General features: G+C 43.2%; 7 protein-coding genes and 1 long non-coding RNA gene across 17 annotated transcripts in view; 4 read left to right on the top strand and 4 right to left on the bottom strand.

Moving 5' to 3' along the window:
* The window catches only part of slmapa (sarcolemma associated protein a), a 67,586-nt gene extending 44,210 nt beyond the window's left edge, over positions 1-23,376 (bottom strand). For 7 of the 8 annotated variants that reach the window (XM_030729278.1, XM_030729276.1, XM_030729277.1 and 4 more), the window contains exons 1-2: positions 22,952-23,083; positions 21,751-22,037 (exon numbers count right to left, since the gene is read on the bottom strand). In XM_030729278.1, the coding sequence (XP_030585138.1) occupies positions 21,751-21,948 (198 nt within the window). In that variant the 5' untranslated portion in view covers positions 21,949-22,037; positions 22,952-23,083. Of the gene's footprint in view, positions 1-21,750; positions 22,038-22,951; positions 23,084-23,236 lie in introns of those variants that run through there. The other variant, XM_030729272.1, reaches the window with a different exon arrangement.
* A 5,764-nt stretch (positions 23,377-29,140) lies between these two features.
* On the top strand, positions 29,141-47,457 carry dennd6a (DENN/MADD domain containing 6A). Its single transcript, XM_030729294.1, has 19 exons — positions 29,141-29,371; positions 31,188-31,226; positions 31,305-31,347; positions 35,443-35,555; positions 35,745-35,825; positions 36,396-36,501; positions 38,746-38,825; positions 39,210-39,269; positions 39,354-39,409; positions 40,657-40,779; positions 40,978-41,073; positions 41,427-41,521; positions 41,668-41,733; positions 41,923-41,987; positions 42,156-42,245; positions 42,450-42,613; positions 42,849-42,951; positions 43,686-43,760; positions 44,404-47,457. The coding sequence occupies exons 1-19, from the start codon at positions 29,141-29,143 to the stop codon at positions 44,533-44,535; spliced, it is 1,818 nt and encodes a 605-aa protein (XP_030585154.1). The 3' UTR covers positions 44,536-47,457.
* A 525-nt stretch (positions 47,458-47,982) lies between these two features.
* Positions 47,983-52,537, bottom strand: LOC115780222 (C-reactive protein-like). 2 transcript variants are annotated; one of them, XM_030729309.1, is made up of 6 exons: positions 52,321-52,537; positions 50,132-50,392; positions 49,395-49,681; positions 49,071-49,198; positions 48,749-48,927; positions 47,983-48,669 (listed from the first exon to the last, which is right to left on the bottom strand). In XM_030729309.1, exons 1-5 carry the CDS (start codon positions 52,412-52,414, stop codon positions 48,756-48,758), a joined length of 942 nt encoding a protein of 313 aa, XP_030585169.1. In that variant the 5' UTR covers positions 52,415-52,537; the 3' UTR covers positions 47,983-48,669; positions 48,749-48,755. The 2 variants fall into 2 exon arrangements, with proteins under 2 accessions (XP_030585169.1, XP_030585168.1); XM_030729308.1 differs by having other exon boundaries at positions 47,984-48,927; positions 52,321-52,536.
* A 17,933-nt stretch (positions 52,538-70,470) lies between these two features.
* On the top strand, positions 70,471-72,385 carry LOC115780219 (uncharacterized). Its single transcript, XM_030729303.1, has 2 exons — positions 70,471-71,377; positions 71,938-72,385. Exons 1-2 carry the CDS (start codon positions 70,559-70,561, stop codon positions 72,271-72,273), a joined length of 1,155 nt encoding a protein of 384 aa, XP_030585163.1. The 5' UTR covers positions 70,471-70,558; the 3' UTR covers positions 72,274-72,385.
* Positions 72,386-73,034: 649 nt separating this feature from the next.
* On the bottom strand, positions 73,035-76,579 carry LOC115780212 (uncharacterized). 2 transcript variants are annotated; one of them, XM_030729292.1, is made up of 3 exons: positions 76,482-76,579; positions 75,981-76,056; positions 73,035-75,850 (listed from the first exon to the last, which is right to left on the bottom strand). In XM_030729292.1, exons 2-3 carry the CDS (start codon positions 76,053-76,055, stop codon positions 74,033-74,035), a joined length of 1,893 nt encoding a protein of 630 aa, XP_030585152.1. In that variant the 5' UTR covers position 76,056; positions 76,482-76,579; the 3' UTR covers positions 73,035-74,032. The 2 variants fall into 2 exon arrangements, with proteins under 2 accessions (XP_030585152.1, XP_030585153.1); XM_030729293.1 differs by having other exon boundaries at positions 73,035-75,872.
* Positions 76,580-84,132: 7,553 nt separating this feature from the next.
* On the top strand, positions 84,133-87,495 carry LOC115780228 (uncharacterized). The gene is made up of 6 exons (XR_004019965.1): positions 84,133-84,916; positions 85,505-85,636; positions 85,987-86,136; positions 86,420-86,548; positions 86,653-86,771; positions 86,953-87,495. It is a non-coding gene; the product is annotated as an uncharacterized LOC115780228 (long non-coding RNA).
* A 13,094-nt stretch (positions 87,496-100,589) lies between these two features.
* On the bottom strand, positions 100,590-103,939 carry LOC115780205 (uncharacterized). The gene is made up of 2 exons (XM_030729269.1): positions 101,944-103,939; positions 100,590-101,817 (listed from the first exon to the last, which is right to left on the bottom strand). Exons 1-2 carry the CDS (start codon positions 103,812-103,814, stop codon positions 100,908-100,910), a joined length of 2,781 nt encoding a protein of 926 aa, XP_030585129.1. The 5' UTR covers positions 103,815-103,939; the 3' UTR covers positions 100,590-100,907.
* Positions 103,940-107,458: 3,519 nt separating this feature from the next.
* LOC115780225 (ADP-ribosylation factor 2-like) lies at positions 107,459-118,498 on the top strand. Its single transcript, XM_030729312.1, has 6 exons — positions 107,459-107,704; positions 108,285-108,365; positions 108,512-108,621; positions 108,730-108,801; positions 117,116-117,238; positions 117,759-118,498. Exons 1-6 carry the CDS (start codon positions 107,638-107,640, stop codon positions 117,843-117,845), a joined length of 540 nt encoding a protein of 179 aa, XP_030585172.1. The 5' UTR covers positions 107,459-107,637; the 3' UTR covers positions 117,846-118,498.
* The last annotated feature ends 2,504 nt before the right edge of the window (positions 118,499-121,002 follow it).

Genomic DNA, 121,002 nt, shown 5'->3' on the forward strand with positions numbered 1-121,002 from the left:
AGCGCTGGTTCAGAGTAACATGTTCAAGAGGTGTCGACTCAGTATTTCTCTTCACCTGTCTGGTGTGTGATGAAGTCGTGTGTGTGACTGTAAACGACAGCAGCACGCTGCAGCCTAATGGCTCCCACTCTAAACTGGAAAAGGACCACTTAAATCAAACAACACCTTTTTCATCATATTTTCACCTGAGACCAGGCTGCAGTAAAAGCTGAATGTAGCTGCTGAGACCATAAACTCAGTGAAGTATTTACTGAGGTCGTAGATGAAGGAACCTGACTGTCAATTTCTCAAACACTTACACACAACTGAGCATCGTGCAGAAATCAGAGATTTGAAAGCATTCACACTTCAGACCACAAAGCTGTGTCCCACAGACAGTGTAACAGATGGACGTAGCTGCCCTGACATCACCCACCGATTTCCTGTTACGAAGCTTTGACATGACCATTTTCACCATCACCATTTTGACGTTTTCCAATCAGATGTGATGAGCGAGGGTTTATAAAGAGCAGCAGAGGCCCTTGTTTAAAAACAAACAAACAAACAAACAAAAAAATCAGGCTTCAACCTCTAGATGCTGAAGCTACATCCATCTTTTATATACAGTCTATGATATTCTAAAGAACAACAATCATGATGGTAAACCACAAACGAGAAGCCAGAATCATATCAACAGTTTCATTCATATGATTCAGGAAAGCTGTGCACAAGTCAGTACACCCAGGCAGGAAACAACCAAAAAACAAAACACACATGAAGCAAACACAGAAACACAACCCCAGCAAACACACAAAGGTAACGCAGACACAGCAAATGTAAAATTACACCACACGCGCGCACACACAGCGATCTGATGCAGATGCCTGAGGCCCGTTTGCCTGTCGTTCCAGGAGTTTCATTCATCAGCCTTCAGCTCTCCATCATGACTGAAACGCTGTCCTACCAGAGCGAGAGGAAGGAGGGGCTGAAGGAGGAAACGGCAAAAACAAGACACAGAGGAGGAGGCTGATGGGCTCACCTCGGTGTTTATCCCACTGCAGTGTGCAACCAAACGCTACCAATTCACAGCTCATGATAGCTACACACACACACACACACACACACACACACACACACACACACACACACACACACAGTTACCTTCTGTCCCCATGGTAACCTGGAGACAGGGAGGGAGGGACCTAACTATAGAGCTTTTCACCCAGCAACACCACACACACACACACACACTCTATGCGTCACATATGGTTCTCACACACTTATATTCACACACACACACACACACACACACACGCACGCACAGAGAAAGCATGACATCATCCACCTGTGAGCTGCAGACTGTGAGTTCAGCCTGTCGTCTGTGACGCCTGATTTCTTATAAAGTACCCGACACACTGACTTGTTTCACAACATTATTAGCAGCATGTCACACAACCAGGAAGTCTTAATAAAGCAGGAAACAGAAACAGCAGCCATGCTGAGTAAAACAGCACTAAAGCCATGCACACAGAGATGGCACCACAGCAGGGGGCAGAAAAAAAATCCCATCTCCTCTGTTCCTTTGAACCAGCCCACCCAGTGAGGCCCAGCAGGAGATTCATAAAGAGAAAATATGCCCCAAAAAAGTTTTATATCAATAAAGATCCCACACGTGGGAAGTGGTGGGTAAACTGAGGAATACACTGACTGATAAGACCTGCTGTGAGACAACAGCTGAGAAATGCTTATGGTGGATATGTATGCTCAGAGTTTTACTGGCTAATTAAAAGAACACATTTTTGTGTGTACCTTTCTGGACATAACCCTCTCAGTGTTTTGAGTCTTGGTCTCGAACCAGGGAGCTTTCACATGTAAGCTGTTAACTACACCAGTGGTTCCCAAAGTGACGAGTGCTGCAGCCCACTTAAAACCAGAACATCCCACGGGCCCCCCTCCCCGGTCGTCCGATAGAGTCAGACTGTGAAATTTTCCTGGCCAGAAGCCTGTCTTCACTCTCATCAAAATACAAGAGAAAGTGATGGATTTCCTTGAAACTTTTATTCAAAAAACATAAATAACACAGGCTGTTGGCTATAAATTGCTACCCAGTCACATATAAAGTGCTAAGGCCAACATGTGAGCCACTAACCACTGGGAAACAAACTTCAATACAAAAGCAGTAAATTTAAGTCACAGTAATGAGTAACATCACAAACTAACCACCTCCTATTTTTAATTTAATTCACTTTTTATATAAATAAATAACAGAGATGTTCCTGGCGACTAATATCTTAGTGGCCTAAACAAGGAAAAAAACCAACCAGTCTAAAACTAACACTCGAATATCAAGTTAGATTTTAGGCCTGTTTAATGGACAAGGTCAAAAACTGTCTAAACAAAGGCATCTGAAGCCATTAACCACACTCTTCAACAATGAATCGCACTTTGAATGCTGCTCAACTGTGTGGCATCGTGCATCATGAATACTGCCTGTTATACTCCGAACAGTCTGTTTAATATATGAAAACACGTTACTGCAAACAACGTTTCCGCATCATTAAAATACGAGAAAACAACATCCGAAAAATGAATAAATTGCGACTGTAAAGCCCACATGGAATTTTATTCAGGTCAAAAGTCACGAGAAAAAACATAAATGATTTCTTCTCCTGAGCGCAGGTATTCACTCCTCGCAGCCGTGCTGAGAACAGATCAACGGGACAGGAGTGCAGAAACTTCACAACTTACCTTTGAAACTTTAAAACCGGAGGATTCATTCAGCATGACCATGCGCGTAATTTGCGGGGGGGATAGGGGGATTATGACCCCCCCCATAATCTGATCCAATCACTATAACCCCCCCCAATAAAGTCACATCATTTCGATTTACAAAAAACATCTTACATGAACAACACGTTAATTTTCTTTATTCATTATCAATTTTGGGTAAACTACTAGCATGTTTAATCATTTGGTAATGTAACCCCCCCCTCTCACCCAACAACCCGCTTTCTCTACCAAGCTGCAGCGTTCGCCTGTGGAAGCAGCTGCTGGGCAGCGGGCGTAGTTTGAAAAAATGAAGAGTGCCAAAAAGCGGACAACCAACAAGTTTTCATTGTTGGTCCACAACACCCCTCGTAAAAAAGCAGAAAAATAAAAATGAGGTAAATGTATTGTTAGCTGATGATTTAATAACTATGCCGCTGTGGACCAGACACACTGAATACGGGTTCAGGTATTTTAGCTCCGTTAGACCTGCTGCTCCTAATCTGACAATGAGTCACAGAAAAAGAAGATAAAAGTGGTTATTTGCACACATGCAGCTCAGTACAATACCTGTAATATGTAATAAACTAAACTCATTAAACAAGTATATAGTTTTACTCAAGTGAACACACACATAACATTTTATGTATTTAGTTAGTAATGACTAATATTAGTACTGATAACAGGACTGAAGATGAGAGTCCCAGAAAATGAAAAACGTAAGCCTTAATTGTTGAAGGTGCAGAGTAAATACAAAGAAAGTTAAATAAATACATAGTAAAAGCATTACAATGTATTTCTAATACATTTCTAATTAACCCAGAATCTCCTGAATCCTTTTAGAAAAGTAAATGATTTAATAAATAAATAAATAGGCAGCGAGCTTACCCCCCCAATGTTGGACCCAAAGTTACGCCCTTGAGCCTGACAGTAATCCACTGACAGCTGTCAGCGTGTCCGCTGCTACACAGGAAACCATCACTACTGATAGTTAACTCGGCAAACTTTATTCTCCAGATTGTGAGCAGATACGGTTTAAAGCAGCTCTTATGTTGCTGCCACGCTGTAACTCAGTCTAACGTAATAACCTGAATTATCCATCAAAGTGATCAAATTTATGCTTGCGCAGGTGCGTTGTGTGTTTTAATTACCTTTCGGCTGTGTCCCGGTGTTTTACATGCAGTGCCAGCAGACAGAAACATAAAATTCTGGGGCTTTTTCCCTCCTGGGTCTTACTCTTTGCTGAGTTCAGTTTAGTTTTTTTGAGGCGCTAACACATTTGTCCCTCTAGTTTTTTTTTGTTTCTATGTACAAACTTGAGGGAGTTATGGCACTTTTCTATAACCATGACATGGCTGCAGTTCTATCTGGTGACAGATGGCTGCGTAACATTTAGGACAGCCAGTTATGGCACTGGACATCAATTAAAATCTTATCAGGCTAACCGACTAGTACATCTTGTACCAACAAGTGACAACAGTGACAATTAGTCATCTAGTCAACTATTCGTGCACATCCCTAATAAATACATTTATATAAATATGTAACTATGCATACTTGTGAGTAATTTCAAACTGAATTTCTGTTATTACTGTGGGTCCCCTGCAGTACCTTCGCTGACCACCAGGGGACCGCAGCCCACACTTTGGGAACCACTGCACCACACCATGGAGCTATTATGCATGTTAATAATCTAAATCGGCAAAATAATGTCACTAAAGTTTTTTAAATAAATCTAGCTGAGTACACCCCTGCCCCACTTCAAACACATCCCTGCATGCTGCAGGTGTCAAGCTTAGCTTATGGGGACCAACTGTGACGTCAACACAGCCCCATAACCATTGATATCAGTACCTGAGGCGTGCTGGAATTGCTGCAGTCTTATCTCAACAATAGGTGCTGCTAATAGTGCTTTTATAGGAATAACAGTCATCGAAACATGAACCAAAACTAAAAGTATTTTTCCAGTCTCTTCCATAAAGCTGCTGCAGCATCTTTGAGTTCCTGCGCTGATTTATCATTGAGACACAATAGACACGAAAGCACAAAACACACAAGCAGCCGTGACATCACTTTTGGTACACAACACTGTTTGCTAGGGTGACAACAGTAAACATAAATTAGGCATTACTATGACAAAGTTGCATGAAGCTGTCAGCATGCAGCAAAGTTGAAGACTGCAGCAAACTAACAGTTTATCTGCATAGAGAAAGTTTTTATTTTAACTTATAAAGGTCTACTGCACTGTTATTTTGGTGGGTCAAACAAACAGCAGTGGATGGACACAGCTGAAGAGATCATCTTCACATTCCAGCTTGCTGAACAGGTGGTTTGATAAAGGACCCCAGTACCTTACCAGTAACAGTTCTGGTTGTGCTTAAAGTGATTAAAGTAACCAGCGCTGTTCTTACGACTGCTAGACCAACATTTTCTTTCACCTCGGCCAACGGCTTCACTTCTTTGCACTTTGCCAGGTGTGTAGACAGACTGCAGCTTCACATTAAACTGTGACAGCATCATTTTTACTGCTGTGGCATCCTCAGTCTGTTAAACTAAATACAACTAGAGGCCACTTGGGCTGAATCTTGTAATACCATTTATTCACTTGTATGTTCCTAAATAGTTTCTATTGTGAGTCTATTTTAATTGAAATTGGTATATATAATATAGGAGTTCTGGGATCAAATTTCTGATATTGTGATGCGTCCATCCAGCAATAATCCAAGCCAACTGTGAGGCATCGGCCACTGAAAACTTTCCATAGTGACTAATAAGTGGCTAACTGTTAACTAAGAACGAATGTGTGAGCGAATGAGACAGTTTGTTAACAGGTCACCGAGAGGAGAAAATGTCCCAGCTGGCTGTTGCTGTTTTAAAGCTGAGTTTAGATGTGTTGGTTGGAAAGTTTCTGATTTTATGTGAAATGAAGTCACAACAAAGCAGATTACAGAGTGACGCACTGTGGATATGAGCTGAGATTTCTTCCATGCATACCAATATGAGGGAAGGAATTCTTTCCCAGTTTAATCAGTCTGGAAACTCATCTACCACAGAGCAGGATGAGCTACGGTCTCTTCAAATACAATGAATGCAGTCTCTCCAGGAGGGTCAATAAACAGAAGATGGAAACAATGTTTCTTAAAGTCCGGTCGATGCCTGCATGTTTGTTTATTTTATAACATGTAGGTATGTAGTGCTCTTTAAATACATGTTTCTGTTTGTGTTGTATTGGTTTGTCCACTTGTGGGCATAATGAGATATTTAAATAGCTCAAAACTGGTTTTCTTGGTAAAACAGCCAAATGTGATGTTTTGCCAAGACAAAAGAAAAAATAGAAACAGACATTTTGGAAAACTTCATTATAAAAAGGGCTCATTTCCAATCTGCACATCATCATATGAATGAAGCACTTTTTATAGCAGAAGTTTCTCCACCAGCATTCCTGCAATACTTCCACCCACCAGTAGACCATTCCTCAGCGATACAGTGCATCCCTTTATCTTATCCCTTTCCTCCCTCATCAGTGTCGTCTAAACAAATGTCACGCTATTCTCTTTGGATTTTACTTTGCTCTTAGCCTCAAAAAACAGTGCAAACCATCAGCTGGCAGCCAGCAGGCAGAGCAACCACTTAACCAGTCAGCAGGTCGACACATGACACCAGTTTGCTTCAACACTACACACATATTTAAAGAAAGCAACAATCACCTGATGGACAAACATTCCCGCAGGAGTCACCCTGACCTTTACTACAACTAAAAATAATCCCACTTTAGAGTAAGACATGCAATATCTCCACTTAATTCTCATCTGCGAGGAGATCCACGGTCTTCAAAAAATTGTATACAGATAAAATCAATCACTGGACGCTCTAATCTAGTCACTACCTTGGAAAAACAGCAGAGAAACTCAGACACCAAATACTAATATTTAAAGAAAATTTGACATGCTGACTTTTCACATCAGCTAAAACATGTACACATTTATCTCATCAGAACAGCAGCTCCCATAAAAAAAGGCAGCACCAAACATCTACCACTGCAGGAAGCTCGGACCAGTCAGGACACGTTTCTCTCTCAGAGGCTTGATAAACAAGTTCCTGAACTCTCACTGCCGGCCCACAAAACAGAAGCAAAGTGGCTGTACCACGCAGGAAAACATTTAAAAACTTATTTTCTGTCAAACCTTTAAGCCTTTCTTAAAAATCAGAGCTGATTGGTGATGCTATACATTTCATTTTTTTTTTTTAAAAGCATCACTGGGTTACATTCAGCTGACCAGCTAAGTTCGTCTCTCCTCTCTCACTGTTTTCACTGAGGGCCTGGATGCTAATGCTGTTAGCCCCAGTTCACAGGAGGACTGTGGCATTGAGATGAGTGATAGTGAGGGCGCAGCAGTGCTCGCACTACCAGACCAGAGGGAGGTTGGTCTCCTATGGAGGAAAAAGGTGCCCACTGTGGTTTACACTCAACACTATAAACCACTACAGACTGACTATCTGACAACTTCCTGGTGGTGCATGTTTAGGAGGATGGTCCTGGGTCAGGATGTTAGAAAGTACCTCAGGATAACAGAGAAACCTGAACAGCCTATCACTTATGGCCGTTGAATCTAAACTGTCAGGAAGGTTGGATGTTAAAATGATGAATGAACAGCAGGAGAAAATCAGTTCTTTAATTCAGACATTTTTAACAGCAGTGTTATTTTGATTTAAGTGTGACTTTTTTAAAGTGCATATAATGTGCTGTATATGGTTGTGCAAAACTGCTACTGTCCAAACTGTGCTTAGGGAGGGCACCTGCAGTACGTACTGTGCATGTGTATACTCTTGGCTCTCTGTGATGGATGCACGCAGCTCTGGCCGTGAGCATAGAAGCCCCGCCCACCTACTGTTCAAAACTTCTGTTTCCAGGAAACGGCCAATCGGAACATAATAGGCTTAAAGGGGGTGGAACTAAGCTTGTTTTAGAGAGGATGGTCTGAGGGGCTACACTGAGGCCCAGTGTAAAAAAAAAAAAAAAGTTTTATTTTCTCTCATGAATCATGCAAAGCCACTATATTAGAGTCCAAGAATAACAATGTTGAGCAGCAGAAAGGTGTACTAGGACCAAATTAAGATACATGTTAAAAATACTGTTAAATCAAGCATAACATCTTACTGTAATGACACAAGTGCAGGTAAACTGATTTTCCTGCACATGTGTGTACATGCACTTTCTGCATCTTTTACCACAAAATTTAAATAACTGAAAACATAAGCTAATTAGCATTAGCTAATTACCATTTGCTTTCTAATGTTAAATGCTAAATGGCGTGCCCGCTTACACTGATGCAGAACAGGTGGTAAAAATGTAGGACCAAGATACTGCATAATCAAATCAGCTTTATTACTGATCAGTCTATAGTCACAGCCAGCAGAGGTCAAGTGGAAGGTCGAATGCTGGACAGAGAAGTAGCCATGAAATTTCACTTATTAATTACTGACATTAAAGCCATGAAGAGGTCCCATTGTGGGTCTGGATGTCAAAGGAATGGTCACACCACAGGACCGGCAATGAGGCATGAGATTTTCTCCATATTTTATTAATGAATGCATCTGTCACACTGCAGGAAATGAGTCATGATGGGTGCGATAAAGCTGTAACTGTTGAGAAAAGACTGAGGACCAGCTGGATTGTTATGCTGAGAGAGAGAAAAGGCCAGTAACTGACAGCCTTTTATACCCCTGCTTGGTTCATTCATTTAATTTTTTTAATTCTGTTTTTCTAAACACGTCTTTGTTCTGTAAAAGTTCCACGCTGACAGTGATAAAGTTTTTCTGGCCTTCATTTGAGGTCATAGTCCTCTGATACGGTTGGTAGAGACCCAAGATTTACTTAAACACAGATTATATAGCAGGATTAAATAACAGTGTGTCTTTGATAGTGTGAGCTGTAACATGACACACCTGATTATAACCAAATGTTAAAAAAGTCCTGACTGAAAAATGTATTTGCTGAGTTTACATTATTGATAAGACATGAATTATAGATTAGCTGGGAGGATATGAGTCCTGAAACTGATGTGAAGCAATCAGATGGAGAATAGACATGTCACAGCGCTGGTGTACTACAGCAGCATCAGTTCCACACTGAGGTGTAGACAGTAATTCTGGCCTGCCATCAGGTTACTCGTGGAAAAAGCATTCATTAGCATCATCTGAATAACTGGTCACCACCCACATTTGTACATTTTAAGTAGGTGGATTGGGTATCGGTCCAGTCCTGAAACAAGGAGCCACTGAACTATGGGGCAGATTCACTTCACCAGGTTACAAATTCATCTGCACACTTTCACTGTAGCTTCCTCCTAACTTAGTTTTGCTCTCACTATGTAGAACAAACCAGTGGGTGAGAGCAGCTTTTCTTCATATTTTAACAATGACACAGATGATATGATGATGATTTTTATTAGTATATGAAAATACTGACTGTGAGAAAGGAAAAGCTCCATGTTAGTGTGGGTAAATTTAAGCCATTTTGATTGACAGGTGAATCAAAGAGTGGAAAGACCACCAACGGCCCCAAAAAGCAGCTGGCCAATCAGCTTGCCCAGCATGCTTTTATTTTTACTGGCCTCAGGCCATCCAGCCAATGGTTATGCAGCACCCTGTGAAGTCTTCTCTCTTATCTGTTCAAGATTTCTGAGCTCCAAGTCCAACTTGATGAGCTCAGTTTCACTTGTGATGGCAGCGTGCCAACTATGAATGCAACAAAGATTCAGCGAAGGACTATAAATCATAAATTGATCATTAGCTGACAGGAACCCCTTAACACATACCTAGATCTGCCAGTACTTGCTGTTTGGATCAGCTCAGGACACATCTTGTTCAAACCTAATAAAACTATTTTGAGTAACTTTCTCGTTATATTTGCCAACTTCAACACGAGCAAAGCCAGCGCTTGAAGTTTTATGCACGTTTAGTGCACAGATGGTGGTAACATGTTCTGCCATCTATTCCTTGGCGTGGAGTGAGAGATTTGTCCCAAAAATTAACTCCCCACCCCCAGGCATGAAGCTGACATGTAAACCTGGAGCATTCACAGGTTACAGAGCATGTCTGAAAGAGAGGCTGCAGATGGAGCGAGCAGGAGAGCCAGCTGACTGAAGCCTGGACCCCTGCCACCATTTCCAAAAGAGGCCGTGTGCTGCTGCTGCAGACAGACAGAGTGTTTATCAGTGTGCTCATTCCTGCAGCACAGTGTGCGCTTTGCCTTGAAAGGTGAATGTTAGTGCATGTGTGTTTTGGCTATATATTTGAGCATCTTTTAGGGCTGAGAGCTGGTTAACTGATTTATCAATAGTTTTTCATTACTGACTATATATTCAAGTCATTAATGAAACAAAAAAAATGCCAGAGGCATTTGTCATCTGTTCTCTGGGCATCTTTAGCTTTGACTGGACAGGGACAGTACAGAGCACACAGGAAAGTAGACCAGCGGTCCAGGGCAGGATCGAACCCAGGCCCCTGCAGCCTTTGGACAGATGGATCGCCAAGTGAGCTATAGAGGTGCTCCGCTTTTGTTACACAACTCACAACCCCTTTGCATTTTCGATATAACATATTAAGGTAGTATTCTTTAAGGAAGCTGGAAGCAGGGGTGTATTTTGTTAACCATGCAGGTCACATTGTTATAGTTGTTTACACACCAGCCCGTATAAAGCAAAGGTATGAAGTGGGGGTGCTTTGCAGCTGTAAGGCAGCAGCAGAACCGACTCATCAGATTAGGAAATGCAGACATGTTATGTAAAAATCACAGTGGGGTGTAATTATGTCGGCTTTGTGTGTTTCAGTGTAAACAAACAAAGATCATAGAGGAGTTTTCTGACATCATTAAGGCTGAATTTCAGTGAGTGTGACTACTGATGGGGCGTCCGCTGTAGGACTGCTTGGAGACAAAAGCAGGGGTACACAAATCATGGACATAATCACAGCAACACCGATTCTGACTGCACATTTTCAATATTAGCATTTTAGCATTTTTTAGATCTAGAATCGACCATATTTGGACGTGTGCGCTAAGTAAATGTGGTTAGCAAACTGTATCCATAACAGGTACAGGTGCACAGCCACAGATACCTGCTAATGAGTGCTAAGTATCACTAATATTTGTCAGATAATTGATTTAAAATGTTTTAAAAAGGCACAAATTAAACAGGTGAGATTTAAAACAGCCCAGCCACCCTGGACACTCTCTCTTCTCCCTGCTCCCATCAGGCCGGCGTTACCGCTGCCTGAGGACTTACCCACAAGCCATCCGTCTGCTCAACTCTGAGCCCTAACTGGACCATTATTGCACAGTGTAAATATTATAATTTAAAAAGTGTGTATAGTGTATAGTATATAGAGTATAGTGTATAGTGTGAATTACTTTTTTTTATTTTTATTCTTCTTATTTATATGTGTGTGTATATAAGGTTGCAGGTACAAAATACATTTCACTGTGCATTGTACTGTGTATAACTGTGCATGTGACAAATAAACACTATCTTATCTTATCTTATCTAATCTTAAAAAAAAAAAAGAGAAACCATCAGGGCCAAAACCATCTTTTACAGCATGCAGGAAACATGTTTATTTCTGGTGTAAATTTGGGCATTTTAACACATTAGTCTGGAGACTGAGTGGCTTTTGGAGTCATCCTCAAGTAGAAATTAGAGGAACTGCAGTTTGTGGCTCTTCGGTGTTGGCTTCATTTTTCAGCCCTCAAAGTTTCAACTGTTTCAGTTTTTAATGACAGTCTAAAAGCTAAAGCTTTGACACAACAAGATCAACTTAATACACTACAGCACAATCTGATCATTAAATAAAAACTGAACCTCAAGCAACCAAAATATTTTAGCAACTACATTTTAAATGTCTCTATTAGTGCTCATCATACCTATATTGTTTCCTCTATTGATGACAGACAGAAGGAATGCATTTCCTACTACTGCACATGCCTCTCAAACTCTTCATCCACACAGCGATCAGGACCACAGACGCAGTATTCTTGTAACTGGGCTGCAAAGAGTGTCCGAATATCCCAGAAAGCAGCAAGTTTGAACCTGGCATTTCTGCTCTGGCTGCCAAACCGCACACTTCAGGACATCTCTGAACCTTATTCTAGATTTGTTAGCCATGTTTCACTGGAAAACATTACAATGTAGTGATTAGGAGTATAAATTACAATCAAATCACAGCCCGTAATATTAAAATAACCCCACAGAGCTTCCCATTATCCTTTTCACACCAATGGGACAATCCCTGTAAACCTATAAGTTACAGGAGAAGTAGATGGTAGGAAACATTTTCACAATTAAACTTGTCACAACAGCAAATATATACAGCTGGTTAAAGTTAATTAATGCAGATTTACCAACAATTTACCAACAAAGAGGAGAAAAGTTGCCAGAGCCACAGGTAAACTGCTTTCATATGCTGAAATATACTTTTAAGCAGCCTTTTTAATTTAAGCTTTGCTTATTAAAGCATTATTTATAAAAACTGCTCATTAAGTGCCAGAAAAAAATCTTGAAAAGACTTTTTTTTTTTAAGAATAGTTAGCTAAAAGTTGCTAACATATACTGCAAAATAGGGCTGCAACTATCAGTTATTTTAGTAATCGAGTATTCTATCAATTATTCCATTGATTAATCGAGTAATCGGATAAGAAATACTTTTGTCCTATTAACAGTTCATCTGCATAGTTTAACTTCTGTACTGCAGTGTGAAACAAACAGGGTGGATGGAGCAGCTACAAAGTTCTCTTTTCTTCACCTGATGATCGGGTGGTTGATGAAGGACCTCCAGCTGTTTTAAGGTGGTTACAGGAAAAAGCGCTGCTGCTTTGGACGCTGGAAAAACATTTACTGTCGCTCCACCTGAGCTCACCATCTCAGTCACAGCTCCGCCTCTTTGTGCTTGTCGCAGGTGTGCAGACAGACTGCAGTAAAACAGCTGCTGCTGTTGTGTTATCAGTGTTTTTGTTGAAAAACTGGGGGCTGCGTGAGCTTAATGTTGTAAAGCTTTGTATTCACAAGCATCCTCCTAAATATTTTCTACTGCAGGTCTATTTTTAGTCACTAATCAGGGATTAAAGTATAAAAAAATATTTTGATGGAGCCCCTCAGTACTGAACAGGTGACGGGGGGCTAACAGCTGAAATTCTCAGCACATCGATCACAACACACACACACACACACACACACACACACACACACACACACACACACACACACAGGTGTAGAGAGCAGTGGACGCGGGTAAAAACATGTCGGCGATGATCCACTCAGTGTTAAAGGGTCGTTTTTCCAAATGACGAAGCAGTGGAGGACATGAGGGTGAAACACTCTGTGTACTCAGAGACACCTGAGCTGCAGAGTTTAAACGAGGCATCGACCCAACAAATTTATGTTGAGGATTTTTTTTAATAAACAAATTATTCGAGTTACTCGGGGAATCGTTGCAGCCCAACTCCAAGCTAGTTTTGACTTCTAACAATGAGCTCATGAGGGAACCTGAGTCAACAGCATCTTCCTTCCTGTTTGGGGAACAGTCAGGTTAAGTTGAACCACCTGTCAACTTATTCAGGTCAACACATTTACTCCTTTGGCTCTTCAACAATAACCTTCATACCAAACTGGCTCATGTTCAACTGGACTTTGTATGCTGATCTTTTCTCCAGGTTCCTGGAATACTTTCACAGATTTAGTAGGTAACAAGACATGAATAAATAGAGTTGGTGTAGAATAGGGTGATGTAACACACATACAAATAGTAAATGGGCCTCAACACCCCTACACTCTAAAAATAAAAAGCTCCTAACAGCTTGCATCGTGTCTAAACATGTTATGAAGCCTGCTTCTCGCCCAGAATGTTTAAGTACCAATTAAAAGATAGTAAAAGCTGCTGCAACATGTCAGGATCAGTCCAAATTCTGACAGAAAAGAGGGAAAGAGACAGCATAACAGACTATCTGATATTCCCATTGAGACTGCTGGTAGCAGACCCTCAACACTCAAAGATAACGGGAATTTATCCATCTCAGCAGATTATCCAAGCACCCTAACACCTAAGTCTTCTGTATAACCACCAGCAGCTGCTTATGATCAAGAAACTGAGACAAAGAAGGAGCCGTTAATGAATGAAACCAAGACAGTTTAGCCTGTTACCCGTTTCTTTAAACCATTTTTACTGACTTTTCATATAACCCAAATGTCCAAATGGAAATGCAGGGCCAAAACAAACCACTTGCTAACTGTGGTGATCCTGAACAGTTCCCGGTGGCTAGTAAGACATCCGTCCTAGTTTCATAATGATCAGAAACTGCTCGTCTAAAGGTCCACTGTAGTGTCCTGCTGCAGTACTATCACCGAACACATGCACAATGCCAGAGCTGAGGCTACCAGGCTGCTGTTCCTGCCAACAGAGTCTTATTCCTCCACACACACGCTCAAATATTAAGAGTACCGCAGATTTGCGTCCTGTCCATGTAACAGTGTTCTTGCACGTGTTGGCATTCATATCAATGTCATTACCATGCCGTGGGTTACTGACACCAGACAACAGCTCCGCTCTGCTGTCAGCGGCGCTCTCCACCGGCTGCCTGGGTGACTGATCAGCTCTCAGCCTTTAATCATCAACTAACTACCCACGATGCTGTGTTAAAATCACCACTGGCTACCTGCCGCATCACCGGCTTCTGTTTTCTTAAAGTGGTGCTAGCATTCAGTTGATTTTCTTCAGCTGCAGCAGCCATTGTGCCACATACAAAATAATATTGGCCACTGATGCCTTTATACAGCACAAAGATATAAAGCTTGTTTGTTTACCTCAATATTCTCTCTGTGACACCATGCACAGGCTTCTACTTGCTCACAGGTATTTTACACCTGAGTAAATAATGAAGGCTTCAAGCTCGTAAGTCTGTGAAACCATTCATTCGTAGTTTAATTACTGCGTGGGTTTGCCCTTCTTTCCTTTCACCTGTTGGTTCAGAGTCCTGCACAGAGAGCTCACCAAACATGAGTCATCTGCAGGTACTGCTCCAAACCAACACCAGGAGGGACACGTGCATAAGAGAAGTCAAATTATTGTTCAGTATAAAAAAGGAGTGAGAATAATTCACTTTTTTAGCACATATTGTCCAGTTGGGACCCCAAAAAAAACCCCAAAGTGTTGGCTGGTGGAGCTGCTCCTGTGTCCTGTGAGGGGATAAATCTGGTCTGATCTTGTCTGCTGGCACGTGTCACAGTTGAGCGTACAAACGCACTGGATGAATGGATGGCTGGTGGGATAACTTAAGTGAGTAATACAGCTGTATTAGAGGGATCTCGTCTCTAAGTCCTAAATCTGATTTAATCTGACATGTATCTGCCTGCGTGTCCATCCAACTGACAGACCAGTCAGTGGCTTACAGACACTTTAACCGACCTGTCACAAACAGGGTTAGGCTAAAGGGAAAATATATCAGCCATCTCCACTATTACCACCAAGTCTTTGTTTAGGTCATTTTTGGCTTCTTCTTTTGCCAATATATCAGCAATTGCCTGGTGGAAATTTTGAACTCATCGTCCAACCCAGGAAATCTGTTCCCATGAGTCATGTCAGTGAGGTAAACCTGTTTGGAACGCAGCCTTCAATATACTTATAAATCCACCCTTTTTGTTTTACTGCTATCTATTTAAACAAGGTTAGACAGATCTGAAACATTATGATAGTCCTGCTGTTATTCCATCTGAGGAAGATGCCTTTTCATTACCGTACCCGGGTATTTTTCTGGCTCAGAGTGGATCTTTGGGGGGACCGACTAAGAAACATACGCACAAAAGTCCCCACAGAGTTAAGTTAAAGAGTCTGTGTCGCTTTTCTAAACAAGTTTTTGTGTTTTATTACCATTTTGGGTAATTTAATAAAGAATGTTTGCTTAATGAGTAAATTAAAGCCCACTTTAGAAAACCCTGATCATATTTGGGGGAGGAAAAACTATGTTCTGTTTTGAATACGTTTCTCAGTGTTAAGTGATAAACTGGACTCAACTATTTTATTCTTTTCTTTCTGCTTTTCCTGCATATAAAAAGTTTCATGCCCACCAAACTTTTTCTTCCACCAAAGAGAGAACCAGCACGATTTTATTTTACAGTTATTAAAGCTTAAAATACATTTATGTTTTTCAACAGGCCAAACATTTTCCAGGAAAATGCAGTAAGATAACACACACTTCACTAATGTGAGAACCAAGTGTGAATATTCAATCTGTAAACATCCATTTTGGAAAGAGAAATAATCCTGTTATTCTGATTTTCAGTCACAGTCACAGATACCAACCCATGAAGAGCCATTCTGATCCAAGACAATGCTGATAAGACCCATTTATAATCAGACACATGCAGCCTGAGGCTACTTTGAAGGAAAATAATTTACATTTGTTGTTTGTAAATTAAGAAACCTGCAAAAAACAGTGTTATAATAACACCACTTATAACATTTTGGGACATGTAAACAAACTTCAGGTGTAAGAGTAAAGAGTACTGATGCACAGATGGAGTATTACCCGTGAGTCACTTATTACATTTGTGGTGAGTTTTTACATAGCACTGATCAACTGTCTGAATCTGACTGACAGGTCCTGAGCTACACATCAGTCTGTTTGACTGGATCTCAGCTCCCAAACTGAAGTCCCAGGACCTCCGGGGTTAAGAGAGAAGCAGCTGGGTCCAACCTGACCTTCCCATGATGGCTGCGGCTTAAATAAACACTTCATTATTTTCTCTGAGAGCCCTTTAGATATTCATCTCAGCAGCTGCACTCATGTCAATTAGCTCATCCTTCCTCTGCAGAAATCAGCGGCAGCAGGAGTCCACAGCATAATGCGTAAACACAGAGCCGGAGGTCTCTGACTGCAACGCTTTAAACCTGACCACATGTAAAAGACGTTACATCAGCCTGGCTCTGATGGACTCTCAGATTTAAAGAATGGGGAATCCTTCTCAGTGTCTTCCACTTTTAACCCTGCTGTCATTACAGTTTTGTACGGCAGGTGACAATGTTCTAAATACAGCGTACATTTAAGCTGATATTGGTTTCTTTTAGGTGTCTAAAGCCTTTGCTGCTGCTCCTCATGTCCACTGCAGCACACAGTTTCCGTGCTGGCCGGTGCTCCTGTCTGCTTGGAGTCTGGGGTGTCAGACTATTGGACTTGTATAAAAGGCAGCAAACACTCATACATTAGAAACTGAGCACAGTCAAGCAGAAGGGGTTAAACACTGGCCATACAAATACTGCATGTGTATTTAAGAGCTTTGCTGAGTGTGTCTAATATTAGCGGCGCTAAAATCAGCAGCCGCCCTCAATCTTGCAGGCTAGGTGCACCACACACCTGTGCAGAATACAGTTAGACATCGCTCCAGTCAGGCAGTAATGTCAGTTTACTCTGACACAGTCGACATGCAACTGCAGAACTGCACAGGATCAACAGCAATGTTTAAATGACTAGTCATGCACATCCCTAGTGCTGCAACCATCTACTACTGAGAGATAACACTGATCACAACCCAATACAACCCATTTCAAAGACAATAAAATGCAGTTATTATGCATGATTTAATAGATTCTTGCAAATCTTGCACTTAAAATGTGCATCATTAACAGCAACCTAATAATGTTCAGATTACTGTTTGCACCGAGGCAGAGCGACTGCAGAGGCAGGCCAATGACTGACCTGGCATTGACTCTCTGCAACACTACGAACTCTCACTAGCAAACACAGTCAGGGTTTAAAGATGATGAAGGCATGCAAACATGGACTGCAAGCTCAAAGTGTAAAAGTGTACATGAACTGATCAGGAACCAGCTCACAAAAAGCATATTCCAGTCAAGTTCAACGTAATATGAATCATCAGACAGGTGACATCAACTTCATTAACATGCAACAAAGGTCTCCTCCCAGACCTGGACCAGGGAATCACTGAGATTCTGGACTGGATTCTGGTCTGAGGTGCAACCTGGTGATGCCAGATGGACTGAAACATCATGTACCAGAGGTGCTCTACTGTCAATGGCCAGTCAGTGGTATCAATTCCTTCATCCTCCAGGAACTGCCTGCATACTCTCGCCACATGAAGCATGTGGTGCACCATGAGGAGCCCAGGACCCACTGCACCAGCAAAGGTCTGAAAGGTCCAAGGATCTCGTCCTGATACCTGATGGCAGTCAGGGTGCCGTTGCCTAGCCTGCAGAGGTCTGTGTGTCCCTCTGTGGATCTGCCTCCCAGACCATCGCTGACCCACCAAACTGAACAGAAACTGAACAGAGAACCTGCCTCAAACTCTCTCATGTTAGACTGATTTTTGAAAGAACTAAAACTGCAAAGTCATGCAGCACACAAACATCGTTTCTGCAAGAGGAAACTACGGTTATGAGGCACAGGTTAGGCAAGCCACTTTTAGAGAGAGAGAGAGAGTGTGTGTGTGTGTGTGTGTGTGTGTGTGTGTGTGTGTGTGTGTGTGTGTGTGTGTGTGTGTGTGTGTCTCTCTAGTATTTACCTAATAGGAAAACTATATATTGCTCCTTGCTATATGTGCCTTTATTTTAAAAACATGTAATACATAAGGAAGTCTGGTTTTACTGGCAAGAAAAAAGTACTTATCTTCATTTAACTACTAATCTGTAATAATGCTGTTTTTATATTTACAGTCTAAAATACTCAGCATCTACAAAATGATAAAAAAACAACAGTAGATGGAAGCAGCTAATAACATCGCCTGAAACTTTAAAGAAGGGCTTTTATTAGTATTTGAATGTCAAAATACTGACTGTAAGAAAAAAATATTTATTTTCACAAGTGAACCAGCAAATCCACTGTGAAAAATTAAAAACACAAATAAAAACTAATGGAAAAACTGTAAAAGTTTAATAACTCTGGCACACACATTCTCGTGTGCACACACAGGCCCTTTATCTCGCCACAAACACAACCTAATTCTGTGGGAAACTAATTATCTACAGCTGACATTCATTATATTGAAGTTCAACTGACTGTATTAATCAGCTAAATAAGAGCAGATACAGCCCTTTGAGCCAGAAGCAAAACATCCAGGTGATACACCAATAATCGAAATCTTTATTCAGCAGCGTGTGAACGGTAAGATCCAACAGATCGGTGTGAGTCTGCATGTGCATTTATTCCTGAACAGAGGAAAGGATGACGCTACCAGTGTCGTTATAAATAGCCTGTGCCCTGCGCACTCTCTCTCTCTCTCTCTCTCTCTCTCTCACACACACACACACACACACACACACACACACACACACACACACACACACAGAGGGTATTTCAAAGTCCCTGCGTACCACATTGCGGGGTAATCCTGTGGCTGTCTCAGCCTGTTCAACCTGTTCAGCAGAGAAACTACAAATGCAACAATGTACAGATTTGATGCACCCACTTTAGATCTCACACCGTTGGCCTTTAAAACAAACAACAGTGTGGCTCCCCTGACAGGGATTAAGTCTGATCCCAGACTGGAATGTGGACTTCATTCACTGAATATCTGCTTTGAATTTTGGTTAGCCCTGGACTAAGTTTAGTCCCCGGTCTGGAAAAGGAGTCCTACAACTATTTTTATCTCATTCCCTGCATCTAATAGATGCTTGCGTAGCTTTTGCTTTCCATTTTCTAATGACAGCAAGTGTTTAAACAATCCACAAGAAACATTTATAAAAAAATATATAATTGATAAGACAGCCCCGAAGCTGCTCTAAAATTACATTTTAGCCCATTGATTTAGCACAAAAAAAAAAAACGTCACAGCTTTCACCAGAATAACTTAAGCGCCAGATGAGTATCATGGTATGAGATGATGGACCCACAATATCACATGGCAGAAGTCAGCATCATGATTTCAGCCTCGGTTTTAGTTAGTGGCAGTTTCCGGGTTCAAAGTCTCCTTCAGTTCCCAAAACTCAAACAGTCGGGCCCTACTGTCCAAACACTTTCAGCTCCAATAAAATAATCAGTAAATTTAAACATCCAGGCCTCCATGAAAGCGAGCACTCCTGAGGTTTAACAGAGTTAGAATTAGTTGGAAGTCAGAAGTATTTAAAAAAAAAAAGTGTACAGCTGTTTGTTCTGTAAACCAAGACAGAAAACTAAATACCGACGTTTAGAGAATCTGTGAAGTCGGCCTAGTTGATACATAATGACGAGCTCCCTGGCGGATGGCGACCGGCCGGTAAGGCTCACACATGCATGCGCAGCACACGCACACACTCAGCCACACACTAAAATGTTGTTAGCGAGCAAGTTCCTCACACAATTTCCCAAAGTAAACCGCAGGGGAACTACCATGAAAAGGTTTGCAACAACAAACCAGATTAGACAAAGAACCTAACAAAGGAAAAGTGGCTAAAGCTAAAATTATCCAGAGCTAAGAGCCAGACTCAAGCCAGGAGCCTCAGTATGAGCAAAGGATCATAGGACGAGCTGAATTATGGAGACGAGTGGAAAAAAGAAAAGACTCAATGTCCTGTTATCTGGTGCTGTTATAAACATACTGGGAGATGATGTGAATACCTGACATTTGTTGTGTTATATAAATCTGCTGCACCTGTCAGGTAAAGTTGGGTGTACGGCAGCTCATTTTGGCTCATTTTTGAAGAGCACTTTATTTTCAGCTGTTTCAGTGAGAGAAGATCCTGGAACGTACTCCGGTTTGGGGGAAATTCGGAAGTTTAATAATTTCCTTTATTATGAAAATAAAAAGCTGCATTGAAGAAAATTAGATTTTGAAATCCATGAAGTACCTTCAGAGAGGTTTGTCTGATGGTGTAATTTTGGATAACTGGTCAAGTCAGCTACTCAAATTAAATAAAAGCACATAAGTCAAAGTGTGTGAAGATTTTAAGGCTGGTCAGCTGATCAAGTGATTTTTTTAAAGCGGTATTTAATTTACTCAAACACAAAATTTATTTTTATTTATTAAATGGAGAGAAATATCAGGAAAACGCACACATATGTTAAGCTACCCTGCCTCAACTATATGCCCACCAGTCCTGCTTAAGTACTTAGCGCCCCCTTAAAAGTTTATTATAAGCCAGGGAAACCCCTGACTACAATCAGAGTGCTGTTTTTTTTCTTACAAAGGTTCCTAACTAAGGGAAGTGACACGGAAGTATCTGCATGGCAGCCATAATGAGAGCTGGTCAAACTCTGAAAACTAGGGAAATCCAATTAATTTTACCAAGAGCCCACATGAGATCAGCTTATTGGTGTGGCCCTCTACAAGCATCACAGTTTCCCACATGGCCCCTTGGGAAAATTAATTGCCCACCCTTGCTCTAAAAACTAAGTAAAGATGCTTCAGTGCTTCCCTTATTACCAAGGAGACGATGTCTTCCCACAATTCATAGTGACACAAACCAATCCATCAACATTACTGACAACGTGGCACAGATCGTGTCAGTGTTAGTTAACGGTGCTTTCTGATTTCACCACAGCCAGCTGATACCTTTCAAACTTTGCACAGCAGGCTGAAAAAAATCCACAGCTGAACTGTGATTAGAGATGCTTTATGAAGTTGCTCCCTGGCACGATGAAGGTAGATTTATAAATACATAAATCTCTGTAAGTCAAGATTATTATTATTATTCAGTTTGCAATAAGTTGTGTGTTGCTATATTTTGAGGGTTTAGTTTTGTCATGAGTTAATTTAATTTCAATCACAGAAAAGTCAGCAGCTACTTGGAATCATCTGCAGCAGAAAGATTAAATATAAGTAGACAGGATGAGCAGCTTTTCTCTTTATAGGCCTTTTATTCCTGTGTATTTAAAATGCAGCCTAATGAAGTGGTATTACTCCCTGGTGGTTCTCTTAATATGGTCTGCATTGAACAACCCATGAGAAGACATGGAGCATCTATAGTTTCAGACCCACATCTACAACATGGTAAAGTAATAGGAGGTAATGTTGGGGCTGGTACCCTTACCTTGCCAGTCTTGTGGTCAAACCACACCAGAGCGTGATTTCTGGACAGCACCTTGCAGTCGAAGGTGGCGTTGTTCTGGGCCGGGCGGCATCGAGCCACCGACCTGCCGATCTTGACCGGCTCATCCAGGTACACATGCCGCTCCTGGAATGGGTGCGAGTTGGGTCGGCAGGCGAATATAGCCAGCGCTGAAGGCATTGATTTTGGCTTGAGAGTATTACTCCACCCAGACACGAGGGGCAAGTTTTCTTGATCCAGAGTGGCAGGTTTTTCTGTTGCAGTCCCTCCTCCAAAAAAAAAAAAAAAAAAAAAGGAATAATCTGCAATATCTGCGGCCTATCTGTAGGCTGAACTGTTAGTCCTCTAATCTTCTAGGCACTAACTAGTAAACATGGTCCTCTCTGGCGTGTGAGAAAATAAAAAACAAACCAACAGATATTAAAAAAAGACAGAACATTCCTTTCACTGACTGCCCACCGAAGCTACATAACGACGCTTATGTGACAGCAGGCACTATGTACAGACCAAGCTGCCATGTGTCAAGACATACATGACTGAGTATAGCACTGACAGCCCCTCACGTCCATCAAACTCCTTCAGCGCCGACTGAACTGTCTGTTTAACGTCTATCAGGAGTAGTAGGTACAATTACTGCGCTCTTCTGAGCTGTTGTCCTCTCTTGCAGCAAGCTAACAGCAGGCACACACCCCAGCCTTCACCTCCCTATATATACACACACGCACACACATATACGTCTCTCGTTCACTAAAGTGTCATCTATAAGTGTAATTGTCATTTACAACTCGTTATAATCTGAGTGACCTTGTTGCCCTGATGCAGGGAACCTTAGCTATCTTCCTACCTACCGTCACCACTCCCTCCACCAGAGAACACCTAGCGAGCCTGAACGCCACAAACACCCCTGAGTTATAAAACTAAAGCAGCTCAGTGCCCACCCTTCGTCTGAATTAGTCAGCGGAAACGTTTCAAAACCATCAGCCGGGATGAACTGAGGGATTATCTGCTCGTCTTGTGCAACTAAAATGCTAATTGGCTAACTCACTGGTGGACAGGCGAAGCGCTAACTCGCTTCTGGCGTTGTACCAGAAAGCTAGGCTAGGCTAGGCTAATGAGTGCTGACAAAGTTATCGTCCAGGTCCTCAAATGTTTTCTCCCCATCCTTCTCAACCAGCTCGCTTACCGAATGGAAACGATGTGCCATCCCTGTCCCCCGGAGCAAATAAGAGCAACGAGCTAGCGATTCTTTTTGCTACTACAGAGCTCTGCAGGGGAGCGCTAGCATGGAGGGGAGCTACCTAGCAGCTAGCCGGCTAACTGACAGTCAGAGCAGAAACCGACGCGGAAAAAAAATCAGGGGAGTTTCTTGACTGCGGGTCCTCACGCATCACACACCAGTCCGACTATTTCCCGGGAAAAGCCCCGGTAAGAGTCACAAGTGATCCCGCCGTCGTCTATCGCAATGTACCTCGTGGTCGCTGCGGTGAGTTTTATGTTAAAGCCGTCGCCTTCCAACAGTTTTGTGGAAGGAATCTAGAAGAAGTTGTCCTCCTCCGCAAGTCCCGGCCGCCATACTGTAACCAGAGAGCAGACGGCGGTGCCGCGTTCACTGACCGAGAGACAACCTGGGGAGGTGCGTTCACTGACCGGGTGACATCAGCATCACTCACCGCTGAGGTCAGTAAATCATGGTCGGAAAAGGTAATCAGCTTAACAGATAGACAGGTAGATACGCGTGTGCATACAGAATTATAATCTGTGGAAAAACTAGACACACGATTAACACTGAATGTAAAAATATAAGCGTATATTTTTAATGTAAAGAAAGTAATTTGTGCTCTACAGCTAAGATGTTATAAAAGGACGTCAACATATTTCACGTATTCTAATACGTGAAAAATCTAACACCTGCTCAAGTAATGATGATAAAGGAAATTACGTTGTCATCATTAATTTCATGATCCGTTTAGATCCTCTTTACCAAAGTTTAAATGCATAAGCTAAATGCATCAAAGATTGGAGGACTGGAAACACAAATGCAAACATGCTCCCTCTGAGCTCAGAGGGACATGTGACGAAATTATTTAAAAAGAAATTCCACTACAGACGCAAATCCATTTTTACTTAGTTTGTATAGAGAAGAACACAGATATATAAGCTGACATAAAAGCCAACAGCATTGTTTTGGTGCGGAAAAAAACTCTCATAAACCAAACGTTAAACACTGGATAAAACAAATGATGTCAAACCTTCTAAGATCTACTGGCATGTGAACTGGAAAAGTAGTTTTTTTGTAAACCGCAGTTTCTCCGTGTTGTTGTTTAAACTGTTTGCTGTGGTTGGCCTTTTATCTGCAGTGGACTTTTTCTTTTAAAAACATGGACTGCTTTATGTTAAATATGAGAACTGGATCAGTTCAGTTTATTTTTTTCCAGTGTTTTTTTGCTTGTTTTTTGTTTTGGCGTTGTTGCTTAAACCGGCTCAAATATATTAATTCCTTGAAAACGAATATGGAAGTCATGAGATGTCATAAGGAAAAACAGAGCAGATTTTTATCTACTCTGTTTAAAATCATTTAGCTTGTTTTCTAGTACCTTTTCAATACTCACCACACTATACCTGTAACTCTCCAGAATCACCTACAGTTTATTAACAAGAGCATCAGAATGCAGTTTGCATCAGCAGGTTTTATCCCTGCGACTTGGTTTAGGGATGGGACAGCAGGGTGGGGGTGGTGTTAGAGGAGATCAAATTCTGCTTCTGGCCCCAGAAACGTCTCTGTGGTGCTCTGGTGAGCCGACAGCTGAGACTAAATCGATGCTGGATGAGACCGTAGAGCAGATAAGAACTCCACAAAACATCACTGTTGCTATTTCTTCTTAGATTCAGCCATAATTTATAGGACATGTGACTAAAATATTCATAATTATTGTACATATGTTTGAATTTTTATCATCGTCCTTTTTATAAGGTTGAAGTATAAACATCATAAACAGCATCATTATACTTTAAAGCAGCTGAACTGTGACCAGGCTTCAGTCTATCTACTCTGCCGAGAAAAGAGAGGCTAAAAACTTTTCCCCCCTGTCTGTCTCTTCCCTTGGAAGGTTTGGTGCTGATCTCGTTCATATTAAGATGTAACAGAGATTTGCATCTTGTTTTAAAATGAAGGAACTCATTTTCAGTGTTGAAACTATTTTTTGAGTTTGTTGAGTTGTTGTCAGTTCTTCTTGGTTTCAGTCAGACTCAGTAACACAGTTGAGCTGCTATGAAACAAGCAGAAACCTTCCAGCATGATCAGAAACACGTCTGAATTATTAAAAGTGCCACCTGTACATTACAGTAGATTACTTCCCCAAAACAAGACACACCAGAGCTGCCTGATATCAGACAGATTCATCAGCTCCTCATAATCTGGCCCTCAGTTTTTTAAAGCAGTGCAGAATATCTGAGAGCTTCACTGCATTATATTCAGTGCATGCTAAATTATTACCTGTTGGCCACTTTCTGTGTTCCTTTATAGACATTTCTACCACATATGGGTACAGAAAAGTTGCAAACCAGTGCATTTAAGAGGCCTGAGGATTGAACCAGGCTTCACTTTGGGATCAGACTGATTATTAGGCCGTTCCAAATTTACCAGAGTGAAGGACGAGACAAGGACTGAGTGACTGAGAGTCTCCTGCAGTGAAAACAACAATAGACCGTGCAGGAGGTTTTCTCTCTGAAGTCTTCCTGTAAACTGTTCTTGGTGCAGGTTTTGGTTGTGGGACAGACCCCCGTCCTGGCCCCGTCCTGGTCCCTGCTGCACTGCCCTGCCCTCCTGCAGAGAGAGCAGGGCAGCAGCTGTCACTGTGCTAACAGTCTGACTATTATATGAGATTTAACAGCATCTTACTGTGTTTAGCTTCTTAGCCCAGTTTGACATCACTGTGTCCTTTTAACAGAGGCTGTATGAGGCTGTATGTGGGGTACAAAGCCTTAGAAGCTGAGCTGCACTTAGTTTAATTACAACACATCTCAGTGATTTGATGAATGCTGGGGTTTATATGTTTGCAGAGTTCACTGCATTTCATTACCTACTGATGCAAAGTGCTTTTTATTGATTGATTATGAATGCATTATTGTTAAGATTATGTTATTAATGTGAATATTTGGCATTTGAAGTATTTACAGAAGCATAAACATGTATAATCATTACATTCATAATTACTCACTTTTTTGTATCATGAGAGATTTGAACTGGCCCCACTTGGACCTTTTTTTTATTGTTGAATTTTCTGTTTAGTTGATATATTACCTCTTTACTGTGTATTGTGGTTTTGTATGGAATAAGATATACTTTATCAAAAAAAATATATACAGTGAAAAATGGAGTAAAAATGTAAAAATCTAAATATATATATATTTTTACAAAGGGTGTTATGTATGTAAAAAGTGTACTGTACATTTACATTTATTTGGTGATAAATTAAATATTGTTTTCTGTGGCTCTTGTTATAAAATGTAACCAAAAAAACAAAACAAACACAATATACATAAGTCATTTAGTATGAATTGGTTGAAAATTATATTAAATTAATGAAATCCAGTAGTGGTAATTTTAGAGAGAAACATCTGATTGAATTTATTACCATTCGTACCCAGAATTAAGTGAATTTGCGTCTCAGCTCAGGCCACCAGGGTCTGTTTGTGCCCTCTGTTTGCAGGTCTTTTCATCCATCTGCTTGCTCAGTGATGGAGCTATTAAAGGATTTAGATAAAGCTGATTTACTGCCTTCAGAGTCGGGCTGTAATTGAAGAAGTGATTCATTCAGGGATGGGAGGTACACTTAGCAATGTGGATGTGAAAGGATTCAGAATGAACTGTATTTAGCAGCAGGAGCTACTGTGGAATATATTACACAGTACAGTAATACAAGAATCATCTTAATCATGGTTTTTTTTTGAGGGGGGGGGTGTTTTTAAATGTCTGTAATTTGGTCATTGTCCATCAAAAACAGCTCCATTACATTTATGTCCAAACTGCAACATTTCTTCACACACGTGGTTCTGACGCGGTACACAACACTCTTTTTTTGGCTCCGTATAAAAGTATGGATAACCAGCCCCCACCTCACCAGCATCTACCCAGCTGAAAAACCTTCTTCCTCGTCTTCTTCCAGCTGCTCCCTTTAGGGATCTCTGCAGTGGATCATCTGCCTCCATCACACCCTATCCCAGCATCCTCCTCTCACACCAACTCTCTGCATGTCCTCTGCATCCATGAAGCTTCTCTGTGGTCTGGCAGCTCCATCTTCATCATCCCTTGTCCAATATTTGCACTCTCCCTCGTCTGCACGTGTCCAAACCATCTCAGCCTCGTCTCTGACTTTGTCTCCAAACTGTCATAGACCGCACTGAAAAGGGACTCACTTATGAGACACAGAAAAAGGTCAGCACTGTTTTATTAAGAAGAGTGTGAGGGAAAACCCAATCAGGGATGTTAATGAGCCTCGTTAACTATGCCGACGACTTAAGCTTCTCTTTTCTCACACACACACACACACACACACACACACACACACACACACACACACACACACACACACACACACACACAAACCAGAACAGCTGACTCGCCACAGGTGAGGAAAGTGTAGGAAGGTAGTGAAATCCTGGAGACACACCCTTGGCCTGGAATAAACAAATCACACCCACAACCAAAGCACACACACACACACACACACAGAAAAAGTAAAAGAAGCAGGCAGCCAGGAGGACTCAGGGACCATGGCACAAACTGCTCAGCCTGAGCTGTCCCTCAGACGGAGTAACAAAGATCTGAACATCTTCAGCTCAGCCTCCCATCTTTGTGTCAGTGCCACCATCTCCAAACCATCCATCACAGCAGGTCTTGCTACCATCTCTTAAACCTTCCTTTTCACTCTTGCTGCTCTCCATCTGTCACAGATCACCCCTGACACTCGTCTCCACCCGCTCCACCCTGCCTGCACTCTCTTTTTCACCGCTCATCTTCTGTCTGTTGCTTTGGATGGTTGACTCCAGGTATTTAAATTCATCTACCTTCACTGTCTCTGGATCTACCTCTCCCAGTTCTCTTCTACCTGCTCCCTTCTCTCCCTACAGATCACAATGTAATTTAATTATATGACATATAATGACAATAATTCTATTCTATGTCATCTGCAAACATCAGAGTCCACAGAGTCTCCTGTCAGCCTGTCCATCATCACTGCACACAGGAAGGGGCTCAGAATCAGTCCCTGATGTAATCCCACCTCCACCGTGCTCTTTCCAGCATGAAGCCACACTGCTGCTCATTGATCATCACCTCTCCTTAATGTAGCTTCAACAACTCTGTGGCTCTCTGTAGTTACTGCAGCTCTGCCCATCAGCCTTATTCTTGTAATTCTGTACTAGTGCTCTTCTTCTCTATTCAACAGACATCGTCTGTGTTAAAAAATCTGCTTAAAAGGTCCACTGCCCTCTCTCCTAGACGTCCCTGTAGCTATTGGATCTGGGGTGTCAAACCAATTTTAGTTCCTGGGCCACATACAGGCCAATTTGATTGTAAGTGAGCGGGACAACTAAAACAAATGTGTAATAGCTTATATTTCTTAAAAAGCAAACAATCAAAATCAACCCTCAAAAGTCTTTCGTTTCTTTAAGTTTAATGAAGTGCAGTCTGAAAACACCGAGCTGAGCCGCAGCTGAGATTTTAGAAAAGATGAAACTGATCTGGTGTCACCAAAAACGATTAGCAGTGCATTTTTGCTATTGAAATTTTTAAATTGTAATTACTGACTTCACTGCAGTTCTCGCACTTTGCAAACCGGTGTGCTGCACTGGACCCCGTTGACTTTTTAAAAATCGCCATATAAATAAATATTTCTTGCTTATATCATAAAACATCTCCTAACATTCATTTATAGTCAACATTTAGGTTTACTGTCTCATAATGTTTTGACTTAATTAACTGATGTTATGGCTCAGAAAGTCAAATGTTTGACTTTGTATTTTATAAGTTTGATTTTAATTTAAAAAAAAAAAACGGACTTTGGTTTTAGCATTTTTGTTATTAATATTTATATTTTTACAGTCCGGATATGCAAACTAATAACTGAGACCAAAATATTAAACAAAGAATTAAAAAGTCAGGACGCTCGTGCGTGATGACGTTGCACGCAGAACGTCAAGACGCTCCTGCTGGAATGCTAAGTGGCTAAGCTAAGCGGCTGCTTTCGGCACCGCTACCTGGCTCCTGCTGTTTTTAACCTGCGGACAAGCTGGCCTGAAACGTCACGGAACTTATTTAGGAACCCGTTAACAGTCTCCAGGGCATCTTTGTGTCCGGTGTCGGGCCGTAGCCATGGCTCTGCAAGGCCCGGAGGAGCTGGGCGAGCCCGTCGAAGAGCCGGAGGATCTAGACGACCAGGACGCTAGCAGTATCTCTCCGGCCGAGGAGATAACGCTGCCACCCGGGCCCGGAGGCGACGAGGAGCCGGAGGCGGCTCTCCTACTGCCCTGGGATCGTTTCTCCTCCTGGCTGCACTGCATCTGTGTGGTGGGCTTCGACCTGGAGCTCGGGCAGGCGGTGGAGGTGAGACAGCAGTGTCCGGCGGGGTCCTGTGAAACTCACGGAGGCTACAAACGTCCAAGTTAGCAGTTTATCGGCTCGGGCTAATTCTTGGAGGAGAGGGAACAACCCACACTGATTTAGTTACTGTTTGATTTAACAACGATGTCACGATAACACACACATACACACCCACACACATAAAATAATAAAATAAAAATAACGGAATATTGCGCTGCAGGATCGCGACTTTACCACATCGCTAAGCTAACGCGAAGCATCCTTAGCTGAAGTGAGTCTGTTCCAGCAGCCGCTGCATCACCCAGGTCCTAACTTCAGATTGCAGAAATCATTCATACGCACACATTTTAGGACAAATATTAAACTTTGGATGGTAGGCTGAGGTGTTTGGAAACGCACTGGAGCTCCCAAAGCTAACAAACACCTGTTTACCTCACAAGAGTTTTAGAAAGGTGCAGACGTTCAGCAAAAAGATAACAGTTTAAAATGCAAAACAGGGACACTTCTATGAGCCTCTCACTGACTGAACAGCACTACAGAGCCTTTAAAATAATCATCACTGCATTGTATCAGCTTGATATACTGATGGGATGCAGTGCTGTGGTTACAGTCACAAATGATAAAGTTATTAAGGACCAAATGAGAACTGATAGGAAATTATTACCTTTATTCTCATGGTGCAGTTCTTGTAGTTTTATTGATTTCAGGGATGCTCAGCTGATATATTTAACGTGTTTTATGGTTTTATTATCATTTTATTTTTAGCTGTGCAGCATTTGGGTTGTTTTTAAATTTGTACACATCAGTATTTTTGGCGTAGATTGCTTTCAGTAGCATTTGCTGATATTAGTTTCTAATCGTGTGCTGAAAACCCCCAAACACTTCAAAAGTTAGTTTGTTTTTTCACTACAGTTGTTTCCTGGTTACAAATGTGACAGTAAAAAATAAAGTAACAAAAATATCGGTATGATTGATTTTTGGCCACTTTGTATTAAACATTTTAAAACAAATGTAAACAGTGTTGGCCCAGAATTTTGCTCCTAAAACTACTAAAATGTACAATTAAACAACAGCTATGCAAAAGCTTAAAAAAAGAATTGGCTTGATGTGAACGCTGCTGTCATTTGTGTGTTTGTGGGTCTTTATTGTGTTTTTGTTGTTTCATTGAACTCTTATCTTTGCCTCTTATTTCTGTATCATTTCTTAGCAAAATAACACACTGTTTATTAAATGTCATCTTATTTGCAGAGAAGCTGATGGCAGTCAAAAAGACTGATATCGTTAGTTATTGAATTATATTGTTTTATATTATTTTCAGCTTTATTTATTTGTGATGACCCCAACACTAACCCTACGAGTTAAAGGAAAAACAAAGGGGACTTTTTGGGGGAAAATGGAAAGTTTTTTAATGTATGTCACTTAGAATGATGAAAATTTTTGACTTGGTGGAACAATAAAAAAATTGATTTGGTCAGTGATGATGATTTAGTGCCCACAGGTTAGTCACATTAAAATCAGTTTATAACACAAATTAATCCTTTTAAATTCTATAAAAATTTTATTTTTTCACATTTTAACAACATACATATCACACTGAAAATTTGTATGCAATTTATATTTGTATGTTCTGCACTTAACATTATCAAGTGCAGAAAAATGGTAGTTTGAGCACAATGAGGTGACACATAAATGTTGGTACAAACATCCAAAATAAAAATCCTGGGAGTTAAGGGGGCTCGTATTGTATGTATTTATTTATTTATAGGGACTGACTAAAGTTTTGTGCTTTGGGTAACCGGTCGCCTTATTTGTCTTGCAGGTCATTTATCCTCATCATTCCAAACTGTCAGAGAAAGAGGTGAGTCACATGTTTTAGTGGAAGGGGTTGTTTTTGTTGAGGACTGATTCATAAAGTAAGTGTTCTCATTTCTTTCAGAAAACCAGCATCTGCTACCTTTCGTTTCCTGACTCCAACTCAGGTCAGTTTGTGTTTCAGCCTTTTCTTTTACCTCCTTTCCACCAGAATGAGGCTGGAGCTGAGATCCAGCTTTGCCTCATTGCTTCATCAGAACCGTCCTGCAGGCAGAAGCTGGGGAACAAAATTGTGGCAGATAAAATCTGTGGCCTGCATCTGGCTCATAGAAAAATACGCACACATCCTCAGAGCTCTCACACTGCAGGGCTTTTGGTTTGCCAACATTATATGAAGCAGTCTTTCTGCACCTGTGAAGCTGTCGTGGTGAGAGGTGCAGATGTTATGTTATGAATGCTGTTTTTTTTTTTTCTTTCATATTTTTCCTTTAATGATGGGAAATATTCAGTCAGAAATAAAGTCTGGATTGGCCGTGCTTAGAAAGACCCAGTTCATGAAAGGTGTTACTGGAAGGTGAAGCTGTTTCCACCTCTGCACATGTGGGCCATGAACCAGAGCCCGCTCACCGGGGGGGGCTGCTGCTGAAGTACAGTCAGTGAACAGGTGTGTGGAGTTTGATGGCTGTAGCTTGAACAGTGTGCACCTGTGGTGTGAATTTGCAGTCACATCGTTCTCGCGTTACGGCCAACGTTAGTTTTTGTGAACAGACACTGTGAAAATACCTCAACTTTCTCTTAGAAGCAGCCGAGCTGATAAAAATGTCCGTTATTCCCACAGTTGGAACAATTAAACTACTAAAACTAACTATTAAAGCTGAACGTCTTCAGTCTCATCCTGACTGTTTGATTTTAAACTGTATGTTTTCTTCAGTAGTTTTTCCCAAGCTGCTGTTTGTATGTCAGAATAGCTGCTGTGATTCTGAACGGCTCTCCTGAAGCTGCGACTTTGGTCTCCTGTAGATGGTGTAATAATTATTTAACCCTGCAGTTACAACCAGTGATTATTTTGAAAAATCATTCACGTTTTTCCCACAGATAATCTTAAATTTTGACTTTCGTCACTAAAATATGAGACTTAAGCTAGATTAGGGTATATTAGTTTGCATTCTCACCACACACACCCATGTACAAACACCACCATGGCTTTGTGTGCGTTTGCCTGCAGGTGTGTTTCAGTTGACTGTGAGTCAGAGGGGGGTGAAGCTGAGGAACCTGCTATCCTCAGTATGAAGGCAGGATTAGGACAGCCTGCTTACAGGGCTGCTAAATATATATGTACGCTTCACTGTAGGTGTTTGTCAGAGAGAAAGGGAGGGACACACTGCAGCTCTCTCTGTGTCGACTATAATTTAGCCTCACCAAGTCTCTGAGCAGAGCTGGCATCGTTTACCTTTAATCCACTTTGAGAATTCAGAAATAAATAGTGACACGTGATTTGTTGTGTTCTGTCTTTACAAAGTGCTGATTCTTCATGTTTCTCAAACCCATCAGAGCTTTATAAATGGAGTCGGTGTGCACGGACGCACAGGCAGTGATTAGATCAGCCGTCAGGCTGCCCTAGATTTGTGTGACTGCGTCCATCCGTTTCCTGCCACTGATCTGAGTCCAGGTCGAACCAGCAGCAGTAGAGATGCCCACACCTCCTCTAGGGCGTTCAGCTATATTCACTTTAGTATATGATCTAAAGTGAATACATGTTCATTGAAACTGCATAATTAAGGAAATCAAGTAATCTCATCATAGCTACTGTATATACCTGTGATTAGAAATAAAAAAATGTTATTTACAATTAATTTGTTACATTTATGAGCTTACAGTTAATTTACAGATTCTGAGCCATAAAATATAAAAATGGAGCTGAGGCGCTGCTGACTCGGCCGCTGTATCAACAAATGGAGCCTTTTTTTCCCAGCAGTCATTTCCATATGGAAAAGTTGATGAGCACTGACGGCTCTGCTTTACTTGGGTACAGAGCTTTAATTAATTGGATTAGTAAAACCTGTGGTTCCATTTTAATTCTGTTTTAGTTTTTTGGGGATTGTCTGAGGTTACCTGTCTTGTAAAGCGTACATGGTATCGTTCAGCCTGTTGTTCAAATAAAAACGACTGATTTGATTTATGGAAAATAAAGCAAAGGCTATAAAGTCTTTTCTTTCTGTGAGGACAAACTCACCTCAAAAATAAAGTGACTTTGGAGGCCGCTGAGCCTGGCTCAGCTGCAGCGGCTGTTTTCATGCTGTGTGGTCTGCGTGATGTCATGGAGTCTCGGCTGTCCTGTCCTGGAAGTGTGTGTTAATGTGTGTGTCTCATGTAGTGCAGTGCCTTTAGGGTTCGAAAAGTCTTAGAGCTGATTTTCTCTTTTCACGGTGGTCTGGCGTGTCTGCCTGAGGATGTGCGGAGGTCACGCTGAGGTTAGCTGCTGGCTGATGACTCATGGGGGGCTTCCTATTTCCTCTTTTCTTCCGTTTTCCTCTTCCTGTTTGTCTAAAAATCCAGAGGAAGCAGACCAGAAGAGTCGGCTGCTGCTCACTGACGTCACTTAACTCTCATTTTTCTGTAGCATACATTTTTGAAATTCTTCTGGTGAAACCACGTTTTTGCTGTGATGCTTGGAGTCACGGTTTGATGGAGTCAGGAGCAGAGTTTATGTTTTGCTTATAAGAAGACCTTCATTTATGCACACGTGTGCACGCTGCAGATATACTGTACAGAAATGGGTTATGGTGGATTCTGCAGTGAGTTTGTTTGCTGCAGATACAGCCTTAAAATCTTAGCTGAGCACGCAGCAGGTATCCTTCTTCAGAAGGAGTTAAGCTGCATTTTGTTTTTCATTTTCAAACCCAAGCGGCTTGATACAGACGTCTATGAAAAGGTTCAGGTTGATGAGAATCATAAAGAGGATGGTGCATCAGCGCTTCCTCCCACGGTGCAAACATGACCCTGTTATGGACATAGGCACTGCTTGCTGTCGTGTATTTGTGAAGTTATTTGCTTCAGATTATACATATTTTGGTTCCAGATGTTAGTCTGAGCTAGTAAAATACTGGAAAATAGTGGAATGTGCATCCACCATCTACACCGTGTTGGAGGTTGGGATTGAAAGGCTAAAGTCCTGCTAGAAACGACCATCGTGGATCAAGTCTGAGCGGCTGTTTTAAAGCTCCTCTGCCTGACTGGAGGACAAAGAGCCATAACTTAAACAGTCACTGGGATACGTCAGTGGCATCTAAAGAAGCTCTGGGTAAAAAAACTGCTTAAGAGGTTTGGCAGTTTTCCCCCTGCTACTATTACACACATGCACACTTTAACAAGTTTACTGCTTCTGAAGTTGGGTTGCAGTGGCAGCGAACTAAGCAGGACAATCGTCCTTCTCAGCAACACTTTCCAGTTCCTCCTGGGGGGTCCTGGGGCATTTTCAGGCCAGATGATGTGTCTAATCTGTGCAGCAGGTGCTGGGTGTACCCAAGGATCTCCTCCCAGTTAGGCATGCTTGGAAAAACTGCCAAAGCGAGGTGCCCAGGAGGCATCCTGACCTTCCTGGACCAACTGAGCTGGCTCCTTTTGCTACAGAGGAGCAGCAGCTCCACTCTGAGCTCCCATATTTGGGCTCCTCCTCTGATCCATCTTATTTCAGCCACTTGTATTTACTCTTTGACTCATTACCCAGCTCTCATGACCACAGGTGAGGGTTGATATGTAGATGAACTGCTAATTTGTCTTCAGGCTCGGCTGCTCGCATTGACACGCACTGCTGACACCGCACCAGTTTTCTTGGCGCTAATGGAAAGCTAATTCAGTTTTATATGTGCCGGGAAAAAGTAGAAAAAAGTACACTTACCTGCTTCTTTACTGTCATAACTTCTTCTTGGCTCTAAATGGACCGTCAGGGTTGACGGTCCACATAATCACGAACAGGAAAGGTAAAAACTATAAAAATTAAAGCCCACTTTGGTTTCCAGTAGTTTTATATTCAGGTGAAACCTTGTAAGCAGAACATGCAGCATGTCTGCCACTGAACCCGCCGTGAACCTCAGCGGTGGACGTGTGTCAGCTCAACATCATGATCGGTTTCCTGTTTCTGCTGCTGTTTGGACAACAGCCATCTTTGCTGTTACAGCTGATAAAAGGTTTTTGTGCAGGACTTACTGACTGTGACGGCTCTCCGTGATGTCAGCCCCATCATCCCTCTGCCCTCTCCCCAGGTTGCCTTGGTGACACGCAGTTCTGCTTCCGGTTCCGTCAGGGTTCCAACAGGAAGACGTCGCTCGGCCGCTTCCTGGACACCGCGGACCGAGACGCACCGCCCTGTCTGAAGGTCGGGACTCACACATGAACGCACACCGAGCACTGCAGACCCACAACCAGCACAGGGCAGAGTTTTGTGTGCTGATAGTAATAATCAGCATTATCTGTGAGGCGGTAATTCACTGATCGTGTGTGTGTGTGTGTGGGTGTGTGTGTGTGTGTGTGTGTGTGTGTGTGTGTGTGTGTTTGTGTTTTACAGAGGGAGCAGGGCCATTACTACGGTTATGTGTACTTCCGTCAGGTGCGAGACAAATCTCTGAAGAGAGGATACTTCCAGAAGGTCAGTGTCGCGCTGCAGGAGCCAACACACCTTCCACCACGTTAAAGCCGCACAACAAACACGTGGAGTTTGACATATTTGTACAGATTACACTTCCTGTCAGGATCATCAGGTTTTTGTTACCACATCAGACTGATGACGAGTTTAACTTTACTCTCACTTGGATATAAAAACTGCTGTTTGAAAGGTTTCTCCCCTGATCCGCTTCTCTGACTCCTCCCACCAGGTCACTGCACGAATGCCAAATTAATTCACATTATGGATGCAGTAATCCAAGAAAAAGCACACTTACATACATCTTTAATACCATGAGTAGACATGCCTGCAGCCACACAGCTGAAGCTGCTGTGATTATCAGGATGCTGCATGTTTCACTGTTCTGTAGTTTTGTAGAGATCTGTAGAGAGCCGACCCTCTCTGCACTGACCGTCAGCGGGCTGCTCGCTGTATTCTGGGATCTTCCAGACCAAATCAAAATCAGAACACTAAAAACATTAGACACCAATGAGCAGGAAATGTCTGAAAATATAATTCCCTTTCTCTCCTGCTTCCTGTCCCCGTCTCTTCCAGTCTCTCGTCTTGATCAGTAAGCTGCCCTATGTGACCTTCTTCCACTCGCTGCTGAAGATCATGGCTCCCGAATACTTTGAGAAACAGGAGCCCTGCCTGGAGGCTGGTCAGTCTCATGATGTGTCTGTCTGGCTAATCAATTATGTAATCATGTTCTCAGCTTCAGGTGGTCCACAGGTTTTACCTGCGCAGTCCTTAATTCACACTTTCACTGTGCCTTTAGATCCTCTGACATATGATTTCAGTATTTTTCAGCTTTGATGGTCAGCAGCAGCTTCATCACATCACAGTCTGCAGCCTCTTATAAAGTTTAGAGAAACCAAATTGTTGCACATTTAATTACAGCTTTTTGTGCCGTCTGTTCTCAGGAAAGAGTTTCCTCTTTGGAGAAATTACATTTCACTGATGTGGTCAAAGACCTGGAAAAGCTGAGTTTTAGTCACATATTTGGGACAAAGGTGCAGTTTAAGATGTCGACAGCCAAACCGAACCATCACCGTATCCCAGCTCAAAGAAACGGGATAACAAAGGGAAAAATAGAAGGCGAGGAAAGCAGCAGCCGTGCACTCCCATGAAGCCACGTTTAGATGCGGTCACGCTGAACTACACCTGTTTGCGTCCATCTGCACACAGCTTTCTTTTTTTATTGTGTCGTAGATTTTAAAACAGGAGTTTTTGCCTATTGCTTTACACTCACTCTCTGGAAGCGGTCCTTTGGAAAGCTGATCGCTGTGATGGACGCTTTTCACCAGCTTCACTCAGGCTTGTAACAAACAGGGAGACTCCACCCACAGGAGGGTCTAATTATCCAGTCAAATGACCAAGCAGTGGTGCAGTGAGGTGTGAGGAGAGTATAGGATATCAGTACTACACAGTGTGTGTCTCTGAATGTGTATGTAAGGTTGGATCAGGCTACGAGAACAAAGGGTGGGCCGTCACGTCGTGTTATCTGCGTCTCATTGGAAGCTGCTTTGGGACTACAGTTGATTATAAAGTAGAGTCTAAACCAGTGTTTCCTACTCGCAGGCTTTACTTGCCTGTGTGCAGACTGTTATAAATGGCTGTGCACTTCAGCCTTTTCTTGGTCCTACTGTTCTCATTGGTCCAAGGCAACAATGCCAACCTCAGGTAATTTACTAGGAGTGATCCCCTCGCTCTTGTTTTGTAAATTTGGTTGAGCCGTTGCTCTTCTCGTCTCACGTTCCACTGTCAGAGAGCCGGCCGGTCACTGCTGTAGCTTTCCAAAGTCTCACATCCTCATCAGGCTCCAGCTTCCTGTCTTGGACAGCAGCCGTTGGGAGGTGGAGGGTCGCTTTAACCAGACCCTGCAGCAGGTGGAGAACATGGACGGTGTAAAAGGTGGATGTAGCTACTGTGACGTCATCCGTTGGTTTCTGAAGTTTCGTTTTGAAGCCTCGGTGAGCTTTTTCACTGTTACTGTTTTGGTTAAAAAGGAATCATGTGATGAGGAGGGCTGTGCAGTGGCTTGCTCATTGGATCATTTTAAATTTTGAGACACATGACCCAGATTTACAAAGTAGATTTAATTTATCAGACAGTTTAAGCTGCAGTGAGTGAGTCCATAAACCCAGCAGGAAGTGTTTCCATAGGACTTAGTGACAGCTATCGCCATCTGGTGGCCTTCAGGTAGAATGCGGGTTTAATGCACCGGGTTCATTTTTCGAAATAGAAATCCCTTTATTTGTCCCACAATGGGGAACTTTCAGTAATTTCAGTTTCTGACCCAGAAGCTACGTCCATGCTTTAAACCAGGGGTTTCAAACTCCAGGCCTCGAGGGCCGGTGTCCTGCAGCTTTTAGATGTGTCCCTGATCCAACACACCTGAATCAAATGCCTGAATTACCTCCTCAGTATGCAGTCAAGTTCTCCACAGTCCTGCTAACGACTTCTATATTTGAGTCAGGTGTGTTGAAGTGGAGACGCATCTAAAACCTTCAGGACACCGACCCTCGAGGCCTAGATTTGAGAACCCTGGTTTAAACTGTCTGTGGTGGATTCACATCCATGTGAGCTCACTGAGGTTGGCCCAGGACTGCAGTCCCTAACGGCTCTCCACGATGGTGGAGGTGGCGTCCCGCCACAGAGAAAGAGTAACTGGAGAGGCAGCTGACTGTTTCTGTTTGCAGAGCAGCACCTTTGAAACATCTCTGAACACAAACTGAATCTCATTTGCTCAAGATTAACATTAAATCGCTATAACAACAGGATCTGTAACAGCTGCATTACTATTGATGAGGCCCACCTGATAAACTGGTGCTGATGATTGTTTGGTGATCGCTGATGTGTGTACAGTTGTTTTTCATTTAAAATTGTTGTTTGTGTTTGATAGCTTGTAATGACATCGATCGCTGGCCAACGCCTCATCCTGGACGAATCCTGACGCTGCCTATCATGGGTGTGGTCCTCAAGGTACACACACACTCATTAAGTTGACTCCAGCAGACGTTAAGTTTTGACTTGTCGTGGCAGGTAAAGAACAGGTGTAACTAATAAGTCCCACAATATGCAGATCTTAGTTTAATCGGGAAGAGCAAGAGTTCTTCTGTGAGCCTGTGAGGTTTAGGGGGCTTAGTGAGGTAACTTCAGGGTTTTCGGGTGGTTCCCTTCTTACCTGAGCACGTCACTATGTTTTATTGATTTATAAAAATGCGATCGGGTGGCGGCAGTTCTCTGACTGACGGCGTGTTTTAGGTTCAGCACCAACCACACAGGTTTTAACGTCCAAACACCATTAACGTTAAAAAAGATATTATATATAAACATTGTGTGTTTTCTGATGAACGTGTGCTGCAGGTTCGCATCCCAACCTCTTACGACAAACCAGGAACCTCGCAGCTGGTCCACTCCGCCCAGGTGATCACACAGAATCTGTGTTTTTGTATGAACGCACACTGAGCGTGATGAGAACGTTAAAGCTGAAGTGTTTGTGTGTTTCAGAGCGACAGCCTGGTGTCCATCGTGCTCCCGACGATCCACGAAGTCGACCTCTTCAGGTGAGTCCTGGAGGTGGAGGCTGATTTAGACCGAATCTTTGCACAGCCTACGATGTAGCCTACGTACTTGGCCAGCGCGGTTGTCAGCACCGATGCTTGTGCATGGTGTTAATTCCTTTGTGGTCATGTCCCAGTGTTTTATGCAGTTCCAGCCACAATAGAAACCAATAAAATCCTGAGTCCTGAGGAGTTTTTCCCTCCTGGGTTCCCACTCTTATTCATTATTGTTTAATTTTTTTCATGGGCAAACATATTTGTTCCTCAAGTTTTTCCACTTCTTTGTAAATTCCTGCACATCCATCCTGATCGTTTTGGGAATCTCCATCCATTGTGACATATGTGAGTCCTTATATTGATGCAGTAATTGTTATTCTCACTGATTCATTTAAAGCCTGCATTGTAAAAGTATCAGGAGATGCAAAGGAGGCCCGCACGGTACTGAACAGGCCAAGAGTCACAGGCGGCATCACCGCGACGTCGTTACGTTTCCAGGGAGGCGCACGTCAGGTTACGGAGCAGGTTAGGTTGTAGGCTTTCAGAGGGGCTTGGGATGTACCTCCAGCATTTAATACAGAACCCCCCACCACCACCAGTGTTCCTTCATGCTTGTGTCGTGTTATGTCCCCACCTGCTGCTGAGTGGCGGTACTGCAGTTGAATGAGGTGAGGGAGGGTTTATTGTGGGGTGGACAGAATAAAGTGTCGTGCTCATGATTAAAGCTCAGAGTTACTGTTTTGAGTGTGAGGGTTAGGGTTAGGTCACAGATTGACAGCAGGGTTAGACCTGCTGTAAATCTGCAGGTCAAAGAGGGAACACTGATCACCTCCTGCAGCAGGATGGTGTCACAACAGCGTCGTGCTCGTGACCAAAGCTCTGGCTTACCTCAGGGGTTAAATACTGATGGGAGCCAGAAATGATTATATGGGTTACACTGTGTTACATCCTCTTTCTGCTGGTGGCTGGAAAGATGGAAGAAGACACGTTTTGGAGTTGAATAGTCAAAAAAAAAAAATTACTGTCTTAATCATTTATGCAGGATGTGACCTGATGAGAAATGTCCCGTCACTACCGAGGTTAAAAGTAATATAGCTTACCACCCCACCAAAAACCCTCAAACCTGGCAGCTCAGCACGGTCCAAGCTGAGAGTGTAACCGACGTAAACTGAGGCACAGGTGTGCGTTTGTGTTGTGCCAGTGTTGAGAATGGGCTGGATTACACACTCATTATCCCTCCCTCCCCAATCCAGGTGTTTCTACCCAGTCTTCTTCCACATCCAGATGCTTTGGGAGTTGGTGTTGCTGGGGGAGGCGCTCGTTGTCATGGCGCCATCACCAGCAGAGTCATCGGACACGGTGCTGGCTTTGGTCAGGTGAGTCAGCCTGAGGGTGGAGGCTGTTACAGTGGCTCTGTATTTAAGTCTGAGCGCTGCACCTCCACAAATGTCTCCCTGTTACAAATCTAGCATCTTAAAGGTTTTGTAGGTTTTGTGGGCTGTTGGCTAAAGTGCTCAGGAAGTCTTAACGTTACTCCGAGTTCATACTTGAAGTGTGTGTTTTTCTCTCTGCAGCTGCATCTCTCCTCTGCGTTACTGCAGTGATTTCCGGCCGTACTTCACCATCCACGACAGTGAGTTTAAGGAGTACACCACCAGGACGCAGGCTCCGTGAGTAAACATAAGCAGTCGGGTTAAATATGCGGGCAGCAGAACCATCAGCCGGTAGAGCTTCTGCTGCCATGAGTAAACTTCACTTTAAGACTTGCAAAACAAAAAGCAGCTGTTTCACCTTTGAATAAATCACAATGAGCAAGAAGAAAAATCAGTTTTCTCATGTGATTAAAATGAAAGAAACAGCAGAGGGAGCTGCTGCCCGTCAGCACAGCGATGATGGGGCTCCGTCATTCAGGGCTTCATATGTGAGAAGACGGGTTTGACGTTCCAGACGCCAATGTAGGAGAAAACTGCTGGGTGCTAAATGTTCAGTAGTTAATGAAACATCATGGTGTGTCTCCTTGCAGGCCGTCGGTCGTTCTTGGAGTGACCAACCCTTTTTTTGCAAAGACTCTGCAGCACTGGCCGCACATCATCCGTATCGGAGACATGAAGCAAGCAGGTAGATGTTACAGCGTCGGAGAACTGACTTATGGGTTCTGACCTGGATGGTCAGGATACTTTTGTGTTTTTGTGGCTTTATTTGGGAGCGTGATTTCCAGTTATCAACATGTCTGATCGCTCTGTCTCACCCCCTGATCCTCACAGGAGAGATGGCCAAGCAGATGAAAGTCAAAAAACTGAAAAACCTCAAAACTCTGGACTCTAAACCCGGTGAATATTTCACGTTCTTTTTATTCTGTTTTACATGAAATCCGTCCTGAAGCTCGGCCACATCTCAGACTGCCCCGGGGGCGGGGGGGGGGGGGGGGGGGGGCTCAGTTATTCTGGCTCACCTGCACGTTTTTATTTTCTGATCTTTCTCTGTGTGCGTGTGCGTGTGCGTGTGTGTGTGTGTTGCAGGTGTGTACACTGCGTATAAGTCGTATCTAAACAAAGATGAAGAAATCATCAAACAGCTTCAGAAGGTGAGATTCAGCCTCGTGTTGGAGGACTGAAGGCTCATTACACATTAAACAAAGCTCAGAATCAGCTGATTTTTTAATGTACAATAACTTTAAAATTTGTTTGTTTGTTTGTTGATAGTTCAGCTTGTGTGACGTTTCAGCTTTTTAAATGTTGATCTTGTTTTTCAGGGTGTTCAGCAGAAGAGACCCTCGGCAGCCCAAAACGCAATTCTTCGGCGCTACTTCTTAGAGCTGACACAGAGCTTCATCATTCCACTGGTAACAGCCAATCAGATTGTTTCTGGGCTTTGTTTGTGCAGTGTGCTCCAATCAGAACCGAGGATGCTGCGTTCTTAAAGATGTCGCAGAGGAGGCTTTAACTCTGATGCATCGTTCTGTGAAGCTGCAGACGTGTTGTTTTAATTCCATAAATGGCACAAACATTTTAGGCTTCACCTGAAATGATTTGCATGTGTGGGACAGGAGCGGTACGTGGCCAGCCTCATGCCTCTCCAGAAGTCCATCAGTCCCTGGAAGAGCCCTCCTCAGCTGCGACCGTTCCTGCAGCAGGACTTCATGAAGACGCTGGAGAAAGCTGGACCTCAGCTCACATCCAGACTGAAAGGAGACTGGATCGGACTCTACAGGTGCGCGCTCATGCTCGGCATAGGCCTTTATTATAAAGTCTAACTGTACACGTTAATTGATCAGAAACCTGGCTGCATTTTAGGCTCAGAAGCCTTCAAAGTTCATTTTTCCTGGTGGGCTGAGTATGAATAATCTGATTGTGACAGAGGCTGAAAGGATGATTTGAGTCAGTGTTGTAGAAGTGAAGGCCGTCCCGAGTGTCCTGTGAACTCCTGTATTTCTTTCTGTTTGAAGACATTTCCTCAAGTCTCCCAACTTTGACGGCTGGTTCCGCAACAGGAGGAAAGAGATGACGCAGAAACTGGAAGCCCTGCACCTGGAGGCGCTGTGTGAGGAGGTGAGGAGGAGGAGGAAGGTGCTGCGGGTGTAAAGATTGGGCCGAGTCCGAGTGAATGCAGTGCTCAAAAAAACTTTCAGTACTACAGTAAGATTCACAGTTCAAAATAATCCTTATTGATCGTATTCTGGGTCGTGATGAGATTTTAGTTCTTCCCCTTTGAAGATGAGTTAACTTCTGATTCGCTTCCCCTCGAAAACAGAAGGTTTGAAGAGCAGGTGGGCGGGCCTTAAGAGACTGTAGGCCGGAGACGACCATGTTAAGGGTAAAGGTAGTGTTTAGGGTGGCCTGAAGCCTGAGCTACCTGTACAGATACTGACCTCGTCCTTTGAAACGAGCGGTTTTTAGGATTCTCCCGTTGTTTCGAGGCGAGTCTGAGGTGGACTTGGACCCACTTCTTCTCAGACCTTGTTGTTCTCTCCTGGCAGCATGACAAGCTGTAAATTTGAACTTGATAACATATTAATTCATGTTTTTGTGTTGTAAGGAAAAACAACAATGTTTTTGCTTTTAATTATTACTCGCTTTGGCCCCTCCCCCAGTTTGCATCTTTCTGATAGTTTAAATAACGTCAAAGACGTTTTTGTGAAATAACTATAATAATAGTTTTCAGGTGACTGCAGGTATGTTGGACGTGTTCTGCTCATAAATGATTAAAAACATCAGCACATGTTGATGCAGATGATCAGGTGTAACACACTGAGATGACCCCCCCACCCCACCTTTATCTGCAGGATCTGCAGAAGAGGATCCAGAAGCACACGGAGGTGGAGACGGTCGACCTGGTCCTGAAGCTCAAAGACAAGCTGGTCAGTAAAGAGTCTGTTAATGCTCTGTAGCAGCTGCAGTGCTTTTACTGCTGCTGCAGCTGATGTGGTTTTTAACCCTGTTTGGTGCCCTCGTGTTTGCGCCTCTCTGATGGGCATGTACCGAGGGCTTAGAGGCGAGGTATATGCTCATAGAGCTTACTAGGAGAAAATAATAAATTAGGTGTCATGTGGACAATGTGAGCAGAAGAAATGATTCCAGATGACATGGAGGATGTTTTCTCCTCTTGAACTTCATTGAGTGTCAGAGAAAAGCCTTACATGGAGCTGGTGTTAAGCTGCAGGAGCTCAGCTTCCTTCGAGTTTGGGAATTTTGGACTCTTGGAGGAAATTCAGGCCAGTTTGAAGCTGATCTTTGCACTCTGTAAAGTTTGTGGTGAAAGCACACAGCACAAACGGTCAGAGGAGGATCAATCTTAAAAATAGCAGCACTGGCAGCTGCCTGAAAATTATCCTCCAAATTTAAATCACTGTTTTTTTATTTTTTTTAGTATGCCTGTTCTCAGAACCTTTGTCCAGCTGCTGCTTCTACTGTGCTAACGCAGCATACAGCTGTGGTTGAACTCACTAAGCTGCTGCAGCTGGGTGGATGAAGCCTTCTGGCTCACAGTGCTCTTTTCTGCAGAATCAGGCGGAGAGGGAGCAGCTGCCGGTGCGTTCAGGGACCCTGGCCAAGCTGAGAGACCATATCGAGGCCGTCATCCTGACCTTACCGGAGGACCTGCAGGGCATCCTTCACAAGCCCTCCACGCTCTGACCTTTTAACCCTGCACCTTTTAAAACAAGCTTGAACTGGGCTTAAAGTTGGGGGGGGGGGGGGGGGACCCTCTTTTACTCAGACTGGGTCCCAGTTTGAAGTCTGCTCGGGGCTAACATGGAAGCACACAGCATGTTTTTAATTCACTTCCAGCTTTGTGACGTTCTCCAGAATGAGTCGGACTGAACGGCATCTCAGTGATGAGGGGCCGGGCGCAGCAGGAAGTGTTTAAAAACTGCTCCTTTGTTTTGTTTGTTAAACCAGCCGCGAGGGCTCGACGCTCACAGCGTGTTCCAGCCTGAGCCGTGTGCACAACAACGAGAAGATGACCTTTGCTCCGTTTGACTTTTCTAAAGAAGTGCACTTCAGCAGTAACTGGACCAGTGTGGCCTACACGCACACACACACATACACGTACAAACACACGCACACCTTTATGCAAACGAGCTGAGCCAGGCAGTGCTTTATAATGGCATGTTACTAAAACCAACACAGAGCATTAACATTAAGCACCAGCGACCCAGTAATAACTCTGCAGGAGCCAATCGTCTGCTTTTATCCATGTCACATGGTCTGACCTATCAAAAGTATGAGGAAATATTCCGAGTTGTTGTGTAGATTTTGGAATATTTTACGTGGGATTTTAATTTGTGTGTGGCTGCTGTGAAACCCTGAGTGATGCTCTGATATGTTTGGGAGCCCAAATCCCCCGAGAAAAAGAGGAGAACAGAAAACCGTTAGATATTTGAAAAACACTCGCAGTAAGCAAAATTATCAACTTTTATTCTTTCAGCTCGTACATCCAAATATGAGCCAGAGCCCAAATTTAGATCTCAAGATGATTATAGTTCTGATCTTATGATGATTAATAATGAGACATTTAGATTCTTTGCTTTTGATTAGCGTGTAATAATTATGGTCAGGTTACTTCTGTGTGTTACTGACTTACATTTCAGAAGGAAATCATTTTTTTAATGCTTGGATTTTATTTTAGTTTCTTTAATTGAGCCCTGTGAGGTTTGAGTCCTGCTGACTGTACTTTTAAAGTTAGTCAGACAACAACAACCATCAGCACCAAAGAGGTCTTACTGCTTTCCCTCCAAAAAAACCTGTTTTTGTAATGATGGATGGGCTTTTATTGTGAAAAACTGAAGCTCCTTTCTCTGTGGAAAGGTTTTCACTCGGCAGCAGTGACACCCAAAAAAACCAAACATTTGAATCCTAAAATCTCGTCCGTACTACAGAGAGAAGGAAAGAAGCTGCTTTCAGTGCTCCACACGTTCCTGCTGCATCGTCCTGGGATCAAATCAGGGATCTTTGACCCGTCAGGCGAGTGTGTAAACCACTACAATAGGAGCCACACACACACACACACTCGCACGAACTTTTAAACAGTCACAACAGCTGTTTGACTCCATTATTGTTTAATTCAGTTTCAGATCCTTCCTGTGAAACTGCATTAATGCCTTCAGTTGTTTTGACCTTTTCTGCATGTTTATAATTTAAAAAAAAAAACAAACTTGACCTGACAGCAAAGTTTTGGATCATGAAGGAGGTCCTCTGTAACAGCAGAGAAAAATGTAGTTACTATTTGGTAAGAAAATAACTGAAACACATGAAGAGGTGCTTTTCTGTTTGAGGCTTCGGCGCCTCGGGCGAGCTGCAGGAATAAATCCTTTAAACAATCAGGAAAGCCGGCTCAGTGTGGACTTTTATAACCGCATCTCTAATAAAATAATGAACTTGTAGCTGATTAATTTGAGTTTAGGACGTTTTTCTGAAAGCATATAAAAGCAATAACAGTTTAACAGCTCGTCTCATTTATCACAGCAGTTTGGATTTTCAGTGTTTATAAACATCAGCAGTTAGTTTATTTCACAGCGTCAAACTTTGGATGAACTTCTGTTTTCCTGCCGTTGTGTAACAGCTGTTTCATAAATGCTTTTTTATCATGCTGGGAACTGTAAACAAAAAAGCACTGGTTGGATAAACCTGTGACGTCTGGTTGTTGGGCAACCATGCAAATTTTATATGTATATAAACAGTGATATTTTACAACTTTGGATTTTTAATGGAGGGCTATTCTCTAACTCCGCTGTGCAGACTGAGGAGTTTTTGTACATGAAGCTGTAAACTAAAACATTTGCCCACATATGAGGATGTATGATGATTATTTTGATATTCAAACAGACGTCTTTACTAAATATTAACAAGAATCTCATCATGCGATGTTAAATTGCTGTAATTAGATTATTCTCTCTGCTGTGGAGGCGCCGGGACACTTTGAATTTGAAGCTTTTTCTCCTGCGGACGCGGCTGAAAACCCCGATTATAAACACAGGAGTTTGGATATGAAATATATCATATTAATCATTTATGAGTTTGGAAAAAATACTAATAAGAATAACTACATTTTCTTTAACTAGTTTTTAGTTCACTTGTGTTATAAGTTAAATTTGTTGTAGCTGTGGCATCAATTTAAAGACGAGTCCCCCACAGAGGCATTTTTCCTCCTATCTTATACGACGCGTTTGGAGAAAAATTGGACAAGTTCAAAATGTCTAACAGCCGTTTTCACTTTTGCTCCACTGACGTTTTTGTGTTTTTAATGAAGCCATAACCACTACAGCTGAAGCTTTGGTTAAAGTCCTGCTGAGACGTGTCAGAAAGTGGTGAAACTGCCCTCCTGACCTTTTTCACATGCCGGCCTAATTATGAAGTTTACCTGTTTTTAATGTAAGCAGATGATTGTTGAGCCTGCTGTGCATCGTTCACAGTTTTTGCTCCTGAAACAGTGTTGTTATGAAGCAGAATTAGTTTTGATTGAAAGCTTCAGAGGCTGCTGTGAGGATGAGGTCGCGATCGTTGGGGTCACTGATGATGTTTGTTCCTGTTTTATGTCATTAAACTTCTTCAGATTCACTGGATTTCTCGCCTGTTTCCTGGAGCTCATGCGATGCTCTGACTCTGAGGTTGTTCTGGTGGAGCTTTAATGTCTCTGAGGGGAAACTGCTCTGCAGCCAGTGGACCAACGCAGGTGCAGAGCAGTTCACCTTCTACCAAAAGGTTCAATGTTGCAAAAGGTTTTTGTTTTAATGGAAAGTTAATGTCACAAATGCGAGAAGGTCGCAGGTGATTTCAGTTGACCTGTTAGTGGCTGCCCCCTCACCGAGGGGAGGTCCCCCTAACGCCATCGCTGAGTCTGAGTCGGCCTTCGGTACGAATGACCCGTCACTGTGACTCAACCAAGTTGTGTTAATAATAATTCAGCTCATACAAAAATGTTAACACAACACTCAATCTGGAGCAAAATAAGGACCTTTTTAAAATCTGGTAAAATGAATTTTTGTGTTTCCCTGTAGAAATAATAAAATTTCTGCTCCTTTGAATTATAAACGAGTGTCTTAATGGGAAAAATTCACAATAAATAGCATTGAGTCACACAATCTTTATTGTTATTGTTTAAAAAAACAGCTGATACAACAAAACGAGCTTTCAGTCAGATCTGAACTCTTCGGTCTGGACAGGATTTCGGGTGCCTTCAGCTCACTTGGCCGTTCTGGTTGGTTGCAAATTTCAGCCAATAGGACGAAGCCGTGTACCAACACATTTACATGCTTATATAAAAATGTTTTGGTCCATATGGATAGGGTCCTCCAGAATAATAACTCTAGTTTGGGGTGATTTTCTTTTCTCAGTAGCTCATCGAGGTGGTGAGTTCAGGGTGCAGCCTGCTAACGAGCAGCTGCTAACACTTCTGAGCTTGTTTGGAAAGCTGCAGTCACCACCTGCACAGGTGCGTCACACAGACTGACAGCTGCTAACTGCAGCGGAGCAGACAGCTATCCGACAACAAGTCGGATTATTTGGAGCATTTTGAATGCAATAGAGGTGAGGCCAGGTGCAGGCACACCCTGTCAATCAAAGCAGCCACTCCCCTTTTTTCAAATTTAAGCCTTAGCAGTATCCAGAGGGGTTATAACACATTCACCCCCTGACCTGTGATGAAGGTGGGACCTGTGGATGGAGAGGCTGGACTCAGGTGTGTGTGCTGTGAAGTTCACGCAGGTACGTCGTGTACGAGAGATGCGGAGTGAGACTCGTTTGGCACCGAGTCCTGTAAATATAATCACACTGAAATCAAACACATAAAATCAGCTCATTGTTAATGTTACAGACAGAATCATTGATTTTGTGCTAAAGCCTCTGTTACGTCTCTATTAGATCAGCAGTTTCTTCTTCTTCTTCAGCTTCTCTCTCTTCAGTCCACGCTTTTGAGCCACTTTCCTGATTGGCTGTTTTGCCTTCAAACCATAGGACTCCTCCATGAGCGCCCTTCCTCTGGGAGAGTAGCTGATGTAGGACCAGGAGAGGACGGAGCCCCTGTAAGACCTAAAACACACGTTTTTAAATCTATTAAAGGAAGTCCAGATTCACTTTGACTGAATCCAAATAGAAATGCTGCTAACGTGGAAAAGAGCAGTGAAGCAGGGCGTGCACGCACACACACACACACACACAGGAGAGGATCTTACTCATAACGGCCTCTGGTCATGTAGTAGAAGATTTCTTTATAGTAGAGGGCATAATCCCACACCTGCACGTCTGTCAGCTGACCATCAAAGCCTGAGAAATCAATCACAGGCTCACCTGACCACACATACTGAACACGCACACACAAAAACAAACAATAGAATAAAGTTAGAGGAGTCCTCGAAGTCTGCGTGTTCCCTTTAGATTTATTGTGATGGTATCGGTGTGCTTGTTTTCTAAAAAGAAACAACTGAAACACATGAATAGATGAGTGTAGTCTGAAACATCTGCCTGCACACAGACTGTGAGCTCCGCCCCTTTCTCACCTCATAAGAAAGCACTTTCCTGACGCTCATGTTTCTGCCACTGAACAGCTGGGCCACACCCTTCCTGGTGTCCACAGTGATGCACATGCTGGTCCAGAAGTCTGAGTCAGTGTTCGGCCAGAACACGATGAGGGGTTGCAGGTTCACGTAGTTGTAATTGTAATTGTCGAATGTCAGCTGATATGAGTTAGGGTTCACCCCCACCGTCAGAGGGGATCTGTCTGGGCTGAGAGTGAAGAGCTGGAAGTAAGACTGGTCGGTCATGTAACGCAGACACACGGACACACCTGCAGGAGGAGGAGGAAGATGAGCCAGAACTTAACAGTGTCTTTAGCTGAAACATCCATACATCCAATTCAGGGCTGCAGGGGGGCTGAGTCTATTAGGCAAGGCGCAGGGTGCACCCCGGACAGGAAGCCAGAGAACCCCCCCCACACACACACACACACACAGGGAGAACATGCAAACTCCACACAGAAAATCGAACCCTGGACCTTCTTGCTGTGAGGCAGCAGTGCTAACCACTGTCCCACCCTCATCTGAGCATGTGTGCATAAAAATATCTAATGGCTCTGAATCCATGTTTTAAGTAAAACAGTGTAACAGAAAAAGTTCTGTATGTTACAGATATGATCAATAACTTTCACACAATTCAAAAGCTGCAACATTAAAGACAAAAGCACACAAGAAGAAACAGCACACACTTTGATTTAACACATTTCTCTGAATGCACTCACCTCTAGTTGGACTCCGTGTAGTCCAGGGATAGGTGGGGGTCCAGCTGCGGGTGGTGGTCAGGTCACTGCTGGTGGTCCAGGCGCGGGTAGAAAAGGTGTAGGGACGGGTGGTGGAAGGTACGGCAGTGGTCCAGGAACGGGCTGTGTTTCTTCTGGTTGGGTAAGGAGTGGAGGAATGATAATTGGGGGGGTAGAAGGTTATTCCTCCATAACTTCTAGCCAAAGTGAACATCTTCCCTCTCAGGTCTACTGCAGAAGCTCCTGGAGAAAGAAACAAACATAAAGTGGTCAACAGGATATGAAACCTTCTTTGCACTCGAGCTTTTTGTGGTTGTCTCGCTTTTGTCTGTATGACCGTGGCCTCCACTCCAGCCTGGTGATGTTGACCTCTTCACTATTAATATCTGAGGCTGGTAACTCAGGGGGCTGCTCCAGGTTTTAGTGAAAGCTGAGTGAGTTAACCCTAAGACTCATCAACAGGCTGTGAACACTGTGGCTCAGAGGTTTGTCTGACACTCGTTCCCTCATTCACACAGTCGATATCAAGCGCACATCAGGATGCTGCTAAAAAAAGATCTGGGATCAGCTTCTTATCCAGTATCAGGGTGTAGTTTTCAGGCTCAGCTGTAGGAGGGAGAGGTGCCATCAGGGGGAGCAGCACACCTGGTGTGCAGCTGCTAATTAACCTTAGGTGGCAGGTGCAGGGCAGGAGGATGTAGCTGCAAAGCTAACGGTGGGCGCTCTGCAGGGGCCTCTTCCAGAGCTCCAGCTCTGCTTTGTTAACCCTAAAATGAGGAAACTCTGGTTTTCAGCTCCAGGAAGAGCTAACTCCAACTCTGAGTCAGTTACCATAGTAACAGACTCCTCCCCTCCTGCTGCACCTGAACCACCTGTCTGACCCTCCCATCCATTTCCTCCTTCATAAAGTGGCTGTCAGAGCGTCAGAGGAGTGAATTCATCTGCAGACGAATATATTTCTACAGTTAGACGTTAGTTTGTTATTTTTGTAACATGAAGCTTTTACAGTCGTTCACTCGTCAACAGGGCGGAGACAGCGATGATGTCATGGATTTATAATGAGGCAGCTGCAGCTGTCAGACTGTCAGTCAGTTCCTCTGAAACATTTACTGTAGTTACTGTAGCATCACTGTTACATCACACTGATCTCTATGAAGCTGCTGACACACAACACACTGATCAATGATCGATCACTGGTCGTGTTGGAAAAGCTCACTGATGGAAAAATTTCTGATCCTGGAGATGATGGGAACGTTTGAGTGAAGATGAGGCTGAAATGACGAAGACTTCAAAACTGAACTAAATGGATTTAAAGTGACTGAAATCAACATTTGGAAAGTTCTGATGTCTGTAATTCAGAGTATGAATCTCCACATATTTTCCACTGAAAATCACCTAAATGGGTGATCACAGGCTCCATAACAGATTAGCAAACTGTGTCTGAATTCTCCATTAAAAAATGAATAAAGTGAGGGTTCTATTCCATCAATAGATTCCATTTTTACTGCGTGATTATTTAAACAAATAAAAGGCCATAAACTGAACTGTCATAAACTGCAGCAAAAAGAGTTTTTATTAAATAAACTGACCTGAACTATAATGTTTGGCAGTGACATAGAAGAATATGAAAAGTAAGGGTCGGTCTCAGGCAGGAATTCAGCAGTTTTTGAGCAAAAGAGTGAGTCTGCAGCTGAAGATGAGCAGGGTGAGAGGAGGGAGAGAGCAGCAGGACACAGCAGACCAGAGGCTGGTCAAGAGCAGGACACCTCCAGTCCCTTTTCATCAGGTCAGAAATCATTTAGGGAGAGCAACAACAGTTAATGCTGTAATGTATGAAATGTCTGATATTGTTATTTAGTGAAATGGCACATAAGTTCACTGAATTCTTACACCTCATGGTGATAAGATTTACCATAACTTTAATGTAATGGCTTTAATTTTTATTGGTCCGTATATCACCACATCTACCAAAAATACTTGGCCCCTCTATGAATACTGTGGCCCCTTGATGGCCCCTTACCCAGAAAAATCCTAGCTCCGCCACTGCACAGGTCGGTCAGTAAAGTCAGTCTGAGCTGTTTCTCCACAGTTTTATCTTTTTCAAGAAAAAGAGCATCAGAGTTTGTGAGATTTGTGTGATTTAAAGACCTTTTAAAGTCTTGTGTTTGTACCTGTTGCTCTTTCCCATATGTACGGTTGCTCGGTCGCTGGTTCAACCACCGTCGGTATGATGACCATCAGAACGAGGACGAGAAGCAGCTTCATCTTCGTGCCCGACACCGCCCGCAGTCCCTGAAGCGTCTGCGTGTTGTTGCTGTGTGGACGTGTCTGAGTCTGAGCGGGCTGTCCTTCGGCTCCGTGACTTTCAGTTTACCGGATCAGGCGTCAGCAGCAGCGTTAAGTTTCATTTCCGTGAACAGGAACTGTCCCGAGAGTCTCACCTCCCCTTTCTCTTCCCCCAGAGTTGCTGCAGCTGGTGGTGTGGTGGTTAGCACTGCTGCCTCACAGCTAGAAGGTCTGGGTTTGAATCCACTTTGGGCCTTTCTGGTCCAAAGACATGCAGTTAGTGAGTGTTAATGGTTGTCTGTCGCTCTGTGTTGGCCCTGTACAGGTGTACCCTGTGACAGCCTATCCCAGCTGTCACAGGTGTACCCTGTGACAGCTGGGATAGGCTCCAGCCCCCCTGTGACCCTGACCAGGATAAGAGGAAGAGAACGGATGGATAAAAGAATCAGCACGAGACAGTTGTGGGAGCGATTTGTTCTGTGCATCAATCTGAGTGACTCCATGATAACATACAGCACATTAGTGCAATAAGGAGAGCCCATTAGGAGGAACTGAACATGATTAGACTGTGATGGCCCATCATGGCAGGACCCCCCCAGAGTCTAGATGCTGGTGGTGGAGATAAAGATGGAGGCCTGGATGGAGTGACCTGGGTGAGGTGGAGATGGGGAGGAGGTGGGTTGCAGGAATGAGTCTGCAGGCAGAATGACAGGTAAGCAGTGAGATTTAAAGGAGGCAGAGTGGAAGCTGATTGGCTTGAAGAAGGCGGGCAGAAAGATGATTGGACGAGAGCAGTGATGTTTGAGTTTGACAGCGTGGGAAAATGGAAGCAGATGAACTTCCATGTAAGCTTCATAATGAAAATAAGGCTTTCAGTCAGTGAGATCAGAGTTTAATTTTAATGATAGTCACAGAAACTGTGGTACATGTCAAAGCAACATGTACGTGGCTGGCAGGACCCAAGGTTTCCCAGCAGAACATCACCCAAAGCATCACACATATCTCATAGTACATCCTGGAGGCAGCGACACACACAAACCCCCGACCATCCACGTGATGTAAAAGAAAACACGGGGTCAGCACGGGCACCCTGACTGCTCTGCAGCCCCAAACACAACAAACTCTGATGCTCTGTGTATCTCGACACCTTCTATCACAACCGGCATGAACTTCTCCAGCAGTTTGAGCTGCAGCAGCTCCTCTGTTGGATCAGGCCTCACGGGCCAGCCTTCACGTGCATCAGTGAGCCTCTGCTGCCCGTGACCCTGTCTCTCTTCCTTCCTTGGACCACTTTGATAGACACTGACCAGGAACCAGACCAGGAATACCCACAGGAGCTGGAGGTTTGGAGATGCTCTGACTCAGTCGTCTAACATCACAGTTTGGCCTCAAACTCACTCAGAGCCTCCAGCTGCCCATTTTCCCTGCTTCTAACATCAACTCAGAGGACAAAATGTTCACCTGATAAATCCCACCCACTAACATGATGAAGAGCTAATGTGTTATCACCTGTCACTAGATCGGTGTGTGTTAGCTGTGTCAGGTTATCTCAGTCTCCTGTTTAGGTCTGTCTTACTTTTTGTCTTATTTTTATTTATTATCAGTAACTTCTCTCAGTATCTTTTCTCTATAATGTCTCAGTTTGTCTCTTGTTGTGTTGTTCATGTAGTTGTGTGTCTGTTTGCTCTGTGGTCCTGGTGCTTTCTGCTGCAGCTGCAGTTCTCCGTGCTGGAATAATCTACAAATAACACTAATGCTAATAATCTCTCAGAGTAACGTGTGAAACAAAGAGGACGACGTGATGTTTCAGTGTGCTGGATTTTCCAGAACCACAAACGCACCACAGCCTGCACTGCAGCACAGAGATCACGGCCGTTGTGTTAGTGGAGATTTTGTGGTAAGTGTGCGTTACATAAAGGCTGATTCCAGTTTATTCAGACTAAAATAAAGATTCAATAATCAAACCCGACTCACAAAACAGGAGGTGAAACTGATACAGTGTGGAAATTCAAACAGAAAAACTGCAGACACTTCAGCTTTCACTGAATCTGAATGTGAACTTCTGCTTCCTTTATGACAACTCTCATCTTTCACTTTCTGAAAAGCGCTCCAAACTTTCCCAGTTTTTGCACAGAGCTCCACAGGATGACATCACGTTTCTGACTCTACGTGTTTATTAGGAGTAAATTAGTCGAGACACATTTATTGAAGACAAAGCAGCAAAGAGGCTCTCTGGATTCAGTCCTGCAAACGAGACAGCAAAGCAGGCTCTGATGTTTGAGCTTTGTTTCTGACATGCAGGTACCTGACACTGTGTTAAAGACAGTGATGGGAAACTAATATCAGTGTGCTTTTAAAGATTCTTCTGCTTTCTAGGACAAGGCCCGAGTTAAAACTGACAGCAGCTGACATCGGTGCTTCCCTGACACGAAGCAGCAGAAACATCTCATACTTTTACTGTGAGCATCAGGCCGTGTTGGTGCAACAGCTGCAAACTGACAAACACGTGAAATGCACGAAATGTTACATCAGGCTGGCAGCCTCTCATCCTCCAGGATGTGCTACATCTAACAGGAGGATGTTCACCTGCTTCCACACTTCCTGCCTAACCACAAGATATTCTATCAAAGCTCCACCCACAGTGAGTCCCACTACAGGTGAGGACGTTCCCAAATATAAAGGTGAATATTGTAAATATAGTTTTGCATCTGTACGCGACCGCGGTGGATTTTAAATTCAACAGTTTAAGTTGTGATTGAAGTTCAGACTTTCAGCTTTAATTCAAACCTTGGTATTAACTGTTCAGGGATTACGCAGCGCCTGTGTTATACGTCTATGAGCAGGTTAGGTCTGCAGCATGAGTTACCATGGTGATGTGTTCTGACAGAAAGGAATCACCTGTGCAACGCTGAAGATCCAGACTTAAACCTGAGGTCACCTCCACGTGTGGAGGACGTGAGGACCAGGTGCAGGACACAGAGGCAGGCAGACCAAAGAGGGCCCTTTGTTCAGGCCGGTGGTATAAAGTGCAAAGGCAGGGAAAACTAAAACTGCTGAAAACCTAAACTGGGAACAGACTGAAGCAAGAAAAACACCAGAGTGTGGAACAGAAACAGGGACGCAGACAGGAACGTACTCGAGGCTCTGACGAAGGGACGCTGGGACAGGAAGCACAGGAGGGGGACTGGGGGGAGTGGACACAGCTGGGAGAACGAGACAAAGGAAGTAAACTGCTGATCTTTATGTTGCTGATGTGCGTCTGTGTAACTGGGTGTGAGACTGGTAATATAGTGAATCACATTATGTATGCAGATGGTCTGCTACAGAGCTCAGACTCACTGAGACAGAAAAACGCTGCAAAAGCTCACCAAACTCCTTCCTGTAGCTCATAATGACATCATTACTGATGTGGTGTCGGCAGGTTTAACGCCGCATTAAGAAACCTCGTGCATAAATAAATCTGCATGTTCAATGAAATGATTATTATTATGATATAACTCATGTTTTCTAGATGTTTTGCCTTGTTTTGTTAAGCAGATAATTGTAAAGAAAAAACGTGCTGGGTGGCTCAACCTGTGAGACTGACTGTGGGAGGTTTTACACCCACTGTGAGATTTTCACACTGAGTACCATAAATATCGCTCTGATGACCGCCTGCCACAAAGTGATGCCAGTATATGCCAGAAAATGACTGGCTGTATGTAAACTGCTGTAAACGACCTGTTGGCCTATAATCTGTGAAACAACATTTCTGTCACCAGCTTAGAAGCTGCCATCACTTTTTGGCAAAGTGACTTTTATATATTCTAATTTATCAGGGTAAAAACTGTCATTAAAAATGTATTTTTAATGAGAAATGTGGTCAAGAGGGCAGCAAAAATCACAACAATACAACATCACAGTTCTATAAAGATATTTGAAGTGGTCATAAAGGACTGCATTGATTATAATGTCATAGAGTAACAGAGAGTCACACCGTCCCCCTTCTCCTAACAGCCGCTCACCTCAGACAGCCACAGTGATGGAGGACCGTCACCCGAGGGACAGATTCATAGATCTCTATTTTGAGCTTGATCTAAACTATGAACTCAAAATAACAGGTCAATGTGTGTCTGTGTGTGTGTCTGTGTGTAAGATGATCGAGTGACAGTGTGACAGCCAGGTTCGTGCCTGGCTCCCGTCGTGCTTGTACAGTTTTGGTGTGGTTACAGTAACCACTGAGTTGTGAATTTTCTTTTTTTTTTAGTGTGATAGATGTGAAGTGCATCTTTTTCCCTCCTGTGTCCCTTGCGGGGTTCCGTAATAAAACAAACTTCAAGACTTCCCACACACCACTAGAGGGAGTCCACGTACCACCAGTGGTGTGGGTACCACAATGCATAATAACAAACGACGTCATCCTTACTATGTCTTAAAATTAGGTAAACGACCTCAGATGAACTATAAAATATGACATTATCTAAAACTGAGCCAAATGCTGAAACGCTGCGTGCACCCATGATGCAGTAGTTTGTAGGAGCACCTTTAGCAGCAGTAACATGATGTAAGGATTTCTGCATGACTTGGAGGAACGTTTCTTCAGTTGGTTGAGCTTTGAGGGCGTTTGTTTCTCAGCTCTCTGAAGCTCCCGTCAGGCTGAGGTCTGGACTCTGGGCCGGCGTGGATCAGCCCTCCTCCACCGTGCTGACAGGTGGTCTGAGGTGTTTGTGCTGATGTGCTGAGTTTGGGTTTCCCCTATCATGCTGCTGTGCGTTATGGACAAACATCTGCACAGCTGTCTCGCCTGTCCAAAGCTCATAGGTGATTCATCTCTGTAAACCTGAGCTGTGCTGCCAGGTTCTTTTTAGAAACGTTCTCCTGCAACCCTCCAAAAGAAGCCATCCTTCAGTCTGTTTCTAACTGTAGTGTCGTGAACTTTAACCTTTAACATGCTGGCTGAGGCCTGTGGAGTCTCAGATGGAGCTCTTGGGGTTTTTAAAGTAAAGAACATATTAAAGAATAATTTTTGGTGCCAGCAGCGAGACATGATGGGAGACTTTAATGCAGAAAATATTCATTTGAGATTCTGACTTTATGATGATCAGTCAAAGCAGCTCCCAGTATTTAATATTTATAGGAAAAAAGCAACGATGCTTTCATTTAAATGAATCTCTGAGTTCTTACACTGCGGTCACTGCTGAGCTTTTAATGAAACAAAAAGGGATGTTTTTTATTTCCAGCGCTGCCCTTCACAGTATAATGAAGCGCTCCTCTAATGGATACAATACAGCAACAGCGTCTCCACCACCTCTTTATTGTTCTTTTGGTTTTTTTATAACACACACACACAGCAACCACAGATGTGTACACAAATTGCTATTTCTAATGCAGGAGTCCATTCACAGTGCATGTGACCAGTTTCCAGCCAATGGGAAGACATCACAGGACAAACACACTCAAATCAAACTGAGCATTTCCTTCAAACTCATTAATATAGGATTTATAGGCTTGTTGATGCATAATTGTTTAAATGTTTCTCCTCCTCCCGTTTCATTTAAACAGCCCTCTCTTTCTGCCCCCCACACTGAAAAATCTCAGCTTCGGTGCACGCTCCTGCTCAGCCTCCCTGACTGCCTGTTTCACCTGCAGGTCGTAGGACTCCTCCATGACTGCATTTCCTGTGAGAGCGTAGCTGATGTGGGACCAGGAGAGCACGGAGCCGCTGTATGAGCCAAAAACACAAACCGGCACTTTTTAAAATGTAAGCATTAAAATCACATTTAAAACAAGGCCTGAAATAACCGAGTCACTTTTCTTTCATCTTTTATTCACCCTGTGGTCGTGTGTCACCTCACAGCAGGCAGGTCTCGGGTTTGAATCCCGCGGGCCTGTTTGTGAGGAGTTTGTGTGTTTTTGGCTCCAAACACATGCATGTGAGGCTCCTGGCCACAGGTGTGACTGTGGGTGTGAATGGTTGGAGGCATGCTGGCCCTTTGCTTTATCTCTGTATCCCTCTGATTTCACGTGTCGCCCATCTACAGCGATTCAGTGCAGGATGAAGGTTAATCTGCACAGCAGGGTTAGAATAGTTTTGGATTTTACATTATCGTTTAGTTTTAGTTCGTTTTCAGTGGTTTTGTTCATTTTTATTAGTTTTTATTTTTGGTTTCATGCTTAGCTTTATTTTAGTTTCAGTATTAGTTTTAGTATTTTCATATTTAATCAGGTGCAAGATTAAAGGCACAAAAGTGACTGTTGTGTTATGAAAACTCGACAAGAGCTGCCCTTTAAAGAAATATATTCAACAACCAACTTCCAAAACTCAAACTGTACATGAACTCCCAATAAAGTTCAGCCTCAGTGCAGCAGATTAACAACAGCTACATGTGGTGTTTGACAAAAACAAACTCTTTGAAGGAGTCAAAGGTCAAATCCAGCTGCATCCTGATGTTCTCACCACCTGAAGCTGCTTTTGGAGCTAGCTTGGTTAGATGCTCCTAATTAGACTCGCAGGGTCTTTGTACACAACCGAAGTGTCCGACCTCATGTCCGCATTTCTGCTTGTGTAGCTGGATTGTGTGTGTTAATTATCTTGTGGTGTTGTTCTTTGTGCTCAGTTTTTTGGCTGCAAACATATTTGTCCCTGTTTTTTCACTTTCTTCTCCATCCTGATAGTTTCAGCAGCTCCCTCCAGGAATTTGCTGACATTTGTGAGTCCTTATATTGATGCTTTGATTATTAGTCCTGATTGTTATTGTCTGACTGAGAAAGTAGCCGGAAACACACAAGAACTGAACAGGTTAATCACAACTTTGTGGGCTGCGTGGACCCGACGAGTTGTCACGTTTCTCCAGAGGTGCGTCAGGTTTCTCGTAGGATCAGAGCGGTTTCCTTGCGTGCGCTTCTCAGCTGGACGTTGATGTTGGTGTTTTTCCTGACTGAGAAGTATTCCACACATTTTTCATCATTCACAACAAGACACTCGCTTCTAGCTGTGCTGTCGTAGTCAAAGGAACTCCATATGGGACTCTGTCTCCGCAGACCGCAGCCATTACTGTGAGGACCAGCGCGGTGAGCGAGCGCACGCACATGCGCTTTAAAAAATGACAATATCTATAATTTCAGTTAGTTTTAGTTAGTTATCGTTTTTTCCTTTTAATTTTAGTTTTTATTTATTTCAGTTAACGACAATGTCTGTGTAGATTCTCAGTTATCCAGGTCATAGTAGTCTCTGGAGCTTGAAAAAGGCGACTGGACTTCTTTTTGTTTCTTGAAGACGTTTCACCTCTCATCCGAAAGGCTTCTTCAGTTCTCAACCAAATGGTGGAGAGACCCAGGTATTTAAACCCCTGTGGGCGTAGTCCCCTGGAGGTGGTTATGACCCTCTATTGATCATGTGCTTGAACACATGTGCCCAGGTGTGAAGGGGGGCGTGGGTCATATTTAATCAGTGGTTTCAGTTGAAACCAACTTAGGACTCCGCTCCATTGTTTCCTGTGGCCTATTGAGGTCACTGGAACAAAGGTGTGAATGGGGGTTGAGACGTCTGGGAAGGGAGCTCAGGACAGCACTGTAAGCGGGGGAAAGTTGGTGACGTAATCCACCTCCTCTGTTCAATGATGGTTGTTCACAGTGGACATAGATGGCTTCTTTCACTCCTCTTTCAAACCATCTGTTTTCCCTGTCCAAAATGTGGACATTGGCATCCTCAAAAGAGGGTGCCAATGAAGGGTTGAGAACTGAAGAAGCCTTTCGGATGAGAGGTGAAACGTCTTCAAGAAACAAAAAGAAGTCCAGTCGCCTTTTTCAAGCTCCAGAGACAGTTAACGACAATGTTTTTTCAATTTCAGTTTTCGTTATTTCCTTGGTTTTCGTTAACTATAATAACCCTGCTTCACACTGCTCCTCTTTCTCCCGCTGCCTCTCACTTTTTAAAGATGCTCCTGCAGCATAATGAGGTTCACATTTTATGTATGTTTGGCTTTACTGGGGCCATTTCTGTCCTCTCGATAAAGCTGATTAACAGGCAGCACTGACCGACTCCACCGGGGCGCAGCATGAACTGCACTCTGGTGAGGATGGTCGTGGTCCTGATGGCTTTGGTTTTGAACACTGCACTCACAGCCTAATTTGAAGAGACACCTTGGGTTCACCGTGGAGACCTTACCTGTAATAACTGCTGCTCATGTAGTGGAAGATGTTTCTATAAGCCAGAGGACAGTCCCACACATGGACGTCTGTCAGCTGACCGTCAAAACCTGGGAAATTAATCACAGGCTCACCTGTCCACACATACTGAACGCCCACACACACACACACACACACACACACACACACACACACACACACACACACACACACACACACACACACACACACAGAGAGACAAAAGGGAAAATGAAGATGATTGGCTGATGCTGAGGATCCCCTTTAATTCTGGGAGTGCTTTTCAGACGTGGCTCTCAGTGAAGCCTTCATCTGTTTTCTTGTAGACATTAAAAAAATTGCTTGTGTAGTTTGATTATTTTAGCTTTGTCTGATATGAGATGATTCTCCTCAACTTCACTGATACATGGCTTAATGAACTTATTAACTTTTATGAGCAGAGCCAGAGGCAGAGGATTTCTAGTTCAGTGGTCTCTGCTGCTGGTCTCATGGCGTGGTGATCTCTGGCCTGCTGCAGAGCCAGATGTGAAGGCGCCATGGTTCAGAAAAGGGTGGACCCCTGGGTTAGGAATGACCTACTGCTCCAAGCGGAGCGGTCCAAGTGTCTCAGGGTCTGTTTTGGGCATGTCCCTCTGGAAAACCCAGGAGACAAACCCAGGAGACACTGAGGAGGTTACAAACTGATTCTGATTTTGGCCCCATTCTCACCTCCTGTGGCAGCACCTTCCTGGGACTCATGTACCTGCCGGTGAACAGCTGGACCACATGTTTGCTGGTGTCCACAGTGAGGCAGAGGCTGGTCCAGATGTCCTGTTTAATGTTTGGCCATAAGGGGACGATGGGTTCGAGACCCATGTTATAATAAAAGTTATATGACAGGATGAATGTGTCGAAGCTGCCCAGCAGGCTCAGAGGGGATCCGTCAGGGCTGACGGTGAAGAGCGGGAAGCTTCGCTGCACAGCGTCAGTCACGTAACGCAGACACACGGACATGCCTGCAGGGAGACACACACACACACACAGATATGAAACCAAACACATGTTTGTGTGAGACGGTTCACTACGACCTCAGCGTTTGCTGTTAGCTGTCTCAGAGCTGCAGGTTTCTTTCATTTCCTCCTCAACAAACCTGTTTGACAACCATCTGCTTCAAGTTATGACACATTATAACCAGTCATAACTGCGCCTGCATTGCTCTTTTCACAGATTGTCACTTTGTGGTGACTTCAGATTGGACAGCATGTTTGCAACAAGCTTTAGGCAATGTTTTCTTTTAGTGGGTGTGATAGATGTGTTACCCCTTCAGCAGCAATGCTCCTGTGATGCTAGTGCACACGGTGGATCAGCTGCCACAGGTGGGTGTCCTGGATAATGAGGTAATGCTCCACCGTTTCAAACAAACAAGAAGCACTCTGAGAGCACAAAGCTCCATCAGAGCAGCTGGTTTACCTTTTAGGGAACAGTGCTGTATTTATTTGGTTTTCTTTTTAATGCACTTTAATACTTAATATTGCACAAATGAAACAAAGCAGTCCTATATATTTAATACATGCAGTGAAGGACTGGAGGCCAAGGTAATTCAGAGTAAGGATCTGGTTTGACACCATGTTTCTAAGATTTGTGGAGCCGAGCACAAGAGCTTCAGTTTGATCTGAATTAGAAGCAGGAGATTAGAGCTCATCCAGGCCTTTGTGTCTTGTAATCACATCAGACTTAAAAGAATCATAGTTTGTAGGTTATGAGGCTTTTTTTGGTCAATTTTTCAACCAATAAATTATGAAGTCGATTAATGGATTGTTTTATCAGGATTCATTCAAAACTTTGAGCCACGGTGTTTGCAGACACAGTGACATGCATGAATGCAAACACTACCAAAACACAACTTGTTGACAGCAAACATGAACTCAGCTCTGCAGCCTTCCCTGAAACAGAGCAGAGTCTGTGCTGCTGTTCGTGTCCTCTTTAAGCTTTAACAGAGCTCACCTTTGGTGTTCATTTTTCACGTCTAATATTTGTGCGTCTTTGCAGTTATCCTGACAGATAAGTGCACACTTCATATGTTGGCCCGTCCCCTGAGTACACAGTAACTCGTGCTGCTGGCCTAACCTGTTCTGGAGCAGGCTGCAGGCTTAACCACTGATCGCTGCCACACCGCCACTGTCATGTGAACCCTGAGTGAACGTGTCTGCTTTAAAGCACCGATCAGGATATCAGATACCTGGGTATGATCAATGTGCTCAGTAGTACAAGGTCAAAAGGAGGAACTTTAAAGGAATAATAATGAATACAAAAAGAGACGACACAAATAAAGAAGACATGTACTCAGAGTTACAGTATTCATATATATATGGATGTACTCACCCCTGGCTGGACTCACTGTGGTTGAAGCTGTGGTGGTTGTATATGCAGTGGTGGTGTTTGGAGCTATGGTGGTGGTTGCAGTTGTGGTGGTATTTGGAGCTGCTGTGGTGGTGGTGGTGGTGTTTGGAGCTATCAAGTCAAGTCAAGTCAAGTCAAGTTTATTTATAAAGCACATTTAAAACAACGACGTTGACCAAAGTGCTGTACAAGATCTGTAACCCCAAGGACTATACTAAATAAAAATAAAAATATATAAATAAATAAATAAAATAATAAAATAAAAATAAATAAATAAAAACATTAAGAACAATAAATAACATAAGAAAATTAAAAATTAAAACGTTTAAAACAAGTACCATAAAATACCATAAAACAATCATCTAAAAGGAGGTAGCACTGCAGCCAAATGCCAAGGAAAAGAAATGTGTTTTTAATAGAGATTTAAATGTGTGTATCGTCTGAGCTGTGCGGATATGGAGAGGTAGATCATTCTTTGGTGCTGCTGCTGCAAAAGCTCGATCACCTCTCTGTTTTAGTCTGGTTTTAGGCCTCTGTAAGAGCAGCTGGTTCGATGACCTCAGAGCTCTTACAGGGGTGTGACAGTGAAGCAGCTCAGACAGATACAAAGGTGCCAGTCCGTTTAAGGCTTTAAAAGTAAACAATAAAATCTTAAAATCGATTCTAAAACGGACAGGGAGCCAGTGAAGGGATGACAGGACTGGGGTAATGTGTTCATGCTTTTTTAAACCGGTTAAAAGACGAGCTGCCGCATTCTGGACTACCTGCAGGCGGCGCACAGATGATTGATCTATGCCAAAGTACAGAGAATTACAGTAGTCCAGGCGGGAAGTAATAAAAGCATGAATAACTTTTTCCAGGTCCTGCTGTGGGAGATAAGGTTTTACCTTGGCAATGACTCTGAGTTGGTAAAAACTGATTTTGGTAACAGCACTTACTTGCTTCTCCATTTTAAAACTACTATCTAAAATGACACCCAGATTTTTCACAGCATCACGACAGTGAGGAGCCAAATGACTCGGAGTGCCAGAGGAGTAGCTTGAGGGGTCAAATTTACCAAAGCATATGACCTCGGTTTTGCTTTCATTAAGATTTAGGAAATTGTTTCTCATCCAGGACTTGATGTCACTTAGACAGTTCAGCAGGGGTTCCCATGGATCTCTGCTGTTCAGTTTGATGGGCATATACACCTGGATGTCGTCAGCAAAACAGTGGAAACAAATATTATGTTTCCTAAAAATCGACCCTAGAGGCAACATATACAATGAGAAAAGAATTGGGCCCAGAATGGACCCCTGAGGCACTCCACAAGAAAGCTTTGCTGTGATAGAAAAACAGTCTCCTAGATGGACAGAGAAACTTCTATCAGTAAGATAAGATCTGAACCAAGTCAGAACCGTGCCTTTAATGCCAATTTCATGTTCTAGGCGGGATAGAAGGATCTCGTGGTCCACAGTGTCAAAGGCAGCTGACAGATCTAGAAGTACTAAAACTGCAGGACTACCAGAGTCCACAGTTAAAAGCAGATCGTTAAAAACTCTTAAAAGAGCCGTCTCTGTGCTGTGACGCATTCTAAAACCTGACTGAAACTTTTCCCACATTCCATGTTCACTTAAAAATGCTTGAAGTTGCTTAAAAACAACTTTTTCAAGAACCTTGGATAAAAATGGTAATTTAGAAATTGGTCTGTAATTTGAAAGAACATCAGGGTCAAGGTTCTTCTTCTTGATTAGAGGCTGTACAACTGCATGTTTAAAGGCAGCTGGAACACAACCAGATGCAAGCGCACTGTTAATCAGAGCGAGGATAGTTGGTGGTGGTGGTGGTTGCAGTTGTGGCGGTGTCTGGAGCTGGAGCTGGGGCGGTGATTGTGTTTATGATGGTTGGATCTTTGACTTTGTATCTTGTGGTTAGGTCGGGAGTGTGGACACCACCATCGGGGCGACTGAAGGTCACTCCTCCAAATCCTGAGACAAAGTGAACATCATCCCGTTCAGATCTATTCCAGAACTTCCTGAGAATGAAACGCAAAGAGAAACATGCTCTCAGCCTGATGTAGCATCTTCTTTTTGCTTTCACACTTTGTGTTTTTATGCTGATTTCTGAGGCTGTTACCTCAGGGTGGGGCCCTGAGGTAACAGCCTCAGGGCCCCACCCTGTGCGGATACTCTGCACAAGTTCATGTCTTTAAGAACACTGAAGTCCAGGTTAGACATTAGTTTCTTCCTAAATACATACAAGCTCATAACTGTGAGTCTGTGGTATGAAATCAAACACATCTGTGAGAGCGCACAGACACGAGCTTTGGTGTCTTTATGATACAGATCATCTCTGAGCTCGGGTTTAGGTTTAGTCGCAGCAGCTGGTTTTTCAGTGAACCCTCCAAACTGGCATCATGAGCTCCATCTCAACAACAGGCTTATGTTGATTAAACTGTGCAAGGATTTATAACTTAAATCAAACACGTGTTCATTGTTACTTTAAAGTATTTTTCCCAGCTGAATCAGTTTACACACCCCGTGTTTGTTTCTCATGTAGCCAGCTTCTCTCATCGCCTGCAGCTCTTTCCTTTCTGAGCTGGAATGAGGATGTGCTCGCCTCCCTGCCAGTAATATTACCCGACCCTCATCACACCTCCTGCGTAGTTACCAGCTCTCAACATTCACTGTTAGGCCGCGTGGGTTTGTACATTTCTCTGCTTATTTCCAACCTCGCTGAGTTATTACTAAGCTGTGATGTTTTTAAAGGCATGCGTTTGTTTTTCTCAAGCTGAAGAAGAGATGCTGATGCTGTGCAAGAGTGGAGCTCTCACCAGAACCTTTATGAACCAAACACTCCATTAATTATTTGTTCTTTGTAGTCTGACAGAAAGTAGTCTTCATGTCAAAGTTCACTCAGTAAAACGTCACTCTGTTTAAAGACAGTGGAGTGAAGCTGCAGCTGCAGCTCGTTTACTTCCAGTTTATCCTGACCGTCTCAGCCTCCCTTTTCTCTCCCACAGCTCAGGCTGTATCCAGTGCTACGTATAAATATCTGTTGTGTTTTTCATAATAACGTGTGCGTGTGTGTGTGTGTGTGTGTGTGTGTGTGTGTGTGTGTGTGTGTGTGTGTGTGTGTGTGTGTGTGTGTGTGTGTGTGTGTGTGTGTGTGTGTGTACCTGTTGCATCTGGTTGGTCAGCTGAAGCCGTTTCCGTACGAGCCATCATGGGCATGATAACCATTAGAATGGGAACAAGAAGCAGCTTCATCTTCATCCCTGAGGCTGGCCGCAGTCCCTGCTGTGTTTATGTCTCTGAGTCTGAGGCTGCAGCTCGTTTACTTTCACTTCACCGGTTCAGGCGTGGTATCTGAAACTTCCTGACTCAGCCTCTCTTTTCTCTCCTACAGCTCAGGCTACATCTGATGCTACATGTGTGAGATTTGAAGTGAAGCTTTCCAAATGTTTACGTAAACAGTGCGTAATTAACAGACAGACAGGGCTCATATTAACCTAATAATAAATAAATCATAAACAGATGATAAATAAATTGTTAATATCTTTTTTGGAGACAGTGACTGTCCACTCCATGAACCTTGGTTCTTCCTGCTGTGTCAAAGACACATCTACAGTTATTTGTTCATGTCTTCAACAAGGGAAATGCAAACAAACAAACAAACACTGTAGATTAAAGTTAAGCTGATTTTCTGACCTGTTTGCTGTACTTTACTGTGTGTAGTTAGTGGATTTATTCCTTATTGAATATCCAGGTTTACTGTGGACCCTCCTGACTTTCTTTTCTACTGTGCCAAACTCACAGTGCATCATGTTTATTTACTATTTATGAACAAACACATCGTCTTATAGGTTAAACACAATAATGAATAATCTGAGAGCTTGTTCAGTGATGTAAGCGGAGCGCCCTCTGTTGGAATTGACTTACATGGCAGGACAAATTCAAAGTTTCAGTACCACATATCCACAGTATTCCTGACTTCGCGCCACTACCCATAATTCATAGCGGAAACCGGTAGTTTACTTCCGTTTGCACTGCTGTTTACGGTTGCGGGCTTACACAAAATGTTCATTGAAACATTTTGACACTGCAGTTTCTTTTACCTGCCTAAATGGTACCACATCGGAGGTGGATACATTGCAAGGATGTTTTAAAAAGCAGCGAGGTAACAGTGCCTCACCCGTCACTTGTGTAAATGACATGAAATTATGGCCTGAAGTCAGCTACATCCACATTATCAGTTACCTTGTTTTTTTCCGAAGGTGTTGATGGCGGGGAATCACGTAATTATAAGAGTACCAGATTACCTTCAAAGCAATAAAATCAATAAACTAATGCTTAACAAACAAGGCGAGGTTGTTTTCCTTAAAGCAGCTGTAGAGCCGAGCAAGAGCATCGGCCAAGCTAAGCGCTTAGCTTGGGTGGAGCGGTGGAGACAGTCAGCTGTTCCTGAATCGCTGATTAGGGAAATCATGTAGTGATACTGCAGCTATTCTGTGGAAGGTAAATCACTGATCTGGATATCAGAGTGTTCAGATCACTGAAACAGAAACACTGGACTGGCCGAAGGCTGTGATCGAGGAGACACGCAGCTGTCATCTTGCTAACTGCTACGTGTTTACATGAAGGCAGGCATTGTTTAAGCTTTGTGTAGGCTGTATGCTGTAGTGTCACACTATAAATAAAATAACGTAAACAAATAAGAGGCTGTACATTAAAGGAAAACTTAAAACATAAGGAAAAATACAGTAATAGGATGTGCAACTGGGTAGTATAATTAGGGGAAAAAGGAACAAATTTACAGAATAAAATAATGTGAAAAACTGTACAGACTGATGTAGTGACAACCGACAACAGCACAAGTTGAACCCGAGCTCATGTTCCAACTAATAAAGCACAAAGTAACTGAATTTTGTCATTAACTCTGGCTGACTTTGGGTAACCGGAAGTATAAAACCGAACAGCGGAAGTAGCAGTCTGTCATGGCAGCCTACGTGTGCTCTTCCAGAAACCCGTGGATATGTGCAGGACATACAGAGGATTGAAATGGCCTTAATCTCAGACCTGAGGTGGAATGTGAACACACGCCTAGAACAGCCTCACTGACATTGATAAGCCTGTTAATGTTTACTGGCACTGAGCCCAGTTGTTCTTGACTTTATCAGGACAGCAGCCGCCCACCTTCTAATCTGCAGAAGCCTTAATGACTGAAGACTGTTATTGAGCTGTGTGAGGTTTAAGCTGCTCAGTGACATTAAGTGATGAGGTTTTAGGAGGAAAAGCATGTGACTCATGTTTAGCAGTAAGAGTTGTGGCTCCATCCATAATGTTTTTAATGAGTCACTGCAGTGACTGAAGCCCGGCAGCATCCCTGCTGTAAACCAGAAACAGCAGGAGGATCACGCATCACTTAGGATACGGTGGCTTGTTGTGATGTTTTAATTGTGCTGGGATCTTGATGTGTTTTTAAATCTTCCAGTTATAAACTCGACAGAAACAAAGACTTTCACAGCTGGCTGCTGTCCCCGTGTGTGCGCTCCTCTAACCGTTCTCCTTTCTTTCGTTCTAACCGTTTCATCCTTTCTCGATGGGGTGGCTGTAGCTCAGTAGGTAGAGGAGGTCACCTACTGATCGGAAGGTCAGCGGTTCGATTCCTGGCTACTCCAGGCTACATGCCAATGTATCCTTGGGCAAGATACTTAACACCAAGTTGCTCTCCGACCGTTCTGTCGGAGTATGAATGTGTGTGAATGTTAGTTAATTAAAAAGCACTTAGCTTAGTAAAAAAAAAATGGAAGTGCTTGTATGAATGGGAGTGCATGGGTAAATGTAAAAACGTGTTGTATAAGCGCTTTGAGTGCTCTGACTGAGTAGAAAAGCGCTATATAAGAACTAGTCCATTTACCATTTACCATTTTCTTGTTCTCTCACAGAGGAGGAAATTGACGTGGTGACGGTGGGCCGCTGTTCCTCGAGTCCCTCCCCTCAGCCTTCGCCGGCTGACCTGTCCGCCCGTCAGCAGAAGCACGAAGAGGAGCAACGAGCTCTCCAGCGGCACCACTTCGAGATCCAGCTGCAGCACAACTACGCTGCTCCCTGCCCGGCGTCGCCGCCTCCTTTCAAGCGCTCGCGAGGGAGCGACGGCTCTTCGCGCTTCCACTACTCTTCTCGCAGCAAAATGAGACATGCACTGACCTCACTGTGTTCTTCTGTTTGACGGTCCTGCTCTTCCCACAGCTTTTTTTTTGTTTGTTTTGTTTTGTTTTATTTTGCTGTAGTCGATGAAAGAATAGGAAAAAAAAATAGCCAGAAAATCCTGAAACACTTGAATTAAATAAGATAACATTGGAACAATTATTTGAACTATTAAAGATTTAGAAGAAATCACATGTACATGTGGGCGAATCTTGTTCAGGCAGACCCAGGCCTTCCCAGCAGCCAAGTACGATCTCACACGACCCCAAGAAAGGAGCAAAGGTTAATTGGTGTGTGTGTTAGACGGACAGGACGACCTGTGAGTATCCTGGCATACAGGCTACAAAACGCACCAAAGGGATTTTGGACAGGATGACTGATGAACTTCCTGTACCGATTTCCTCTGCCAGCGAGATGCAGACGGCTTTAAAAATGACCGTACTTCCCTCCGTGAACAGACTTCTCTGACTCATGGTGTCGTATGAAGCTGGCTCATTTTCCCCCCACAAGAAAAAGGAAGATATCAAACATGCACCAAAATGCGCCAAAAACGAGCTGACCATCGTTTAAGTCCAAATGTTTCAGGCATCACTGAGCCTCTGATCCACAATGACTCAGGCTGAGGTTGTTCTGCTGTTTCAGCTCATGGAAAACACCCACAGATCAATGTCACTGCACCAAGATGGATTTTCAGACTGTTTGTCAGTTTTCACACTGCTGATTTTCATATAACACTTCATGAATTTGGCTGAAATAAGAGTTCAGGCTGCGCAGCAGTGCAGATGTTTGCACCGAGCTTTGAGTTCAGCACTACACCCTGACCGCCACAATGAAATGCATTTGTGCGCCTTCACTTCCTTCTTTCTGTGACGTTTGCTGTAACTGTTCGTGTCTGTATCTGGTTTTATTACAGCAGAGACTTTAACCTGCGACACTGTCGCTTTAAGATCAGAGGTGGGAAGTAACGAAGTACAAATACTTCGTTACTGTACTTAAGTAGATTTTTCAGGTATCTGTTTTTTACTTGAGTATTTATTTTTCTGACTACTTTTTACTTTTACTCCCTACATTTTTACACAAGTATCTATGGAAGCTCGTTTCCGCCACTAAAAAAAAAAAAATCGCCATCCATAACTCAAAATTTTGAGTTATTAACTCAAAATTTTGAGTTAATAACTCGAAATTTCAAGAAAATAACTCAAAATTTTGAGTTATTAACTCGAAATTTTGAGTTAATAACTCGAAATTTCAAGAAAATAACTCAAAATTTTGAGTTAATAACTCGAAATTTCGAGTTAGCAAAGCCAATCAAGATGCGTGGTGATGGTACGTCATTTCCTTGTTACGGAAATAAAACCCGGAAGACACCAGTTATCAATGCTACAGCTAAGCTACCAGTACAGATCCGATCATGAATGAGCAAATTGCTAAGTACTTTCAGCGAGGATTTACAAACGATGAAATCCTTGCGTTATTAGCTGAATCACATGGCATCATTATCAGCAAACGCACCCTCGAAAGGATCTTACACAAGAACAGACTTTGGCGCAGAAAGAACAAAACTGAGGTGGAAGAGGTGGCGGCTTTTATACAAGCGCAACTGGAAAACTCAGGTCAGTCACATGGATATCGCTGGATGCACCAGAAGTGTTGGATGAATGGAATTGTGACTGACAGAGAAACAGTTCGTCTTCTGCTCCGTTTACTCGACGGTGAAGGTGTGGATTTAAGGTCCCGTAGACGACTGCGGAGGCGAGTGTATCATAGCAGAGGCCCCAACTATGTGTGGCACATCGACGGATACGATAAGCTTAAGCCATTTGGAATTGCAATAAGTGGATGTATTGACGGCTTCTCAAGGAGCGTTATATGGCTTGAAGCTTACAAGACAAATAATGACCCCAGAGTGATTGCTGGTTACTACATGGATGCCGTGATTCAACATGGTGGATGCCCTGATCGAGTGAGATTAGATTTAGGAACAGAAAACGTCCATGTGGCCCAGATGCACAGGTTTTTACATTTTTCAGACAGTGATTCAGAAACTGATCATGTCACTTTTGGAGCAAGTACAGGAAATCAGCGTGTTGAAAGATGGTGGCTAATCTTACGAAGTCAGTGTGTCCAGTACTGGATCGACCTGTTTGACAAACTAAGAGAGGATGGACACTTTTCAGACTCGTTCTTGGACAAATCATTGGTCCAGTTCTGCTTTCTTCACATTATACAGGTGAGTTTACCTACTGATATCTGTTGTAACTGACTGTTTTAGCAGCATACATGGCCTTTGGCATATTGCTGAAATACTGTATACATTAAAGTACACATGAAAATTATAGTTTTAAATCTGATCTCTTTTTTTCAGATAAATATATTAAAATGAATATCAAGGTACACATATTACAAATTCATTATGTGGGTTTATATGTGTCTCTGAAATTGATCATTTATAGTGGGCCAAAACTAATAAATAAATAAGAATTCAAATCCCCATATTATACATATACAGTTTTAGCTAAAAATAAATTAAAATGCATACATCATGATCTAAGCCACAACTGTGCCTATGTATATACATTAACATGTTGTGCATTGTACTGTGTATAACTGCATGTGACAAATAAACACTATCTTAATCTTAATCTTAAAAATAGTGAAATTAGAACAAAGTTTGCATTACAAAGGTACAATAATGGTGTCACGTAATCTAACATAATTTATGCAGAAGTTAGTTGTTTTTTGTACATGTTTAAATTAAAAATGTTACTTGTGTGTATTTTTGTCATCAAGGAGGAATTAAACGAAGTTGCTTTGGCTTGGAACGACCACAGAATACGCCCAGTCCACAACTCCCGCAGTCCTCATGGTCGACCGTCTTTTATGTATGCCCTCCCAGACATCTATGGAGCGAGAGACTGTCTCCAGCATGTCAATATGGAGAAAGTTGAAGCCTGCCTTGAAGAATGTGTGTTCAAAGACTTTCCATGTGATGAGGATGTCTTTCATCTCTGTGTAGAACTGATGGCTGAACATGCTCTGGGCTTCACAAATGATGTGTTTGATACAGTGGATCTGTATGTACAACTAAGGCAGCTCATGCTTGCTCAGTTGGAGACATTGCCTTAAAGGTTATACCTATTTATGCATTTGACAGAGCTGTTGAAAGCACATGTCCTTTAACCTTTGTGCTTCCTTAGGAACAGTTAGTCCTCTGGCTTAGAAGAATAAAAATTAAAAAAAAAAAGTAATTCACACTGTATAGTATATAGAGTATAGTGTATAGTGTGAATTACTTTTTTTTTTTTTATTCTTCTTATTTATATGTGTGTGTATATATGGTTGCAGGTACAAAATACATTTCACTGTGCATTGTACTGTGTATAACTGTGCATGTGACAAATAAACACTATCTTAATCTTAATCTAGTCTTTTTTTTTGTTGTTATTTCTACAGTAATTGTTGTCTGCACAAAGAGAACATCCCAGGTTTTTCATGTACAAAGGCTTAAATCTTACACATGCTGCCTGTCAAACCTGGTATTTGGAGATCATTAAGGTAAAGTGATATGTCTCATGGTGGATTTATGATTTTAGCTTTCTGAAGATATTTTTTTTAATCCTTGTTCACTTGTATCTCATTTTTGATGTCTCTTAATTTTATTTTTTTCTGATAATGTTAAATTACTAATTTGGTTGTCTAGATTTTTTTATATAGAAAATCTAGCTTATAGATGAGCTTAACTAAGCAAGGTGATGATTGTCTGTCCAAAAATATATATAAAAATGAACTGAGCTCTGTCATTGTAGTCTCCTTGAATACTTTATTATAATACACAAATCTCAAAAACAGGGACACTTAGCAATTAACATTTAATCCAGAGCAGTAAGTTAAAAAAAAAGTGACTACACAAATCAAAAATGTGCAAAACTTGTAAAATATCAAAGAATTTAAGATAAGAACAGGTAAAATGGCAAGATTTTACAAAGATGTCCTAAACTTTCTGAAATAAGAACATAGTGGCCTAAAATTCTATGAACCAAAAACATTAAGGTTTAAAGCTGAAAAAATATTGGGGAAAAAAGTTAATAAGAAAAATCAGTCATGCAGTGCAATGAAAGAAGGGAGAAACAAGACTTTTATCCCTCCTGATACATCAAGAAACAACCCCCAGCTGAGCACTTGTTGATTTCACTTAAGTCCAAAATAAAAATATATCAATTATGCTTTATGGCCACTCATTTTAGCAACATAGTCACCATAACCCAGATGGCTGAATAGAGGTGCACAAAAAATAACTATTGAATTACTGGCATATAATATAAAACTGAACTTGTAAACATTAAAACTTGTGCATTATAATAGAACATGTTAGATATATTAACTATATTACTGCAGGGGTCTCAAACTGTAACTTCTGAGGAGCCACTATAATCTCACTTTATAACATTAGATAACTAAACTGTCAGATTTAAATTAAGTTTTTCCTTCTTTTTTTGGATTGAGTATGGCTAATGAAATTATAGAAAAAATTTATAAATGTGTAAAGATACTTTGATTTTTAACTTGGTATGCGCAGATGCTGAATGAGGCAATAGGAATTTTTATAAAAAGGCCTCCAGGCTGCCACTTTGACACCTCTGCAGAAGTGCATTAATCAAGTGTTTTCAAAACATATTGCCGTGTAATAAGAACACACACAAATAAATTCAAGTCTCTAATTTTGTACCTCAAGTTGAATTCAATTAGTGTTTCACCAATAACTTTCTCAGGAATCAGTTTTGAAACATGTGATTCACATTGTAACAGTTCTGTTTTAGTGCACAACTCAAATACAATCTCTTGTACAAATCTGTGGGTCCAGATCCAGTGTTTGTGAATTAAAGTATTAGATAATGTCCATGACCCACACATTGGATTCCAACACTCTGTTCATCTCAGAACTAAAATCAGGATAGCTGTCATAATTTATTGACAGCTCCAGTACACATCCACATGTGTGTGCCACAGGTCGCCTCTGGAAACCTTCAAGTTCGTTAAATGCAACAATGATGTTCTTTCCAAGATATAAGTCTGAACCTGTGCAAAACCTAAGGAACAAGCACAAATGTTGCTTCTCAACATTCTTCACATATGTAGTTAGGTATTTCTGAATAACCTTCTGATGGGTCGTCATTGTTTCAGGAAAAGTGAAACACCCGAGAACCTTTCTCACATTTGGTTGGAGGGCTTCATATACTGAAGACAGATCACAAAGGCTTTCACCTGCAGTGCTGAGTGTTTTCGCCCACTGTTCGATGACATAGGCAGGCTCTTGGACAAGTGTTTTGTGTGCAAGCTCCATTAGGACTTCGGTAGCATTGCAGGCTGTTGGCATCCTTCTGCAGCTCTGGTTATCAAGTATGTCTACAAGTTCTTCTTGGTCCACACTGCTAAAATCTGACTGCCACGCCTCTAACACTGTACGCTCAGATTCAGGCATGAACTTGAGAAAATTCTCCACAATATCACTCTTCACATATCCAAAGGCAGCTTGTTCCAGAATGGCAGGGGCAATTTTCACAGGGAGATATTTCTCTGTGGCCCATCCAAATGCAATGATTCTGCCCACACTCTCCCACTCCTGCTGCCCAAAATCATGCCTTAAGAAGGGCACTTTGTAAGCAGTTCCAGTGGTGCACTGGTCATAGAATTCCTTCCAGAATTCTGAAAGACAGTCTCTTACAACTCCTCCATGATCATAAGCTTTTTCAGGTGTTCCATCAGGCAGTACAAGCTGGATTTTAATGTCAACATCTTCGAGATCATTAGCACTAAAATGTGAAATGAGCTCTGGCATTACCTGCCCTCTGTGAACGACTAGTACTCTTTTCATTCTCTCACTGGTTGGGCCAGGTTGTGGAGTTAAAACCAGGGTGTCGTCCAAATTTATTGACTCACTGTCAGAGACGGGTCCAACAAAAACAATGTCACTGCTGTAAGAAGAGTTATCACTTACAGCCTGCATGGAAGAGAGTGAAAGGTTATTGTCTGTAGTGTCTACAGTTTGTGTCACATCAGGGCTGACTTGTTCAAAAGGAGCAAATGAAGAAACTGTAGCAACAGTAAAAGAAGAGGAGTTTTGGTCTTGAGAAGATGATTGCAAACCTGGGCTGCTTTGGGTTTTTTTTGTGGTCAGGTAAAACCTAAGGATATTTAGTTTTGTAACATTGTACATTTCTCCAACTGTTAATCCACCATCAACTGTCATCTCTTGATAATCCTTTAGATCACATTCAAAATCTGTTAAGGGCCCCCGAACATTTCCTCCATTTGGAAAGAACAGATCTTTTGCAACCTGTAATATGTCACTTTTCTTAGCGTCCTTGCAAATTACCATTTTTCTTGTCCCTCCTCCTCGTCTAGCTCTAACCTGCTTGAAAACATCAGCATCTTCATCATAATGCATCCATCCTATTTCTATTTTTCTCTTTGTCTTCAGAGCATTTCTTTTATGGGTTGGTTCTGAATGTTCTTGCGCTGTGCTGCTGCCATCTTCAGATGTTTTTCTTTTGGACAATTTGGTTTTCAGACGTTCAAAAAGCGTCGACTTTCGGCTGTTGCCCTGCCGTCTGCAAAATCCAAATACTGCAAGGCGATCACCATATGATGGTAGATAAGTCTTCAGCTCCTCATCTGACATCAGATTTATAACACTGGCATCGATCTACAGAGGGAAAAATAATTCACTTTCACACACACACACACACACACACACATATATATATTTGAAAATACAATTATATATTGAATGAAAAAAGTAGTATTTAAAAGAAAAAAAAATTAGAATTATGTACCTTCTCATTCTCCAGGGTTTGTATTATTTCCTCAGAGACTTCTCTTCGTCTCAAGAAGTCAGTCAGGTCTTCCATGCTGTAAACAAGTATGTACAAATGATCACTTATGAATCCACCATATGATCATCAAGTCTCGGTGTCTAGTGTACTTAATGTAGTTGAGAAGCTTGTAATATAACTTCCTGGGTAATATACCTTCCCTGCAATTAAACACTAATCAGTGGTTCTCAAATTGTGGGGCGAAATGTCATGACAGGTGGGATGCGAATGACCTGGGAGAAAAGTCATGCGGAACATACGTTGAACATCTGATTTATTTTCACAGCGGAACGAGGAAACGTTAGCAGCTACGTTAGCACGGCGACTAGCCAAGCCAAGCTGTGCACATAGTGCCGTCATGCCGCCACTTCAACATCGACCCCCAGACCGATCTTAGCGTGTGGTGTTAAAATATTTCATATAAGTGAGGCATAACGGAAAAAATCTGCACTGATTACATACCTTTTAGATAGTTACCACTCGTTAGACTACATCTCTACCTGAAAACCCTGGCGACAATGCAGCAGTCTCTACCCGAGTGCGGCTGTGCCCTGTGCTTCCGGTAACAAGGAAATGACGTTCCTGCATCCGTTCCTGCATCCTGATTGGCTGTGCTAACTCGAAATTTCAAGTTAATATCGCCATCTGTAACTCGAAATTTCGAGTTAATAACTTGAAATTTCGAGTTATTTTCTCGAAATTTTGAGTTAATAACTCGAAATTTTGAGTTATTAACTCGAAATTTCGAGTTATTTTCTCGAAATTTCGAGTTATTTTCTCGAAATTTCGAGTTAATAACTCAAAATTTTGCGTTACGGATGGCGATTTTTTTTTTTTAGTGGCGGAAACGAGCTTCCATAAGTATCTGTACTTTCTACTTCTTACATTTTCAAACAGACTCGTTACTTTTTAACGTCAGAGAGAAGTTTGCATTTCCGGTCAGTGCGCCTCAAACATCAAACGATCTGAGCCTAAACGGAGGAATAATAACACATAAGAGACAATCGTACTGGTGTATCCTCCATCATCGGGGCTGATCTCGTACAAAGGGATTAAATACACAAACCCATATAATTAATGTCTCATTTATAGCGCTATAATCGTGCCGGACCGAGTCCGTAAGTTATGCTCGCGGCACATAAACAGCTTAGCTAGCGCTACTGAAGAGGAGCGAGCATGAAGGGAGCAGAGGTGGCAAAAGTACTGACATTCTGTACTTAAGTAGAAGTACAAGTACTTATGTTAAAAAATACTTTAGTAAAAGTCGAAGTACTGGTTCAACTTCTCTACTTAAGTAAAAGTAAAATAGTACAGGCTCTGAAATGTACTCAAAGTAAGAAAGTAAAAGTAGTTCTTTGGAGGATGTTTCTACCTGCTATTTTTGTGTAAAACAAACCGAACCTCATTATATATTATTGTAATAACATAAAATAATATTACATGAGAATACAAATGTTATTCCAATCTAAATTTTAATCCTAATGAGTGCACTCAGCTTGAAACTGTTATGGAGGACACAAACTGTGAAAGGGAATTTAAACACAGCTCTGTTCTCTGTGTCCTCCATAGTAGAGGGTGACTGTGCCTCCACCTAAACACCAACATGAGGATACTCAGGGGTTACAGTGGGATTCAGAAGGTGGAGGAACCCTAAGATCAGCTGTAGTGGCTCTGCATGGGGAGAAGAATCACAGCTTTCTATTGTGAGCTGCAGTAAATGATGTTGGTGTGCAGGCTGTGATCAGCTGACCTGCTGCTGCTGCTCTGAGGTTTACTGCTCTGTGTGGATGAAGTGAACTCACAAAGATGTAACCCAGTATTTCACAGCTATCTGAGCTGATCTCCATCCCCTACACTGACAGCATACAGGCTGTAGAAATGTTGGATTCAGTGAATGAATCTCAGCATCAGCAGCTTTGATTCAGACTCATCTCTGCTGCACTGATGTAACCTGTAACTGTGACCATGAACACAAACACTGTGCACCAACACAGAGCTTTACTGTAAATACAGTACAACAAGCTAACCTATTTATTACACACTAAACTGCAGTATTTTCATACAATCTTTGAATTACACAAAGTCAGCATCCTTCAGTTTATTTTCCAGTCCTTACCTTTAAATCTAACCTCTCTTCTTCCTCTCCTGTCCTCTTTCTCCATCTCTGAGTGAACTTCTCTCTCTTTGCTCTCCCTGAAATACAGCAGCTCTTCTTTTAGCTAGCAGACACACTGTGTGACAAACTGCACACACTTTGTGTGTTTGCTGATATTTGTTGAGCATTTAGAAACGTTGCATTTACCTGCCACACGTTACTCCCTTCATGCTCGCTCCTCTTCAGTAGCGCTAATGAAGCTGTTTATGTGCCGCAGCGCAACTTACGGACTCGGTCCGGCCCGATTATAGCGCTATAAATGAGACATTAATTATATGGGTTTGCGTATTTAATTCCTTTGTACGAGATAAGCCCCGATGATGGAGGATACACCAGTACGATTGTCTCTTATGTGTTATTATTCCTCCATTTAGGCTCAGATCGTTTGATGTTTGACGGCGCACTGACCGGAAATGCAAACTTCTCTCTGACGTCCCTTAGCAAAAAGTAGTATACTTAAGTTCATTTTATGAAGTATACTTAAGTATAAGTATAAGTATAGCAAGTATACTATAGACCATGTACTTTAAGTGTACTAGAAAGTATACCAATTTAATACTTTTTCGGACTAAATTGGAACATTTCAAGTTTATGAAAGTATACTTTAAAGTTCATTTTAAGTTTGCAAAAGTATACAACAAGTACACTCATCTATATACTATCAATGTACTTGGTATATCCCTCTCATATGCTTAAAGTATACCACAAGTACACTTATCGATATACTGCCATTGTACTACTTTGAGTCCCTATTTTTATTGTATACTTTAAGTATACTGTTATAAATGTTGGTTATTTCACTAGCTTATTTGTTATACTTTAAGTTTGCTTGGCACATTACTTGTAGCTTACTATTTATATACTGGAAATATACTCCTTAAAGTATTCTTAAAGTTTATGAAAGTGTGATGCATTTACAAAATCACAAGACAGAATGTTGAAAACAAGTTTTATATATTTTCAAAGATTTCAAACATTTCAAAAACAAAGACCTATGAAATCAAGTTCTTCCTTACTGGAGAAAATGAAAGGAAAAAGTGCACATTTGCATCTAAAAATGTAAACATAATGGTCTCGCCAAGATCAAGTCCTTATTTGTAAAAAGTGGTAAAGCAAAACTTGTGCATATGCTTGTAAAAATGTAAACATAGCATCTTCAACTGAGAAATAAAGTCCTTCCTTGTCAAAAAAGGTAAAAGAAAAGCGCACCTTTGGAACCAAAAATAAAAAAGACAGAAACAAAATCTGTACTTTTATGACTTCTTTTCATCTACTTGTTGGCGTAGCTTATGTTGTTGCATTTCTTTCTTATGATTCGTCTCACATCTTGCATGGTGGGTGTCAGGAGATTTCACCTGGGCATGGTCTGTGAGTGAAAAAACACATACAGAACAAACCATTACCTCAGTGTTATTCTTATTCACTGTCCACAATTAACACATGTCATGGCAGGGAGGATGGTTTATCAGGTACATTTCTGAACTTAAATGCAATCAGCAAAAACTGTTATAAAGGGATTGCACACACATCACACGCCAGTCAGACTGAATAAGGCAGAGTGTAACTGAGTGGCAAAACAATGGACAGCGTGCTGGCAGTGACATCACGTGTAAATCCTCTGTAATTTACGACAACTGAAAAGCCTCGATTGTTTACCATCATATAGAAGCATTAGTATGTATTGTTTTTATTTTATTTTATTTGTAGTACTGATAGTGTGAGTGAGTGTCTGATTATAACTATGTCTCTACCTATTATTCCAGTTTTGCCTTAAATTAAATGCACTCACCAAATATAGCATCAAGCTTGGTGTTATCCAGTTGTGGTTTTGATTCCACATCTTTGTGGGCCCCGACTGCCTCCGGGTCAAACTTGAGTTGGACAGCGTGTCTACCATAGATGAACACCGCAAGATCCCCAATGTACAATGCTGAACTTGCAGTTCGCAGAGACTTCAGCTTTAGTCTTGGGACTTTTACATCACAACCTGGCGTATAGAGGCACCTGCAAAACATTTGACTATTACTCACCAAATAATGATGAAACAATTATATAAAATTTCTTTGTAAATCTATTCATTTATCAGTGCAGTGAATATGCATTGGCCTATAATCTATAGACTAACTCCATAACATGAGAAATTTGGGGGGCATCATCAAAGCATTTCCAAATTAATCATTATTTGTATACATCCAGCACAAAGTTGATTAATATGCTTCTTTTTAAATTATGTGTATAGTCACAAGGTGTAGAGGGAAATTGTATAGCAAACATTTCCCCACATGGATAAACACATACCCTATCAATGCATTTTGAGTTATTTACCATATTATCAGAATCAGAATCAGAATCAGAATCAGAAGGTTTTTATTGCCATATGGGTGAACAGGTTCACAGCATTAGGAAATTGCTGCGGTACTTCGTGCTTACAGAAAAAAAACAAATAAGTATAAAAACTATAAGACAATATACAAGTATACAAATTGCAAATATACAGAGATATTAGAGCTATAACTATAGCACAATATTACAAAATTACAAAATATACAGTGCAGAGACTAATTAAAAGATAGAAGAATGTAGACTATATTCCACTAATATGTACATCAGTGCAGTCAGACAGGTGCATAGACATAGGGTCATCAGCGTTTGTGGAGGGTGGTGGTAACAGTCTTAGGGTTATTGTTCATGAGTCCAACAGCAGAGGGGAAGAAACTGTTCTTATGGCGGGAGGTTCTGGTCCGTATGGACCGTAGCCTCCTGCCTGAGGGGAGAGGGTCAAAAAGTCTGTGCCCAGGGTGAGAGTGGTCGGCTGTGATCCGACCTGCACGCCCCAGTGTCCTGGAGGTGTACAGGTCCTGGAGAGATGGGAGGTTACAGCCAATCACCTTCTCAGCAGAGTGCACAACGCGCTGTAGTCTCTGTTTGTCCCTAGTGGTGGCTCCAGCGTACCACACAGTGATGGAGGAGGTGAGGATGGACTCAATGATGGCAGTATAGAACTGCACCATGGTCCTTGCTGGCAAGTTGAATTTCTTCAACTGCCGCAGGAAGTACATCCTCTGCTGGGCCTTTTTGATGACAGAGGTGATGGTGGGCTCCCACTTGAGGTCCTGGGTGATGGTAGTTCCCAGGAAGCGAGAAGAGTCCACTGTGGTGATGGGGGTGTCAGTCAGGATGATGGAGGGTAGAGGGGCTGTGTGCTTCCTAAAGTCCACTATAATCTCCACTGTCTTCTGGGCGTTCAGTACCAGGTTATTGTGGCTGCACCAGGACGCCAGACGTTTGACCTCCATCCTGTAGGCCGACTCGTCCCCGTCTGAGATGAGTCCGATGAGAGTCATGTCGTCTGCAAACTTAATAAGCTTGACAGACTGGTGGTCAGAGGTGCAGCAGTTGGTATACAGGGAGAAGAGCAGAGGAGAGAGGACACAGCCCTGAGGAGTGCCAGTGCTGATGGTCCGGGAGTCCGAGACATTCTTCCCCAGCCTCACGTGCTGCTTCCTGTTCATCAGGAAGTCAGTGATCCACCTGCAGATGGGATCTGGCACGTTCATCTGGGACAGCTTGTCTTGGAGGAGATCAGGGATGATGGTGTTGAAGGCAGAGCTGAAGTCCACAAACAGGATCCTGGCGTAGGTTCCCTGGGAGTCCAGATGCTGTAGGATGAAGTGCAGAGTCAGGTTGATGGCGTCGTCCACAGACCTGTTGGCTCTGTAGGCAAACTGCAGGGGGTCCAGACGGGGGGCTGTGAGGGACTTGAGGTGGGACAGCACCAGACGCTCAAATGACTTCATGACCACAGAAGTCAGTGCCACAGGTCTGTAGTCATTTAATCCAGTGATCCTTGGCTTCTTGGGGACAGGAACAATGGTAGCGGTTTTAAAGCAGACAGGCACGTGGCAAGCCTCCAGTGAGGAGTTGAAGATGTTCGTGAACAATGGGGCAAGCTCGTTAGCACAGTGTCTCAGTGTGGCAGGTGAGACACCATCTGGACCTGGAGCTTTGCGAGCTTTGACACTCCTGAACTGCTTTAGCACCTGGTCCTCCTGAATACAAAAGACTGTGGGGGTGGGGGAGGAGGGGGACTCTGGGGTGGGAGTCCTTGATGATGTGGGCTTCTCTGAGGTGTGGGGAGTGGGGGAGGTTGGGGGGTGAATATTTGTGTTGGCTGTATTGTAGTTGGGACTGGTGGAGGTGTGAAGGCTGCTGAACTGATCATCAAAACGACAATAGAACTCGTTCAGTCTATTTGCAGTTTGTAGGTCGTCTGTGGAGTGGGGGGTTTTAGGCTTGTAGTTGGTAATCTGCCTAAAACCTTTCCATACAGAGGCCGCGTCGTTCTCTGAGATCTGCTGCTGTATATTCTCAGAGTGATGTGATCTAGCAGTGGCCACTTCCTTGCTAAACCTGTACTTGGCCTCTTTGTAGCAGTCTTTGTCCCCACTTTTAAAAGCCTCCCTCTTCTCTATCCACAGCTGCTTCAGTTTGGGAGTAAACCAGGGTTTGTCACTGTTATAACTCACCCTGGTGCGTGATGGCACAATGCTGTCCTCGCAGAAGTGGATATACGAGGTTACAGTGTCCGTGTAGTCATCCAGACTGTCACAGGCAGCCCTCATTGAGTCCCAGTCTGTAGTTTCGAAGCATGTGCGGAGCTCCTCCACAGCCTCACGGGTCCACTGCTTTGTTGTCCTCACCACAGGTTTTGAGAGCTTCAGCCTCTGTCTGTACGCGGGGATCAGGTGGATCATGTCGTGGTCAGAGAGGCCGAGTGCAGCGCGGGGCACTGCGTGATATTATGAGGGTCAGACAACACTTGAGGAGAGGCGGGTGGTCAAACTTGTTGGTCTGGTGTGGGTGTTGACCAGGTGGAAGCAGGAGTTGAGATCTGAACAGTGATTTTTTTCTAAGATCTCTTTCAGCATTGTCACTACTGCTGGAAGCGCTGTAAAGGGAATGAAAACAAGGCAACAAAAGCTTTGTGTCATTACTGTGTTTTGAGACCATTTTAAAACATTAAATTAGTCATTTTTGTTATGAAGACCGTGACTGGAAGTGGCGCTGATTAGGCAGAAACAGGAAGCAGGAGGAGACTGAATTAGCCAAAACCTATAAATGTCAGGTTGAAGCCAGGTATGGACCTTTTTCCACACTTGGCAGCAGATCCCAGCTCTCCCTGCCAGCAATTGTTTGTCTGTGTGATTTGTGAGTCTCTTTTTTCAGATTTCAATGCTTCAGTATGGGAGTATATGAAAATTTCACTTTATTGTGTTATTAAGTTTAGTTCATTATACCTGACCTGCACACCCACAGTGTTTGACTTCAGGAATCAGTATAGGCACATATTCAGTCGTTAAAAGCTGTTGTTTTATAATTTGCTTTAGGCTACTTGAATTGATAAAGAGAAAATACCTCTCATAGCATCTAGTATCTCTTTCCCATAGTCTGCTTTCAGGCTCTCGATTTCTCTCTGAAGCTCTTTCACTTTCTTCTGTGCTCCACTCCAGTTTCTGGGCAGCTGCTCCTCATCTGATGACTCCTCATTTGAGTTAGTTGACTACACCAAAACACGTGAAATCAAAGAATCAGCTAGAATTAGGATCAGGCAGAAAATCCACACCATAATTATTGCTTCAACTCAAAATACCACAATAGTCAAATATTTTACCTCTGAAGGTATTTTGTTTGCCAGCTGCTTCTTCAGCTCTTCTATCATCACTCTTTTTCAGCACACGATGACTTCTTTCTCTTCTGTTAAAATTATATGTTATAATGTTAACAGCAAATATAACATATGTTATAATGTTAACAGCATATATAACAAGCAAATGTTATTATATTTGCTTGTTATATATGTTTATAACAAGCAAATATAATAACATCCATGGTAATGATGATTTACTTGCATTTACAGAGTCAGCTGCACCACTGATGGATCATACCTAGATTCAAAAATGTGTAACTCAAAACAAAAATCATATAACTATGGAGTTAAGTTTTATGCACACCAGAAATGATAAAGAAATGTCACTTAGAATCAACTGGTGTCATACCAAGGTATTTATTTTCTGTAATTAAAAAACTGCCAATGTGAACACCCCTTTAGCTTTTTCATATAGGGTATAGATGAAGCTATGAAGCTAACTGAGAAGCAATACAATTAACAACTTACCACCAACCATCAAAACCTTTGCTGGGAAAAAGGCTGGAGCTGACTTTTTTCTGCCTTTTATGTCCCACTTTATCTCCATCCATCCGTCTTCTTCTTCTAGATCAGGGCACTGAGTGATTACTTTTGGACATTGTTGCTGGTCGTCAGTACTCATCCATAAAATCTTCCCAACTTCCACAGTCTTGTCCTTGAAATAATAAATGGCAAATGGCATTGTGGTATCTAATGCTGAAAATTCAATTTTAGCTAGGATATGTCTTCTCCTTCTTCTCCTTTCCTTGTTGATACTGGTTGAGACCGTTATTTATTTATTTTTTTTGCAAGGGAGACCTTGAATTGGCGCGTGAGCGCTAATTTAAAATTGGGAGGCTCCCATTGGCTGCCAGGTAGGGGCGGGACCATGGCCAGAAGTGCGGTACCAGAAATTTCTGTGGTGATACTACCTGGAAGAAGCTGAGCTAGCTCATTAGAGCTAACGTGGCTAAACAGTGTGGACCTTATCAAAGATATTTAGAGGATTACACAGCAGAGATTCCAAGGACTACCAAGTACAGATGGAAAGTAAAAGTAAGTAACAGATAATGAATTTGCTCGCACATAAAATTCTGTACTGCTCAGATGTTTCCAGTTAGGCTACATTAGCCGCATTAGTCACGTTGGAATGTTAGCAGCTTGTAATCTTAAATGAAAGATTACATGGCTGCTACCGTTAAAGTTAGCATTTTTGTTTGACTATGAGTGACAGACTTGTAAGCTAATGTCCGAATGCAAGTTTGTGTGAGTTGTCTTTTACAGTGATTGTTATGCAGCCAATGTAACCGGAAGTAAGTGAGCCGTAGTAAAAATGTTTATATGCAAGGAGTCTATTAAAACTGTTATGTTTTAATGTTTGATGTGTAAGATCTGAACACAGCTAGCAGCTAGCTGCTTACAATGCAGGTGAGATTTCTTTTCAATGAAGTTGGCAGAATAGGGAAAGTTGAATCTGGTTTTAATTTCAAAGACAATTGATACCCATGCATTATGTACAGTCTCATGTGGAGGCAACTTCCCAAAATATGTTGGGATGATCTTAAATGCACTCAGTATACCCAAAGGGAATGAAAGGACCTGAGTAATAATTTACATTTATGTTTGAACACCCCACCTTTTCAGGATAGGGCAGAACTACAGGACAACTCACGAGATCACATTAGTCAGCCCACTGCTTCCCATAGAGAAGTTACAGATGATGTCAACAGTAGGAGCTCTTCCACACCTAGGCTTTTGGATTCTGCCCTTCAACAGGTAAATATGCAAAAGCACAGTTTCAGTCTAAGTGGAATTGTTGTGTTGCCAGTATACATTCCCCCATGTATCTGGGTAATCTTCATATCCTGCTTGATTAAAGTTTAAGAATCTTTCCTAAATTGTGCTTTCAGCTCCCCAACTAGGTACATTATCATAAGCACCTGTCATATGCCACATCACTGACTTATTTTTCTCCCATGACACAATAAGCAGTTGAGGTGGAAAGCACTGAAGTTGTCAGAAAATTAAAGTTTACACTTACTCTGTTTATGATTTGATGATTGGACTTGACATAAAGGGAGTTAATTCATTCAGTTGTTCATTGTCTTTCTCTTGTTAAACTGTAGAATATCAGTCATGATGACATCAACACAGATGGTCACATGACTTACACTTCGACCAGTGGAGAGGAAGAACTCAACAATTCCAGCAGTGAAGATGAACTTGATAGTGAGAGCTCTTCCACGGACAGTCTGTTGGATATGGACATTCAAGAGGTACATTGGGGTAGGGTGGGGGAATACACTAGGCCAAGTTTGTTAGCATAGTAATATGCTTCAGAGGGCCTTCAGTGACACTCTCACGGAAGTGTCAACAGTGCACACATTTTCCAATACATTTAGTTAGAGGTTTGCTGTAATGGTTGGGCACATTCATACCACACTTATGTGCATTTTGAGCTATCCTCTAGCTGAACCAAAGTGTAGACAAATGACAACATTGCTAACAAAAAAGCAAAAGTTACATTTTTTTTATTCTCTTTCCTTTGTTCACATGTAGAATGATAATATAGATAACCACACCGACACAGAAGACCACTGGAGTAACACTTCCAGCAGTGAAAATGAAGATGATGAACTCGACACTGAGAAACCAACCACAAGTCAGTTGGATGTGGACGTCTCAGAGGTGAATGCACCATTCTATGGGTTAGTTTATATACGCTTCCTTTAATCTTTTAATTAATTACTTCAAGTTATCTTTTTCCCTTGTCAACTTGTAAAATGATGAAGCTCTGCCACATTCTGAAGAGGACTTAATTGGTGCTGCCATTGATGAAGCTGAAAACCATGCTGATGACGAAGACGTGATGGAGGGGAGTACAAGAGGAAATGAACCTGAATTTCCAGTGGTATGTAGACAGTGGTTCAATAACACATTGTTAGTAGTTACTATTCGCACATTACATACAATTGGAACATTTGGAGACAGTACTACATAATAATAATGATGATAATACACACTGTATGTGTTAACTGTTACTCGTTCTAATTTATACATGCTTTTTCTATCTTTTTTTCCTATATCCATAGGGCATTGAAGACCACACAGATGGTGACAAGCCCCTATATCCTGGTGCACCTGTTTCAAAGGGAGAAAGTTTATTGATGCTGATGTCCTATGTGCTGCATAACAACTTAACAGGCAAAGCACTTACTCATTTACTGAAACTGTTCAATCTAATGTTTCCAGGTTTGATTCCACCCTCACATTCAATTCAGTCTTTTGTTGAAGAACTTTACTTTAGTAAAAGGAAAACAGAAAATTGTGAAATGCTAAATGAAAATGTCAGAGGTTTTGGTCACCCCCCGGTGCAAACAAGTATAAAAATGTCATATAGGCTTGCCATTGTGGAAATCTAAGCAACTGCTTTTGGTCTTAGAACCGTTTTTGGTAAATGGACTTGTGTATCACAGTCAAAACTATGACAGACTAAAGAAGACTAAAGAAGAGACACAATAGTGCTGCATGCTTGAAAGATGGTACATTTTGATTTCTTTGATTTCTCCAGTGCTTTTAACACCATCCAGCCAGGACTTCTGAGAGACAAGCTGGAACTGTCAGGAGTGGACCACCACATCTCCGAGTGGATACTGGACTACCTCACTGACCGCCCACAGTATGTGAGGACACAGGGCTGTGTCTCTGACAGGCTGGTCTGCAGTACGGGGGCCCCACAGGGAACTGTGCTGGCACCGTTCCTCTTCACCCTCTACACTGCAGACTTCTCCATCAACTCCCCACGCTGCCATCTGCAGAAGTTCTCTGACGACTCTGCCATAGTTGGCCTCATCACAGGTGAGGATGACTCAGAGTACAGACAGTGGACTCAGGACTTTGTGGACTGGTGCCAGCGGAACCACCTCCTGATCAACGCCGCTAAAACCAAGGAGCTGGTGGTGGATTTCCGCAGGCGCAGACCCACCACACGGACACCGGTGAACATCCAGGGAGTGGACATTGAGATAGTGGACTCTTATAAGTACCTGGGTGTTCACCTAAACAATAAACTGGACTGGACTCATAACACTGATGCGCTCTACAGGAAGGGTCAGAGCAGACTCTACCTGCTGAGAAGGCTGAGGTCTTTTGGAGTGCAGGGGACACTCCTGAAGACCTTCTATGACTCTGTGGTGGCATCAGCCATCTTCTATGCAGCAGTATGTTGGAGCAGCAGCTTGTCTACAGCTGAGAGGAAGAAGATAGACAAGCTCATCAGGAAAGCCAGCTCTGTCCTAGGATGTCCTCTCGACTCAGTGCAGGTGGTGGGAGACAGAAGGACTCTGACCAAAATAACATCACTGATGGACAAGGTCTCCCACCCCATGCATGAAACTGTTGCTGAGCTGGAGAGCTCCTTCAGTGACAGACTGCTGCATCCTAAATGCACAAAGGAGCGTTACCGCAGATCCTTCCTCCCAGCAGCTGTAAGACTTTATAATCATCACTGCTCCCAACAAAAACCACAATAACCTACACAATGTAGGATAATATATAATATACTGTAAATAGTCCGGCCTGTTAAGGTTCAACACACAGGCACATCATGTACATTGTATATAGTGTTATTATTAGTAGTATTAAGGTTAATCTTGTTTGTTGATTTTATATATTGTCATGGCCGGGGAGGAAATGGACGAGGAATGGCTGACACGAAGGACTCCAGAAGTCAGCGTAACATAAAAGGGATTTATTTCAACGGGGGAAACACAAATACAAAAACCTTGGAAGGGAGGCACAGGGAGACGAAGGGCAGGCACAGGGAACACAGGAACATGCGGGCACAAAACATCAACGACGCAACAGAGAACAAAACAAAACTGAGGGCTTAAGTACACACTGGGTAATCAGGGCAAGAGGAAACAGCAGGGAACAACAGGTGAGGCAAATGAAACTAATTACACAGGGGAAGCAAAGCTGAACACAAAGCACAGGAAAACCAGACTGTCAAAATAAACAGGAAGTGACAAACCAAGAAACATACTGACTAAACACGGGGAACAGGCACAGACTCAGGACAGAGACGCAGACATATCACAACACTAGGAAATAAACTAACACAAAACGCTGGGCCAACGGCCCAGGACATGACAGTACCCCCCCCTCAAAGGCCGGCCCCCGACGGCCAAAACCAGAAAACAAAACCAGACAAGGGCGGGAGGCGGGGGACCAGGAGGGAGGGCCCGAAACAAAAACAAAGACAGGGAGCAAAACAGAAATCACAGGGCGTGAACAAAACAAATCAAACCCGTACAGGAAGAAAACAAAAACACAGGACCAGAACAAAAGGCGACGGCACAAGGCCGGAGACAGTCCAAAACAGGGGGTCGAAACAAGGAACAGTCCAGGAGCTATGACAAAACAAAAACAGCAGGGGAAAAAACAGTCCACAGTTCAGGGGAGTCAGTGGGAAATCCAAAACAAAAAACACACAGTTCAGGAGGCCGCAGAGGCCAAGGGGCCACAAAGCAAAATCCCAACGAGGGAGGCCAACCGCGCTCCCAGCGGCGGCGGCGACGAGGACGAGAAGGAATCACTGGAGGCCGACCGCGCTCCCAGCGGCGGCGGCGACGACGAGGGGGAGTCACTGGAGGCCGACCGCGCTCCCAGCGGCGGCGGCGACGACGAGGGGGAGTCACTGGAGGCCGACCGCGCTCCCAGCGGCGGCGGCGACGACGAGGGGGAGTCACTGGAGGCCGACCGCGCTCCCAGCGGCGGCGGCGACGACGAGGAGGAGTCACTGGAGGCCGACCGCGCACCCAGCGGCGGCGGCGACGACGAGGAGGAGTCACTGGAGGCCGACCACGCGGCATGCGGCGGCGACGAGGAGGGGTCACTGGAGGCCGACCGCGAGGCGTGCGGCGGCGGCGACGGGGAGCAGACACTGGAGGCCGACCGCGGGGCATGCGGCGGCGGAGAAGGGCGACCCCGGGCTCTGGTGGGGAACCCTCGGGTGACGTGGAGCGCTCGGACTGAGCAGAGACCCCCACCGGCTCGGACTGAGCGGGACCCCCTGGCTCGGAGCGCTCGGACTGAGCGGAGACCCCCATCGGCTCGGACTGAGCGGAGACCCCCATCGGCTCGGACTGAGCGGGACCCTCTGGCGCGGAGCGCTCGGACTGAGCGGAGACCCCCATCGGCTCGGACTGAGCGGGACCCTCTGGCGCGGAGCGCTCGGACTGAGCGGAGACCCCCATCGGCTCGGACTGAGCGGGACCCTCTGGCGCGGAGCGCTCGGACTGAGCGGGACCCCCTGGCTCGGACTGAGCGGAGACCCCCATCGGCTCGGACTGAGCGGAGACCCCCATCGGCTCGGACTGAGCGGAGACCCCCATCGGCTCGGACTGAGCGGAGACCCCCATCGGCTCGGACTGAGCGGGACCCTCTGGCGCGGAGCGCTCGGACTGAGCGGAGACCCCCATCGGCTCGGACTGAGCGGGACCCCCTGGCTCGGACTGAGCGGAGACCCCCATCGGCTCGGACTGAGCGGGACCCCCTGGCTCGGACTGAGCGGAGACCCCCATCGGCTCGGACTGAGCGGGGCCCTCTGGCACGGAGCGCTCGGACTGAGCGGAGACCCCCATCGGCTCGGACTGAGCGGAGACCCCCATCGGCTCGGACTGAGCGGAGACCCCCAACGGCTCGGACTGAGCGGGACCCTCAGGCTCGGAGCGCTCGGACTGAGCGGAGACCCCAACGGCTCGGACTGAGCGGGACCCTCAGGCGCGGAGCGCTCGGACTGAGCGGAACCCCCTGGCGGCTCGGACTGAGCTGAGCCCTTGGGCTGAACGGGGCCTACATGGTGAGGCTCCGGATGCGCAGGCTGGGACTGCGGAACAGGGCACACTGCTGCTTTATTGAGCAGCAGGGGCCGCTCGGGGAATAGCCAAGGTGCAGGGGACTGCATGGGAGCTGACGCTATGGGCTGCGTGGAAGCAGGCCGGGAGACGACTGGCTGCGTGGAAGCAGGCCGGGAGACGACTGGCTGCGTGGAAGCAGGCCGGGAGACGACTGGCTGCGTGGAAGCAGGCCGGGAGACGACTGGCTGCGTGGAAGCAGGCCGGGAGACGACTGGCTGCGTGGAAGCAGGCCGGGAGACGACTGGCTGCGTGGAAGCAGGCCGGGAGACGACTGGCTGCGTGGAAGCAGGCCGGGAGACGACTGGCTGCGTGGAAGCAGACTGCGAGCTAGGGAGAGCAGACTGCGAGCTAGGGAGAGCAGACTGCGTGGAGGCAGACTGCGAGCTAGAGCATGCCGACTGCGTGGAAACTGACCGAGAGCTAGGGAGATCTGGCTGCGTGGAAACTGACCGAGAGCTAGGGAGATCTGGCTGCGTGGAAACTGACCGAGAGCTAGGGAGATCTGGCTGCGTGGAAACTGACCGAGAGCTAGGGAGATCTGGCTGCGTGGAAACTGACCGAGAGCTAGGGAGATCTGGCTGCGTGGAAACTGACCGAGAGCTAGGGAGATCTGGCTGCGTGGAAACTGACCGAGAGCTAGGGAGATCTGGCTGCGTGGAAGCTGACTGAACGCTACGGGGAGCAGTCTGCGTGGAGACTGACTGAGAGCTAGGAAGAGCTGACACTGGGCAAGCTGTCATTACTGGAGCTACCGAGGGAGCCGGAGCTGAGGGAACTGCGACTAAAGATGGAAAAACTGCAGATGAAGAGACCAAAACCGAACTGACTGAAGGGTCCAAGGGGATTACGGAGCTAACTGACGTTAAAGCGGAGGGAGCAGACTGAGAGGGCACAGAAACAGCTGACACCGGGGACCGAGGAAGAGCTACTGGGGCTGACTGAGACTGGAGTGGACAGGGAGCGACAGGAGCTGGGGCTGACTGAAGGCGAGGGGAAGCGACTGGAGCTGGGGCTGACTGAAGGCGAGGGGGAGCGACTGGAGCTAGGGCTGACTGAAGGCGAGGGGGAGCGACTGGAGCTAGAGCTGACTGAAGGCGAGAGGGAGCGACTGGAGCTAGAGCTGACTGAAGGCGAGGGGGAGCGACTGGAGCTAGAGCTGACTGAGACCCTGCTGCTGCAGCTAACACAGAAAACCGATGCGAAGGCTTGGACCTGGTTGCCCCCACCCGCGGAACAGGAACGGGTGCAGAGGTCAGCCCGTCCGTGGCTGCCCCCACCCGCGGAACAGGTACGGGTGCAGAGGTCAGCCCGTCCGTGGCTGCCCCCACCCGCGGAACAGGTACGGGTGCAGAGGTCAGCCCGTCCGTGGCTGCCCCCACCCGCGGAACAGGTACGGGTGCAGAGGTCAGCCCGTCCGTGGCTGCCCCCACCCGCGGAACAGGTACGGGTGCAGAGGTCAGCCCGTCCGTGGCTGCCCCCACCCGCGGAACAGGTACGGGTGCAGGGGGAGCTGGAGCCAAGGGAGCGGGAGCAGGGTGAGCAGAGGGAGCTGGAGCTACAGCTGACTGGGAACACTGCGACTGAGAGCTAGGGAGAGCTGCGGCTGACTGGGAAGGCTGAGACTGAGCTGGCACGACAGCTGTCTGGGGAAACTGAGAATGAGCTGGCGCTACGGCTAACTGGGGAAACGGAGAATGAGCTGGCGCTACAGCTGACTGAGGCGAGAGTGACCGTCTCCGCGGCGTTATACCGCTCTGCTCCCGCGGCGATTCTCTCTGATGCTGCCGGGAGCTTGGTCTTCCTCCGTCAGCAGCAGGCAGTGGTGACGCGGAAGTGGTGGGAGGCCAGGGACCCCTGTGACCCAGGAATCGGAAAAATGACTCCTCTGGAGTCATTCCGGGCGCTGGCTCCAGGAAAACGTCTCTCCGCTTCCTCCGGTATCTCGTCCTCCGTGGCTGCGGCGACTGCTGAGGACAGGAGGGGCCAGCGAGCGGAGTGACAGGTGAGGGAGCGGCCGGCGCCAAAAACAGTCCGCCCACGCGGCAGACCTGCGGTTTAGGCGGGGGCGGTGAGCGGCGTCGCCGGGGACCGTTCAAAAAAGCTGGTCCCCCCAGCGCCAGGCGAGTGCCATTGTAGCGGCCGGAGCTTGCAGGGTCTTTAGTATGGTCGCGTCGTTCTGTCATGGCCGGGGAGGAAATGGACGAGGAATGGCTGACACGAAGGACTCCAGAAGTCAGCGTAACATAAAAGGGATTTATTTCAACGGGGGAAACACAAATACAAAAACCTTGGAAGGGAGGCACAGGGAGACGAAGGGCAGGCACAGGGAACACAGGAACATGCGGGCACAAAACATCAACGACGCAACAGAGAACAAAACAAAACTGAGGGCTTAAGTACACACTGGGTAATCAGGGCAAGAGGAAACAGCAGGGAACAACAGGTGAGGCAAATGAAACTAATTACACAGGGGAAGCAAAGCTGAACACAAAGCACAGGAAAACCAGACTGTCAAAATAAACAGGAAGTGACAAACCAAGAAACATACTGACTAAACACGGGGAACAGGCACAGACTCAGGACAGAGACGCAGACATATCACAACACTAGGAAATAAACTAACACAAAACGCTGGGCCAACGGCCCAGGACATGACATATATATTTATATTCTTTTCTTAATAGTGTGAATTATTATATTTTTACTTATATTTATAATAACTGCGGCTGCTGTTACACCCAAATTTCCCCTCTGTGGGACAATAAAGGCTGTTTCTTCTTCTTTCTTCTTCTTCTTGTTTAATTTCTGACTTGGTTATTTTTAAACAAACATGTTCACATCAAATCCCTGCTTTTTGTTCTTGTGGCAAACTATGTTGTGTTTTAGTTGAGGTACTTAGTAAATCAGACAGGCCTGTATTTAAAGATTCACACATCAGTGTACAAAGTACTTTCGTACTTGTGAAAAAAGCTGAAACTGTTAATGCTGTCTGGCCTGACATGATCAAAACAAAATGTGTTCTTGTTGAAACAGCTGATGCTATGTACATAACACCATTGCCAAACCCTTATGAAAGGGACTAGCTTGATCAATAAAGTCAAGTCAAAGGTTTTCTGTTTTTGTGTATGATTTTTAAGGTACATAAAGATAATGCAATTGAGCACACATACTATATACTGTAAAGTTTTAAACTCCAGCATTATATTATCAATATATAAATTCAATGTTAAGCATGAGTCAATGACTTGACCTTATTATGCACTTGGAGCAAGATATAGTAAGTATTAGTACTTTGTGGCAGAAAGATGTAAAAAGTATACTAAAGTATAAGTCCAAGTTTTAGTATTAAAGTATAAGTGTAAGTCTTAGTATTAATGTACTTAGTCTTAGACTTTTGTTTATACTTTTCAGTATAAGCCAAGTATACTTCATTATACTATTCTTAAGTATATAAAATATAGTTTAAAAAAAGTGACCTTCAAGTATACTTTCTCAGGTTTAGTAAAAAATAAGTATACTCATAGTACACTTGAATAAACTTCTTTTTGCTAAGGGGTGTTAAAAAGTAACGAGTCTGTTTGAAAATGTAAGAAGTAGAAAGTACCGATACTTGTGTAAAAATGTAGGGAGTAAAAGTAAAAAGTAGTCAGAAAAATAGATACTTAAGTAAAGTACAGATACCTGAAAAATCTACTTAAGTACAGTAACGAAGTATTTGTACTTCGTTACTTCCCACCTCTGGAAGGGAGTAACGTGTGGCAGGTAAATGCAACGTTTCTAAATGCTCAACAAATATCAGCAAACACAAAGTGTGTGCAGTTTGTCACACAGTGTGTCTGCTAGCTAAAAGAAGAGCTGCTGTATTTCAGGGAGAGCAAAGAGAGAGAAGTTCACTCAGAGATGGAGAAAGAGGACAGGAGAGGAAGAAGAGAGGTTAGATTTAAAGGTAAGGACTGGAAAATAAACTGAAGGATGCTGACTTTGTGTAATTCAAAGATTGTATGAAAATACTGCAGTTTAGTACGTAATAAACAGGTTATCTTGTTGTACTGTATTTACAGTAAAGCTCTGTGTTGGTGCACTTTGTGTTCATGGTCAGAGTTACAGGTTACATCAGTGCAGCAGAGATGAGTTTGAATCAAAGCTGCTGATGCTGAGATTCATTCACTGAGTCCAACATTTCTACAGCCTGTATGCTGTCAGTGTAGGGGATGGAGATCAGCTCAGATAGCTGTGAAATACTGGGTTACATCTTTGTGAGTTCAGTTCATCCACACAGAGCAGTAAACCTCAGAGCAGCAGCAGCAGCAGGTCAGCTGATCACAGCCTGCACACCAACATCATTTACTGCAGCTACAATAGAAAGCTGTGATTCTTCTCCCCATGCAGAGCCACTACAGCTGATCTTAGGGTTCCTCCACCTTCTGAATCCCACTGTAACCCCTGAGTATCCTCATGTTGGTGTTTAGGTGGAGGCACAGTCACCCTCTACTATGGAGGGGACAGAGAACAGAGCTGTGTTTAAATTCCCTTTAACAGTTTGTGTCCTCCATAACAGTTTCAAGCTGAGTGCACTCATTAGGATTAAAATTTAGATTGGAATAACATTTGTATTCTCATGTAATATTATTTTATGTTATTACAATAATATATAATGAGGTTCGGTTAGTTTTACACAAAAATAGCAGGTAGAAACATCCTCCAAAGAACTACTTTTACTTTCTTACTTTGAGTACATTTCAGAGCCTGTACTATTTTACTTTTACTTAAGTAGAGAAGTTGAACCAGTACTTCGACTTTTACTAAAGTATTTTTTAACATAAGTACTTGTACTTCTACTTAAGTACAGAATGTCAGTACTTTTGCCACCTCTGTTTAAGATGCCGGCAGACCAAAGGTCCAAAGGACCAAAGGACTCCTCAGGACTCCGAGCTTCCTCCTCAGGAAGCTCGGAGTCTTTGTCCTTTAACTCGCACATTAAACAAATGTCTCAGACTGCCTTCTGTCATCTGGGTAGTATTTTTAAAATGATTACAATCCTGTCTCAGAAACGTGTTTATGCATTTGTAACTTTTAGACTGATCTGCTGTAATTTCTAAATATCGAGTTGTCCTCGCTGAACAACCTGCAGGAGATCCAAAACACAGAGAACTCTAAGAGGAACTAGCAAGAAAGATAAAATGTGCCCTCTGTTAATTCCTCCTCAGCGGCTCGCTGTTCTCCCATCAGTACAGCGGGAGGCGGAGCCTTCAGCCCCTCTCCTGTGGATCCAGCTCCCAGGCTGAGTTTGGGAAAGACACCCTCTCCGCTTTGCTGTTGGAAAACTGTCACATCTGCACCCAGATATCCCCGAACCATTCCTGCGCTGACTCTGCCTGCTGAGGAACTTCCCACGAGGCCCTCGACACTTCGTTTCCACTCTCCTCCTTTTCTCACCATCCACGTTTCAGACATAGCAGACATAACTTATGTCTGCTCTCGCAGTTTATGTGATATCTAAAACTCCAGCCAGGCACAGCAGGTAGCTGCCCCTCCCTGAGCCTGGCTCTGCTGGAGCTCTCTTCCTGTTAAAAATGAGTTTTTCCTCCCCACCTTTGCCAAGTGCCTGTTCACAGGGGATCGTGTTATCGGCTCAGTTTTTAATATTGTAGGGTCTAATCCAACAATAACAAAGACTGCTGAGTCTGAGCTTCACTTTGTAATATCCTAATAAGCTGTTTTATACACTGCTCAAAAAAATAAAGGGAACACTTAAACAACACAGTATAACTCCAAGTAAATCAAACTTCTGTGAAATCAAACTGTCCACTGATTGACAATCAATTTCACATGCTGTTGTGCAAATGGAATAGACAACAGGTAGAAATTATTGGCAATTATCAAGACACACTCAATAAAGGAGTGGTTCTGCAGGTGGGGACCACAGACCACTTCTCAGTACCTATGCTTTCTGGCTGATGTTTTGGTCACTTTTGAATGTTGGTGGTGCCTTCACACTCGTGGTAGCATGAGACGGACTCTACAACCCACACAAGTGGCTCAGGTAGTGCAGCTCATCCAGGATGGCACATCAATGCAAGCTGTGGCAAGAAGGTTTGCTGTGTCTGTCAGCGTAGTGTCCAGAGGCTGGAGGCGCTACCAGGAGACAGGCCAGTACACCAGGAGACGTGGAGGAGGCCGTAGGAGGGCAACAACCCAGCAGCAGGACCGCTACCTCCGCCTTTGTGCAAGGAGGAACAGGAGAAGCACTGCCAGAGCCCTGCAAAATGACCTCCAGCAGGCCACAAATGTGCATGTGTCTGCACAAACGGTTAGAAACCGACTCCATGAGGATGGTATGAGGAAATCATGTCTTGGTCCATCCACCAACGTCACGTTGCACCACAGACAGTCCAGGAGTTGGCGGATGCTTTAGTCCAGGTCTGGGAGGAGATCCCTCAGGAGACCATCCGCCACCTCATCAGGAGCATGCCCAGGCATTGTAGGGAGGTCATACAGGCACATGGAGGCCACACACAATACTGAGCCTCATTTTGACTTGTTTTAAGGACATTACATCAAAGTTGGATCAGCCTGTAGTGTGTTTTTACACTTTAATTTTGTGTGTGACTCCAAATACAGGCCTTTATTGGTTAATAAATTTGATTTCCATTGATGATTTTTGTGTGATTTTGTTGTCAGCACATTCAACTTTGTACAGAACAAAGTATTCAATGAGAATATTTCATTCATTCAGATCTAGGATGTGTTATTTGAGTGTTCCCTTTATTTTTTTGAGCAGTGTGTGTGTATGTCTATGTATATATATATATATATATATATATATATATATATATATATATATTAGGGGTGGGACTTTAACGCGTTAATTTCGATTAATTAATTATGGGGAAATTAACGCGTTAAAAATTTTAACGCCTTTTAATCGCACTTTGCACCGTGGAACGTTTCTCAGTGCGCGAGTTCCCGGCATACAGATTATATCGACGCACAATGTCCAAATTAGGGGCCGCATCCTGCGAAGGACCCGGCCCACGTCTTTCGCAGCCCACGAACGCCACAAAGGCCGGAAGTGAGCGGCTAGCCTTCATATCAGCTGCCGTCACTCTTATAAACACTGTTATCATCATTGGGAAATTTTTCATTCATAAGGCCAAATTCTATAAAACCCAGCCTAAGTTTCACGCTTTTCACAATGACTTTCTGTTATTTCTCAAAACTCTTAGTACAATGCACAATAAAAATGCCCTTAAACTATTCTCTTTAACTGAAGAATTCGATTTCAAAGCTAAACCCTAGTCCTTTTATTTATTTATTTTATTTTATTTTATTTATTGTTTTTTTTTTAATTTTACATGTATTATCCTTTATTGTAGCATACAAATCGTATTGATTTATCTTATTGCATCCTTTCGCACCTGTACTCTATTTTACTTGTATTATGCCTTGTTGTTTGTAAATGTACAAATTGTTTATTATTTTTCTGAATTAAAAAAAAAAAAAATCAGCTGCCGTCACCTCTGTGTAGCTCATGTCGCCTAGCAACCGTGAGTGTGAAGCACAGCTGTGTAAAAGCAGCTGTTAAACAGAGAACAAACTTTTTCTCCTTTTTGTGGTTTAATTTTAAGTCTTTCATTCAAAATAAGCTGTTAAAACAAGCATGACACATTTCAACATCAAGGAATACAGCTGAGCTAATGATTAATGTCCAACTATAACAAGTGTTGGAAGTTTTATTCAGCATTAATGTTGAATAAAACTATCCAGTTATGATGCTTAACTTTAATTTCAGGAGTTTGCTTATCACAGGAGCACTTCCACCCTTCATTGGTCTGTGTAGTAGACTGGTGGGAAAATAAACAACATTTAGAAGTTTAAGCTTATGTATATTGATTCATTCATCAACCAAACCTAAATTAATATTTCTCATGTCAAATATTGAAATGCGATTAAAATGCGATTAATTTCGATTAATTAATTACAAAGCTTGTAATTAATTCGATTAATTTTTTTAATCGAGTCCCACCCCTAATATATATATATATATATGTGTGTATGTATATACAAATACAGCCTTAATTTCAGTAAAAAAAAAAAAAGTGGTTAAAGCCGGCGACCACATACATATACTGCGGTGCGGGAGGCAGAGGTTCAAGTCCTGACCTGTTGCCTACTTGCCTGAGTGCCTTCCCTGTATCTTTCCCTAATTTCCTGCCTCTCCTCTACTGCAAATAAAGCTGCTGTGACACACTTACCTTCTATAACAGCTGTCTCCTGTTTTCCACCATTTGTCCTTATATTCTTTGGGCGAGGCAGCCTTCTGGTTCTAGGTAAATAGCTGGCTCAACTTGAATTTATATGTTCATACATGATGAACATTAATCAAGTTGGCATTTTCACATTGTATGTTTTTTGTCATGGCTGCGCGGCCCAGTTCGTGACAGTTCCAAGTCCCAATTTGACTGTTTTTAACTGTAATTCTTGGCTGGGGGGAGTTGAACCTCTATATCTGAGTTTTAGGGATATTGATTTGTAGCCTGAAATTGAGCCAAATGACTCTGGATATGTTAGGAGATTAGGGAAAGAAGAATTTGGCTTTGTTAAATAAAGACATCTGCAAAGAGAGATCTTATGTTCTTGTCCCAACCAAATCGTGCTACTTTATAACCATTCAAAGCATGACGGTCAAATTTTGCACTTTTTACTGTTTTCTGCAAGAGTTTCTTGATACTGAAATAAGTTTTCGGGGAGCGTTTTTTTTTTTTTATCCTTAGGATCACGAGTCTGAGTGTTTTTTTGTTTTGTTTTTTAAACCTGATACTGTAGAAAACCTAAAAATTAATGTTGCTGCCAATCATTAACTCATCTCAGGACTTAATAAAATAATCAAATACTCCCTCAAAATGCATTTTATGGAAATTATTTTAGTTGTTTTTGTTATGTCGATAAAATAAAAACAATAGTACAATGTAAGAATACTGGCCTTTTGAAGGGCAAAACAATATATGAAATATTTGATATATTCATTATAGGCTGAAGTAGTTTTAAAAGACTGGAAAAAGTGGAAAAAATATTACTTTATAATATTTTGACAGCAGTTTTTGGGAAGGGGAGGTGTTTTTTTTTTTTTTTTAAGGATCTCCATTAACGTGTTTATTCTGTCCGTGTGCCTGTTCCAGTTCTGGGAGGCGATCGGTGAGGAGCGTGGCATCAACCCCACCGGGACCTGCCACGGAGAGCGCGACCTGCTGCTGGAACGTACTTCAACGAGGCTACAGGTTAACTGCCTCCGACCTGCACAGGCTGATTACCTAATGTCTGGGTTAGGCGAGTAATTCAGAAGGTATAAATTGGATTTTTAAGATGCAAAGAACCATCAGTCCCATTTTGTAAATGGCCCGTTCTCAGCTCGCTGTGATCGTCTGCTTGATTGTTTTTATGACAGGTGGTCTAATGAATTTGTTAAGCACTGTATGTCAGATTTACACATTTTTATCATTTTCATGAATTAAAAATAGCTCACTTAGAGAAGTTTGGGCATAATCATAACATGCAACACTTTATATACGACAACACAGAAAAACACCACCAAACTCAGAATGTGTTCTTTGGAATTTTTGTTGCATGTTGAATTAAATATTTTATGATTAGAGTGCAAAATCACAACAGTCTATTTTAATACTCTAATACCGTAAAATACAGGAACCAATGACTAACGTACATATGCAACACTTTTTTCATATTTGACAACACAAGAAAAAAAATGAAAAGATTTTTTTTTTTTTTTTTTTTTTTTTATTGATGCCAATTTTAAAACAGTACAACTCAAGATTAGAAAGGGCCAAATTAAAAGAATCCGTCTCCTTAAGATGTTTCGTACTGTAGGGTAAAGACTCTACAGTACGAAACATCTTTCTCTCTGGTACTCTCTACAGTACCAGAGAGAAATCCCAACAATCAAATGATCCCCTATGAGCAAGCACTCGGCGACGGTGGGGAGGAACAACTCCCTTTGAACAGGAAGAAACCTCCGGCAGAACCAGGCTCAGGGAGGGGCGGCCATCTGCCGCGACCGGTTGGGAATGTTGGGACTCAAAAAGGAGACGGGGTGATGTTTAAACCATCATTTAATCATTGCTGCCCTTACAGAAGCACCTAAAGGGCTTAAGAAAACCTTTTCCCACTGCTGAACAGAATCTGGAAATTTTGGACTTCTTTGGGGGAGGACTAGGGAAGACACCGAGATCCATTTTTAGGTTCCTCAGGACAGCTTCATCAAAAGATGAATCATAGGCCATAGCAGCCTCCAACACCTTGTCTGGGGATCCAAACTCCTTGATGAGTCTTTTAGATAAGGATTTGGTGAATTGGTACATGGAGTCCTCCAGACTTCCGGCAGACTCTATGTTGCTGATATGTTGGTTCACCAAATCTTCGAGACGGTCCAAGACGATTTTTGTTTCCTTGCTAGACAGAAGATGTTGCTTCCTGGATTTTGTGATGATCCGGATTAACAGAAAGGAAGTGAGGTTTTTGGATATTTTCTCAGCATCAAATGATGACACAGACACTTGTGACAGACCCTGCTCAGACTTTTCAGAGGGTGACGGCTGAGTGATGTGACCTTTTGAAGCCCCAGGAAGAGAGGCCAGTTTACGCTCAGATATTATTTTCAGATGTTTGCACTTGGGCCTTGATACTGGCGCGGAGTGACAGGATCTAATATATCGTTCTTCTGGAGATGTGCTCCTGGGCCTTAATGTTGGCGCAGAGTGTCTGTATCTAGTAGAACTTTTTTGTGGCAATAATCTGACCCTACGCCTGAATGCAGGAACTGGGTGACTGGATGTAGCAGAGATTTCTTCCAGACTTGAGCACTCAGACCTTAATGTTGATGCAGAGTCACTGGATGTAGAAGAGCTTTCTTCACAAGACGTGCTCTCGGACCTCAATGGTGATGCAGAGCGTCTGGACCTAGCAGAGCTTTCTTCCAGAGACGGGCTCTCGGACCTCAATGGTGATGCAGAGCGTCTGGACCTAGCAGAGCTTTCTTCCAGAGATGTGCCCTCAGACCTTAATGGTGATGCAGAGCGTCTGGACCTAGCAGAGCTTTCTTCCACAGACATGCTCTCGGACCTCAATGGTGATGCAGAGCGTCTGGACCTAGCAGAGCTTTTTTCCGGCGATAAGCTGATCCTGGGCTGTGACTGGGCTGTGGATGTAGCAGAGCTTTCTTCCAGACAGATGCTCTGCTCTGCTGTACTCAAAGCAGATGCTGGCCTTGAAGGGCAGGATGCTGCAGATTCTCTGCCACTTTGTTCCAAAGCATCTGACAAAGCATCTGCTGGGGTCGGGGCTGTTCCAATAAGGTCCCGGATGTCTCCTAGTGCCCCAGAGACTAGATCAGCTTGAATAGTTTGATCTAACTCTTTATTCTCCAGCCAGAGGACAATCTTCTGCACGTACTTTTCTACTAAGTCTTCTATGAGAACATAGAGGACTTCATGTGAAAACCGGCGCCGTGAGCCGTCTACTGGAGTCCTGGAGATCACAGATTCTGAGAGAGATCTTCCCATCACAGGCACCGGTTTTTCATATTTGTCGTTGACCGTTAGAAGATCAAATATTTTGTCCGTCAGTTCCCTCGTAATATTCCTGAGTTCCACGCTATTTCCAGTGTTTTCCAGATCATCGGGACCAATGCAATGTTCTTCTTTCTTTGTCAGTTTGTTATACAAATTGATAACATATGACTTGATGGTGTCAAAGTTGAAAGGAGAACAACGTTTACCTGTGCTCTCCGGGGCTGGCGTCTGTATAGAAGTACGGGAGGACGTAGAAGACTCAGGACGAGGAGTTTGAGGCACTGATCCTGGGAGGCTTAAATCACTACTCTCAGGGGGGGTCTGTCTGTCATCCTGGGGGGGTTTGGCCATGTTTAACAGAGAAATCAAATATTTCCTGTTTAACCTAAGTTTTCTTTTCAACCCTTTTCTCATTTTTTCAAACTGTTTTTCCGCAAACATGAAAAACAGTTTTTCGCGGACATTTTGTTTGGCTAAGCCTGTAGATGGTAAATTTGAGGTGAAGAAGTCTCTCACTTTACTGATCATTAAACTCCTGTCAGAGGCGTGTTTGGGTGAGCAAGATGCATCACTGGACTCCTGTTTTTCAAATGCTATTTCCACTAATTCTGATGCAGCCTTTTCTGCCGAGATTGGATCGTGGATGTTTTCCGCTCGTCCCTCGGTGTGTGTGAACTCCTCGCTTTCTTCATGTTTCTCCACTGCTGCTGCTTTGTCTGTGAGCCCCATGTCCATGCCTTCTTCCACACCATCAGGAGTATCATCCCCTGTGATATCTGTGTGTTTAATCCATTTTGTGAGAATTGAAGAAACCTTACTGGTGGCTGATTTCACTGTGGTGATGGATGTTGTGCTTTCATCACTGGAGCTTGAATGATCTTCCCTTCCCATGCAGCAGCGCTCAAGCCGACGTATATACCTTCTCAGGCACGAGGCAGCAGACGAAACCATGCGACGCAGTTTCTTTATGTTGCTTACTCTTCCATTGACGTAGATAGAAGGGTCTGATGGCAAATTGGGGCTCTGTGTGAGCAGAGAGATGGCCGCGTTGACCTTCTCCGTGACCTCCTTCTCAATCATCTGCGTCAGCTTTTGAGCGCTCTTACATGTCTGTTTCAGGACATTGAGAGAGCTGGCAATGCTGTCTGAGACAGAGTCTCCAAGAGATGTATTTATGTTCTCCATTACATCTTCTGGGCTTTCTCCCCTGATCGTCTGGCTTTGAATCAGAGGCAGAACAATTCTCATGTTTTTGGCAGCGGCGATCTGAATGATTTCAGAAATCAGATCAGCCAGAAGTGCTTTAGCATCTGAGTCCCAAACACCATCTTTTATCATGCTCCACTGTAATTCAGAGAGCTTCTCAAAATAGCCATTAAAAGCTGGTAAGAAGTCCTCTGCTGTGACCACGGTTGTAATTTTAGCTTCGTGTTTTTTCATTGTTGACATTCTCAAGTTTGAGCTCCTGCGTTTCTATCTTGTTTTTCTGAAGTGCTGAGTGTCAGACATCCAATGTATGCCTTCTGTTTTGTGACGTCATCAGCGATCACGATCACAGACATTAGAACCTTCAAAGGATTTTCGGCCGCTTTTTTATCTGAAACTAAACAAGAACGCGCGCGCAGAAGCGCGACTCGAAGGAATCCACACGTGAACGCGCATGAATGAAAATCACTAACGTACAGCTGAGTGAAGCTGACACCCCACCCACGTGAAAAATTCCAGCAAATAGACTGAGCGGTTAGTGCTTCGTTTGTGCTGGTTTGTGCCGCTGCTCACAAACAAGGGGGCCTGGAGTGGAGCAGATTTTATAAATTTCCTTTATTTTACTAAAATGTCTGAAACCTCTGCCCCTGAAAAAGTAGACCACTCTGGTTTGTTTTGGAGCATGATGGGGGGATGATGACGTCATCGGCCAAAATCGGCCAAAATTATAATTCATAATATCTCCAAAACGAAAGCAGCACAAACGCTAGTTTTAACGGCGTTTTTCACGTGGGTGGGGTGTCAGCTTCACTCAGCTGTTTTGGCTGGGAGCTGGCATCTGGGCTCCACAATGCCCCCACCCTCTCGTCTCCATCTGCATCCCCTCCTGACCCTGACCTTACCCACCATATTGCTATGCTGGCTTTAAATGTGCAAATATGCTTTTGCTGAGGTGTTTTTTGGAACCTCGTATGGTGTTTATAATGAACACAGTACGAGATGATTTTTTTTAACCTACCTATCCCAGTGTATATCTTTCTGTTCTTCTGCTAAAGGTAGCGCCAGGAAGACGGCTGCATGACCTCGGACACCTGTCCCCCCGTGTTTGTGTTTGTGTTTGTTGTATTCTTGGATGAGTGCTCTGTTAACTGCAATTTCCAATGTGTGAGCCTGTTCACCCACATGGCAATAAAACCTTCATTCATGTAGTACCTCAGTTCTCTCAGCTTCCCATCATCTGCTTTCTCTGGATCCACAGACACAGTGAAGCTCCTCCTGACCTTCTCTATCTTCTCCATAAACACTCTCAGAGCCAGCATCACATCTGTAGTGCTCTTTCTCAGCATGATGGCTTCATGATGAACACATTAAGGTCCAGGCCGGCAAACGGAGAGGCAGATTCAGGAGCAGTTTAGCAAGTTTCACCACTTACTATCAGAGGAAGAGGCGGCTGGGCTGGCTGCAGCGAGGGAGGAAGAGGAGAAGAAGAGTGTGATGATAAAAGTGAAGATGGAGGCTCTGAGCAGAGAGAGAGCTGGAGTTTTAAAGTGGAGTGGCCTCTGGTGAAATAAAGTTAAGTAACTCGTGACATTCGTTCAAATTAAGTTGCTTTTCTGGATTTTGTGGGGGGTGTTTTTGTTTTTAGGATAAATGTGAAAAGACCTGCAGGCTTAATAATGTTAATGTTTCTGTTAATAAATTGCTTTGTAGTTACCACCTCAGGCTGTCTCCCTGTGCTTGTTGCAGCCTTTGACCCCGGCTGGGACAAATGCATTTCCCTCTCACAAAGATCAGCTCCTTGTTTCTGCTGTTTTTCTACTTTAAACACAGTTCCAGCAAAGTTGGGAAACTGTGCAAAATGCAAACAAAATGCAATGATTTGCAGATCTCATGAACTCATATTCATTTTGTAGGGTCTTTACAGTATGAAGTGCCTTGAGGTGACTGTTGTGATTTGGTGCTTTATAAATTAAATTGAATATTTTGTTCACAATAGAACAGGTGGCAGATGTTTAAACTGAATAAATGCATCGTTTAGAAAAATATGAGCTCATTTTGAATTTGATAGCAGCAACACTTCTCATAAAGCTGTCACAGGTCCGTGTTTCCAGCTGTGCAGCATCCCCTCCTCTTCTACCAGCAGACCACAAACATCTGGAACTGAGGAGAGCAGCTGCTGGAATAAGGAGAGGAACATTGTCCCGTTCTGTCAGTCCTGGATCTGCTTTGTCGTATGTTTTATTTCACGATGCTCCAGATGTTCTCAGCTGATGGAAGATTTGTTCAGCACCAGCTCTTCTGCTATGAAGCTGTGCTGCTGGAATTGAAGTAATTTGCGGTTTATCATCGTGTTGCTGAAATCTGAAGGTCTTCCCTGAAAAAGACATCTGGTTGGGAGCACGTGTTGCTCTAAAATCTGTATATGCCTTTCAGTGTTGATGGAGCCTGTCCAGATGTGCAGTTCCACAGGCACAGATGCAGGCTTTGGTACTGCGTACTGATAATGAGCCAGATGGTTCCTCTCCTCTTCAGTCCAGAGCACAAGGCGTCTGCGTTTTCCAAAAAGAACTTCACATTTCACATCGACTGACTGATGATACTGTGGATCATGAGATATTCACACATATTCTAAATTACTCATAGGTGCGAATGGTTGTCTACCTCTGTGTGTTAGCCCCGTGACAGGCTGGTGACCTGTACAGGTGTACCCTGCCTCTCACCCTATGACAGCTGGGATAGGCTTCCAGCCTTTTGTTGCCCAACTTTTGTTTGAGATGTGCTGCTGCCATCAAATTCAATATGAGCTAATATTTTTCATGAAACAGTTTAAACATTTGATTTCTGTGGGTAAAGATAAAATATGACTTCATGAGACCTGCAAATCACTGCACTCTCTCTTATGTTTACATTTTAAAGTCTCTTTATGTTTAGCAGCAGTTTACATCAAAGTGAAGCTCTGATTGTTAACTTTACAGCAGTTCTTTCTACGAGACCAAAACCTGTAATCTATATATGATGAAATGCTGATAAAACATCATGTTTATATTAAAAAGGAGCATTTTAAGCCCTGTATGAAGTGTGTGTGTGTGTGTGTGTGTGTGATAAAGTAGTGATCACTAAACATGTGAGAAGTAAAAGCTTTAATTCTCTTCACTGACATGATGAGACAAACACAAAGTATCCACAGTGACAACACCGTCCGCAAACCTGACTGCGTCAGCTCTGCCAACAACAACAACAACAACAGCAGCAGCAGCTGGAGCAGCAACTTCCTGCTGCAGCCTGTGGAAAAACGCAGGAAGTTACATCCTTACCAAAATAAAACTGACCCTGCTATGATTTTCCTTTTACATATTTTAGCCTTTTACACCACAAGCTTTAACTTTAGTAAACAAGCCCCCCCCCCCCCCAACACTATTGGGGGGGGGGGGGGGGGGGGCTGTTGGAAGCACTGAGTTATTTTCAATAAATAAAACAGAAAGATTCTCATTTTTTAAATCTTAATCATTGTTGCCATTATCTCGCTTTGTTTCTGCAGCAACAATTACTTTAAATCATGCTTTAAACTTGCTGAGCTGACGTGGCGCAGTGCGCTTGTTTCTGATATCCACTCAGTGATGAGTGATGATAGGTGCTTATTTTCTTAATGATTTGAACCTTTAATGCACTTCACACTGAGCAGACTGTATCCAGTGCTGTGTGTGTTAGAGCGCCAAACAGGCTTTAAATGTCTTTTTTTCCCTCTACTTCTATCATTAAAAAGTCATGTAATATTAATTAATGTAATAATAATGATCAAAAAAGCAGATCTGACTAGAAAGTGCTTTTATTTTGAAACTTCGGAAAGTGGAAATTGCGTTTGGCGGCGTTTTCCGGTGTCGTTACAGGTTCCACCGTGTGCACGGTTGACTGTATCCGTGATGACACTATGGATAACACATACACAGACCAATTCAAGGCGCAGGAGCGCTATAAAACACCGACACGCACACACACCGACACACACCGACACAACCAGAGGCACAGCGAGCGGAGACAGGCGTTTTACCTGAGACTCACCTGAACCATGGGCGTCATCATCTCACACGTTTTCTCCAGATTCTTCTCCAAGCAGCCAGTCAGGATTTTAATGGGTAAGATTTCATCTGATAATTAATAACTGTTATCACAGCAACGTGTAACTGTGTTGTGTTTGCCGCAGTAGGATGTAACTGTGTGATAGGAGTCTGTTTTAGATGCATTATTACAGCTTTCTGTGTTACAGGTTATTATTGTAGTTTTAAGTCCTCTGCAGAGCAGAATCTGCAGTTTTTGTCTGTTTTCTGTTTACAAAGTGAAAGAAGTTTAAAAGCAACGATTCTCTCCATAAATCAGCTGCAGCATCTATCTGTAATATCTATAACTATCTGTACAGCCGTTCACGGGTTTTATCGTCATGTTTGTTTCCTAAAATGGTTTTCACTTATGGGACACAACAAAGTGACCTTATCTCAGTATAGAAGAGCCTCAGTAGAATAGGAATAAAATAAAATGATAAATAAATATGTAAGAAACTCCCCTTTTAGCCAACTTATTTCTTATTGGCTGCAACTCACAAACAAAGGGGTGGAGTGAATTTTGTGCTGATTTGATTGTGTTTACTTTAGTAAAATGTCTGAAAACTTTGCCCCAATCTATGTGTGTGTGTGTGTGTGTGTGTGTGTATTGCTGCAGTGGGTTTGGATGCTGCAGGTAAAACCACCCTGCTGTACAAACTGAAGCTAGGCGAGGTCGTCACCACCATCCCGACTATCGGTCAGTATTTTAACCTCCATCTTTCTGTTACGTAAGAAAAATATAAAACGATTAAATCAAACCTTGATTTTTGGTTCTGTGTGTGTGTGTGTGTGTGTGTGTGCGTGTGTGTGTGTGTGTGTGTGTGTGTGTGTGTGTGTGTGCAGGTTTTAATGTGGAGACTGTGGAGTATAAGAACATCAGTTTCACAGTTTGGGATGTTGGTGGTCAGACGATCATCAGGCCGCTGTGGAGACATTACTATGTTAACACACAGGTGAAACTGCTGGTGTAAACTCTTGACTTTAACCCAGGAGTCTGAGGGTTGTGATTTATGAAGCAGTCGGGGGGGAGGACATTTTAAATATCGTCTGTTTGTTTTCAGGGTTTGATATTTGTGGTCGACAGCAACGACCCCGAGAGGGTCAAAGAGGCGGCTGATGAGCTGCACGCACTGGTAAGAAGATTTCCACTTAATTATAGTATACATACAGTTAAATGTGGATTATTAAACATTAGGTCTCTCTCTTCAAAGTCCCTGTTAGTAAATGATTTAATAATTGATCAACGTATTGATTTATTCTGCCTTACAGAAACCTGGTTACAGCAGGATGAATATGTTAGTTTAAATGAATCAACACCCCCGAGTCACAGTAACTGTCAGAATGCTCGAAGCACAGGTCGAGGAGGAGGATTAGCTGCAATCTTCAATTCCAGCTTAAAAAAAGCTGTGAAAAATCCCTTTTGTCTGCATATTTCCTAATAATGTTTACATTTACTTTAATGGATTACACAGCAGTGGGGAATAAGTTTAATTACAGTAGAAGTCTTTCTGAAAGTGCTGTAACTAAGTTTAAGGATCTAATTCCTTCATTGTTATGCTCTTCAGTGCCAACACAGTGCAGAGCAGCTACCTAAACTCTGCTCCCAGTGAGGTCGATTATCTCGTCAATAGTTTTACATCCTCACTGCGTATAACTTTGGATACTGTGGCTCCTCTGAAAAGGAAAGCTTCAAATCAGAAGTGCCTGACTCCATGGTATAATTCACAAACGCACAGCTTAAAGCAGATAACCCGAAAGCTGGAGAGGGAATGGCGTCTCACTAAATTAGAAGATGCTCATTTAGCCTGGAAAAAGAGTTTGTTGCTCTATAAAAAAGCCCTCCGTAAAGCTAGGACATCTTACTATTCATCATTAATTGAAGAAAATAAGAACAACCCCAGGTTTCTTTTCAGCACTGTAGCCAGGCTGACAAAGAGTCAGAGCTCTGTAGAGCCGAGTATTCCTTTCACGTTAACTAGTAGTGACTTCATGGATTTCTTTACAAATAAAATTTTAGACATTAGAGAAAAAATTATTCATAACCATCTCAAAGATTATTCTTCATGTTCGGCTGCTTTCAGCACTGCTGGTATTTGTTTAGACTCTTTTGCTCCAGTTGATCTTTCTGAGTTAACTTCAATAGTTACTTCCTCCAAACCAGCAACATGTTTGTTAGATCCCATTCCTACTAGACTGTTCAAAGAAGTCTTTCCAATTATTGATGCTTCAATCTTAAAAATGATCAATCAGTCTTTATTAGTTGGCTATGTACCACAGACCTTCAAGGTGGCTGTAATTAAACCTCTACTTAAAAAGCCATCACTTGACCCAGCTGTCTTAGCTAATTATAGGCCAATCTCCAACCTTCCTTTTCTCTCAAAGATTCTTGAAAGAGTAGTTGTAAAACAGCTAACTGATCATCTGCAGAGGAACGGTTTATTTGAAGAGTTTCAGTCAGGTTTCAGAATTCATCACAGTACAGAAACAGCATTAGTGAAGGTTACAAATGATCTTCTTACAGCCTCTGACAGTGGACTCATCTCTGTTCTTGTCCTGTTGGACCTCAGTGCAGCTTTTGATACTGTTGACCATAACATTTTATTACAGAGATTAGAGCTTGCTATAGGTATTAAAGGTACTGCACTGCAGTGGTTTGAATCATATTTATCTCATAGACTCCAATTTGTTCATGTAAATGGGGAGTCTTCTTCACACACTAAGGTTAATTATGGAGTTCCACAGGGTTCTGTGCTAGGACCAATTTTATTTACATTATACATGCTTCCCTTAGGCAGTATTATTAGAAAGCACTGCATCAGTTTTCATTGTTATGCAGACGATACTCAGCTTTACCTATCAATGAAGCCAGATGACACACATCAATGAGTTAAACTGCAGGAATGTCGGGTTTTTCCGGTTTGGCGATGTAGAAGAAGGAAGCAGGGTGAAGGAGCTCCCGGTCAACTTTCTTTAACTTTCTTTAAATCACTTTAAAATTGGAGTTATACACTTTTATCAAGCAGCGGACCAACAGAAGCATTGTTCCTGTACCCCTGCAACGTTATAATGGCTAGCGATAACCCTAAACAACAAAAGCTTTCTACTTCAACCAGGCGAACGAATAGCCTAGCTAGCAAGGTAGCCTTAATGGCTGCGGCTTCCTCCGACATTGAACCATCTGGCGATAGCAAATACGGAGATCCCATTTCCATGTCCCAACTGGTCACAGAATTATCTAAGCAGCGGACCAACTTCAAAGAGGATGTGGCCACATTAATTCAAGAGTCGATTCGGCCTCTACAAGCATCGGTGGATGGGCTGCGGGAGGAAGTTGGCTCTTTTCAGGGCCGTCTTGTAGCGGCAGAAAGCCTGGCAGGCGATAATTTTCAACGCATATGCGAAGCTGAAGCTGTTGTCAAGACTCTCCAGGCCCAAAACATAACCTTGCTGGAACGCCTGGAAAACCTGGAAAATCGATCTCGCAGATCCAATCTACGCATACTTAACATACCTGAAGGCAGCGAAGACGGCCAGGATCCAACTAAGTTCATCTCCAAGTTGCTAAAGGATGCTATGGGGGACGACATATTTCCTTCCCCCCCGGAACTGGAGCGCGCGCACCGCACTGCTGGACCCAAGCCCGCAACAGGACGACCACCGCGGCCCTTCATCCTTGCATTCCACCAATACCGGGAGAAGGAAGCCGCTTTAAGATGGTCCAGGCAGCATGAAGTAAAGCATCAGGGAACCACCCTGAGAATATATCCAGACCTCAGCATCGCTCTTGCAAAGAAAAGGTCGGCATTCAACGATGTTAAAGGAGCTTTCTACCGGAGAGGTGTGTCATTTCGTCTTCTTTTCCCTGTTCGTCTTAAAGTTATATTTAAGGGAGAAACCCACTTATTTGACACGCCGGAGGAGGCCCGGGTGTTCTACGACCGCTGCGTTGCAAAATAAATATCTGAAGACAGACTTTTTTGGGAGGGGGGGGGGGGGGGGGGGGGGGGGGGGGCAGGACGTGGCAGGAACAGAGAGGACGGAAAAGAGGGCAAATATCCCGGGGAAGAGGAAAGAGATAATAACTCACTGCGTTATGGGTTGCACCTGCATACTCTGCATTGAATGACTTGATCAAACAATATTTCAGCTTTAAGTGGATGCACCGTTTTTCTCACAAGGGACATGTATCCATATATGTGTATGCTTGCACGATATATGCTTGTACACAAATACGCCCCTTATTATTACTATTATCTTCTTATACTGTTACTATTATTACTACCATTGTCATTATTATTACAATTTTTTTTTTTTTTTTTTTTTTATGTCTTAGTTTTTGCTTTGACTGCCACCTAGTTAACTCAAGGGTTAGAATTGAGTAACTATAGGTTAAAGGTTCAAGTGTCTGTTGCCTAGTTCTAATGGGCTGTTGTTGGCTTTCATAATTTAGTAAATCTTAGTCAAAAATTCACTTTCATAATCACGTTGGTTATTGTATAAGTGCCTCGTGGAGCTTATATTACTCACTGTTTATAGTTGCTGGTACTGCTCTAACTCACTGTACAAAGAGTGTAACTCCTGCACACTAAGTTTATTGGGAACCTTCCAAAGTTAGTTAGGGACCGTGAGTATGGCCTATCGGAAGACCTACAAGATGCTTAAGGGACAGCAGTTGGCTTCGACAAGAGAAGCAAGGATACAGTTGGAGTGGGTTCTAATAAGGGTTGGGTTCAGAGCTGCCTTTTTTATTTATACTGCTGATTTGTGTTGTTTTTTTCACTTTTTTTTTCTCACGAGCTTGAACATTGCGGATAAGAAACCATGTACCGCCGGGTGGGGCTGCTGGGCCGGGACAGGCATAAGATCGGGTTATCATGGCTATCGTATGTAACAGCACTGCAAGAGGGGAGGCCTCAGTAGTTCGCTTTACTAGTTGGAATGTAAAGGGCATGAGAGGACCAGTAAAACGGGCAAAAATCTTTGCCCACCTCAAAAAACTAAAAACAGAAATAGCATTTCTACAGGAAACCCATTTGGTCTCTGCAGATCATACAAAACTTAGGAAGCCTTGGGTGGGACAAGTTTACCATTCACAATTTAACACAAAAGCAAGAGGAACAGCAATATTAATACATAAAAATATACAATTTACTTTAAGCAAGTCCATATCAGACCCACAGGGCAGATATGTTATAGTATCTGGTTCCCTATATAATATTCAAGTTACACTTGCTTGCATATATGCTCCCAATTGGGATGACCCCACTTTCGTATCCAGGTTAATCTCTGCTCTACCAAACATGAATTCTCACCGTTTGATACTGGGTGGTGACATAAACTGTGTAATGGATCCGACCCTAGACCGATCCAGCTCTAGATTGACATCTCCATCAAAGATGGCTCAGGCCTTGGCAGCATTCATGAAGGAGGCGGGCTGCATAGATCCCTGGCGCTTTTTGTTTCCAGATGTTAGGGAGTTTTCTTTTTTTTCACATGTCCACCAGTCGTATTCAAGGATTGATTGTTTTTTATAGACAAAACTCTGCTACCCTTTGTCAAGGAAAGTGAATATTCTGCTATCGTAGAGTCTGATCATTCACCAGTATTACTGGACTTAGTCTTCCCACTTAATCAAGCTGAGCGCCCCAACTGGAGATTTGACTCGACTTTGTTAGCAGACGACAACTTTTGTGAATCGATGTCTACTGCCATAGACAATTTTTTGCTTGAAAACAAATCAGACTCTGTGTCACCCTCCATCCTGTGGGAAACATTAAAAGTGGTAATTAGAGGTGAAATAATATCTTACACTGCAACACGCAACAAAATTAGAAAAGCAAGGCAGGAACAGCTCATCAGCTCTATACTGGAGCTGGACCGGAGACATTCAATGTCACCCTCTCCCGAGCTATACAAAGAGAGACTTTATTTACAAATGCAATACAATCTTATATCAACACAGGACGTGGAACAATCCTTGCTTAGATCCCGAGGCTTTGTATACGAACACGGTGAGAGGGCGGGCCGCCTTCTGGCCCATCAACTCAAAAGTCGGTCGGCGGCGCAGCTCATATCACAGATCCAAAAGACCTCCGACGAGCAAACTGTCGATCCGGCTGAAATAAACCGAGTCTTGGAGAAATTTTATTCTGTTCTATACTTATCACAATCTCCGGAGGATGATTCAGATATGAATAATTTTCTAGACGGCTTGGATATCCCTGCTATAGATCCTGATAGGAAGAGGGATATGGATAGGCCCCTTACTCTTATTGAAGTCATCAATTCTATTTCGGCAATACAGAGCGGCAAGGCCCCTGGACCAGATGGCTATCCAATCGAATTCTACAAAAAATTCTCATCCAAGTTAGCACCTCTTTTACTTGAAATGTTTAACCACTCACTGGATCAGAGAACCTTGCCACAGACTCTTACAGAAGCCAACATTATACTTTTACTAAAACATGGTAAAAACCCAACAGACTGCACTTCCTACAGGCCCATATCACTCCTAAATGGAGACGTTAAAATCTTAGCTAAACTTCTGGCTACAAGATTGGACGCGGCCATGGCAGACATAATTTCCCCGGACCAAACTGGGTTCATGAGAGGTCGTCATTCTTTTTCTAATATACGCAGGCTTATTAGTGTTGTTCACTCCCCTGCATCGGGGGAGACCCCTGAGGTTGTGGTCTCCCTCGATGCAGAGAAAGCATTCGACCGGGTCGAGTGGCCCTACCTATTTGCAGTTTTGGCTAGGTTTGGGTTTGGGCCCAAATTTACATCATGGGTACAACTGTTATATACATCGCCCAAAGCAAGTATAATCACTAACAGAACAAGGTCTAGGCCCTTCTCTTTATCCAGGGGTACCCGGCAGGGTTGTCCTCTCAGCCCGCTCCTTTTCGTTTTGGCTATTGAACCACTTTCAATTATGCTTAGGACCTCACAGGGCTTTAAGGGTATTTATAGAGAACAGCAGGAACATCGGCTGTCCTTATACGCAGATGACCTATTGCACTACATCTCGGACCCAGTGTCATCCGCCCCAAACATTGTGAGCTTGCTAAACCGCTTTGGTAAATTTTCAGGATACAAGCTGAACTTCCTAAAGAGTGAATGTTTTCCAATTAATAAAGCTGGACTCCAAATTACAGAAACTGACTTGCCCTTCCCCCTCTCTAGAACAGGATTCAAATATTTAGGAATCAACGTGACGCGTTCTTTTTCTGATTTGTTTGGAAAAAACTTCACCCCTTCGCTTAATAATCTTAAATGCAACCTACAGAGGTGGAGTGTTCTAAATTTATCCCTAGCTGGCAAAGTAGCATGTATTAAAATGAACATCTTGCCAAGATTTATGTATCTCTTTCAGAGTATCCCAATTTTTCTCCCAAAATCATTCTTCAGACTTATTGATAAACAGCTGTCCTCGTTCATATGGAGTAATAAACACCCCAGAATCAGTAGGCGTTTCCTTCAGAGACAAAAGGAAGAGGGGGGCATGGCTCTACCTAATTTGTTGTATTACTACTGGGCAGCAAACCTACAAAAGGTAGTCTGTTTGTTCCAACAACCGGATGCTGATTGGTGCCAATTACTGTAGAACTGAATGCATGTAAGCCATCATCATTCCCTGCATTAGTTACCTCAAAGCTCCCTCTCTCCCCTAAGCAACATTCTTCATGCCCAGTTGTAATCTCCACCCTAAAAATATGGTCACAATTTAGACAACACTTCAACATGACAAACTTCTCTGTCTATAGTCCCATATGTGATAACCATGTTTTCCTGCCATCCATGTTAGACTCTGTCTTTGCCCAATGGCAGAAAGCAGGCTTAAGTAAATTTAGTGACCTTTATATAGAGGGTACTTTTGCTACTTTTGATGCTATCTCCTCTAAATTTAGTTTACAACGCTCCTCCCTATTTCGATATCTCCAGATTCGAGACTTTGTTCGCAATATCAGTCGGGAGGAATCGACATAATTTTACAAACCCCTACACATTGTAAAGGTCTCATCTCCAAAATCTATAATAGCATCTCATCACTCAACGCAGTAAAGCTCAATGTGATCAGAGAAGAATGGTCAGAAGAACTTGGGATACACATCTCTGATGAGACCTGGAACCACGCATTACGTAGAGTAAATGGGTCAACATCATGCGCTCGACTTGGACTAATTCAGTTCAAGGTCCTCCATAGGATTCATTACAGCAGGGCCAGACTCGCAAGGATTTATCCTACAGTCAGTGAAACCTGTGCTCGTTGCCATATAGCCCCGGCAAATCTAACTCACATGTTCTGGTCCTGTAATAAACTGCGCAGCTTCTGGTCTACAATCTTTCAGATCCTATCTGGGGCTTTCGAAATAGGTATCCAACCCAGCGCCGAATTGGCAATATTTGGAGTCCCAGGGGAGGGCACATCATTAACACATGACTTTAAAAATGTACTGGCTTTTTCAACTCTCCTTGCCCGAAGAAGAATACTATTAGCATGGAGATCAGAACACCCACCCAGGGCTTCTCTTTGGTTGAAAGATCTGACCCTGTTCCTTAAGTTAGAAATGATCAAGTTCTGTGTTAGAGGTTCGATCCAAAAATTTTATAAAACTTGGGCCCCTCTATTATCTTATTTTGAGAGACTGGATGTCCTCCCTCGAGCCTGAAGTTCATGCAAGAGCTGGTTCTGCTGCATGTGTGCCTGCCCCTCCAGCCTGGTGACCTCAACGGCTCCCTGTGGTTCCGGCTTTTGACAGTGATTGACAACCTGTGCAGTCTTAAACGTCCATGCCCTGACTTGGTTTGTGTACCCATGCTTGTGTGGACGCCTGTTTGTAAATTGTTCACGTTTTTTGTGTTGTTTCCTGGGTTTTCATGCTCGTGGTCTTTCAGCTGTAATTTATTTATTTATTTATTTTCTCTCTCCTGTTATATCGTTTTATTTTGTTGTTTCATTGTTTGCAGCAGGGTGGGAATAGATGGGGAGGGGTAGGGGGAACAAGGGGAAGGGAAAGGGAAAAAAAACAAAAAAAAACAAACAAAAAACATTTTGCTTTGTCCCTGTGGTCAACGACCTGTTGTTGATGAATGTTTAATAAAAAAATATAAAAAAAAAAAAAAAAAACTGCAGGAATGTCTAAAGATATTAAGGCCTGGATGACCTCTAATTTCCTGCTTCTAAATTCAGATCAAACTGAAATTCTTGTTCTCGGCCCCACAAATCTTAGAAACATGGTGTCTAACCAGATACTTACTCTGGATGGCATTACTTTGGCCTCCAGTAACACTGTGAGAAATCTTACAATATAAAGTGCTTTGAGGTGACTGTTGATGTGATGTGGTGCTATATAAATAAAATTGAATTGAATCGAATGTAGAGTACCAGCCAGCACTCTGAGTTCAAAATTACGTATTAATGTCAGTTTTACTGTCCTGTTTCAGTTGCAGGAGAACGAGCTGGCAGACGTGGCCGTGCTCGTCTTCGCCAACAAACAGGATCTACCCAGAGCCATGTCGGTTAGCGACATCACTGAGGCCCTGGGCTTAAAAGCAGTGTCACAGCCGGTAGGTTCCTCCTGCTGAACATGGGAGAAGTTTGCTTTCAATGGTTTCTGCCTGTGGGGGGTGGGGCTGTGGCTCAGGAGGTAGAGCAGGTCAGATCTACTAATCAGAAAGTTGGTGGTTTGATTCCTGTCTGAGTTGCTCCTGATATATTCATCGGTGAACATGGAAAGTGCTCAAAGTAGAGTAGAAAAGCACTGTTTACCATTTACATGTTGGTAGCAGTATGAAAAAAGTGACTGGGTTTGCAACTGCAGCCATAAATGCTGCAGGGGACACAGACTTGGTAGTTAGAAACAGACAAATATAAAATACAAGAAGGACTGGCAGACAGGTATTACCTGTGTCAGCACACCTGTCAGACAAAGCAGCCATGCCGCTAACTGCAGCCTTAACAAAATCCAAACAGGTGAACCTTGAGCAGGTCTGATTGGCTGAAGGATTCTTTACAAGTTAACGACTATGGTGAATCCTCTTTGTGTTTCTTTCTTCTCTTCATATTTTCGTCCTGCTGTCCCTGCAGTGGTTGGTCCAGCCATCCTGCGCCGTCAGCGGTACCGGTCTGGTTGAAGGTCTGGACTGGCTCTCCAATCAGATCCAGAACCAGTAGCGGACGTCGCGGGTGACGAGGTGTTCTGCTTTACTTTGAGCCGAGCCGATGAATCAGGAGGAACACAAAGGATCTGTTTGCACTTCATCACAAAGACATTTGACAGGAAATCCTGTGACCTCGAGGCTCCAGGACACACTGAAAACGACGAGATGAAAAGTCCCAGCAGGGGTCATTTTCAGTAACTTAAAATTACCTGCAGCAGGTGATTTACTGACCTTGATTGTTTAACAAGTTATTCTTCAGACGTGATGATAATGAATCTGCTGCAGAGCTAAAATTTCTCAGACAGTTTCAGCACCACATGCTGCTTTAAACTTCCTCCTCCAGACGCAGCAGTGAGGTTATTCCATTAGTACACATTCATGTAGTACATCATGGAGACTAAGTACTTAGTGGTGTACTACATGAACGACCACAGTTTTCTCTCACCAGTAAATATTTTATTTACTCATTTGCTTCATTAGTTTTATGAACAGTTGCCATGAGCAGTGCCTTCAGTGAAGATGGAAACACAACACAACACATGCAATGTGTGTTTTTACCTGTAAATACTGCTCTTAGATAGCCAGCTAGCATCATCATCATCATGAAAACTGTTGGGTGGTTCCTCTCCTTCACCCCTGCCCCTGCTGAGGGTGCCCCCCCCCCCCCCCCAAATAAAAAAAACAAAATCATTGCACTTTATTGAGATCAGCAGAGACTCTGATGATCCCCCTCAGCTTCCTTATAAACACATGAATCATTTTCTTTTCTTCATCACTTTGCGCTCAGGTTTTTCTCCTGATTGATTTCATAAACGAACTGTTGGAATCGTTTTTGTTTGCGAACTCGTGATTTAGTGATTAGAGTTTGAGCTGCTGGTTTGATGGGTGAATGTTTCTGTTATGGCTGTTATTTTTCACATAAATCTGTTTATTTCAGATTCCTTTTGATTATATTTATTCTATAATAAAGTTATCATGGTGGACAGCGTGCGTACCTTTGTGTTATTTTAATACAGACCAACTTTCTAGCTGTGCAGCACGGGAAGCAGCTGAGATAGTTTGAAAAGATAAATTATTAAACACTGAGGCTACTGTAGTCCAACGCATGTTACAGTTCACAGGTTTGATCATCTTTATGCAGCTCACACCACAGATCAGGTACGGGGGGGAGGAGTTAATTGCATAAAATATTGTCTGTAAGCAAAAGCAAGTCAGGTTCATAGACGGTAAATGATTTCTGATTATTTCTCCCACAGTGCACTGCCCGATCTTAGGGTCCCCCCACCTGCAGTCACATGCTGCTGGCTGCTCTAATACCAGTTCTTCTTCCTTTTACATTTTTCCCATTTGATTCGAATTACACAGAAAGGCCCCAGGCTGGATTCGAACCCGGGATCATCTTGCTGTGAGGCAACAGCGCCAACCAGAGCACACAAACACCATCAGCAACAAATCCTCTTCATCTTGGTTCCCCGCGTTTTCCTGCAGCTGGTGGAGGTTTGTTTGATGTGAACATGAACACACAGAGTCGGGCGGGTGGAGTTAGTGCTTTATTATCATTGAAAAGCCTTTTATTAATCATGACACGGGAACATCAATCACTGGAACATATTTACAGCTCAATACCGGCAATGCTGTCGTGTTTTCCTGCGTCTAAAGTGCAGCTCCGTCAACACGAGACTTGGTTACAGCACCCCCCACCCAAATCAATGATAAAACCCAATCAATAAAAATCATGATCAGTAATTGCTGATTTAGGCTTTTTAGAAATGTCTCCACCACTTTAACCTCACCTCAAATGAAGAGGTCCGTCTGTAACATGACACACAGATGAAGGTGAAGCTTATCTGGTCGTTTTCTACAGATAATCACCGTTAATCACTCCGCTAATTAAAAAGCAAGTAAATTCATAAAATGTGTGAAAAACATAAAAGGCCCCGAACAATGGCAAACATACACATACCTGAAAAGTATTAAGACATGAGCCGGGTCTGTTTTTATGACACGTGGTTGATTTTTAAACACTTTATCAGAGGAGCTAAAAACAGAAATCGGTGTTCTGCTATTTCCTCCGAGGAGAGAAATCTGTGCTTTTATTCCATTTAAACAGAAGTCCAACTTTGTAATAATCAGATCAGGATTCACAACCTGAACGGACCCGAGGGGAGAGACGGGCCTCTGACTCACTGAGGTTTGACAGACACGATTAACGATCGTTAACGAGTGTCTGTGAGAGACACGACTCTGTGATGCTCATTCGCGCACACACACACAAACAGCTGATTTCTCTGTGTGAGAGTGTGTGTGATTTCTAACAAACGTGGAAAAATAAAAGTAAGTTCAGGCTTTTCCAGATCTGGCTGAACTCGATCTCTGTTCATCCTCGTCCTGCTTTCAGAGTCAGATCTGCAAAGACGAAGTCTCTCTAGCTTTAACCTTCGTGTTGTTACTGAGAAACTAAGAAGACGCCACATGATGAACTGGATTCAGGCTGCTGAGGCCTGCAGCAGGTATCTGTATTATGAGGCTGTCTCAAATATAAAATCAGTCACTTATGGAAAAGCTTCCTGCTCAGAATCAGCTGATTTTTTTTCCTTTATACTGAATGAAGCCATGCAAAATTTTTACCTATAAACATTTTTAGGTCCTCAAAAGTACATCCAAACTGTTTTAATTACTGCAGTACTCTGAACCCTCGTAACATCTTCATACAACTACACATGAAACATTCAGAGCTGAGAAACTCGTTCAACTCGGATTAAATGGCAACAAGATCGATTTTAAGCCAACGCCATGTGCACGATTTCTCGTTGAACCACTTTTGAGCATCAGTATCTTTTTAACACATTAAAATCTGGGCACAGAGAAGGGCTTGGATCACAGGAGGTCAAAGTTATTGACCAAAAAAAATCTGCTGATTCAGACAGTATCCAGCAGCTGACTGATTCTTCACAGTATGACCAAGATTGAGATTTTTTTTAAAAACTGGGCTTTTCCTTTTCTATTGGCAGCTATAATGAAGCAGAGCTCAGACCCATCTGGAGCTCTGAGCCGAGGATTTCATGATGAGGAAGGTTTACAGGTAGAATTTAAGGGCCTCCCACATCAGAAAGTCCAATCCACAGGTGTCTGAATATAAAAGAGTGACCCCAAAATAAATCCTTCAAATG

The sequence above is a fragment of the Archocentrus centrarchus genome, chromosome 5 (genome assembly GCF_007364275.1).
Source record: "Archocentrus centrarchus isolate MPI-CPG fArcCen1 chromosome 5, fArcCen1, whole genome shotgun sequence".
NCBI lineage: Eukaryota > Metazoa > Chordata > Actinopteri > Cichliformes > Cichlidae > Archocentrus > Archocentrus centrarchus.

Bases quoted from the DNA above. Each gene is read 5' to 3' on its own strand.
- dennd6a (XM_030729294.1), top strand. From the start codon at position 29,141: ATGGCTCTGCAAGGCCCGGAGGAGCTGGGCGAGCCCGTCGAAGAGCCG. The intron at 38,826-39,209 runs GTACACACACAC...CGTGTGCTGCAG, and splicing joins TCATGGGTGTGGTCCTCAAG to GTTCGCATCCCAACCTCTTA. The intron at 41,988-42,155 runs GTGAGATTCAGC...CTTGTTTTTCAG, and splicing joins TCATCAAACAGCTTCAGAAG to GGTGTTCAGCAGAAGAGACC.
- LOC115780222 (XM_030729309.1), bottom strand. From the start codon at position 52,414: ATGAAGCTGCTTCTCGTCCTCGTTCTGATGGTCATCATACCGACGGTG. The intron at 50,393-52,320 runs GTACAAACACAA...TTCTTTCTCCAG, and splicing joins CATATGGGAAAGAGCAACAG to GAGCTTCTGCAGTAGACCTG. The intron at 48,928-49,070 runs GTAAGATCCTCT...CGTGTGTTTTAG, and splicing joins ATGACCAGAGGCCGTTATGA to GTCTTACAGGGGCTCCGTCC.
- LOC115780219 (XM_030729303.1), top strand. From the start codon at position 70,559: ATGAATGAGCAAATTGCTAAGTACTTTCAGCGAGGATTTACAAACGAT. The intron at 71,378-71,937 runs GTGAGTTTACCT...TTTGTCATCAAG, and splicing joins GCTTTCTTCACATTATACAG to GAGGAATTAAACGAAGTTGC.
- LOC115780212 (XM_030729292.1), bottom strand. From the start codon at position 76,055: ATGGAAGACCTGACTGACTTCTTGAGACGAAGAGAAGTCTCTGAGGAA. The intron at 75,851-75,980 runs GTACATAATTCT...TTCCCTCTGTAG, and splicing joins AAACCCTGGAGAATGAGAAG to ATCGATGCCAGTGTTATAAA.
- LOC115780205 (XM_030729269.1), bottom strand. From the start codon at position 103,814: ATGTCAACAATGAAAAAACACGAAGCTAAAATTACAACCGTGGTCACA. The intron at 101,818-101,943 runs GTCCAGACGCTC...AAGCTCTGCTAG, and splicing joins CCGGAAAAAAGCTCTGCTAG to GTCCAGACGCTCTGCATCAC.
- LOC115780225 (XM_030729312.1), top strand. From the start codon at position 107,638: ATGGGCGTCATCATCTCACACGTTTTCTCCAGATTCTTCTCCAAGCAG. The intron at 107,705-108,284 runs GTAAGATTTCAT...GTATTGCTGCAG, and splicing joins GCCAGTCAGGATTTTAATGG to TGGGTTTGGATGCTGCAGGT. The intron at 108,366-108,511 runs GTCAGTATTTTA...GTGTGTGTGCAG, and splicing joins CACCACCATCCCGACTATCG to GTTTTAATGTGGAGACTGTG.